Raw genomic sequence first — 144,179 nt, 5'->3', positions numbered from 1 at the left:
GGCAAAGAGATGTGTGTGTACCTCTAGAAAAGTGTATCGTTGTGCATGTGGAAAGCTGTGTATTTACACAGGCGTGTGCATCTAAAGTGTATAGCTGTTTGTGTGAGGGGCTTTGAGTTTATAACTAGATGTATGCGTACCTGGATATGTGCATGTGTGAGTATCTGGGATGGGTGTGTATACGTGGGAAGGTGTGACTATCTAGATGTATATGTATACATAAGGGTGTGTGTACATGTAACTGTATGTATGTATGTGAAGGGGCACCTCTGGATGGGCATGTCTATTTGTGCGCTGCTATGTACCTCTAGCTGCATACGAGTCTATATGTGTGAGGTGTGTGTACATCCAGAGGTGTATGTATGTAGCAGTTGCTGAGGGAGTTATGGGTGTGTAACTAGGTGCGTGTACCTTGGATGTGCGAGGGAGTGTGTACCCAGGTATGCACTGGTGTGTGTGTGTGCAGGGCTGTGTGCGCGCACACCCCTGGGCGCGGGTGCCAGCGGCCGCTCGCCCCGCCGGGGCTCGGGGTGCCGGTGCTTCACCCTCTGCCCCGCAGGACGTCGAGGCGGCGATGAGGCTCCCGCTGGCTTTCGCCGTGCTGCTCCTGGCCTCGGCGCAGGCGCTGGCCGAGGAGATGGGCGCCACCGACGACCTCAGCTACTGGTCCGACTGGTCCGACGGCGACCAGGGGAAGGTGAGCCCCGGCGGCCGCTGCTCCGCCCGCCGGCCCCGCGTGGGTAGGGCCAGGGAGGGGAGTGTGGGGCGCTGCCGCCCGGGGCTCGGAGCCCGGCGGCGGGGTAGGGGTCCGCGCTGAGCGCCGGCACTGTCGTCCCGCAGGAGGAGCTGCCGCTGCCCCTTGAGCACTTTCTGCAGAGGATGGCCCGGAGACCCCGGCCCCAGCAGTTCTTCGGCCTCATGGGCAAGCGGGATGCCGGTGAGTGGGGGGCCGGCTCCCTCTCACGCCTTTCTGCATGACTCTTCTTCCGCCGTCGCGCCGAGCTGCACAGCGTTGTCACTCGGTTTTAATGAGTTAAACCTTTCTCAAGAGTTCGTATGTGGGTTGTTTGGGTTTATTTTTTCCTGGCTGTTGTGGGAATTTTTTTTGCAAGTTTAATATCAGATAAACTCACTTATCGGAAGCGAGTGGGCTTTGCATTAAAGTGCTGAGTGCATACCAAGTACAGCACATATATACCAGTAAGGAGTATCATGACAATTCACGTGTCGGTGTGCGTGCCCTTGAATTGTCTGAGTGTGGAAATTGGTTGTATATACAATTATTGTCGTGTTTTCTACGTGTTTACTAATCCAAGAACTGATCTAAGAAACTGCAGCTAAACAGATCTAAACTGCGTGGGTTTATCTAAAACAAGTTTTTGTAGTCTGTTCAAAGAGAAGTGCAGCTGTAAATGATCAGTCTGATTTCCCTTAATTAGAATGTGTAGGGTAGTTTCTGTATTTCATTATTCAAAGCACTGCAGTAGCATCATATGTATATGACAATTATTTTTCAACAACTCCTTTTTTTTTTTTCTCTTTCCTTTCCTCTTCCAATCAGGATATGGCCAGATCTCTCACAAAAGTAAGTTTAAATACTGCAAATATGTTAGGTAATTATTAGAAGATATTCAAATGAGGAATAGCATATTTAAGGGGATTAGTTAGAAGGTGTCTGGGTTCAGCTAGGGACTGATCACCAGTGACGAGGAAATGTTCTGTTAAAGGATTGAAATCCCCCACCCCATGCAGCCGTGAGGCTGGACCTCATCCGAGCCGCCACAAGCTTTGAGATTTCGATCTGCATTAATGTGTGGATGTTGCAGCTCTCTCTTATTTCCCACGGGGGGGATTCTGTAAGCATTTCTCACAAGTAAGGCAGGCTCACTGCCAGACTCAGAGAGGAGCAATTAAGATGGCAAAATCTGGAAAATTAGAGTAGTGAATTCCCAAATCCCTGAGAATTATTCCACAAGAGAGCCCATACCATTGCCTGTGAGATACTGTATCTGTGCTCTCTCTGCTGTCTAGGTGGGAATCAGACCCTTGCTCACAACAGGGGCCAACTGATGATCTGTGACTATATAAATAAGCATATCTTGCCCCATTAATAAGTGTGTCTTGCTTTGCTTCTGTGTAACACCAAGTGGGAGATGGTATCAGCAGTGTGGTGTTGCTTTGTTCTGCACAGTGATAGTTTTATTCTCTGAATTTATCTGAAGATGCTTAGACGGGAACCAGAAGATCTTGTATTCTGTGTGACCTCCTCTGTTCACAGAGGTCAAAAATTGTCCCAGTGTTCTGTTAGCCACAAGATTTTATTACTAGGATTATGTATTTATTGGAAGACCAGTTAAAGAACCTAATATGAAGCTCATGCCAAATAGCCTGCTGACTAAAGTAAAAAATTATACTTTTCTGAAACAGCTTTGGCTTGAATTAATACCAGTGGGGTCTGAGGATCATTCTTCTTGCTTTGTAGATTAATTAACCAGGCAAAATTCTTTCCAAATAGAAATTTCTATGTTTGCCTCAAAATTTAACTTTGAGAAAGAAGAATGGCTCCTTTTCATTCCTTATCTGAAACTATAGCTACCACTTTATCTAGTATGTGTGTAGGCCAAAACTTGGGATAATTTATCCTTTACACATCCAGTACCTTGAGGAGTACTAATGGGACAGGAAGGTAATATTGGAACTCATAAATATTCCAAAAATAGAGTCAGACTGTCTAGCTCAGTCGTGTCCAGACATATAGAGTCCAATTGGCTCCCTATCCAATAAGGGCTCTACCTGACCTGCAAGGAAGATTATACTTCCACATTAGAGAAAAAAACCCAACAGGTAGAAGAGATGTATTACACAGATGCAGGCTATATCAAGACACTAGTTTCTTGTGCATCTTCTCAAATCAATAGAAATTGTACTGGGAGAGGAATAAGAATCAGTTATTTGCCATTGTTTTTCCATTATACTTAAAAAACAAACAAACCAACAAAAGAAAACAGAAGTGTATCTGAGTTAATGAGAAGATGTCCACTAACTGGCCTGTGCCTTGGTCTGAACTGTGTAGTCTAATTAGTCAGACTGATGTTCATTCTCCATTGTCTGAGAGCGGTGTGAACAACTAGTCTGTGAGATGAACAGATTTGGAGCCTGTATATTCCTTCCTCACAAGACCACATTACCTTAAAAGTCTGCCTGTTTAAAACGTACTAAAACACCCCAAATATATATTTTTTTTTTTCAGGGCATAAAACAGACTCCTTTGTTGGACTTATGGGCAAAAGGTCTTTAAATTCTGGTATGTATAAGACTAAATCTGGTACTTGGTAATATACAGCTTCTTCATTCCGTTGTCTCTTTGTTCTCTCCCAGTGGACAGAAGCAGCCTTTCTGTAGTGTAGACCCAGAATTCTCTGAAAAAGGATCAGGATTTTCTTTCTAAACCAAGAAATTTCAGAATCTGCTTCACTCCGATGCTTGAGATGATCAGGCTGGTGTGAGCTGCAGGCAAGGTCAGGTAGAAGTTCCCAGGGCACTTTCCTTACTGCCCTGTCCTTGCCAGCAGCATGTTCTGCTGGTCCCCATAGTGCTAATACAAGAAAAACTAAATTTTACCAACACATCAAGAAAAATTCAAGGCTGAAAATGTAAAGCTCATTTAAACTTGTGATCCAAATCTGGATCTCCCCAGGTAAAGGGATATCCTCATCACCTCTGGAGATCATATTATTCTGCAAACTTGGAGCAGAAGGTGGAAGAACACCTCATTCTGCAGGTCAAGGTGTTAAACATTCCCAGCCTCTTGTAGCTTTTCATTTTACTTAAGGAAAAAAAAAAATAGCAACAAGCATTTTAAGCTTTCAACAAGTACTGTGAATTTGTGCTTGGTTTGTTGTGGGGTTTGGGTTTTTTTTGGTCATTTTTGTTTGTTTGTTTTGTTGGGGGGGGGGGGGGGGGGTGTTTTTGTTTTTTTTCTCCATAGCATCCATATAGGGCAAAATCCTCCTCCCTCACGTGCACCGCCCCTGTGGGTAACTGCAGACTGCCTATAGCTCCAGCTTCCTGGTGCTATAGGGCTGTGCTGAGGAAATCCCTCACTGTGAACCATAAAGCGTCAGTTAATTCCTCAGAATAGGAATTTAAAAATTAAAAAAAACCTAATACATATTTCATGTCTCTGAAATACTTCTTGCTGTTTTCTTAAATGGATTATAAAAGTTAAATTACTAGCTGACACCTTTATATTTTGTGGATACACACTGTGATCTATATTCGGCAATTACAGTTGTCAGTAACTTTTATTTTCAATTAAAGCTTGTTCAGACTAGTAATATTGCTCCATGCATCATTTTGCAAATTGCTATGTATCACGAATAATTTTGTACAATTTTATCTGTGGTGACAATAGCTATTAAATGCATAATACCTGTAAATACATCTGCTATCACAAAAGTAAATAGCCTGCAAGTAACAAATTTGGTTTAGTTTCCATTGGGATTACATTTACATTAACGTGAGAATATAAAATAGAGCGAATGTTTAAAAAAGGCAAAGATTTTGCTGCCCTAATTTCAAATTGCTGCTATAGGCAAGATACTGTTATGTGGTATTTGTAACAAAGGGGAATGGTGAAGTTTTACCCTGTCGGGCTATATTATACCCGTCTGACAGGTAAAACTAGATTTCAATGCTTTTCTGCCTGATTCCCTGAGAGGAAAATGCTAAGAAGTTGCTTCTGCTTCTCTGGAGGAGAAGATCAGTCCTAAGGACTGTGCAATCAAAGCAAGATCAGAAGTATATGCTAGGACTGTCCTTATGTCTCCCTACTGAAAGACATTTAACTGGGCAGGAGTTTTGGTGCTGTGCCTCAGTGCCATGGTTTTCTTCTCCTGCAGAAAGTTCCTGAGTCCCCTGGCCATGTGCAGGGGTTCAGGCCGCCCTGCGCTGGCTGTGAGTGTGGAGCTGATTTAGAGCCTGGCGTGATAAAGCAGAGCAGCGGGATGCTGGTGGCTCAGCTCCTGGTTTGGTGCAGTGGGTTCTGACACTGCCTGTGTCTCCAGCTGTGCAGTCTGTCAGATGAACACTCCCGGTAGAAAACAATCACACCTATGGCTAACAACCCATATTGAGAAAGCAAGCTCAACTCATTTTGCATTTAGCCTGGTGAAAAATGAAGTCAACTGGTGAATTTAAAAGTGTCACTGGTCCAAAATGCCAGCTCCCTGCAGGATACAGTGCTGAATCCCCCCAGACTAGCTGTGCATTGCATGCACTAGGCAGGCACGCATACACTCCACAAAAGCAATCTTCCCTTTGGGGTCAAAGCAAATGTGACTCTGGTGACCAGCTGTGTCACCCGATGGTCAGGCTCTGCCCAAGAAGGGCCCTCTGGGTTTTCCTCTAATTTTAAAAGAGCAAAAGGGAGAGATCTACTGCTAGTAAATGTGAATATGTTACTGGAGATTATTTTAGGCTGTGGTTCGTCCACAGGGTAGTCTGAGGTTTGCTTAGTTCTTGCTGTAGATTTTAGTATAAGGTATCTCTGTGTGCAGGGATTGAGGGGCAGGGAAGAGATGTTCATCTGATGAAGAGCTGACTCTGCAGGATGGAAGGTGGATATGTCGATGTAGAAAGCCTCTGTTCACAAATTGATCTGAGTGCACAGGTCCTGTTAGTTAGATGAATTATTGGGAGGTAAAGAGGCTCTGAGTTAATGGTGCTTCAAGCAGCTCGATAGACGAGAGGTAGAAAATGCAGCTCAGACCTTCAGCCTCCTGAAGGACAGTGTACTCTGAGAGGTAAAACCAAACCAAAGCAGCTCGGGGTTGGGCAGGGAGCCCTCGTCTCAGTTCCAAACACACCGATGGTGGCCCAGGAGTCTGCAGGTCTCTGAAGTTTCCTTGTGCTTGCTGGGGTTTACACAAGGCTGTGCCATGTGCTTGATTCTGCTTTGTTTTTTACAGGGTCCTCTGAAAGAAGCATAGCACAGAGTTATGAACAGAGGCGTAAATGAGACATTCCTGTGCATTATTTATTAAACTTCATTTGTTCAAATGGCCAATGCAGTGTAATATAAACTAACCACTGTATGGAATAATTATTTATTTAATAATAACCGATGGGTTTGTTTCTTTTTTGAGTTGTACATTCAATAAAATTATTATTTTTCATATTGTGGCAGTGATACGTGTTGTAAAGGTGCGTTGTGGTTCTGAAAGGACCAGCAACCCTGGTGACATCTCACAACAAAGCACATCATTTGATATGACCCGTAAAGTTATGTTCACTAAACAAAAAAACCAAATTTGTTCACTGAAAGCGAGTCTATCGGCTTCACAGCCAGTGCAGAACAGACCTGATGTACAGTCTAGTGCCTCAGTTTGTTTTCATGGTTTATAATGTACTGTAATTTCCGTATGAAAAAATATATTTGTATCATTGCAGCATGGTTTATGTTTTGTGACTATGTATCTATATATTTTAAAAAAAGGGGATGGGTAAAATTTGAATGGGAATCCAAGATCTTCATTTCACAGTCTGGAATTTTATGATAGCAACATTTTAAATAAAAACTACTCTGGGGATTTTGCAACATAACTTTCTTTGCTGATAGTGATGGAGTTATTTCCCACATTGGTCCAGAATGAGACTCAGATCCAAGTGACAGTGGTCTGAGACTGGAAAGAAACACCAAATTAATTACTTCCTTTTGCAGGGAAGCTGTGAGCCTTCTCGTGTGGGTTTGATGAAATTTTGGGGGATTTGCTGCTGGAGACAGGTGTTCCTAGGGTTGCCCCCGGTCACACAAGGTGCCGTTCATCCTAAACTCGATGGAAGTCAAGATGCGTGAATGCGTGAATGAAAAAGGCCTGATGTATCCCCCAGCTTCAAGTAGAATAATTTGCTGTGGAGTTCATCCACTATAGCAGGTTTATTATTTGAAAGTCAAGCTTTTAATAAATTCTAGCCCTCAGATTCATAATAAAAGCACCCATTGGCTTGAATCCACGAATATAAGAGAAAAAGAGTGTAATTATACTTTTAATTAAAGTATCTGGCTACTATATTTCCAGAACAGTTTCAAAATGATACATACATCTCATCACATGCCAAGGCATCTGGACATCTATATTCTTTCCACCTGCTAAAAGCTATACTTCTCTGTTTGATGCCGTCATATGAGCTTTCGTCGCAGATGAAACAGCAGTGAAAATGGCTTGCGTATACTAATCAAATTTCAAAACAAGTAATACAAAGTGATTAACTGGTTGTTGTTTTCTATTTTGAAAGTGAACTCGGCAACCTCCATTTTCAGGTTTACTGGAAGCATCACCACAGCTGCAGCCATTAGGAGCGGTGGCATAGAACCTCACTCCTGCCAGGTTAGGAGCAGCACCTAAGCTTGCCTGTGCTTAAACCAGACCCCACTTCCAGCTAACTAGGACCTGGGTCTAGTGAAGTGGGAGGCTACACAGTGGGAAAACTGAGGCAGACTTGCTCTGGGGACCATGTTCATGTGACACACAGTGGAGGCACTGGCTCTCTTCCAGCTCTTTGTCTTGCCAGGGCTAATTTTCAGACTAATAAACTGCTGTATGAGCTCCCACTGAGCTCAATGAGGGGAGAAGCTGATTGCTGGGCTAACAGCATGGGCAAAGAACTGTGGAAATGCATGCTGACTAACGCTCAGTGAAGGGTAAAAAGAAAGAAAAACCTTTAAAATGCTCTTCTTCAAGCCTGGAGGCCCACGGTGCTCCTGGGGCTCACAGTCCGTGTGTGCTGAATTGTGAGATGCAGAGAGGAGAAGAAAAGCCCCACTGCTCACTCCCTGCAGCCTGACCATCTCACAAACTGCCCCACAGAAGAAACCACTGCAAGCATATTTGCATCCAGAGAACACTACGCAAAATTGAGTTGGCTTTACATATTTGGAGAACAGCACAGGAATTAGTCAACAGCATCCAGCAAAGGGCTGGGACTGAATTTTCCAGCAAAACCAGAGGATCATAGAATAGTTTGGGTTGGAAGGTGTCACAGAGGCACCCCAAGGTTAGTCTAAGGGACAACAGGGTCCAAAACAACTTTTATTAAACCAGTGAGAAACAGGGTTTTAGTACTCCAAAAGTGACTTAAATGCAGGTTCAGATATCAGTTGAGGAAAATTATTAAGGGGCAGCAACTAATACAACAGGCGGTCCACAGAGTGCATGCACATGGCTTCACCCAAAACAATGCCGGAGCTGTCTCTGAGTCCAGGAGGAGTACACACTTGCCTGTACATGGTGTGGGATTATTTTAAAGAGATACACATACTCATAGTGAGTACGGAAAGTGCACACTCGCAATTCTGTGAGGGTAAATTTATAATACGCTCGCAATCCTGCGAGGGTTAATACACGTGCAAATGTGCACGGAATATTACACATGCTTATGTAGAAGCACGGGAGGAAAATACACTCGCGATTCTGCAAGGAAATAATTTATACACGTGCTTGTATTGAGCATGGAAAGTTACGTGTGCAAATGTGCACAGAAAGTTACACGTGCTTATGTGGAAGCACGGGAGGAAAATACACCTGCGATTATGCGAGGATTAATTTTACACGTGCTCATATTGAGCACAGAAAGTTACACATGCATATGTGCACGGAAAGTATAAATACACTCGCAATCCTGCGAGGAGAAGTTTTACTCCCACCCGTGGCGGCAAGGCAGGCGGAGTCTCCATCCCGGGGAGGGGGGCTCTCGGCAGCAGCATCTTGCTCGTGCTCCGAGAGACCCGCGACAATGGGCAGAGTCTCGACGAGAGTCCCGTCTTTTATAGGCTGATCAGATCTGACTGTAGGCATTCCAGAAGCTTCTCTGCACCCCCACACTGGCTGTGGGGTGTCCCTGAAGCCTTCAAACATCCCCCACACTGGCCACGGGCACCCAGCGGCTCACTGGTGCCTCGGCACTCCCTTCTCCTAATGGCCCTGGCCAGGGTGCTCTGGGGCCAAACAAAAGAAGCTGTTAGCCTACTGAAGGAGGGAGGGGGAGAGAGGGGGGTTTGCATCCTGTCACAGAAGGCGCCTTTAAAGATCATCAAGTCCAACCCCTGCCATGGCCAGGAACATCTTTCACTATATTAGGTGTTTCAAAGCCCCATCCAACCTGGCCTTGAACACTTCCAGGGATGGGGCATCCACAACTTCTCTAGGCAACCCGTTCCATGTTCTCACCACCCTCATTGTAAAGAATTCCTTCCTTATATCAAATCTAAACCCTTTTACAGTTCAAAACCAATACTCCTTGTCCTGTCTCCACAGGTCCTGATAAAAAGTCACTCTCAGTCTGTTTTATATGCCTTCTTTAAGTACTGAAAGGGCGCAACAAGGTCTCCCCAGAACCTTCTCTTCTCCAGGCTGAACAACCCCAACTCTCTCGGCCTTTCCTCATAGGAGAGATGTTCCAGCCTTCCAATCATCTTGGTGGCCTCCTCTGGCTCCTCTCCAACAGGTCCATGTCTTTCCTGTACTGAGGGCTCCAGAGCTGGTTGCGGGACTCCAGGTGGGGTATCACCACAGCTGAGTAGAGGGACAGAATCACCTCCCTCAGCCTGCTGGTCACGTTCATTTTGATGCAGCCCAAGATACAACTGACTTTCTGGGCTGCACATGCACATTGCAGCTCACGTCCAACCTTTCATTTACCAGTACCCCCAAGTCCTTCTCCACAGGGTTGCTCTCAAACCCTTCATCCGCCAGCCTGTATTGGTACTGGGGGTTGCTCTGGCCCAGGTGCAGGCCTTGTGAAGCTTCATGAGGTTCACATGGTCCCACCTCTCAAGTCTGTCAAGGTCCCTCTGGATGGCATCCCTTCCTTCCAATGTATCAACTGCACTGTGACCATTTTCCGTAGAAAGGAAGGCTGACCCTCCAGCTTCAAAATATTTTCTTGTTACTTGGCTGTATAACGAATGGGTTTAATTCAGCATCTGAAACAGTTCATTTTAATTTCTGGTAGTAAAATAATGTCAGATTTGTGCTAATTTAGGTTTTGAACAGTGAGATTAAAATTGGCATTGATTTATGTTTGTACAGACATATATTCCAAGCTAGAAATAAACACGACACACAACAAAAGGCACAGCCTGAAATGCTCCAACTAGCTCCACCAATGATACACAAAGAAGAAAAGCCCTTATTATATTTCCACACTGGGGGCCGTTTGGCCGAGCTGTGCCACGGTGGGGCTGCGCGGCCATGACTGCCCAGTGGGTCCAGGGCAGATGTGGAAGCACATACACCATGCACATCTGCAGACATCCAGCCCCGTCCCCACCGCCAGCTGACTCCTGCCACCCTCGTGCCCCAAACATTTGTCCTCACAGGCAGCCTGGGATCCTGGAGACTCAAACAGGAATTCTTAGTCTTATATTTTTTTTCAGCCTTTAGAAGTAAGGAATGGAATCTGTACATTATTGACCAGTTCAAAGGGACTTTTTAATCGTTTATGTGGTCTTTAATTTCCCTTTTGAGGCTCCTCCAGCTTTTAAATGCTTTTATGTATTGGACAGCATTGCTTGCAGCCCCAGGCCACTTGTGCCTTGGATCTCTGGGTGATGCCATCCCTTCAGATCCACTGCAGGCTTTGAGAGGCTTTCACTAAATCCCCTGAAGTCTCTGCAATAGCCAGACACCACCATGACATAGTCTTAGCTCTTTTTTGGTGACAGCAGCCTGACATCCCTCAGACTGTGCAAACTAACTGACAAAGCCACAGCAAGGACATCTGTCAGTGAAATGCAAGTGAGCTTTAAGTAAACTTAATAAATATCTTTCTAGGAAATCAGCACAGAGAGTAAACCTGGAATGATGCTGGTAGTTGTCCCCACTGGGGAACCAGTACAGGCAGTCTGACATCACAGCCTGCCTCCAACATACTCCGCCCCCTTTTTCCTTCTCTTTTTCCCCAGAAATACATCGTTCACCTGCAACATGACAGGTGGCTGTTCTTCTGGTAGGCACTGTCTCCCTCACACATAGGCACTCCCTTTCCCCCAGATGAAGGATGCTGAAGCTGGGCTCACAGCAGCCTGCCCTGCCCAAGGAGGACCATTGGCTCCATTCATCATCTCCATCTCTCTGTCACTGCATGGAGACCGTTCTTCCATGGCGCAGATGCAGCCAAACTTGCCCTGTGGTGCCAGAGCCATGGTGCATGCAGCCTCCGCATGAACTGGGGAGCTGGGAGAGGGGTCTGGACCCTGTGTGCACCTCACCAGGGGAGCTCAGGCTCTGCGGCACTTGCCCACTTGGCTGCCACGAGCAAGTCCTTTGCTGCATTCACATCAGGAGGCTGATATTTTTCAGCATGGTCCTAATCGAAAGTAAAAGAAGAATCTGGAAATATCTGGGTATGGAGATCTTTCTGGGGAAACTAGTCCCCAGCCATTGTTAGCTAGAGCAGAATAACATCAAGAGGTTTTTTTTAATTATTAAAGCAATTCTTTAAAACGCTTTTTATTCAGAGTGCACCAGTAGCAGCTCCTTCAGAGCTACCAAGAACCATTATTTAAATGCAGACTTTATCCCTGTACCTTCTTAAACTAAGGCTTAGATAACTGCTTTAGCATAAAGAGATACCAAGCAAGTCCCAGTGCAAACTTTGGTAATGACCAAAATTTTTCCTGATGAGCCTGAACAGTTCCCTTAGCCATAATATCGCAAACTGCGTTAACGAACGTCTCCCAGAGCACCGGGACGAGAGCACACAGCGGCTCCTTCCCTGGAGTTGGACTGTGTCAGGATGCAGCCGTCTGCAATTCCGGGTACAGCTCCGTGTCCTCACGCTACCTCCAAAATGGTTCGCTTCGCTTCACAGAAAACAGTCATTACTGGAAGAGGAGGAAATCTTTTTGTTTGTTTTGTTGGCAAATGTACAAATGTCCTCAAACCTATCTACATCTTTCAAGGAAGACAGACAGTCTCTCTTTACAGTATTTTCTTAATGTTTTTGAAAGAGCGTAGTCTGAAACATTTGTCAACAGGAGGAGCATCTGGGCTGTATGACATTCATTATGATGTTCATTAAAAATTATCACTGCTCCGTCCCTGATAGATACGTGTTTTCTATCAGAATAAAACAGCAACTCATCAGCTTCAAAACTCCTTTTTAAAGAAAGCTTTGCACAGTGCGTGCAACAAACTTCACCTCTTGTTTTCTGCATCCATCTCCAAATGAAATAATATCACCATTTACTGCATATAGAAGAAATGAACTGTGAACAGACTGTTAAAAAATCAAAGTTGTCTTCAGTCACAGCGCTTTACGCTCTCCCAGAAGCCTGAAGGAAGGAAGGTGAGGTAAAAACTGTGGTTGAGCTAAAAATGCAATGCATACCCTGTACCCAAACAGACACTTCTACAAGGTGCTACCCAAGTGCAAACAAACTTACGAAATGATAAAGATTGAATGTTAAGAAAATCTCTGGTAAATAAAAACAAACACTTTTTTTTTTTTAATCTAAACCCTTTCTTACATTAGTATTTCAGAAGCCTAGCTGTAAGAGAGTTAAAATACATACCTGCACCAATATAAGTCAATATACTTTTGACATTGTTTTCTACATTAACTGGTTTGCGTTGAAAACACCTAACTGCACAACAGAAGAAGACCTTTAATCACAGATCTAATTTTGGCACATAGAAATGCTTTTTGTTTTCACTGTTAAAATACTCAGAAAACAATAAACACATTATAATTCTGTGTACTAAAGCATTAAAATTCAAGCAATACCCTCTGGAATAATGTCTTGATTGGAGAAGATACACGTTAATTACTGAAGGAACATATACATGCAGTATGGATACATTAAGACTGCATTTAAAAGCAAAAGTTAAAAGTAAAATCCTGTTTGTAGGCAATCAAACAATGGCGACAGATTTTCTGCGTATCTGTGTGAAAAATAGGCTGTATTTGTGTCTGTTAAGTTATACGATGGGTAAAACTGTGAAAAGAATTTTTCAGTGTCACAGAAAAATAGATATTTTAAGAACTATTTTGCATAAACCTGCAGTTTTCTGTTTGCAGACAAGAAATTTTACTTATGCATTTAGCTGTGGTTTTTTATTGCTCATATGAGGTACTCATATACTTGAGTTTGTTGTAATGGAAGCATATCATATAGCTGAAGAAATATTGTTGCATGCTCTTTCATTTTCTAAAAATATTTTGGTTTTGAGATACCACGCTGTGGTGGATTACGGGGCACAGGGGCTACACCCAGGAATATAGATGCTGCATTTATTTAAAAATAAGATCTCTGGGGCAGTGCAGCAAAACCGCTACTGTTTCAGTGCAGCTCTCTGCTGTCTGCTACAGAAAGGAGGAGATTGAGGAGCAGGCTGAGCTTGGCAGAGCAGGGACAAGGTGGCCGGGCAGCCCTTTGCAGTAGCGCTGTGGGGCTAATGCCCGTGGTCCCACCTACAGCTCAGGGAGCTCTGGGCCACGGGACCTGCTGCTCTGGTGATTTAAGTGACCCTGAATTATGAAAATCATATGGAAAAGAAAAGAAGGTTGAACTGCACAAAATGTTTTCCTTTTTACCCTTCTCTGTGCACACAGTTACTGGAAGAGTCAAAGGGCATGACCTGCCCACACAGAGGGGATGTAGCTGGGCAGCACCCACGGCTGACAGGAATGGGCACTTTCCAGCTCCTTCTCCATCCATCGTGGAAACTCTACCCCAGCTGCACCCTTCGATTGCCAAGGAGAAGGAAGAGGAGCTGAATTTCTAGCAGGGAAGCAGATCATCCTTCTGTCCCACATACCTGGCTATGGCAGCAGAAGTTATACACTCCTTTTCTTTCCTTGGAGTCAGTCACCACTATAACTGCACTGGATATGTCAACAGCTTAGTTTTAAAGCACCTGCCTCTATTCAGAGCTGGGAATCTGAGTTTATCCACTTATCTTTTCAAGTATTTTCTAGGGGAACTTTTGTTTTACCATCACTGTCGGTAGTGCTGCATCTAATGTATACAGCTACATGTGTTACAGAAGAGATAATTTATTGCACCGAATAGTGAAAGTAAATCTCATCCAACATTTACCATTACAATAGAAGAATGGATTTGGGCTGGAGCACTTTCCACCTCAGACAGCTTATATCTATTAGGAAAAAAAAAAAAAAAAGCTTTGCAGCAGAACAGAAAAATAAAACTTCCAAACAAAACAATACCAGATGCTGAAATGATGAAGATACTTTGCCCCTCATTGGGAAGTGTCTGTGCTCAGCACAAAGCAATCAGCCCATTACATATTATGAGTCAGTGCAAGTGTTATGACTTTGTTTGTTATTGATCTGATATTATTGATACATTCCAAAGATATTTATTTTATATTGTTAGATTTTATATGTGAACTACACAACCATGATAGAACCTGTTATTATTTATTATTTTGCAAACAAAACAAATGTCTTATAATTCTTAATGCTGGTTCTTCCAAAAACTTGTTGAAGACACTCCTTGAGGAAGATGGCCAGGGTGGCACTGCCACATCTCCCTTCTTCTGGTGTTTTCCACAGATGCTGTGGCTTGGAGTCATGCAACTACATGAGAGTCTCACATTTTATGCTGAAAAATAAAGTTTCCAGGCAATAGATTAAGAGGAAAACTTTGAAATTATTCCAAAAAGAGAAGGAAAGGAGAAATTCCAGGTACAATTGTTATAAAGATTTATGGTCTTTATATATGTCTTTAAAAATTTTTTAAAAATCGAGTGCTTGGCACTGTCAGCATTCCATATGTTTGTACACTAGAACTCTATCACATATTCTCAAAACCATCAAAATGCTGTTCCCAGAGGGAAAAATGTCATCTTGTCTTAGTCACTCCCTTTCTCTGCAATTTTACAGAGCACCGAAGCTCTACTCTATAGAAGCATTTCCACATTGCAGAAGATACTCCTTATGGAAACCCAAGGGAGAGCTGGCACTGTGCTCTCCTCAGGATTTTCATCAGCGCCTTGTTATTTTGTCAATGGCTTCGTCAGCACAGCCATAAGCCCAAAACCAGAAGGGATGTGTGATATTGGTTTGGTCCAACAAGCCCAAGAGCATGATTGAAATATCATTAAATATTTTCTTAAGAGTTACACAAGTTCTTTCTTAAAGGAAACATTTTAGCTGGGAACCACCACACTCTGGCAGGTGTAGCCCCCTCTCTCCCAGCCCAATGTCACTGACAAAACCACAGCTGGAAACAGAAGCTACTGTAGAGAGGAACAATATGCTTAGTGATTCAAAGCAGCACTGTGGCTGTATTCCTCTCGTATCATTGCAGCTTTTAAACACACCTGAAAAGATATAATAATCGTGACGCCCCCAAACACGTGCTTTAAGCACTTGATACAGCTGAGGCAGCTGTTGTAGCATTTAAGGACGATTACAGCAAATTTCTAAAGCTCAATATTTCTTCAGAGCTCTACTCTACTAAAACACTCATGAATCTTTCTATTTTTGTCTCTTAAGAGCAAAGAAGATCAAAGTTGTAATGGAAACAAAAAAGGCCCCTGAGTGGTTGCAATGCTGTTTGAAGAGAATTCAATTGAAAACTATGTCTGATACTTCCTACACTTCATTTTTTTATATTGATTCCTTCAGACTTATCTAAAATAGAAGCAATTAAACAAGTCAATAAAAACAAAAATCCTGAAATTTAGAATAAAGATAAGCCTTGAGTAAAAAGACACACTATAAACAGTATCCTGGATGGATCCATCCATTTCTGTCTGCTGAGCAATCTTACCACTTCAGATAAAATTATATTAGCTGTTTACCTATTACCTTTTTGTGTGTGTTTTTGAAACAACAAAAAAATCTTTTCTCTTGCTCCACTTTTACTTCAGTGTTGCACACAAAGACATCTCTTTATGTGCTGAAACAGCAGAATTTGTGATCATTGCAGGGGGGATGGACCAGATGACCTTTAAAGGTCCTTCCCAACCCCAACTGTTCTACGATTCTATGATTCTCTTGCCTGGCCCACGGGGTGGTTGAGGACAGAACTGCTCCATTTCCAGCCCCCTTGATGCAGCAGATGCCACCTCCACAGAGGCATCGTGACTCCCAGGATTTAGCAGACATCAGCCAGTACTTTAAAAGCCAAAAATTAAATAATATTCTGTCATCAGCACCCTAACGATAAAAATATTTATCCTGAACTTGTGCTGGGTGCCACCCACCTGTTTCTTACCCAGTTCTTAAAAACTGCCGATGTCCCCATATAACACCAATCTTCCACAAAACCGTAATGCTCCCAGCTCCAGGCTCTTGCTGTCACAACATGTGTTTGTATTAGAGCAACACATCTGCCAACAGATGAAGCCTGAAAGTTTTGCACCATGCTGAGAGGAGGCTTTCTGCTGTGCAGGTCACCAGCTGCAGCAGCCGCATGTTCCATGAGACCCTGACAGAAAGTGTCACCTCCAGTCGGGTCATTTCACATCACACCTGGCCAGGCAGCGTGATGGCTCCTCTGCAAAACAACAAGGTTTTCCAGCCATCAGTCCTCAGCACACGTGTGCACACAGAAATAAAGCCAACATGTGATGAGCATAGGCAGTGATGGGAAGGTATTAATTCTGCACGACGTTTTTCATATTCCACACCCACTGCCAACTCGATCTGCGCATGACCTGTTCTTTGGCACTGCAAAATTAGCAGCAAGTCAGAGGGCTGCAAATATTGCTGTGCCAGGGCAAATTTTATTCACAGGAATAATGCAGGCATCTCTCATTCCCTCCTAGGAACTTTGATAGAGTCAGGTCATCACTGAAAAATACTTGCTTATTTAAATTGTTTCATTATCTCATAAATGCCTCTAATCAGTCATTTGCATGCTAAGAGGAGAAGAATGGTAACAAATCTGAAGAGGCATAGGATGTGAATGCAAATACCTCTTCACAGTCTCATGAAGCAAAATATTTCCAACAAAAAGTGTATTTACGAAGAAAAAAAAATGAACAAAATTATAAGAAGTCTGTTTTGGCCATGATGATTAAGAAAATTACACCACAGCAATAGTTTCCATAATAGACTGTTTCAACCAAACATTTCTGTAGAGGACACTTACATTTCTGCAGAGAGCTACTTACTGCGTTTATCTTTTCTATTTCAAGCTGGGGCAGAAAGCCATGCTTAATTTTAAACATGAGAGGAGAACTGTCTGACAGCTCCAGCTGTTTTAGCCGTGTTCTGCACCAGAGGAAAAATATCTGAACAAAATTTGAGATTAATCACCCTAAGCTATATTGAAACTAGTTAATTCTCTAACAGTGAAGGAGGTGTGATTTAAAAAGACGTAAATCACGCTAAGAAGTCTGAACAAAATTCCTGTAGCTTAGCATCCTCCACAAGTACTATTTAGGAGATATGGGGAGACCAAAGAGACCTCTAGATCATCAGATATATTTTCTGTTGTTTCTATCTATATGGACCAATGTTCCATGCAATTCAGCTTACTCAGGGAAGCTTACTGTCTTTACATAAAACCATAAAGCACTGAAAGACCGTGCTCCTACCCTAACTGTAATCCTTCACAGCTAAGCCTAAACAGAGAAAAACTTGTCCTGTGGACCTTGCCTAATGCATGACAAAAGCAATAGGAATCTTGCAGTGATTTCAGCTGGCTTTCAGCAAGAACTTAAAATCAAAACCAAATAAACAAAACAAAAAACCTCACAAACAAACGACGATCTACCACAGTCAATAAGAGTGATCAAACCTGGTGTTCACAAAGGCTGAAGACTGGAAGATCTCAGAACTACCTTGCTGCCTCCAGCTTGGTGGTCATGCCCTGGGAGGGAGCATCCCAGAGAATTCACAATCTTCTCTGTCTTCCCATGAGACAGAAGTTCCTCTGCTCCGTTGTATGTATTGCACTTATTTTCCTGGGGCTACAGAATAAGGAGGCATTAAAAATTCTTTCCAGTGATACAGAATGCCGTGAGGTAACTGCATAAGCTCCCACTGTCTTGCCACCCAAACACCAGTACACGGAGATGCCGAGGAAGTGATTAATAAAAGGACAGTTACTTTCAGGCATTCCAGCCCTGTGCAAACTTGATTTTATTATAATTAAAAGTCTCTGTGAAATTAACAGAGCAATAGGAAAGCCAAATGGTGCAGCTGCAGGGTGAGGGCTCCAGCAGCTCCCAGTATGTTGCACTGGGAGTCTCATCTCCACCAGCTCACACTCTGCACCCAGAAGGGCTTTACAGAAGTGTTGGCAAGAAGGGGGAATGGAGCGGGAAGGTCCCACATGGAAGCTGTGTCTACACTGCAGCTACCAGCTGAAGTACACATCCCACAGCTCACATAACAGCCAGCACCAGCCACACTAAGCCCAGTTTAAGCACAAGCTGCAGCCTTGATGGTCAGTGCAAACTCAGGGTAGGCAAAGTGCCTCCTCTTCAGGGTTGCATGAGCAGATCAGAGTGTGGGACAGGTGGGCCAGATCCTATCACAGGTAAGAGTAAGACAACTTTTCTATGTTGTTTCCCAAGGCACTTTGGGCTTGCAGGCATTCATTTCCCACTGATGAGGAGATGAGTAGTGCCGCCTTGTCTGCTAACGTGCATCTTTCTGCCTCGGCTCTGCTCAACTCCCCAAGCAAAGATTTGCTTGACTTGGTGATGTGTTACAGGAGTAGCAAAGGCGCATCAAGCACAGAGTCCATTTGCATCCAGAACCCTCTGAAGCATTGTGTTTCTCCTAGACATGTCACCAGCTTGGCAGAGACGAGACTTCAATCCCCCAAAGAGCCACCATGGCATTTCTCAGTCCTCCACTCTACTGCTTGTTTTTAAAAGATGCCTCACTTAAAGGGATATGGCCTCATACAGACAGATATTGCAAAACACTTTTCTACTATTCAAACAGCCCGCAGTACAGCTAATTTTGGTTTGCATTTGTATAGGTCAGAGAAACAGGCCAGTCTGTCTCCAAACATCCTCTGAGATACAGATGTGTATTTTAATAAAAACTGGGGGTGGGGGAGATGGGCAGGGAGCAAGTTTAACAAGTTATGCTTGACCTTAAGTTTTGGAAAGGCCCCATTCATGTGATGATGATATATCCTGACAGAGGGGGTCCCAAATTAATTTGCTGGAATACCACCAGGAGCAGCAGCATGCCTGTGTGAGGCTGTAGGTTCCCAGGAGCACAGGTTTGGCTCCATCCCCTCCCTCACCTCACTTCTTCACAAACAGGATCCAGACTTGCACCCTCATGATATCCGCCTCATAACTGCACACTCCCAACTTATACTCGAACCAGCCTTCATTTTCCTCCCAAACCAGGACCTACAAGCCCTCACTCATCTGAATAACACTACAGCAGTGATTTTTCCCTTGACTCCCAGGCAGATCCTGGGCTAGAAGCCCTGGCTGGGCTTCCACAGGCACTGGCACAGCACCATGTTGCTCTTTGCCAGATGAGTTTGGTGACACCTAGACACCCCCAGGCATCAAACATCTTTCAACAGGGACATGGATACTGATCAGCACCTTCTGATGTGCAGCACCGAAGTGTGAACTCACACAATCCAAGTAGTCAGCTGCAGAGTTGCAGTCAAGAGAGGCAGGCAGGCCACCTCATTTTCCCTGAACACCACGTTTAAGCTCCAGATCCTAATGCTTTTTTTCCTGCAGGGAAGAAAAAAGCCCACCTTCCCACTCTAAGCTCCAAGTTGGGATTATGTCATCAGTAGTTGGGAAGTCCACTGTAAAAACTGGCCAGGACAAAAGCGGCCAAGCAAGGAAGCCTTGCTAGAAGCGTGACAGACATAACCCTCTGCGACTGCAACCTCGGGGGAGGGTGAAGGAGAGCACATGCAGCCAGGAGTGAAAAAAGTCTGAATCCCTGCTGGTCACTGTACCTTCACAGCAGCCTTTTGAGAGTGGGAAACGGCTGCACTGGAGAGGGCAGAGAGGCTTAAATGCTTTCCTACTGCTCATGAAGGAAGTTTTTGTTGGAGTGAGAGGTCAGACCCAAGTTTTCTATTGTCTTAGAACCCTAAAGGTGGTTCAAGAGCTGTGCTGGGAGAGGGATTTCCCTGTGCCTCACAATATGACATAAAGTGTGTTATTTCAGAAAACAGACCTGGTATCATAGTACATGTACACATATCCCCTTTCCTAATGACCTTTGAGTCGCTAATACATCTTTTCCACCAGCAACTTACCACCTGCACAGATCAGGCTGTCACGCCAGGTTTCTTCATGTACCGCAGTGGAGCACGGTGGCAGCAGTGGGGAAAAGGCTGCAGGAAATGGTGACAGACACAGCTGAGAAGTATGTGAGCACAGATGGGGAGTCTGAGGGTGCACATGGATGCCCCACACTGTATCCTTGACCTCAGTATGATTCCTACCACTGGTGTTACTGCCACTTTTTCTGTGGAAGAGGAAGCAGGAAGGATTTTCCAGGGTGGAGAACCACAGGCAGCAAAAGCAGCCGGTTGCTAAGAAAATAACAAGCTCAGTAAGAGAGTAAGTAAGAGATGTAACAGCCTGTCATCCCGGAGAGCATCGCAGGGTGTCACAACAGACGTCTCACCTTAACCCAGGAGGCTGTCGCTCATGCTTCAAAAGTAACCAATGACATCCAACATGCAGACATCTCTGCCGCACAATGCAAATGCTGCCAAGGGGCAGCAGTCCTTCCCCTGAGGGGTGCCCCTGCCATCACCTACACCAGCTCCTGCACCAAAAACTTGTACTGACTTAGAGCCCATAAAGCTCAAATTCCCAGACACCTGCTCTGCATAGAGTCACCCCGCAGTGCAGATTTTTCAGTTGCCGGCAGTGAAAATTTTTATAATTCAGTGAATTTTAAGGCAGTGAATTTTTATAATGCAGGAGACATGGTGGGTCTTCACAAGAGCTGAGCATTTGCAACTGGGATTCCCATGGCACCCACTCAGCCCGGGCTGAGCCCACGAGCAGGATCAGCCCAGGGAACCAGCAAAGCTCACCAAAATCATACATGGGCAGAAGACGGCACTTATGACCATATTCTTGAAATATAACATGAATTCTGATGTCTGTAGATGGCAATGGCCTGTTTATCCACAGCACATCCTCCCCCCTTACCAACCCAAGTTCAGCTGGAGGAAACAATCAAACCTTCCTGCCCTGCCCTCCCAAGCTGCCAAAGGAGTTCCAATTAGTGTCAATTGGGATAATAGCTCCATTTGCATTTTTAAGCTATTATTAGCAAGTTGTCAGTCAGCCAGTAATTTGTATCACTTTGATATAATGAGTATTTAAATATTTAAAAAGAGAACATTCCTTTCTACCACCCCCTTCCTTTTTGTGCTAAAATAATAATAGTTTTAATCAAAAGTAATTTGTACTAATATACATTTTGCCCCAGGTGTTAAGAGCAGTCTTCAAGAGCAGTGGTGAAAGATGTTAAGTAATACAGTTTATTAATATAGACAACTACATCTATTCTTAATAGTAGAAGAAATGGAAGCTGCTTTTACAACCAGATCATTCTGGCTCTCCTCTTGGCTTCTGCAAGATGATGGTGGTGCAGGAACTGAGGTCAGTTCTGATAATTTTACATACCTGGGATTATAATTCTCTAAGGGACTATTTTGACCCAATTACTCCATCTGCTCCTCAGTGAAAATTCCTAATAGAAGTACCTCGTATCACTGAAAAAAGAAAAAAGCAAGTGGTGGGGGAAGTGCAGCAGACCCCTCTCCAGGGTGAGCCTTGAGCAGGGGAAAGGGTGCATTTGTCAAATCAGCCAGCCAGCTGTACATTGGCATTATACTATCGATGGTCACTGGGGGATGTTTCCTGGCACAGTTGGAGTGTCGGTTCTCAGGTACATGCAGTATGGCACTGTTTATCATCACATAGAGCTCATAAAGCGACTGGATGCGAAATCTTTCTAAATTCATATGACGTACTGCATTTTATAATTTATCTCTATACATATATATATATATATATTTGAAATAATTCTTTTGAGAAAAAAAGCAGAGGTATGGCCCTAAGCCTTTCTGATGTGCATCTGTAAAACCTCCTAGAAGGAGTTATAGAGCTCTGTCTGTATGACTGTCTGAAATCCTACGATCCACATGTTAATCATGACGAAAATAGGAAAAAAAAACCCTAACAAGTTCAGGGGTAAAATTAACATTTTTCATTCCGCAGTCTAGTATTACATTCCATGTTCCCTAGAACTGGCATTTTATACCGATACAACTCTCATTTCTAATTTTTACTTTCATAACTTATTTTTAACTACTTTCAAATTGAACATTGAATGCCTAATGCATTCAGCTCTCACCTGCAGCACCAGCATGAGAAGCTCTGCACAATGTCTTGTGAGCAACAGCAATCAAACAACCTTTTTCTTTTCTGCTTGGCTTTACCCCTATTCTAATCTAGAGTTTCCCATGAAACTCTCACACAAATCCCACTCACAAGTGTGTGTGAAGGAAGAGGCTAAAGGCACAAGGAGAGAGAGATGGAAAGCAGTCTGGCCTTGGGATGAAGAGCTCGTTTGCACGGACATGCTAACAGCGGCTGCCATCTGCTGGCTAGGAAAAAGAAATAATAATTAAAAAAATCATCCCGAGAAGAAACCTCCTGACCCAAATTCAAACTTTGGGATGCTCTTTTTGGCCTGCTGGAGCAAGCCTGTCTGCTCTCGGCGCCCTGGGACACGGGCTGTGAGGAGCAGCATGCAGCGCAAGTGGCAGAGCTGCGGGACTGCAGAGCTGAGCCAGCCACAGCCTCGCCTGGAGAAACACCAGTGCTGGGTGGATCCCAGTGCACCATCAGCATCTGCCGCTGTGGCCCATGGGACGCTTGAGAGATTCAAACTTAAACATACAGGGCAAGAAAAACTAGCTGCCCAGCTAGATTTCCCTTTTTGGAAGATTTTCCAGGCAACTCTAAGATGGAAAATGGCATTATGGAAAGGGGTAGGTGAGATACCACAAACAAATCTTAAAAAAGTCCCATGGACAAACCCTGTTTATATGTAACACCTCCCATAGCAACTAGCTTTGTAAATAAAAATGTAGTCGCTAAATTTAAATGAAAATAAAAATCATAAAACTGTGCATTACCTGCACCCAGAGTCAGGCTCATTCAAAGCCTTTTAAAACTTTCCTAATTGCAGTCCTTATAGTTGACTACAATGTATTAATTCATCTGTAAACGAAAACCAATAGGTCCTGAAATTCCAGCAGAATGGCTACTGCATAACAGCCATCCTACAGGTGATGTTTGTGCTTGGCTACCCCCAGGAAAGTCACTGATGAACACACAGCTTACCTCATGATAGGGAAAGGCAGGTTCTGCACTTCAGCCCCACTCTCCTTTGGGTTGATTGTTCAACAGCCAGCTCAAACACAGGTTTACCTTGATTAAATATCCTTGCACATTTCATCTCTCATTTACTGATGTCATACATTAAGTCTGTCCGAACACAAGACTAAGTCCAGCCACCCAAAGTGTCAGTATAATTTTTTGGTATTTTATTTTTAACCACAATTTACCATATTTTACCTCAGTTCTGAGTGGAGAAACCTGACAACCTTGATTGATGTTAACTGCAAATCTGAATAAAATTATAAAACTCATTGAGTAATTAGCTTCCAGAGCAAATCAAACATGGGTTCCTGCAACCCAGCTTTCCAGCTTTCTTTTTTTAAATTTTGGTGAAGACAATTAAATTAGCATCACCTTGTAGATGATGCACATCTTTACTGCTTCAAAGAAATGCAAAAAGACAAGCGCATGGTCCTTAAGTAAAGAAGGCTCCAGGAGCATATTACCTTATTCATCATATACGAATAAATAACTAGTATGTGCAAGCTCATGTCAAAATCTGGCCAGTACTGGCCATACCTGGACATTTTCTGGGCTCCCTGGTACCACAGAGAGGTTCAGTAAGGTTTCTGGAATACAGATTCAAAGGCAGGATCAGAAAGGAGTAATAAATAGACAATCAGCCATTTTATGAAGGTTTTAAATCAGAATTGCTTATATTTTATCTTTTAAATAACAATTTGCTTTGGTTTCCTAGTGAAGAATGACAAGAAACTAGAATTCTGTCTTCAAAAAGCGCATGATGCTAATCAAGCCAACCCGCAGCACACATATATTTTTGATCACCTTTATGTTTAAGTTACCTTCAAAAAAGCAACTTCATGCCTAAGTAGTTAATAAAAAGTTGTTCTGGGTAAAAAGTCATTTTTCAGAAGGGTATTAGAACTTCTTGTGGATTCTGAAGAAGCCTTTTTTTCCATTTTTCCAAGCAAGGTGCCTGATCCCATTGTCTTCAACAATGCTTTTTCTGACTAAAATCACCACACAGTTGGCCACACGCAGTTGAACAGCAACACTGTCTACTTTTTCATCATACAGATGGAAAAACTCCAACAATAAGTGAAAAATTTCTTAAAACATGTAGCCATGCAACTTCCATCAGACTGATACAACTCACCTGGGTAACACTCTATTTTCAAGAATAACAATTATGCTTAAAAATTGAAGACCCTGAGTTAGAAACAAAGACATAACTCAGCTTCTCTTGTCTGTTCTGCTCTTTGATAACAGTCACAATATCTTTTGACTGCTAGTATATTTACAAGATTCAAACCAGCCAACTGGTCGCTTTACAGTACCAAATAAGACTTCCATTCATTTAAGTAACACCCATCACCATCACTATTATAAACGCTAGTAAGCGTCTCTGCATAACTATTAATATCTACATATCTTTTGAAAACCAGAACAAGGTTCTCAGGAATGCTTAGAAAGACATTCAGAACAGAACAATACAGACAGACTATCCAAATCCCACAGCCAGGAACACCAATCATCACATAGTGAGGGTCAAATTCCCCTTTGCTCGTAAGGTCTGCAGCAGTCTGCATCACCTAACCTAATTCAAGTCCTCAAAACAGAGCTCACGCTAAAACATATGAAATGATTGCAAGGCAAATGAATACAATCAAGGTCACATAAGGAACAGAGCTGCCAAATAAGGCAGATCCTTGTCCATAAAGTATTTTTCCATGAATTACAAAGTTTTGGTACAGCAGAATGAATGTTTAATAGTACACTAACCACAGAAAGCTCTTATTTCCAATAGTGTTGTCAAAATGCATCTTAAAGACCACTTAAGCTTCAGGTTTGTATAATTTGTTTTTTCTTAAAGCAGAGTGCATGCAAATTGCTTGCAGCACTTCTATTTGGGGGATCGTTTCAACAGCCTATTCTTGGGTAGCCGACTTGTAATGTTTCAACGTGCGAGCAGAAGGATCAGTAGCTTTAACCCATCTTGGCATCCAGTAGTGGGGCAGCCAGCTGCTTCTCCCTGGGTAGTGCTTTTCAAAGATCTGGCGGTAGTAATAACTTTCTTTTGTTTTAGGAGGATTGAAAGGATACTTCTCCGCTGCCTTTTCCAGCAAAAGGTCATCAACCTACAGACATAAGCAAAACTCAAGCTGTAAATACATTTAACTTTCACAAGTCAATTTGCCGAAGTTAAAGACATACAAGGATTCACCAGCCGCTGAATGGCCATACGTTTAAAAAATGTCTCTTCTAGAGGAAGAGGTTTCTCACAGGTGAATTTTTGTCACAGGCTTCCTTGACCTTTATGAATACGTAACTATATTTCCAGTGCTGTTAATATTTCTCTCTGCATTATATGTGAAGTCCATTTCTCTTTGGGTTACAATCACCTTTGCTAGTAAGCTCACAAAAACTTCTTTCCTATCCTTCTCTTTGCTACGAATCAACTGGAACAACTTCAAGCAGTGTTTCTGCCATGTCAGTGCCTTCCTTTTTTTTTTTTCTTCCCAACCCCCAGAGACCTGTTGACTCTGCTTGTATAGCCAAGGTCTTAGCAACAAAAGACCTGGGATGCAGAGGCAAAAACACCTGCAGTTGCTAAGTTGGCTAAGAAAGGGAGGATGAACAGTTGCACCAGCTGAGACAACTTGGGAAGCAGCTCACTTCCACTGCCAACCAGCTGTCTACCTCCCCACAGCCACAAAATAAATTTGCCCTAACTACACCAACACAGGCTCAGTACATGCATCACAACACTGTTGCCTGACCCAACTACTTTCTTGCCTGTGGATATAGAGAAAGAAAATGCAAAACAAGCAGTTGGTGGTAGGACGGATAAGCACTCATCCACAGGCCAGAATACACATCTTTCTGTAAAACAGAGCTCTGGTGTAAATTGGGTGTTATTGCTTCCTCTTGATGATTGAACTATCTGTGTACACCAGAGATTATTATACTTTGTCCAAAGCCAGAATGCTGTAAGTCTTCATTGGCTAGCAATGCAAGTAGAGGTTTTAAAAAGCAAAAAGGGTTAGCTAGGCATGGCTGGGGAAAAAAAAAAAAAATGACATAAACAAGAAAGGACATTATAAAGTCATTATGGTGTTACTCAGCTGCAGAGTAAGTTCATGCAAGTGTCTTCAGCTGAAGCAGCTGCTTTACGTGTAACCTTGAAATTGTGTTTGCTGACACACAATTTAATTTGCAATCCAGATACTTAAATTATGTTCATTTCCTTACACAGTAATTTCTGTCAGGCTCTAGCATTTCTTTGTATCTAGGATTTCAAGTGTGTTTTACCAACTCAGACAGCTAGAAGATCGTTGACTGAAGTTTATCTTGCTCCTCCACCTTGAAGCTCAAGTTACTGTCATACCCAAATTTATTCTCCCAGCTAAGCATGTGAGCTGCCTCCCACTGGCAGCCATATCTAAGACACCTTAACATGAAAGACGAAAAAAAAAGTGATAATTCTACCTGTTGATCAATATAGTCCTGAAGAATAGAAAACCAGGACTTCTTTACTGATGCTATACCATCACTGAAAGCTTCTTTGGGTCTCCAGAGGATTTCTTTGGGAAGCAAGTTAGAATCTTCAAAGGACTGTCTTAAAAGGTATTTTTCAATTCCATTCTGTTTGCAGAACAAGAAACAATGTTGTGAGTCTCAGGAAATGCAGTACAAAGATCTGGCTTTAAAATGTAAGAAATTATTCCCTTTCAGAAGGTCTAGTCAGAAAATGGTTCCCAGTAGTCCAACAATCCAGCAAGACATTTAAGAGCATGCTTGACTTCGGGTAGAGGACTTAACCATTGAATTCAGGCAATTCGGTCATGCTTAGAACATGAATCAGCTAATTTGTAAGCTTACACTTGGGTACAGCCCTAGTTTTACATACCTTTGGGATTCTCAGTTCTGCTGGTAGAGATAAATAATAAGAAGTGAACCTATGATCCAAAAATGGGACTCTCAGTTCAAGACTAAACAGGGGAAATAAACAGAAGAGATACTGAATTAATCCAACAAGTCATCTATTTACAAGTTCGATAACAATCAAGCTTTCCCTGTCTTTCAGGCAAACACAAGGTTTTCTGCTTTTACTTAGAAGAAGTTTCACTTGCATATTCATGACTATTGCCATTCAGTTCATCAGTTTGGAAGGCTAAGTGTATGGTCAGCATAGATCAAATAAAGATGATTTATAATGCCATCTGCTGGACATCTTCTAATACAATGAATTTAAAGACTACAGTCCTGCAGGACTTGCAACAACCAATGTCCCATATAGACAAAAACACATTGAAAAAAAAAAATCCTGTTGCCCCCAGAGAACTACAAAGTTGCTCACTGAGATTTGCATCAGTGTTTGTAAAGATGTCACAGAACCAAGTAACAATTTCTGCTGTAATTTCTGAAATTCACATTTAAGACACCATTAAGTTATTGATTAGTGGTCCTGCAGCTTTTGCTGTTGACTCTCTTAAGGGACAGGAGCCCTTGCAGAGGGATCTAGATTGGGCTTTGGACTGGAGCATCAGGCTATGATTAATGGGATGAAATTTAACAAGGCAAAATAGGATTCTGCGCCTTGGATGGAGCAATGTCGAGCACAAGTATAAACTGGGAGAAGAGCAACTGGAGAGCAGCCCTGCAGAGAAGGGTCAGAGGTGCTGGGTTGCAGCGGCTCAATATGAGGCAGCAGCGAGCCCTGGCAGCTGAGGGGGCAAACCGCATCCTGGGGGGCATCAAACCAAGCATCACCAGACGGTCAGAGAGGTGATTATCTACCTGTATTCAGTGCTGGGGCAGCCTCACCTCGAGTATTGTGTGCAGTTTTGGGCCACACAAGTTAAAAAAGATGTTCAGGTCCTTGAATGTGTCCAGAGGAGGGCAACAAATCTGTTGAAAGGGCTGGAAGGAATGTCCTATAAGGAGCAGCTGAGGGCTTTGGGCTTGTCTGGCTTGGAGAAAAGGAGACCTCATGGCTCTCTACAGCTTCCTGAGGAAGGGACATGGAGATTGAAGTGCTGAATGCTTCTCCTGGTATCCAGTGACAGGAGACATGGGAATGGTTCAAAGCTGCACCAGGGGAGGTTTCCACTGGGAATTAGGAAGCATTTATTTACCAACAGGGTGGTCAAACACTGGAACAGGCTTCCCAAAGAGGTGGTCAATGCCCCTAGCCTGTCAGTGTTTAAGAAGCATTTGGACAATGCCCTTCATAACATGCTTTAGCTTTTGGTCAGCCCTGAATTGGTCATGCAGTTGGACTAGATAATCACTGTAGGTCCCTTCTAACTGAAATAGTCTATTCTATTCCTGATACAAGCCAGGGTGCTGTTGGCCTTTTTGGCCACCTGGGCACACTGCTGGCTCATGTTCAGCTGCTGTCAATCAGCATCCCCGGATCCCTCTCTGCGAGGCAGCTTTCCAGCCACTCTTCCCCGAGCCTGTAGCACTGCCTGGGGTTGTTGTGACCCAAGTGCAGGACCCAGCACTTGGCCTTGTTAAACCTCACACAACTGGTCTCAGCCCAACGATCCAGATCCCTCTGTGTGGCCCTCCCACCCTCTAGCAGATCAACACTCCCACCCAACTTGGTGTTGTCTGCAAGCTTACTGAGGGTACACTCAATCCCCAGATCATTGATAAAGAGATTAAACAGAACTGACCCCAGTACTGAGCCCCAGGGAAACACCGCTTGAACATCTTTTAAACCACACAAGTCCTCAGCATCCAAGAGACCATGTTTTACCCGTGTGCTGCAGTAGTTCTGTCCGCACGGAGTACATCGAACAGGTAGAGCTCCTTCAGAAGCCTCTCGCTCTCTTCTGCAGCTTCTTCAGGAGACGGTGCCTGTAACCAGACATATGCATGTAGCACACAAATATAACACGGCTGCACCAAGGGAACTGTTACTTGCTGTCTGGTGGTTGAACTGTAACGATCCCTGAGTAATCTCAGAACTAGAAAAGACCACATACAAAAAATAATAGTCTCAGGAATTTTGAAGTTTAAAAAAAAAGTTCTTTTCCAAGTGATTATATTGAATCCCTTGGATCTTATGCCATCTCAGGAGAAATTCTCACCAAATATACAGCTACGACAGCCCTCAAACTTCATGCCTTGAAATCTCAGGAGAGATTTTCTGTTGAAGGGGAGAACAAGCAGCTCAAGGACTTTCTGTATAGTGAATATATTTACCTTATGGAAATATATATATCCTTGTGTCAGCTCATCCGATCCTTCTCCTGAAAAAATGACCACACTGTCTGTTTTCTTCCGTATATATTTGGAGACAAGATACATACCTTAAAAAAAAAAAAAAAAAAGTTATTAAAATCCAGCAACATGTATGATGCTCTATACAGCTAGTCTTAAATTAAGCACATGATTAATTACAGCACAGTCCTGAACAAACCTTCTAGCTTTGAAGAACAAAAGTACCAGCAAAAGTTGCTGCTTAACTCTCTGGCATTGTGGGTTGAATTGCATGAAGCCCTTTTTTCAGGTGTGTGGGGCTTTTGTTTTGTATTTTTGTGTGTGTGTGGTTTTGTTTGTTTGGGGGTTTTTGCGTGGTTTTTTTGTTTGTCTTTTTGTTTGTGTGTATGTGAGCAGATTAAATAATTATTTATTAATCAGAATTATGCCTTCCCCTCATTACATCTTTTCAAAAGATATGCTTTTATAACAAGAGATCTAATGAAAAGGATCTAGTCCATTACTTTTCATACTAAGCCGCAATCACAAAGAAAAATTACAGATGAAAAACTGGTTTTATTTTTTAAAGAAACACTTTCAACACTTCACATTCTGAAGTCCTACCTTCAGGTACCAAATTACACGCAGGGACCTGGATTTTCAAAACTGTGTTGCCTATTTGGCTTATAAACTTTTCTACAATGTTTTAGGCTGACATAAGATTGAGTAAAATGTCATAAGTGGCATTACACAGGTCATCACATTGGATTAGGGCATTTTCATTCTATCAGGTTGACAACCCTTTGTAAGGAGCTGCTGGAGACTTCCTTCATTTCTCAGAATCAAACATATATTATAAGAAGTCAAACTAGATTGAGTGCACGTATTACTTGAGAGTGACAAAAAATACCCCATTTTAGTATTAAAATCATAAAAGGAATAGAGTAATCATAATTAGTTTGCTATCATATCATTCATATCATATCATATCATATCTCAGATAACCTTTATATTTTCCCCCTTCTTCCAAGGTTCATATTTATGAGAGTAGAAAACCTGGACCTGTAGATCTAATGTTTCTTCTTCATATAAATTTTGCTTCTCCTCCCAAAGCTTCAGAAACAGCTCTTGACAATTGCTTTGTGCAGTTGGTCACTTTGAAACTAGTAACTGGTTTTGCCTCAGTGTGGAATCACAGACAAGACCAGGAAGCAGAACTTGGGAGTCCCAGTTCCCAGGTTCTGTGGCAGCTAAAAGATCTAGCAGATGACTACGTGATTTTCCATAAAATTCTGTTCTGGTGATATAAAGCAAAGATGGCTATTAACAAAAAAACTTACCAATTGAAGCTCTTACTGTTGTTATATCATAGGTTTCCAAGGAGAAGATAACATCCTCTATTGCCTGAATTCCCTCTTCGGAATTAAATATTACTTCATGATGTTCACTGCCTATATGTGCTGCCACCTGTTTGTAAAAGGTCACAATAATGTAACACTTTTAAATTAAAACATATTTTAAACACACATTGCGTTGATAACACACACAATGAGTGAAAGCACCAGCTCTCTTCTGCCACAGTGAAAATCATATGACATTAGGCCAAGAAAAGAGAGTACTATAGCAGCCTCTCTGACTTGCAGTGTGACATTCACCAGAGGGAACATACTCTCCCTAATTACCGTGTTCAATCGTGACTACAAGAGGCCATCTAGTTGCTTGCCCAAAGCCAAACAGAATCTATAGAGGCTCTACATACTCTGGATACTTGCCCCAAAGAGAAAAAACAGCTCTAAAGACATGACAGCCTGGCTATCTAAGGGGTACCCTATACGCCATTTTGCACAAGGCTCTGAATTCTGTAAACTGGCGATTAACTTACAATATTTAACATGAATACAAATGCCGTAGCATAGGAACCATAGCATGGAGATTTACCCTAAAACCCAGAGGCAGAATTGAGACAACTGCAAAGTACCATCCTTTTGGTAACAATGTAATGGTAGGCTGTCATGAAAGTCTTTCAAATGTAAGAGAAAACAGGTAAGACTCAATTATCTCTTTTGTAAGATCTGCTGCTAAGCAGCAGATGTTGTACTAAACAGTCTCCTGCAAACTGATTTACATCACAGCAATACATCAATATTCAGTATTACTATTAATATCATAGTATGAAGGTAGCACCATTAATATATACTGTTTAGCAATCAGCAGCTCAGAACAAACTAAAAGTAAGGCTTACTGTACCTTTCTGGCAGCCAGTAAGTCGGGGCTGTTTTCCATTCCAATTGCAAAGGTTTGTAATGGATAATTAATGTTGATTTCTTTCATCAGTTTCAGAAGAACAGCTGCGACCAAGCTGGAATCTAAGCCCCCTGCCAACAAAACAAATCAGTTGGTTAGGTGTCTGACTGATTGTTTTTGGTTGCCCCTTAAGGACACTGAATCTAGATAACAGAATCTCATGAGTGGGCTTCATTTTTAAGCCACATGAATCCAAGATACTTCCTGTACAAGTGCAAGTTTACCTCTGCTTAACAAGAGAATCAGGCAACTTCAGTGGAACACCTTCAGTAACAGATACTCTGGGTATCAGAAGCACCAGTGGAAATCCTTCTTTACGATACACACACAGTGTTCTGAAAACAGCACACCACTACAGAACACACTCCTTCTTGATTCTGCTATAACAGGATTTATTGTCCATTTCAAAGCTGCTCTCTACCCCCTTCTTACCTACACATTTGATACTCTACTGACAGAACTATGTACATTTTTTTTGTTTGCTGGTTGAGTAAAAAAGAATTAAGTAAAAGAACAGAATGTTTACTGTAAGGATTGCACTCTTCTCCAATCATTTTTTAAAAGTGTGTTTCCCACATTTTGAATGAATTAATTTTTAAACGTCACTTTAAAGTGAAAAGGTTCACTAGTGACATTCTTATTTTTTCTCTTAATTCTCAGAGGAGGAGAGTGGAAGGATTTGAAGAATCTGGAAAACAAACAAAGAAGAAATCAACAGAAGCACAAGGTGCCCAGATGTACTCTAAGGCTCCACCTTCTCAGTCTCAAGAGCTAATTATGCTAATCCTTGACTAGTTCTACTTGCTGCTCCCTTCTGAAGAACTGAGCAAAACACAGTACCTGTTCTCTCACACCTGCCTGCAGTTCTGACAAACAACAGGCAAAATCCTCTTTGTTTCCTACAGTCTGCATGTGGTTTTTCAGCTGAGTTCATTAGCATCCATTCCCATCCTAATCTTTTGGGGCATGTTACCTTGTAACCTTCTGTACAAATTACACACAAAGTCTGAGAAAAAGAGGGTACAGAAATCAAACTGAGTGCTTACAACGTGGCTATTGGGAAAATCAAATCCTGAGTTTCCACTGTGAATTTGCAGACCTCCCCCTGTGACTGGAAACAAAAGCACTTCTCCAACAAACATATTCAAAATTGTGAACCGCTGAGATACTCTGGTATTATACCAGCAAGGGCACTTAGTTTTGCTACTAAAACATTCTACATGTACATCTGTGGAGCTGCTGACTGCCTTCTAATTTGATATCTGAAATTTCGGTTTAGAACAGGCTTTTTGGGATCTTCCAACTCTGCGTATCTCCCTGTTTCATTTATCTCCATCCTGCTTTTTATGATGCCACAGCAAGGAAATGGTCCAACGGTATCTCACAGTCACTTCTGTCTCATTGAAATTCACATTTAATAGGGTTCATGATAAATGAGTGTAACTACTGATGTACAAAGCCAAACATATCTTGGGCTGCATCAAAAGGAACGTGACCAGCAGGTCGAGGGAGGTAATTCTGTCCACCTACTCTGCTCTGGTGAGACCCCACCTGGAGTCCTGCATCCAGTTCCAGAGCCCTCAGTACAGGAAAGACATGGAGCTGTTGGAGAGGGGCCAGAGGAGGGGCACAAAAATGATCAGAGGGCTGGAGCAACTCTCCTACAAGGACAGGCTGAGAGAGTTGAGGTTGTTCAGCCTGGAGAAGGCTCCAAGGAGACCTTATAGCAGCCTTTCAGTACTTAAAAGGGGCCTATACAAAAGACGAGGACAGACTTTTTAGCAGGGCCTGTTGTGACAGGACAAGGGGTAATGGTTTTAAACTAAAGGAGGGAGATTCACACTAGACATGAGGAAGAAATTTTTTACAGTGAGTGGTAAAACCCTGGCCCAGGTTGCCCAGAGAGGTGGTAGATGCCCCATCCCTGGAGATATCCAAGGCCACGCTGCGGGGGGCTCTGAGCAACCTGATCTGGTTGAAGATATCCCTGCTCATTGCAAGGGGTTGGACTAGATGAGTTCTGAAGGTCCCTTCCCACCCAAACTATTCTGTGACTCTGTGATATCAGAACTGTAACCACAAGTACAAAGTGCTACAAAAACACAGTAAGTAAGATGCCAGTGCCATGGGTACAAGGCCTTTCTTCTGTCAAGAACCTCCGTAACACTGATCTGGTAACAGCCAATTCACTGAACAACTTCCTGTACCACAAGCTGTTACATCACCTGAAAAAAGAGTGTAGAAAATAATTTTGGTCCAGGTGCTCCCCTGTAATTTGGTGAATCAATGGCATTCTAGGACAGAGGCTAAAGCAAAGAAGGTGACAAGTAAGAACTTCAGTTCCCCCTGCTAGCTGAACATGCCAAGGCCTTTTTCTATGCTCACTCCGTGCACAGTGAATGTAATAATTACATTTTATTTTCATACGCCAACCTAAGCATAAATCTTACACGTTTAAGATCATATTGGGTGATTTTTCAGTTAACAGTATTGTATATTTTTCTTGGTCAAGAGCAGTCAGTGTCTCAACAAGACATCCCATCCCAGAGTAAACCTGAAAAACCTAAGACTTGCAAGGTACTTGCAGACTGGAAAACCTGATCACAAAAAAAATGAAGATTCAGATCACTTCAAGTACATCACAGCAGAGCAGTCAGCATACTTTCCTCTAACTGGTAGATGATGGGCAAAAGAGAGAGAAGACACAAGAATTGTGATTCTTGCTACTTGCCTGACAAAAGGCAACCAATCCTTCTGTGAGCCATCAAACGTTTTCTAACAGCATTTTCAAACAGAATACGGATGTTGCTTTTCACTGTTTCAAGATCAAAACCTGTCCAGAAAAGAAGAGGAAACAAAAATCAAACAAAACACACACACACCAAGAAGTGCTACTTAGAATTTGGTGGATTATCCAATTATAAAAACAAAGATATTTGTCTGAATTTCCTTTGGTAATGAGGGCACGCAAATTCAAGTATCTTTGTACACAACAGCCAACAAAAACAATTCTCAAGTTCCTACCTTATAGAGGTTCTTCCATTTTTGCTGTTTTTTTTTTTTTTAATGGCAATTTAAAAACAATTAATACAAGTTCTACAATCAAAGACTATAATATTTTCACTTCTTAATCAGAATAAGTACCAAATACTTTGCTGTACTACCTGAAGGCAGATTTTCCACTGTATCAAACGCAGTATGGAGTGGTTCATCTTTATAGCTATGAAACTTTACTAATTCCACTGATGCAACCTTGCCAGAAGGTTTTAAATCCAACACTTCATAATGACCTGGGAGAAACGGTTCCACTTTAGGACATAAGGATGTTGAATGCTTTAAGTTGATAAGTCCTACAAATAAAATGGGGAAGAAAAAAGAGTTTTTCACTTAGGGTGGTTAAATCATACTACGCTCAAACAGCCTCTATACTAAAACTATATCTTCTCCGGATCCTAAATTTGATTTTTAAAAGTATCATTTTGAGCCTGAGTCTGCCCTGGCTGAAGCGTGATTCCTTTTCTGGTAGGTTGCACACATAAATTTGAGCCATCTCAAGCTGAGGCAGATAGCAGAGAAAGGAAGCCAGTAAGTTTTACTAAACGACAAGCTGTAATTGATTCCTGTGAGCATTAAGAAAAGCACTTTTCTAACTGACTACATGATGTCCAGGTTAAGGTGTAATATGTTTATGAGAATTCCAAAGACATTTAATAACTGATTTTGTGTTTAAGTGTAGTCAAGCTAACAAGGGGTTTGTAATAAAACTACATCACTTAAGAGATTGCTTAATTAGCACTGATTTAGTGATTTCATAACTCACTGGTTTCAGACTGACCTAGAGCGCTGCTAATGAACGCTAAGAATCAAACCTGGGGCCAAAGCTCATTTCCATTCCTCTTGTGAAAGAGGATGTTTCACACCTGCTGGTCAGCTGGATGCCCCTTGAAGAACACCCCAAAAGAGATACTGAATTACTGTTAGACAGGGACCAGTAATTCACCGGGATGGTTAGAGGACACAGTCCCTAAAATATTCACTCCCCTTCCTCCTTCCCAAGAAGCAGAGAAGGTGCAGCTCTTAGTACTGGTACTTAGTACTACTGTTAGAGGAGTCAGTCTACATTGGTGTCTGATAATAAAATAGATGTACAGTAAACGAGAGAGACACAAGCAATTGTGAAAGTCAATTTTAGCCAAGTGTATTTTAGGCAATAAACTCCCTTTTGGCACTGTTTGGATTTGTTTCTGCAAGTTTGAAGGCTACAGATGATTATTTAAAAAAAAAAAAAAAAAAAAAAAGGAGAAAAAAGAGACAGTAGTGGATGTGTCATCTCAATGGAAAAAAAAGTCATAAGTGTCAGTAAAAAACTACCCAGTGCTGCAGGAAATTTCAGTGGGGTTTTAAAATTCTTGGCTTTTACAGATTTACTAGTTCTTGTGGCATTATTTCCCAGTTCACCATAAAACACCAGGAACAAATTCTAATGTAATTTATCATAGCATAAAACTAGACTAACTCTACAGACTACATTTAACTTTGGGACAACATAAAATATCTTAGGCTCAATAGTGCTATGATTCCAGAACATAAAGAGTTATAAAACTATATAAGCAAGTTATTTTAGATATATTAAAGACAACCAAATATCTTAAAGCTTTATTGTCTGTGGCTTTTGTTTTAATGATTTGTAGTTCTTGCACTACTAAATATAGTTCACTTATTACTGAACTTACAACTCACTTTCTCTTCACACTTAGAAGAAATGCCTAACAAAGAAGTTTGTCTCTGACAACAACCCCTAAGATAATTTAGGCACTAAACACAATGGGTTTTACCTTTTGCCTCGGAACAGACACCCAAAAATCCATCATCAGTCAGCACCTTAAACAGTGGTCTGACTCCATAGGTATCTCTTGCCAGAAACACTTTTCTGTTTGTGGTGTCCAGAAGGATGAAAGCAAATACACCATCTAGCATGGATGCTGTTTGTTCTATTCCTCCTCTGTTGTAAAGATGAAGGATAACCTCACCATCCACTAATGTTTGATATTCAAATCCAAACTGCTTCTGCAACTGAGAAAAAAATATAGAGAAAAACACGAATAAGCATTTGCAAACATTGACTGCTTATTAGTTGAAAAAACACCACCATTCATGTAATTGTTTAATAGGAAAACTAAAAGGTTTTTCTTGTGCAATCACAGTTCAAGCATTATAGAAACATTTCCACCAGAGAAGGAAATCATACTTTTGTATTCAAAATATGATCCAGGATCATCTCTCAGACAATGTAGATTGACTCTGCAGTCTTAAGCAATTCAAATTGTGGCAGGTTTTCAGAGATACATTTCTATTTGAGGATGTCAGACTGCAAATCCATGACCCTGGTTTTCAGAAGCTCTGGCCTCCCCATCTCCCACAGACAAATGGCTGAAGCAGGCACCCACTGCTTAAAAAAATCCAACTCAAAATAGAACCAGAACCACAGGCAACATTTTTTGTAGTCCCAAACCACTCGGGGCCACATCCTTATCTGATAATAATGACATTTACATAAGCCACACCCTTCCCAAAACACATTCACGCTGGTAACATCTCTGCAAAGTAAAGTACTTCAGGAATAAACTCTGGTTTACTTATGCAGTCACTGCAATTCCTCAGCATTGGGGGGGGGTTGTGTGTTTTTTGTTTGTTTGTTTAGTGGTTTTTGGATTTTTTTTATGCACAGAGAATTTCCTTCTGCCCAATCTTCCTCCGTTCCTCAAACTAACCTTTTCACTCTGCCTGTGCAGATGAAATGGGGGAAGAATAAATTAGCTGTCAGACTTAACTCAGACCAAATATTCTTCATGTTCTTGTGGTGCTACTCTTAACGTCCTTTCAATATCTCCCAGACAGGAAGAAAAAGGGTTTCGATAAAACACTAAAAAGCCATGCAATCCCACAAAACCAATGCTTTAGCATTTTAATTTAAAATCTTTGGTTTTAATTGTTATTTACAGGGCAAATCTTAATCAATGACTTGGATCTTAATCCTTGACTTGGATCAAAATTGAGTCAATATCAGAATAACTAAGTAATTGCCCTAAACATAACACCTGTTTCATGAATTATTCTTTCCCAGGTAGGTTTCAGCTCCAAGCTTGAAAGAAAAGTCTCTTTATAAAGAAAGAAGGTACATAACGTAGTGAGAATAACTGAACAAACTCCCGCTGATGACAATGCAAACTCTGCATAATTAAATTCCCCTTAGGACTGTGTGTGTAGTGTAATTGACAGTAATTTCAACTGCTTTCAACAGCAGTAAAACCACAATGCAAAACACAACAAGTGTTACAGACTACTGGTACAATATATTTCACGTGGACTGCAGGGCAAAGTGCATCTCACATTTCAAACAGCTAGATACTTAAAAGATTGGGAAAAAAAATGTCCTGCCTATTCGGTCAAATTCCCAATGACATTACTGATGTCACTGATATCACTCACAGCAGCCTCACTCTGACTTGAAAAATGCGATGTCAGAAGTACCAAGACAGCTCAGATTATTCATACGTTTCTGATACTACCACGCTCAGTTTATGATTCATTTTAAGCATTCCATTTCAGCACGATTCAGAAACAGTCACAATTGTAAGATGCTTTATACACCAAATTTGGATGATCTGAATCACTTCCATTTACAAGTAACAAAGGCAGTAGGGACATCTCAGCACAGGGACTGAGGAACACAGACCATGTTCAGCAGCAGTATGACACACATCAGGGACAGTCAGACACTTTAGGAAGCAAGTACAGAGTTGTTACTTGTTTTGTGCCAAAGAGACTTGCTCAGGTGGCTCTCAAAAGACCCACAAAGCACCTCCCCTAAGCTGCAGACAACTAAGGACTTTGGTGGCATACTGGAAACATCTCCGGAGTGCTTGTTGCTTTAACGTAAATACATAAGCATGCATCCTACACATTAATATAAGTGACATATCCCAACTAGATTAAATGCAATAACTGACACCTTGGAGAACAACCCAAAATAACTGAAGAGCAAGACAGTCTAGAAGTATTTGCATTATAAAGAGAGAAGGGGAGAAAGAGGCCTGGAATTCCCTTCGCAAGAGATAAAGAAGAATGCATCTTTATTTTAAAATGAATAGACCTAAAAATACAAGTACTTATTGCCCTTCTTGTCAATTAAAACCTGATTTTTCATTACTAAAGACTAAGTATGTTAACTAAGCCACCACAGAATCACAGCTCATCAAGATAATTTACTTTTTTTAAATACTAATAATTTAATAACTTTCTAAAAGTTTCCTGACATTCTAGTCCACCATGCTTTAAACATTTTCCAAATATCCACCAGTTTTTAAATAAAATAACAAAAGCCACATGACATGTATAACACCTACCTGTTTGAAATTGTAGATTTCTCCATTGTAACACAGCCACAGATATGGGAATTTCTTCACCCGGATAGGCTGCATGCCATACAACTGATCAACAACCGCAAGGCGGTGGAAGCCAAAACAACAGTTGGTGAATCCATTGACGTTCTCGAAACGAAAGGCATCAGGACCTCTGTGTGCTATCTTCATGGCACTCAGACACTGGACAGAAAGGCACTCATCACTCCCAAACAGGGCCCAGATACCGCACATGATGAGGCTGCTGATCTACCTGAAAGCGGAGAACCTGTTCAACAAAGACATGACCATTATAAGCAAGAGCTGACACCTAGAAAGCACAGTTAACAAATGCAGACTGTTAATTGCTTAACTATCAAAAGGACTGATCAAGAGAACAGCATCTTACCATCACAGGTAAAATGCTGTTTGCCCAATATATAATAAGCCACCTTTGGCCAGCAAGAAATTAGGCCTAAGTTTAGCTTTAGGTACACCAAGGTTGTCTATTATTTTTTCCACAGAGCACAAATACAATAGATCATTACTGGGCATAGGGTATGATCTCTTTAAGTAACATCATCTCAGCAGAAACATTAACAGTCCTTCCAGTTTGTGGCCTTTTGGTATAAAATGGGGGCTTATAAGAAAGAAAGAGGCTTTTTACTGGGGCCTGTGGTGACAGGACAAGGAGCAATGGTTTCAAACTGAAAGGCAGTAGGTTTAGGTGGGACTTCTCCAGTGCCACGGGTGGCCCAGGTAAGAAAGGTGTGGGGTGCGGTGTTGGCACAATACTGTGCTCCTTGGCCATGCCTTTTGGAGCCCTGCTGTCCCCGGAGCTGTAGGCTTGGTGATTCTTGGAACCTGAACCCTGATCTTAACCCTAACTACAGCTTGGGGCTGAAGTCCTCAGTGCCCATCACTTGACCTGGAGGTCACCAGACTCAACTCACCTCTACCATTAGTTAGGGTGAGGGTTCTAAGAACCACCAAGCCTACAGCTCCAGGGACATCGGGGCTGCAAAAGGCAGGCCAAGGAGCACAGCACTGCACCATTGCTCCCTCCACGCCTCTCTCACCGGCACAGGCGATAGCGCCGGGGAGCTCCGCCCCAGCATATGGTGCCGTGCTCTCCCACGGGCTGGGGCGGCTTCTGCCAGCCCCGCGGGCCCGTTCTCACAGGCGCTCCAGTCCGCGCCCGCCCGCTTTCCCGGGCCTCTTCCTCCGGCAGCCGCAGCGCGCCCTGGGCCCGCCGCGCCCTCGCCCACAAGCCGGGGCAGTGCGTACCAGCGGGGCGAGGCGAGGGCGCCGGGACGGGCGGCGGAAGGCCGGAGCTCGCCCAGGCTGCCGCGTCCCCGGCCAGCCCTGCTCAGATCAGCCCAGCCCTGCCAGGCACAGCCCCGCGGCCCAGTAGCCGCCGCCCGCCCCGGTGCCTTACCCGGTCCCGACCGCTAGCGCAGAGAGAGCTGCCGCCCGCGCCGCGCCGGCTGATGAAGGGGAAGGCGGCTCCCGCCGGCGCCGGCTCCTCCCCCGCCGCCTGCTGCTGTTGAAACCCGCCGCGAAGTTTCATCATGCGCTTCTGCATCCCGTGCCGGCAGGGCCCGCGGAGCTCAGGCCAGGGCCTGTGCTTGGAAGCCGGGCTCGGGGAGCCCTACGGCAGGGGGCTGAGAAACCCGGGCCTTGTCACCTCCCCTGGGCCGCCGTGGAGAAAAGCACCTGCTACGAGGCATTGCTGGGCACATCAGGCGTATGAGTGCAACTTGCAGCCATCAGAAATCCTGTCCCTGCAAATCTTCCGAGTTGTACCTCGTATTGTGCAAAGTGAAAAGAGCTCAGGCACCTGCATGTGGCTGCCTACAAGCTGCTTTATTTGGTTTGGCAGAGAGAGTGCTTGCAAAGCTCACACCTTTGGAAGCATTTACAGAGGACTTAGGATTTTGCTGGGCAAAACGTGGTTAATAGGTGCTATGGGTAGAAAAGAATTTTGATGCTTACCTGAACTTCATTATTGCACAGTTTTACCTTTTTGCCTTTGAGAGTGCTAAAGTAAATGGAATTCAATAGTGAAGACTAGGATGTGAAATGCTAAATAGAAACCTTAATTCTCTACCTATACTTCAAGAGAGCCGTCAGTAATTTGCATGCAGTGCACTTTCATAGCTAACTTTAGTGGACTCAGTTAAAACTGCAGTGCTGTGCGTGAAGTGCTTCAGGTTATGCAGGCTGTCGGCAATAAATGTGGTCTGTGTAGAATTTTAAAAGGACCTTTAAGAAGCCATTAGAAGGACATGTTTAGGTTTTAGAAAGAAAACTGTTTTGAAGTGCCCTATGCAGGAGAAGCAGGGTCCAGCACTGATCAGTAAGAGATGTAGGAGGTTTCTGTTCAGCAGAGCTTCACCTGGACACAGGACTGGCCTTGGCAGAGTCAATGTGTTGGGCAGCCTGCAGACACCATGTGTACAGTCCTGGGAGCTCTGCGCTGCCTGCAAGAGCAGAATGAAAGTGCGTGCATTGGCACTGAGTCACTGCTCACCGAAGAGCAGTGGTAGTGCTGCGAAATGCCTTGTTTTGGGTTTTGTTTTTGTCTCTCTCCCCTCCCTCAATATCTAAATGTCACAGCCCCTGCATTTTGGAATGCTACAAGAAATAACACAAAAATGTTGCATTAACCTGGGTTGGTTTGTGTTTGTTTGGTTTTGTGTTGTGGGTTATTGTGTGTGGTTTTTGTTTTGTTTTCCAGATACTCTTTTAAACAGCTTTTCTTTACATCTTTATTTATTTTGTCTGCACAAAGATTTTTGGATGAGCCTGCTTAGGCCTGTAAGGAACATTTAACGAAGAACTATTGTTTTTACATAACTGAGGACCTGGCACCTGATCCCAGCAGGGGGGAAGGACCAAGAGACATCGAAGTATGAATTCTTAATGTAAAACCCAGTCTCTTCCCGGAATATATACTGACACCTGTATACATACTGATACCTGTATTTACAAGTTAATTTAGGGGAAGTGTAGCCAAAGTACCATAACTTAAATAGATTGATGAGGGGAAGGGTATTGTATGTGTTGGAGTAGTCTGTAAACCCTGAAGTACCCAACCAATGGGGAACAGGGGACAGAAATTGCAGCTGGGATTTTTGGGGGGATATAAGCAGGGGCTTTTTGCCCTATTAGGTGTGCCTGCCTTTAGGTAGAACACCCCGGTCTTACAAAATCGTTATTAAAATATGCTTTGCTGAGAGACCCTGCCTGGGCCTATTATATTTGCAAAAGAATTGTTTCCTACAAATCTGGGGGCTCATCCGGGAAAGATGTTGTCATCTCAGGGGTCCCTATTGCTGAAGGACAGGAAGGTGCGCCCCGCTGATTTCAGTGATCCTGTGGATCATTGGTAGGGACTCCAGGACAGACCAACAGAAATCCTGAGACTGTATTGAAAAAGGTGGATCTCTACAAACCATAGGGGAAAGGAAAAAGTGGTAGGCACAATACAAGCGACCAGGCAACTCTCTACACAGACCAAGGTAAGAAAACAGACTATTAAGTACTACCTTGGTGGTCGGGGGCATTCTGAGAGGAGGGATGAGGCAGAAGGAGAAGCCTCGGGACTCAGAATGGGAAATGTAAAGGAAAAATGATAACATTCCTCTATACAGTCCTTTAGGGAGGATGTTAAGGTATTGGGGAAATGTGTGATGTACAAAAAGGAAGGATAAATAGAAAATGATAAAGTATTGTGTTTTTGTCTGGACAAAAGAGCCCATAATAGAGCGGAAGGTATTCTGGCCAAAATACAGATCTGATGACGATTGTCTATGCCAAGATCTAAATTGGTACATTAAAAAAAAAAAAACAAAAACTGTAGGGTGTTTAAATCTTCCTCCATACCGGGGTGGGTTTAAGTCCCTCTCTTGCTGCAGCATGTTTATGAGTGCAAAGTGTGTGGCCTGATCAGTGTAAAGTGCACATAAAAGGGGCTTCAAATCTCTCTTGAGAATGGGAAAATATCCTTTAGACATAAACCACTGACCATGTCTAAGAATAGGATTGGATCCAGCCACACCTAAACTCCTCTCTGAAGGAGTTTAGAAAGCAAGGGGGTCCTTTCTGAACCTTGTGACTTAATGGGATAGTCTCCCTGAATTTTTTTAGTGATGGGAAATAAAACTCAGCATAGAAAAGGGGACGCCCTTGGCCGAGGTATTGCAAAATTGGGAAAACATTTATGGTACAGCAAGTTTGTCAAGAAAAGCATGCAATGACCTTATATTGAGAAGACTGGCAAATTGTAACTAAAAATCACCTAGAAAACAGATGTCCTGGACAAATGAATTACTGGTATGTATAGGATGATTTGGCATATGACTACCATAAAGAAGATGGTCAAAAACTAGTACAAAAACCTAGAGAAAGAATTTTAGCTACAGTTGGGAGTAATTTAACAAAGGTGCTTGCAGAGATGGTCTCTGCTCTCTGTATCACCTCTTGATTCCCTCCCCAACTCTCTTTGTTGTCCTTACTGATTTGCTGGGCTTCACCCTGGGATTGCTAAAGTTATTTTGCAGTGCAGCCAGCAGCAGATGTGTGTGTGTGTATGTGTGTGTAGGGGAAGAAGTGTGAAAGTGGGGGGGATGTACATGTGAATGACCTCTAGTGTTACATGGAGGCACCCACCACCCCGGCACCCTGGGGATTTGATTATGTGAGGAAATCAAACTCTTAAGTTAAGGGAAGATGGGAAATAAAACTCTGACACACTGGGGGTTTGATTATGAGAGGAAATCAAACTCTTAAGGGAAGATGGGGATCAATGTGCATCATTATTTTCTATTTTTTTTTTTTTCGGGACATAATCCATCCTGAGCCGATGTTAACCTATTACTGAGAGAGCTGGTCTGTCCAGAAAGATAATTTAAAAGAATGTGGAACTAACCCTACAGACAGGGGAAACTGGACTGCTGGGCCCCAAGGTGAGATTATAATAATCAAACAAATGGAGATAATTGCCAAACAGTGGTTAAAAATCTGATAAAAGCTTTCGAGCTTTAGAGGAGATAAGAGTAAATTGAACTGAAGTGCAGGAATGTAGACAGAAGCCAGAGGAACACCCCAGCACCGACTGGGGAAGATTTTTGGAAGCCTTTGTAATGAACTGGTAGCAATTGTGTTTGTGGATCTACGGAAGTATTTCAGAGAGCATGTGCCAGGTTGGCAGGAAAAATTGCAAAAATTCTGAGTGTGGTCATGTTTGTGTATGATGGTCGGGAAGAGAAGTGAAAAGTTGAAGGAGATTGGTTTGTTAGCAGCAGCTTTAGCTAGGAATTTGCAAGTGAAAGATAAGGATTGGAAGGGGAAAAAACTGCAGAAGATTTAGACCGAAGTGGGTGATAAAAGTGAGAGAAAACGGAATGCTATTATTGTGGAAATCTGGGATATTTACCCCTAGGGCGGCAACTGTTAGAAATGACTAAAGGAAGAAAACTCAATACACTTTGGAAAATCAGAGGGGCTGAAAATGCTTGTGGTGGTGTTTTTTTTTTTTTTTTTTTTTTTTTTTTTTTTTTTTTTTGTGGGGAAAATTGTTTAAATCGCAAAATTGGTAAAGTAGGAGGTAATGAGGTCTAGTTTTTAGTAGAAATGGGAGCTACCCTATCCCTTCTAAATTCTACCCTAAAAAGATCTAAAACTGAAGATAGAGTTATAATAAATGGGGTAGCAGGGAGGAAGGAGAGACAATTATGAATAAATTCCTATTTGCGATAATAAGAATTAAAAGTGTATGGGGAAGGAATATATTAGTGGAAGATTCCCCAGCTTATTTATTATAGAGAAATCTTTTAAAGGCTCTGGGTGTGGAAACACAGTTTTTGCCTGGGGGAGCCGTGACAAGAAGAAAATTTGAAAGTTGTTATATTCCCTGAAAGCTTGTGTTGTTTTTGGCTGGGGTAGAGTTAATTTTCTTTATGGTAGCTAATGTGGGACTATGTTTTGGATTTATACTAAAACCGGTGTTGATAATAGATGTTTTTGTTATTGTTGAACAATGCCTGCACAGAGTGGAGGCCTGTTCTGCCTCTCACAGTGCTCCACCAGTAAGTGGGCTGGGGGGGAAGCGACAACCAGTGGCACACTTACCTAAGCTCTTAGACCCGGTTTCTCAAGGTTGACCAGAGTGTGTACAAACTGCAGCAGCAACCGCTCTTCTGGTGGAAGAAAGCAGGAAATTAAACCCCGCTGCTTTCCTATGGAGAGGTGACAATGGGCTGCACCTCTTAAGAGATGGATCTTCAAGAGTAATTCAGGGGAAAGGACACAATGGGTGTGCCATCATTGAAGGTGTGAGTGGTGAAATAAGAGAAACGGGAAGGTTGCCAAATAACTGGTCAACTCAAACATGCCAGCTATAAGCTGTCAATCAGGCACTGCAAACGTTAGAAGCAAAAGAAGGTACCATCTGTAATGATTCTGGATATGCATTTGGAGTGGTGCACACCTTTGCGAAAAAATGGGAAGAATGAGGTCTAATTAATGGCAAAGGGAATGAATTGGTTCATGACAAACTAGTTGGACAAGTGTTACGTAATCTGATTTCACCAATAGAAGTGGCTGTAGTACATGTTAATGGACATCAGAAAGGAAACACCTTTTGTGCCAGGGGAAATCAGTTAGCAGATGAGATGGCCTGAGAAGCAGCCTTAAAACCTGAAGTAATAACTATAAGTTATCTCACGCTTGAAGTCCTGGCCCTGCAGGAAATTCCAGTTTTCAATGAAAAATAAAAAGAAGTCCCCCAAGAATTAGGAGCCAGGGAACAGAGAGGGAAATGGGTACTCCCAGATGGTGGAGAAATGTTAAATAAGCAAATCATGAGGGAGGTATTAGCAATTTTACATCAGGAGAGTTATTGGGGAACACAAGCAATATGTGACATAGTGTTAGGAAAATATGGGTGTACTGGAATTTATACTATAGCCAAGCAAATTGTGAAAGATGGGTGGTTTGTAAAAAGAATAAATAAAAAGGCACTTAGAAAGCAGCCTGCAGGAGGGCAGAGTCCAAGTTCACAACTCTTTCAAAATATTCAAGTTGATTTACCTGTAGCTGGTCGAATTAAATACATACTAGTGTTGGTTGATCACCTTACTGGGTGGGGAAAATCTTTCCCCCTGAGCACTGCCATGGTGGCAGTGGTAGCAAAAGTGAAATAACTAATGGATCCCCACAGTTTGAAACTAAGGATCTGTTTCTCAAAAACTGTATATTCGGCTTGTCTTCTTTTCTATCTTCTCTCAGGCACCAAGGGCTTCAAGCACAAACTCTGCCTTTAGAGTCTGCAGCTCACAAGTTTCAGCCTGGAAACTGGGTCCTGGTCAAATCCTGGAAAGAAACTAAGCTTCAGCCAGATTGGGAAGGAGTATTTCGAGTTCTGCTGATCACCGAGACAGTGGTACAACCAGCTGAGAAAGGCTGAACTCATTACACATGGATTAAAGAGCCAATTGAACCTCCAAAGGACAATGACGAGTAGCAAGTACTGACAACTGACGACCCCCTTCGACTAAAGATATAGAGATGAAAAATGAAATGGAACTTTTGGGGATTATTAATCCTGTATTATGTAGAATTTACAAATGGGATACTTAACATTAACATCACTGAAACTGAAGGTTCCCTAACAATTTGAGTAGACACTTGCCAGATCCTTAACTGTGGGGATGTACAGAGCTAAAGAGAATTGAGTTATGAAAACAAACACATGTGTCCAAGGGGACTGAGTCAAAGGATGATTTAAATAAGTGCGTAGTTTTTGTTGCTGTCTCTCATTGCCCCTCCTGGTAGTGTTATCTGGACCACAGAGCTTAGGGGATGGACAGTGAGCAATGAACAGTTATAGAGTTGAAAAGAAAAATTACCCTATCTAAAGGGCAATCTCTCCTGGGATGTGAGTCCCTGCAGTTCAACCCTTTGCTAATTACGATACAGGGAGTATTGTGGGTGTTTATGGATCACGAACAGACATTAGTAGAAAAGATGCCCTGGGAACGTTCAAAATAGATGGAGATACAAATGCCTGGGTAGAATGGATCATACATATGGTGCAAAGCCTAAACAAGAGCAATTGCTATGTCTGTGCACCAGGAAGGCCTCTGGCCCAAGTGGTACCGTTCCCTCTGGGATGGAGCAAAGATTGACAGGGGATGGAGTGCATCTTAGCCTTATACCAAGACTCTACGGCATGGGGCAATAAGTCATGTCATACTCTCTCTCTACTATTTCCAGCCTTGCAGGGAAAAATATCAAAATTCCTCTAGCATTTTCAGGAATAATTGGAAATCATATTGCCTGTCTCTCATGACGGGGCAAGAATGATACCAAGTTCCTAGGAACATGAGTAGGTGTGTAGAGACACAGGAAGTTGGTCCTCATACATCCTCAAATGCTTCTTGAGTGGATCTTTGGTGGTACTGTGGGAAGATGACACTTCATTCCATTTTATCCCCCACTGGGAAGGTACATGTGACATTGTTCAATTGGCAATTCCTTTTACCCTGGCATTTGAACACTGTGATTCATTAGGGCAACAGAAAAAGGAGTTTAGGGTTTTCCTTTGATGAGAGAGTTTATCTTGATTCGATTGGGGTCCCCAGAGGGGTCTGCAATGTACACAAAGCAAGAAATCAAGTAGCTGCAGGTTTTGAGTCCTTTTTATTTTGACAGATAACTATAAACAAGAATGTAGACTGAATACCAATGATTTATAAGTTCTACTAGACAAGCAGTTAAAGGAATCATCAAACAATTAGATACTGCTAGTAGAATGGCATGGGAAAATAACATGGTCCTAGATATGACATTGGCAGAAAAGGGTGGTGTATGTGTAACCAGAGCTTTGCAAGGACTCACGACTTTAGCATAAGAATTGGCTGAGAATTCAGGTATAGATAGTCCACTCATGGGATTGTTAGAATCTTGGTATAGAAAATTGAAAGAAATTATAGTATCTGGTTTCAGTTCTTTAATTGTAGTAGCAGGAACACTAATTTCTATAGCATGCTGCATCATTCCTTGTGTCCAAGGACTTGTTCAATGCCTTATTGAGACAACTCTACCAAAGCAAATGCCTTTAGGGCCACTGCCATACTCAAATAAAATGACGCTGCTAAAGGAACAAGAAGAAAGAAGGAACAATGAATGCATAACTCCAGAAGAAAAATGTGAAATCATGTTGTCTAGGCTTGAAGCCACCTATAGAACTGTATCATAAGAAAAACAAAAACAAGAAAAGTATAAAATAAGGAGACGAGGACATTGTAAGGAACATTTAGCGAAGAACTGTTATTTTTACATAACTGAGGACCTGGCACCTGACCCCAGCAGGGGGGAAGGACCAAGAGACATCAGACTATGAATCCTTCATGTAAAACACAGTCTTTTCCCAGAATATATACTGATTCCTGTATACATACTGATACCTGTATTTACAAGTTAATTTAGGGGAAGTGTAGCCAAAGTACCAGGAATCCATATCTTAAATAGATATGGCCTATTATATTTGCAAAATTATTGTTTCCTGCACTTGATCTCTAAATGTCACAGCCTCTGCATTTTTGAATACTACAAGAAATAACACAAAAATGTTGCATTAACCTGGGTTGGTTTGTGTTTGTTTAGTTTTGTGTTGTGGGTTGTTGTGTGTGCTTTTTGTTTTGTTTTCCAGATACTTTTGTAAACAGCTTTTCTTTACATCTTTATTTATTTTCTCTGCACAAAGATTTTTGGATGAGCCTGCTTAGGCCTAAGTTGTAGTCTGGACATTTTCATTTTATGAGAAATTTCTGGCTCATAGCTAGATCTCATACAGTGCTTTATGACAGTAAGTCACAAGCCATTTCATGAAATAAGAATCTTTTCATGGAGAAACTGAGGTAGGGAGGGTGAGAAGCAACTTGCAGAAAGCAGCCCAGTAAGGCTGGGTGAGCACACCCAGGGAGGAACCAAACCTCCCAACTCCTCATTAATGTCTGCACCCTTAGGGCACACTGGGTAACAACTACATATTAATCCCACCGTTTACTACCCACTTTTAAAAACTGGGGATAACTGCTGCATTTTACTATGTCTTGCATGTTTAATCCTCTATTTTAATTGATTTTATGATGTTAGATATTATATGAGACTAATGACAGAAATACCATACACAACCTATTTTTAAACATTAGCAATGTTACTGTTTGGTAGTTACAACACTGCAGGTGCTAACTGGTATGGCCCTGTCCTTTTCTAGCCTTTTCTCTGCTATTGCCAAGCCTGTTACAGTCCCTTTACACTGTGTTGCTCTTCAATGCCCAAACCTTTCTTTCAGTGTATCTGCAGAGAGCACTAGATGTAATTACACCCCAGTTTCACAGCTCTGTTCTTTTCAGTCACTTTTCCTCTCAGTTCTCTCCTTCCTGAAGACATTATCACGCGTAAGTTTCTCCAAAGCAATTTCTTCTCCACTATACTCCTCTAAAGCTGATTTTTACTTCAATTTTTGTTGAGAGGAATTTAAATTGATGCTAGCTGGGTGGAGAGAACAGGTTTGAACAGAAAAATTGTGTGCCGTGAGTAGCTAAGAGACTTTCTACTTCATTGTATCACCTGTTTAGTACCTGAGAGTAACCATCTGGCCACTGGCTAAAACCATTTAAGAATGTCTGAAAAACACTGTAAGACGGTTCCCGATTAATTAATTAAGAAGTACTTGGATTAGTTTTATTTCTAATCACCTGAAATGAAAGGCTAAGAGGATTCTCTGAAAGCAACAGGTAAATGAGTAAATGAAAGGTCAAAGTGATTAGGTAAATTAGTACAATGTATTACAAAAGAACCTGTTGCAGTTGTGTGACTTACACTGAGCTGGTCACTGTCAACTCAGCTGTCAGTGGAACACCACTCGTAGCTGAAGTCTGCGCTCTTCATTTTTTCTCAGTAAAGATGAATACCTTTGGTGCATCCATGTGATGTGGTGCCACCAGCATACCTGGAAGACTGGAAATGCATAAGTTCTGGAAGATCCATGAAATCTGTTTGGAGAGGAGGCAGAACTGAGGGAAAAGTGAAGAAGTCAGAGGCTGTGATTAAGATGCAAGTCTTTTGCTTTCACAGCGATGACTGACAAGTTGACAACCTATAGTACCCAGGGCTTTTACAGGGAGTAGCCTCCTGAAGGTATCCCTCATCACTTCTGGCTTTTTGCATGAGGGAACATGTTTCAGCTGTTTTTGTGGTGGTGGCTTTCCCAGCTCTCTGTTCCCATCCTTTGCTCTCTTGCCTCGCTGTGCAAGAAGACAAGATCTGAAGTAGAAAACAGTGGCCAGACTCAAATATTAGAGAAAGACTTTCCTTTTCCTGTCAGCATCAAATACACATACTCTGCAGTTTCTCAGACAGGAAATGAAGACCCTTTGTTGATACTGAAGGTTGCCGCGAGTAGCTTCATGGGCCACATCGTTATGATGGGCAGGACTGTAAAACATCTGAAATTCTATTGGTGTGCTCAGCCTTGTACCAGCCCTTTGCACGGCAATTGCTGGTGAGTAGCTGCAGAACACAGGCATTCTGCACCCTGCCAGACCATCTACGTAGCCATGGACCATTAAAGATGCTTTATCACCAGCAATTTGAGGGATAATAAGGATAATGCTGAAACAGTTTCTATTTTTGCAAAATTGGAGATTTTGGCTGGGGGAAGGAGAGGGATGTACCTTGTCTACACTCTCATGAGTCCCTTGGCATCCAGTATCCATTTTTAGCTTGGGCCAACTGGTCTCCATGTGGTCTTGAACACACCCTGAACTGCAATATCAATATTCTTCTGAATTCTCCAATCCTTACTCGTGTAATAATGGAGTTGCAAGAATAGGCAATTTTAAGTTTCCAGATGCCTCAAACTATCTGTTTCTGAACTCTCAGTGACTGACTGTTTATGAAGTAATCTTGGCGTATATCACAAAGAATCCTGTATTTTCCAGCTTGAAATTTTTCCTTGATGTATTTGCTACACAACACTTCGCCACACATCATCACTGAATAGGATATCCTACTATTGATTTGTTTGTGTTTGCCAGCATCTACCAATTACTTTTGTGTTGAAGTCTGTGTACTACATCTGCGTATATCTTCTGTCCCTGAATGTGCACTAACAAGAATCTAATACCATTATTGGGGCAGGGAGTTAATGTACAGCTTCATTTCCACCAGCAAGAGTGACTTTACTCAGACATTGCTCCATGATCCAGCACTGGCACAATAACAGAAAATCAAGTGGCAAATGCTCCTTCTGGAAGTGTATTTTCTAGGATGGGGACTGAGTTTGAAAGCAGAAGGTTGTTTCTCCTAATGGATCCACACAGAAACATCCATGGTGGCATCAGGAGCCCATTATACACTGAGAGAGATCAGTGGTGGGCAGAAGTCAGGGGAAGGTGGAGATCAGCTCCTCCTCCCCAATCACATGCATTGACATAAATAATGTAACTCATACTCTGGCTGTCTTTACAGATATAAAGGTGTGTTGGGAACATGGACCTTTACCAGACAATAGTTGTAGTGCCAGGTGTTCTGGTAACTCATTTGACATCTGAAACCTATGGTTATATGTCAGAGATATGCATATGTGGAGAGCAAAGGCCTCTTCCTACTTTGTTTTTCCTTCCCCAGGAGAATTGTAACATGATGAGCTCCTGAAGATGAAATGCTTGCACTCAAGATCTCAGGCAGAACCATACTTTAATCTCCGTATCTGAGTGGGGGGGAAAAAAGTGAAAGGAGAAACTATCAAATTCAGATGCTGTTTGGGGATCTGTGATTTGAAGCAAGGCAGGCTCACGTTTGTATCGCTTGGTCTGCCTTGTACCCAGTGGGACTGCACCACATGCCAGTGAGCTTTGAGCTTGCAGCTTTTAAAGAACTTATCAACCTAACAGAGCTGTTTGTTCAGAGCTGTTTGTTCCTATTTTTTTGAATATATATATATTTTTTTTTTCCTCTCTGTTATTTTCCTTTGGAAGACATTTAGAGGACAGGCAGACTGCTTGTCTGTCCTCCAGACAAAATCCTCTCTCTCATGGCATAAAAAGTAGTTGTCGCTCCCACTGGGAGTTCCTGTTGCTATAGTCTCTTGTATTTAATCCTTTTTTTTTTCTTTCTGCTTAATTATGTTAAGCCCCAAAACAAATAAGACTTGCTCTGACCTCAGAGTTAGAGGTCACAGCACTGAAGTGTTAAAATCTTTTCTAGAGCCCAGGCATTCAGAACTTCAGTAAAGTACTAGGAAGGCACATCTAGTGCTGCAGCAAGAAAGAACACAAAGCAAGGTGATTTGTTATTGCTTGCACAAAAGATGAAGCATTTTGCACTATTGCTCCATCTTTTTTTTTTTAACATCCCAGCCCTTCTATTATCCCCCATGTTTCTCAGCAGAGACAAGAAGGGGCTGTTGAAAGAGCTGTTGGCCATACAGCGCACATGGCGGCACGGCATATGGCATACCAATGGCTCTATTGTCAGTAGGCCCAAGGCCACAGAGGAATGAACCATTGCTGACTTGAACTGAATAGTGCTCTTGCCTAATGAGAAGGAATCCAGTGTAATTTATTCTCTCCTCCTGGGGGGGTGGGAAACAAACCACAAACCCAAAGAACTATTACATATACTTTTTTTAACCAGTTGCAGAATAAGAAAGAAAAACGACTTGTCTGATATTGATTGTATAACGTAAAGCTGAATAATTCTCTAGAGTTTTTAGAGCCATAATGGTAGAACTAATTTACATTCTGGTTCTTTTTCATACAGTCAGAAATATTAGGTGTCAGCTGAATTAGCATTTAAACTAACCGTTGTAGTCAATATAGCAGGATTAACTGCAAATTACAATCTTCAGATCACTTTTTCATTGTAATTTGTCCATTGTGAGATTTTGGCCAGTTCAATAGATGTTTTGTTTAATACAAAAAAGTTCCTTTTCATCTAGAATACAGCTAAATTCCACTGTAAGAGACATGGTCAGCTGGTATAAAGCTGTATCAGCTAAATCCATGCTTAAATATACCTAACAGAGACTTAATCTTAACTGAAATGTATTTTTCAGCTGGAATAACTGAACATAATTCTAATAAAGTTTTTTTTACACACATCAGTTGTGCTGCCTTTTAAAGCACTGTATTTGATTTTGTGATTTGTGTCTGGAGGAAACCAAAAGTGTCCAGTGAAATGTGCTTAAATGCACATATATGCTCTCTTAAACACAGTTAAGAACAACAGAGGAAGAAGAATAACAATTATCAAACACTGCATGAGGATCTTTTTTAAAAAAAGGTTACATAGAGTTTGGTTAATAAAAGGCTGAGGAACTACTCTAAAACATACGACTGCGGCTGCTCTTTCCCGTCACTAGGTCGAGCTATTACCTCAAAATGAGAAATCATCACCTTGCTGGTATTGTTACCAGAAATAGAGGCTTAGAACAAATACAACAAAGGTCTGCAATGAAATAACTAGACTGGCAAATGTAACATTTTGCAGTGTGGAAAATAAACAACTGCACTACCACGTACACTAAGCCAATTATTTTCTGTAGAAGAAAATAAATTAACAGTGAAAGTAATTTCTCACAGAAATGCACACTAAAATACAGCTCACTTCGCAGTATGTATTGGCTTCTTACTAATTCTGTCAAATCAAGTAGTACTGAACCCTTCAAATGATCACCTTGTCTCTTCATTATAGCTACTTTGTTTTTTTTCCTAGGAATTAAGTCTGAATTTTGTACAGAGGTAAACTTTTGTTATTATTGCCATCATGTAAATAGTAAAAGGAAATGTCTCTCCTCCCTGTTCTTCCCTAGCTAGAAACTCACAACAGACTTTGTAAAAATTATGTCTCTTATACATAAAAAGAGAAGAAAAAGAATCGTAATTAGAAAAAGTGAAGAAAACCAAAACCAGAAGAAAACCCGAAGAGAAGAAATCCAATTCTAAAGGAACACAAAATGCCGTATCAATTAAAGATTAAAAGAATTAAACAATTAATGATTGCAAAGTAGAAGAGTTCTGCATTGTAATTCTTACGGAAAAATACTTCATCTCTTACAACAGATGCCAGATAATGTGGGTATTTCTACTAATTTAACATGATAGTTTCCAATATTCCCACATTTTAATTAAGCTTTGTTGTTGTGTGTGTGTTTGGGGTTTTTTTTGTTTGTTTTTTTGTTGGTTCATTGAGGCTTTTTTCAAAAAAAAGAAGCATGAGCCAACTAAAATCTTCTATCAACTCTTATAGAAATACAATTATACAAGAATGATACTTTATAGCAGCATTACTTTGAATCTCATTTTAACTGACAATGATCCCCTGAACCTCTTTGCTTTTGCCAAGAACAAGACAGACAAAAGAATGTATCCACAAGTGTTGGCTACACCTCAAGCTGTTCTGAAATGCACCTCTTTTATTAGAGGTTTTATTATTTGAGAATTTATTATTTTCTTATTATTGTAGAATTTGACAGAGAAAATATTTGCACTTGACCTGGCTAACTTTTAAGGTGCATGCATGTGTAAAACAAACTGAAATATACTTATCTATACAGCAATATCTCAGTAACAAGAATAAGAGAACTATTTTTCTTAAGTGCTTAAGTAGGTTTTGGAAGGCCATTTCTCTAGATAAATCAGGTCCAGAAAGTACATTCAAGTATGGGAGGCTAATTATTAGCACACTCATCAGTGTGATAAATGTCCATGACAAGTAGCCTTCCTTGAGATAATCTCTAGGCATGGTTTACAGAGTGACACTTGCCAAGAGCTATTTTTCAAGCACGATAAGGAGAAGACTGAGGTGTCACTCCACCCACAGCACAGTGCTCCATAGGGATCCCAGCAGACGTCCTGACCCGTCAGTGCCCTGGTGTGCCTTCCCACTGCGTCCCACAGCACTCAAAAGGAGCATAATTTTCTTAGTTCAATGATAGGAAAACCTCTTTCCGGTGGGCTGCAACACAGCCCTCAACTTACTTTGAACTGGAAAATTGTAAAATAATTATGTCAAAGAATGGTTCCTGGCACTGTTTCATCCATAGAAATACAGATTTAGTACAGAGCACTCTGAAGTAGGCTTAGGGGCAGCTCTGTACACAGGATAGAAACATTGGGGGAAGTGCTCTTCTTGCAGAATTTCCAGAATGATAACTTCTTACAATTTGTCTGGTATTTCCAATCAAAATCCAAAGACATTTAATATTCTTTGATTTCGGTAACAAACAAAACCCCTTTAGTTCAAATTATTTTAAAGTGTTCTTTAAACAATAACATTTTAAGCAAGATCTGGTGATTGATTTCTTATACTGCCACTCCAAATGTATAACTCAAGTTTCTGGCACACTCTGAATTATAATCTGTAAGCTGACAATGGCTTGTTTTATGTCAAATATTTGTTGCAAGCACCTCTGGCTGACACAAATAGCAGTGTAGAGATTGTACATTGTTTAAATGCAAACAGTACTTCTAACTTCACAGATCAGTAATGTGTATTATTACACAGCAATTCCACTATTGTTTGTGCAAGAAATATAGTGAGTAAAGTTCCGTATCATAACAGGATATCAGACTTTGAGCCAGCTGGTGTTCTTATGGGTAAAAGGAAGGTGCGGTAATATGCTTCAGTTCAGAGAACCCTCTTTATTATACCTGGCACAGTAATCAAACAGATTACAGTTCAGGCGAATTAGTTTTACAGCTCTGTAGATGGTTCTGATTGTTCTAGGACACCACAGCACCAAATTACTGTGTCCTGTCTCAAGTCAAGTAGACAAAGGTGTGGTGGTAAACTGAAAGTCCGTTCCCTTTCTTGAAGGCCTTTGTTCTGCTCTGGGAATTAGGGTAGGTGTGGATAATACTTGTACTTGGTCTGGTCCAGAGTGCCTGCAGCTACAATTTGTGCATTCACAAGCTGACACAGAATGGGTAATAGGTTCTTTAGAGAAGAATGGTGTCACTGAATCTGAACGGTCAAGTTAGTGGGTTTTTTTATAAATAATACTAAGCAAATAAGGCATTACATTTAAACTGGCTGTCTGACCAAACAGGAGTGACCAGAGAACACAAAAGTAGCTTTCAGTCAAAATATATGAAAACTACTTATTAATATATATTTTTATGGTCTTGCTGATGGTCCATAAAAGTAATGGCATAAACAGAGTCAAGATAAGACAATTTAAAACAGAACAAAATGTTAAGAAAACAAAACAGTTATGAATGGAAATATGTAGAATTTGGTACAATAAAACTGGTTCCTTGTCAGCCATTAGCATGTAGAAAGGTGCTTACAGAAGGAAATCCAGTTTCACCACAGATATTTATTAGATATCCAATTAAATCTTTAAATATTATGTGTATAGTCAATCACCTGCCAAATCACACAGCCTCACAACAGCTGTAGTATTTTACCTTCCACCTTAGGTTTGTGTCAGCTTGCTTCTTTAGAAACCTGGTTTCAGACTCCTGCACATGGAAATGAAGACAGTTGAGAGCAGTAGCTGACCTGTGAGTGGGTTTTTATGGTTAGCACATACTCTGGAGCACTCTCTGGAGGGCTCAGGTGTGAAGATGCCCAGACAGGTACCTCACAAAGCCCTACCTAGTCATGAGTAAAGAGATCAGGGTCCTGCTACCCTGCTTTTGCCCTGCACCTCTTGAAAGCATGCAGGAAACAGTCTTTCTGTTGACGAGGGCTACCTCTCCTAGGTAGTGAAAGATCTCATTTTTTTGTATATACCAATGTGAAGACGAAATTTACTTCTTTACTTTAAAATTAAATTACTAAAAATTTAATTTCCCCTCTCATTTGTTCCCAGCCACACATGCTGCAAGGTAAGCAATGTGAATCTCATTGCCATATTAGCATTATACCAGTGTGTCTCTCATCACTGCTGGGCTTTCTCAGTGGCAGAGAGTCTCGGGTAGAAGTAGCACATTTATACAGGAAGGGATTGTGGTGAAGCAGATAGAATGGCTTTTCCCTCTGCATAGTCACCCAAAGGCAGTTTGTTACCCAAAGCAGTGCTGCACAGAAGGTGTGCAAGTGTGTTTGCTAGCACTGCACAGGCAGAGCAGCTCCTTGGAGGAAGTACAGCTCTCCACATTCCCTTACTCTGAACTGCCAGATTGCTCATCTGTCCACGAGTGAAATAAAAAAAAAACTGCTTGTATGTGTAGTATGTAAATGTCTCCATAAAGCGTTAAACAGCCATTACAATGTGGCCAAACGAGTCACATTTGTTAAAGCAAACACTGTGTACAGGGATATGAACAGACAAGCCATGATTGACTTTTGTTAAATTGCAGGACCTTCCGCTTTCCCTCTCTTTGAAGTTTTCCTTTCGATGTAGGCTAACAAAGGGAGTAGCAAACTGTGGAATGGGGCAGGAATGAGAAACTATGACCTGGAGCCATGTGGGACATGGGAGCTTCTCAAACCAGCACAAAAGCCAGCATCTCCTGAGTGACGGAATCGTCCAGAGAAAAAGAACTAAAAACAGACGAGGAACAGGCATACCCCCGATTGTTTTGGAGAAGGCAGACAGCAGATGAACACATAGATCTATAACCATAAAGAGGCAAAGAGGTGAACTGAACCCGCAGACAGACTGGAGGAAGGACCAAAAACCATGGGGAGTGAGGAGATAAAGTGAGATGTCAAGAGCAGTGTGTGCAGTGACCTCCATTTACAGCAACACGAGTGGCCCTCAGCATGGATCAGTTCTTTGCACATACCTGCACCTCAGTCCTTCTAGAATAAATCAATAAAACCTCTACCTAGTACTGCAAACCTCCATTAACTTCCCACTGTTTGCAAAATGCTACCCTTTGGTTACTTTGCAACGTGAAACACCTTTTAAATCTATAATCCCTCTTCACATTTAATAGATTTTTTCCTAAGGAAAGATACGAAGGGAGAAACGTCACGGATGTTAAAAAGGTAGGCAGCATTAGCACACGGAGATAAGGAGCAATTTCAGAGGGTTCAGTTACCTAGCAACGTCCCTTGCAGTTGCCTAATGGTATTTTGGAAGTGCAGAGGCTCCAGACCGGCTGAAGTGCAGGGAATGAGTGGCTGGAAAGCAGCGGAGCTCCGCAGCCCGGCCTGAGCACACGGCACGGCCGCTCCCAGGCAAGCCCAGGCACACAGGAGCAAGGTAACGCGATAAAAGGGTGCAGGGATAGCCCTGCCCGGGCATTTCTTTCCTAAAGGTGTCTGAGGAGGCAGAGGAGGCACCGCCGCCAAAACATCTCTCCGCTTACAAACCTTTAAGTGGTCAAGGGGAGGTGACGCTCTTTGCTCTCCCGTGCCCTGGCATGCTCTCCGCTTTCCGCCCTGTGCCGCTTTCCACCCACACACTTCATCACCCTGACCAAGCGCCGCGGGCGAGCCGGTCCCCGCCCTCACGCTGCAGCTCTAGCCCGGGGCACTCGCCCTCACGGGAGGCGCGGGATCTACTCGCCACCTGGCCCCGACGACGCGGCCGCGCTCCCAGTGGAGCGGCGGAGACACGACGGATCCCGACCCCACGCGTGACTCGCGTCCCGGAGGCCGCGGTTCTCTCTCGCGCGCGCCCCCCAGCGGCAGCGCCGCCCACTGCGGCCATGCGCGCGCAGCGAACCCGAGTGAGCGAACAAGCTGCCACGCAGCGGACTGCGCGCGGCGGACAAGGGTTAAACGCGCGTGCCGGGGCAGGCCACGCCCCCCCGGCGTCCGCCACCCAATGAGCGGGCGGCAGGGCGGGGCCGGTTCGGCCCCGCCAGCCCCGGGGCTGCGCAGCGCGGGGCAGCGGGATGGTGCCGCCCGCGGCCGCGCGGGGTGGCGGCCTACGCTGCGCGCAGCCAACGGCTGCCTGCGGACCGCGCCGCTGAGCGCGCGCCGGGCCCCGCCGGCCGGTGCGGTGACGTGAGGTGAGCGGGCGGCCGGGCCGCGGCGGCGGGATCCGGGCCGCGGCGGCGGGATCCGGGCCGGGCCGTCATCGGGGGGAGGCCGGCGGGCAGGGCCGCGGGCAGGACCCTGCGGGCAGCGCACCGTCTGGGGAGGCGACGTGAAGGCAGGTGCGGAAGGTGCCTCCCTGCGGTGACGGGGCGAGAGGAGGCGGTCGGGGCGGTGCGAGCGGTGCCCGCGGGAGCCGCGGTTGCGAGAACAGCAGGTGGCTGGCAGGTCGCCGGGGAAGACGAGGCTCTGAGGGAGACAGAGCCCCAAGGACGGAGCCAGGTGTCTTCTGGAGGGGGAATCCCTCGCTGCTCCCCAGCCATAGCGTTCTGCTTCTTTTAACGGGAACTTCCTGGATTGACGTCGCAGTTCACTAACAACTAGGTTAGTAGAGGTCTAAGCTGTGCTTTGTACGTGCTCACTTGTTGCTGAATGAGGGTGTCAGCGTTTGGAACGAGGAAGGAGATTACCAAGATCTTTCTTCCCTCTCACCTGTGCTGTGGATTGTTACACACCTTGTTTCAACGCTGTTACTGTCCACCTGTACCAAAATACCTGGCTTTTGTTGTCTGTATTTTTGGATAGAACAGCAAAGAGTTTTGGATGAAAAAAGTTCCTCTCTAAATATTTATAACATTAGGGTTTTTTTTTTTAATGAAAAATGTAATCTGTGCTTAGTTGATAGGAAACTGCAGCAGTTCACAGTAATCCTTGATGCAGGCAACGTTAGCAAATGTACAAGTGTTTTGTATATAGCTTCATTTTAGAAGCGTGTGAATACGTACACATGAAGCTTCTAGAAATCATGGGATTTGGTGAGTAGAAGACCTTTCTTGGGCATTGCACAGCTAACTGTTTTCTACAGTTTGGCTTTAATTATTCTGATGTGTTGCTTGACTCTTAAGGACATGGTTGTAGTGATCAATTTCAATATTAGTTACATAGCCCTCGAGGCACATTTGCAGTCTGTTTCATGCTGGGTCCTCAGAGCTTCCCCCTCACTTAGTAAGTAAAGGATATGTGGAAAATGCAAGCTCTGTGTGTGCTAGCCATATATCTAATTCTTTATCATTATTTTCATTATTTCTCGTAATCTTAAAGTGATGAAACATGTACAAAAATATCTAGAGTTTGGTCCCGCATTCTGTAAATTCGAAAATCTCAGATTTTTTGTTGAACGTGTTTCCTCTTGAAACAAGTTCCAGAAGTTATATGGTCTTATGGTCTATGGTCTGAGTTTACCTTTTTTTTTTTTTTTTTTAGAGAGAGAGGTGGTGAGGTGCTGCAAGCTCCAGTATCATATATTCCTGTTGCATGGGGATTCCCGAAATTTGCTTTGGATTAGGAGGGTGACCTTAATCCTTGTTGGAACAGCAAGCAGAGGGAGAACTTTGTTTCTTGTTTTAGATCAATGTGTTAAAAGGCTTATCTTTAGGACTGCGCAGGCATGGGGTGGGGGGGGGTGGGTCGCCCCTTTAATCTCATCAGAGGAGGCAGCCCTGGTTCTGTCACTGGACACCCACTGGCCCCATTGCATGGGTATGACACATGTCAAGATAAGTCAATAGAAGGGCTCTCTGGAACAGTTTACAAGACTGAGCGGCGGTAACTACCTACAGAATATGAGGCGTATTGTGGGTTGCAGGAGAAGAGCATCTTGTGACTGTGTAAAACTTATTATGGGATGCTTAGGGGAGGGACTAAAGGGAAGGAGCAAGGTGGTTTGAGGAGGAACAAGTGTAGGCAAATGGAAGATAAGGGGATAAAGGACCTGGTTACTTGTGAAACCAGTGGCTGGTCAGTATGTTTGGCCATGTCCTGTGCCAGATTACCATACCTGCCCTTTTTCCCCATTAAGCTCAATTTCTGACTGTTTTCCTGGATCAGGGGACTCTGTGCTATGTTCATGTATGTGTACTGAGGTCTAAGTATCAGGAACTAGAGTGATAGCATAAGTTGTAGGGACCTCTGTGTCTGGTATGCCAGCAGCTGGAGAGACTGGAGTAAGTGAGTCTCAACACCAGCAACCAGAGTGGAGACTATGAGTCATAGAGGCTTGTGTGTCTGGAGTACCAGTAACTGGAGAGATTGCAGGGCCTGTGTATTGTCTTCACAAGCATGCCAGTGTGCGATTGCTACTGAATATCATGCAGGGCTAGCCAGTGAGTTGGAGAAGAGGCCTGGGAGCCAGATTGTGAGGCAGCTCTAAGTGTGGGACAGGTACTAGTGACATCAAAGGGTCTTCAGTTTGGCAATATGAGAGTCCAGGAGGTCCAAGCCAGCTACTGGAGGGACTAAGATTGGGCGTGGTTTTGGGGGCTCATTTGCATGTGTGTCTCTGGGCGAGGCAACTGGAGACAGAAGGATCCGAGGGCCAGTTCTGTGCAGGCTGAATGTCTAAGGCTGTTTACTGGTGGATACTGGTATGCCTGTGGGGACCTGTGTGTGTGAATTTCTGGATGAGGAGGTCTGTACCGGGATCCAGAGTGGGGCTGTGGGAAGGCTGAGGATTCAGGGTTGGTTTCTGGATAGACTGAGTGTCTGAGGCCAGTTACTGGATGGATCCCCATTGTCTGTATTCCCCACTAATGGAGTTTTGTCCTGATCAGCATAGGCCAGACCATATTTATGTTTGCATGAACACTGTTTTTAGCTGTGTTGATCTGTGTGGTCAACCATGTGTATATGCACGTTTGCATGTGCAACTGTGGGAATACGTCCTCAGCCTTGTCACTGACTGGACCTGGGGATGTAGCGTTGCAGCAGCCTTGTCTCCATTGGGCTGTGGAGTTCAGCAGGCCCTAGCACAGGAAAATTACTTTTCCTGTAGAGTTTGAAGATGCAGAAATCATTGACTCTCAAAACTTAGATTTGGAGCCGAATCTACAATGACTGTTAATTTGTGAGAGATTTTTGAAACATTTGTTGGTCTGCTTGATGTGAATAGACTACCTACATGAATATCTAGATAGATACATTTGTTTAAGATGCCATGATAGACCAGTGGAACATAAATTAAATTTAAACCTAGGGTTTTGTTGTAGGTGTTTTTTTCTAAGTAGTATCTGGTTTTGAACATGAGAAGTAAAAGTAGAAATAGGAATAAAAATGGGGATCATTTAGTGACCTGGTAGGTTTTGCACTTACCTTTTCCCTCTCTGTATGTCATAGTCATAGCATCACAGACTGGTTTGGATTGGAAGGGACCTTTAAAGATCGTCTAGTCCAACTCACTGCCATGAGCAGGAACACCTTCCAGTAGATCAGGTTGCTCAAAGCACTGTCCAACCTGACCTTGAACACTTAAATGTCTCGCATGTCTTGCCCCTGAATGAATCACAGTATACAAAAGAATGTCAACAAAGAGTCTGAGTGAAGATGCTTATCATAAGAACTGACCTTCCTGTTAGACATTTTCTAGTTCTAGTCTAATTCTATAGCATTCAGTTATTTTTACTGGCAAGTTCAAGGGCTATACTTATGTCAAATATCATGATAATATAAAAAATGAATATTTCTGTCCTGTTTACTGTTGGAGTTCATGAACATGTAGATACACTCACATGTATACAGTGGTCCAGTCTGTTGATATAAAATTGATAGAACAATGAGCAGATTATTTTAAATTGAAAACTGTAACTAGGGGCATTTCATTTCAGCTGTGAAGTACAGCTTCAGCATCTGTCCCTATCTGCTCCCAGAAATCCTCTTTGCTTGTGGAATACTGTCCAATCAACTTCTGATTTCCAAATGTGATGAATGTACTTTTTTCTCTTTTAACATTTCCAATACACTTAAAGTTTTGTTTTGTTCTGTTTTGTTTTGTTTTGTTTTTCTAATTTAACATAGCTCTATAGTTTAAAAAGCAGCAGTTATTTTTAAGTGGGTTTTTTTCTCTCCAAGCAAGAGTAATTTTAACAGCTGTTAGAGCAAATAACTGAAATTGTATGGCGAAGAGACACCAAATATTGAAAAGTGGAACAATGGGGACCTTTTATTCTAGAATGTGCTGTAGCTACACTGTGTGCATGCATGGATTTTTTTTCCCCTTTTAATATACTGAAGGAAGCCATTGTTTCCTTCTGACCCTCTCCCCTTGTGTATTGCAAATTTTGAGGGGACTTTGTGGTGATTGATGGGGAAAGTGAAAGCAAAAAAATTATAATTTTAGAACAGTGGATACTTTTCAGTGTCATAGGCTGCTTTGCATATAGGCTTTTTCTTAAGTGTGCAATGTTTTTGGGTTTTTGTTGTTACTGTATTTTTTTGGAAAGCACCTGATCTAAGTCCTCATATTTTCTTCCCAAGTTAGTGGCATGTAAGACCATAGAAATAAAGCTGGAAACCAAGTCATTTTTTTCAAGGCCTGTGTCACAAATGATAATGCAGTCCATTTTATACTTGTGATGTCTAAAGGCAATTTTTAGTATCCATCAAAATGTAATACTGAATTGAGGAAAGACAATGTATGATTAAAAAATTGTATCGTGCTTTTTAATATTAAAGCTTTTCAGCTCCTTATCAACCACAGTTATATGAATTTGAGGCAGCCTTTAAGTTTGTTTATTTTGTGCTTCAAGTTGTTTCCAGTTTTCTTTTGTTTGTCTATCAGTGTGGAAAGAAAAGGATATCACGTTAGAGCTGCTTTGCTCTCAAATGATGTAGATCTACATGTGTGCAGTAAATATGATTTCTAAAGGTGCCAACCTAACAGTATGCACGCCTGTTTTCTGTCCTCTCTGCTCTCCGTTCAGGAGAGCACTCAGACAAACAGAAAGCTGTTATTTGGAGTGCATGTTGCTGCAAAGTGATTCATGCAGCTTGCTTGGAGACACTCTTTTCCAATAGACTCTGCATAGCCAGCAAGATAAGAGCTTGCAGGCTAAATGAGTTGTTCTGATGGCTGTAGCTCTTTTACGATCAATGGTTTTCATCGGCGCTCTGTACATTCCATCATTTTCTTTTTTTGGCTCCCTGACTAACTAAATTGGGTTCTGCCCATTGACATTCAGAATGATCCTAATGGAAGAAACATCATCAACTTATTTGTAAGGCTCTGGCTTGAACCCAGCATATATTTAACAATCCATGTTTTTCTAGTTTAGTCATGAATTATTAGAAAATATCTCAGCCCTTTGCAAATATGAAAAGATCTTAAGCCTCAACAACCTGAAATTGGTTTGCAAGTGTTTAATATGTAAAAATTCACCCTTGTTTTGGATGTATAAAGCTTACTTTATGCAGGCGTAGATGCTGGTTTTGTTTAATTTTATAAAAATGGTCAGCCAAGTCTTTTTAAGGAGCAAAGATTTTTTTTTTTTTCCTTCTCTTTTTTTTTTTTTTTTTTTTACTACTGGAATACAAGGCTTTTGATGTGTAGAAGAGGCCTTGAGGCTGATGCATTTTCTTTTCCTCCCAATGCCTTTTAAAAATGGATGTTTCTGTATGAAAATTCAGTTGTTGTCTTACTCTTTATTCTGGAAATCTGTCCTCAGTACTTCCTAAAAGTAGAAGGAAAACTGCCCTGCTTTGGGAGTTGATTTGCTTTTATAACTCTTCAAACTCTGTTTGTGTTTGACAACTGTTAAAGAATTCCTGTAATATAGTTACTCCTGGAGTCTAAGTACATCTTATGACCATATTGTATCTCGACCTATAGGTTGCCTTTGATAATCTTTTAGCTTTATAAAAGTCTTAGGTATTACATTTTAAAGTGCAGATTTTTTGGGACGAAGAGAATAAAAAAGTGAACATATATTACAATTTTATAATTAAGTTATTGCACTTCATACATTCTTGTCTAAATGCAATGAATGGGGTTTGTATGTACAGTCACTATTGCGATTCATGACTGTCATTTATAATTTTAAGCTAAAGAGTATATGGTCAGCCTTTTGCACTAAATTTATCGTGTGGTTGTACAATTTCGTACGAATAACATTCTGTGATTCTGTGAGTATTTGCACTGCTCTGGTCCAGGGGAGCTGAATCTGAGCTAGAACTGAGATCTCTACTTCCAGAGATTTAGTCCTTGGTTTCTTCCTATGGTTTTAGCTTTGATTTGTGTGTTAAGCAGTTTTAAGCTTAATGTATTTTTTCCTTTGTTTTTGACAGTGTATTACCTTCAGGAGATGGCCTCTTCTAAGTCTTTGATGAACCTTCTAACCTTCACTTTTGGATCAGCAATAGGATTTTTTGTATGCTATCTTCTGTTCAGCATTATACTAGAAGAACAGGTTAAGATCCAGCCTCATATCCTTCACAATGATCCACATGGTCAACACTCAGCAGATATCGATAACAATCAGCTGCAAGGACAAATGAATTTCAATGCAGACTCTGGACAGCATAAAGGTATTTTTTTACACCTGACTAATTATGTAATATGCCTCCTTTTTATGCATTGCAAAGTGTTGCTTTCTTCACTGCCAAGAATGTGTATGAATAATTTTCTTTCACTTTCGCAATGTTCAAGTTGCATCTAAATAACCTGGCTCTCCTGAGGTCTACTGAATGGTGGTTTTCATTGTTTATGTTTTCATTACAGTAGTGATTTTTGTCCTTAGAGCCCAACTGTTTGTCCAGCATTGTATCCAGACTTGTTTGGAGCAGGAACTTATCAAATGAACTATTGATACCAAATAGTGGTTTTGCTAAGCAGATATATTTGCTAGCACTATAGATGTGACTGAATTGCTTTTTAACTTTAAGAAGCTAATTTTGGACCACTTCTAATTTTTGATCTAGCCTTTCAAATAAAGCTAAAAAAAGAAAGAAATTAACTTTTTGATGTGATTAATAGAAGTTGGAAATGAGGTGGGAGGGCAAAGGGGTCACTGTGGGCATTGTTTGCCAAAGTGATCATGCAGCAGTCCAAACACAGGTTTCTGTTCCCAGTCAAAACCGGGGAAATTCTGTTGTACTCTCTCTCTCTCTCTTTTTTTTTTTTTTTTTTTTTTTAAGAAGGTAGACCCTTCTAATATTTCAGGCATACTTTTACATTTTACACATCTCATTAATTTAATCCTAAATACAGATAGTGTCCGAGTTGGGACAGTTTGGATGAGAAAAAATGCACTCTAATGCATTTGCTGAAGAAGGTGTTAATTAGTAATTTGCTATTTAAACTGAAAGAAATCTGCTCTATCGTTGCATAAAGCGTAAGCAGGACTATTTTAGGATCAGTTATGCAGATATCACTCTCCATGGAATATTCTTTTACATGAGTTAAAATCACTTGGTATGTATCAAGTGAAAATGTTTCTTTGAGGGAGATTAATGTTCTGGCATCTTGGCAGACGTTACAATACGCACCTCAAATAACTGTCTATTCTGATGGATTGTCTGTAAATAAAAACATTTTAGCACAACAATAATACTAGTTTCATAGTATCCTAGCTTATTTAATCTGATTTTTTTTTATAAGTAAGATGTAACTTGATTTGGTGATAAGTTATTTCTTTCTGGCATACCATCTGCTTTCTTCTTCCAGAATACGTTTCTATTTTAGGGATATTTTTTAGATTTTGTTAGTTAACATGAATACGTATAACAGAGCTTATTAGCTTTTTGACCTTTCTGTGTTGTAATCGTTGTGTTCATTGTGAATGGCAAGATATTTGGCTTTTTAATTCTCATTAGTCCTCTGACACCATAAAGAGGTTGCCTCTACGCAGTTTTTCTGTACAAAACAGGGTTTTCTAAAGCCATACTTCTCCGAACAGATACCCATTTTGATATGACTTTTATGCTCTTCTTTATCCTATGAAGTTGAAGTAACTTTAAGAATTTTAGTTTCCTGGATTTGGGAGTTTTGTTTGTTTTCTTCCTAAATCTAACACTAATTTCATTAAATGGCACATATGGAAGCAAACGTCTCTTCTCTCTCTGCATGTCTTTTCTGATCTAGAAACAGAATGTCTGGGGAGAGGTTGCTCTTACTTTTATTTTGCAGTCTAGTCTAATATTGTTTTGGAACTTTACTCTTTTTTTTTTTTCAGATGAGAATAAAAATATTGCAGAGGGGCTGTATCAGAAGGTGAGAATACTCTGTTGGGTTATGACGGGACCTCAAAATCTAGAAAAGAAAGCCAAGCATGTTAAGGCCACTTGGGCCCAACGTTGTAATAAAATACTTTTTATGAGCTCTGAGGAAAACAAAGACTTCCCAACTGTGGGCCTAGAAACCAAAGAAGGCAGGGACCAACTGTACTGGAAGACTATTAAAGCTTTTCAATATGTATATGACAATTATTTTGATGATGCTGATTGGTTTATGAAAGCAGATGATGATACATATGTTGTCTTGGACAATTTGAGATGGCTTCTTTCAAAATACAGTCCTGAACAACCAATATACTTTGGAAGAAGGTTTAAGCCTTATGTGAAACAGGGCTACATGAGCGGAGGAGCGGGATATGTTCTAAGCAAAGAAGCTCTGAAGAGATTTGTTACTGCATTTAAAACAAACAAATGCTCTCACAGTTCCTCTATTGAAGACCTAGCACTGGGAAAATGCATGGAGATCGTTAATGTGGAAGCAGGAGATTCTAGGGATACAAATGGTAGAGAAACCTTTCATCCATTTGTTCCAGAACATCACTTAGTCAGAGGATACCTACCAAAAACATTCTGGTACTGGAATTATAATTATTATCCTGCTGTAGAGGTAAGTCCTTAGGAACCTTGTACCCAATTTTATGAAGTACATCTTATGATGTGTTTGGACATGTATGATGTGTGAGTTAGCAGATTAATAGCAGCTCAATATATTTTAGAAAATAAGATTTTGTTGTGATATACTGTGATACACCTGTGTGTAAATGTGTTAAATATACTAGTCATTAACTAAAAGTTCATGTGAAGAACTTAACATTCCAGAAGAGCTAGCAAATCTTAAATTATTATTGCTGGTTTGCTGTGTTCTGTGGACAGCAAAAAATGATGAAACCTTTTTGACATGTTTGTCTAGTGTCACCACTACTACCATCCTTGCAAAGTTATTGTTCTGTTTTGTTCCCTCATATCTCACACACAGTGTCTGCAGCTTCTCTTCCAGCCACCCAATGCCCTGTGTGCAGTGAGAAGCAAGACCAATGTGGTTCATTCTGAGTTGTGTGTGCTGACTGCACAGACTGGCTCAAACAGTGTGGCTTAGTTACATTAAAGCCTACTGAAAGCAAAGGTGGCACTGATACACCCTTATCTTCTGCCCCACTGCAAACTTTGCATAAAACCTCTAAAAAGAGATGTAATTGTGAGACTTGCTCATGATTATGGTTGGTTAAAACTGGCTCAGAGATTCCCAAGTTACTGGAGTGACCGATGGGTAATGGCATGTACGAGTGTACTGTCCACTAGTGTCCACTCCCTTCAAATGGAGATGTGTTGCAATATTTTTGTCACTGATAACCGTGTGCAGGTTTGCCTAGTAGCTGCCCTGCCCTCACTTCTTTGTTGAGCATTGTTAAATTGTACATGTAAGTCAATCCCATTGAAAAGATTATGAAAGAATGAACGTTGTCTAGACATGAAATAAAAGCATGACCCATACAAGGAAGTATGATAGATTTCCTTAAGTAGCTTTATTGGACTCTTGTCTACCCTCTATAGAAATGGAGGCAAGCGTGAGAGCTGGCAAAGATTTTTTAAAATATTCTTTTGTTGTAGCAACAAAAATGACATTTACAAGATGAAACATTCTTACTGCAAGAACTTAAGATTGTCCTTTGTGTTTGGCATCTGAAATCTCCAGTTTCCAAAAAAAAAAGGAAAAGGGGGGTTAGGGCACTACTGGAAGTTAAAACGATCTGAAGGTATTCTGCAATGTAAACTTTGATAATATAATCTGTAATATGGCTTCTTTTTTAAGATTATAATCTCACTTTTAAAGGTTTTATTTTTCAGCAAGCTTTGAGATGAGCATGAGTAGTCAAAATCAAGGATAAAATGTGGGATTTTTTACAGTGAAGCTGGAGAAAAGAAGCCTAGTTCTTCAGTAGGCTTTTTTCATTGTAAAGCATCTATTTTTATACTTGTACTGAGCAGTTAGAGCATTTCTGTAGCTTAAAACTGTTATGATACTGTATTTAGTGTCTCAGGATGCAGCAGCTTTAGCTGTGGTTGCACTTCATGGTTGGCTGACCTGTGGACAGTTACATCCGTGACTGACATAGTGATGGTGGGGATCCATAATGGAAACTGCATATTTGATCCTGTCCTGTCATATTTGTGTTTGGATAGAGACTACTTCCTCTGGTATCGAAACCAATCAATACTGGTTAAACTTAGTATTGAAAAAAATAAAAAAAATAAAATAATAATAATAATAATAATGTAACAGTTGTTCTCTGCAATTCGTTTAAATGTTGACTCTTAGTTCAAATTAGAGATGGAATATTAGCAGCTCTGCAGTCAAGTTTGTTAAAAGAAAAACAGCACAGAACTCTCTTCCAGAAAAGTGCTCTCAACACTAAATTTGATCTAGTAAAAACAAGTTGTAACAAATGTATTAACAAAATGTTTAATCATGTCAATGAAATTAATAAACTTAAAAAAAAATAGTTCCAAAATTATTTGTTACAGCTTCCTATATGTAGGGAGTCAGATACTGACAATTTTTACAAACTGTATAATGTGTGAACACAAACCCAGAGGTGCCTGCGCACACACTGATTTGGCTTATATACTCTGGATGGATGCTGTCATGAATAACAAAAATTTATTGCTTTGTATATAAATTCCATGCATTTAAACCTTCTTGCTGCTGCTTGTTTGGTTTTTATTAAACACCAGCATAAAAAAAATAAGTATGGAAAAGCAAAAAACCTCTGACATGAGGGCAGCTAGCTTTTTTGCCAACTTGATTATAGAAACACAGGACTTTGCGCAACTTTACTTTAGAAATGTGCTTTGGCAGATACATGTGATACATTTTGCTTGCCTGTCCCTAAGTTTAGAAGTATATGTATGACTGATGATAGTGAATTTCTTACCATGAAGTCAAGTATATGTTTGAATTCTTTCTGGATCTTTCATCCAGGGCAAGCTTTGCAATTCTTACTGACTATTTTTGACTTGTTTTGTATTTTAGGGTCCCGGATGCTGCTCTGATCTAGCAGTTTCATTCCACTATGTCGACTCCATTACTATGTATCATTTGGAATATTTGATTTATCATCTCCGTCCATATGGATATTTGTATCGGTACAATCCTGATTTGGCAAAGAATCCAGAAGAGCAGAGCAAAAATGAAGCACTGGAGGATAATCAAAAGCTAGAGCAAAAAATATCTGAGAATTAACTGGACTTTGAAGAAAACAAAAAGAAGCCAGTACAATGAATAAGAGTCTCCTCAAACTCCTGCATGAAGCTTGTGGACTAAAATTACTCATGGTGATTCTTGTTTCAGAAATCAGGTTGACAGTACTTCACTGTCCGTGTACAGCAGAGGCCAGTGCTGGCTCTGACTGTTTGGGATGGTGGGACCTTGCAGCGCTGCTCATGGAAGTTTAGGGCCCTAAAGCTGTGAAATAGGAGGTTGTTCTGTTACTCTAATATCTGAAAGAATTTGTATGAAAAACATAGTGGACAAGTTCAAAGATAATCAAAGTTTACAATGCAAATAGCTTTCTAATATTAGAATATTAGAAATCAGAAATTGGATGCTGCACGGTCAAATACTTCGTGATGGCTTTCTCTAGTATTCTTGATATCTTGAAGTTACTTTCTGTACATTGCCCTGTAAGAAAGGGAGTGACATGAAAATAGAGTTTCAAGTCTGCTTTGCCTTAATGACAGACTGGTTATTATGGATAGGCAGAGATCCACCCAAAAGATTAATCTGAATTGTTTAAGAAATTGCATTCACTGCTATGAATTATTTTTAGAATTTTTAAGTCTCTGTTGAACAAACCAATATGAATTTGGATCACTACTATTTTAGGGAGAAACCCAGAAATAGTCACTGTTGTTTAAATTGCTGGGGTGATGCAAGCTGCTTATGTGTTTGCCTGTGGCTTTTTTTTTTATTAACTTATCTGTTTGGTTGAATGGGTATAAAAAGTCATCTCAGAATTTCTCAGCATAAGATAAGGTAGATGCATTTTGAAATAGAAGGTGTGATGGAGAAGAAATTTCTGTGTAAAACAGAAAGAACGGTATCGTAGCAAAGTTACAATGGCATTATACTTTTAGCCCATATTATGTTTGTTTCCATTTGCTTTTCCCATCACTATGAGATTGTGGAGTTACCTTATTCATTAAAATTTTACAGATACAAACAAGTCCTATTTTAAAGTTGCAGCAAAGCCAATTCGACTGCTTCCTTAAACATTTAGTTTATTTGGCTGAAGTACTTAATTTCTGAACATTTTGTTTTTTCTTTCACTTTTAAAAATTTTCTCTGTATCTGCTTCTTGTTACCTTTTTCAGAACAAAGTGTTAAATGATCCTTATTTGACTCTTTGAAGCTGCAGTATATAGTTATTCACGTAAGCCAGCCTGAATACAGGAGTTTTTCAAAGTGCATTAATTTTCTCCACTACTTTGAGTATCTCTGCCTTTTAACTGGAAACACTTTCTTGGTGTGGGACAAAATAGGTATTCTAGTTAATTAAATTCTAATTAAATTTTCAGAGGCCAAGCCTATGTTTTATATAGTTAACTTAAAACTTTCTGTTTTTTTCAAATTGAGTGAATAGCAGTATGGGGGGTGGGATCAAGCTTGACATGCTGTGTGTCTTTATTCCACACTTGAATAGAAATTTCTTCATCTTTTTATTACTTTTCACCTTCATCATATTGATGAATTTGGACATAACCTAATTACCTCCAGTCATTGTTTTGGAAAGGGCACATACTGGTAGCAGACAGCCTTATTTACTACTGCTGTCCTTCAGGATGTTCCTGGGAGATGATGTTACCATGTAGTACTGGAAGTTTTTTTTTTTTCCAAAGATAATTCTTGTACAGATTGGAGTTCTCTCTGTTGTCCAACAGTAGAGAGTCGTGACTTCCTTTCTGACCATTGCTCTGCAGCATGATGGCAATTACTGAAATATCTCGTGGCGTTGAAATATTACATATATTTTGTCTGCCTCAATATAGGCCAGGTTTGTATATCAGGTATTAGTTAAACACATGGTTCCTGCAGGGTTAAATCTGTTGGTCTTTTATGAGCAAGACTGCCCCTGAAGTACTGAAAGAGATATGAGCTTTATTTAATGTTAATTAACCTAAGCAGAAAATCATAGCTGCACTTGTTTAGTAAAGGAAAAAGTCTCCAGTTTACTCGAGTCAGAGGGATGGTTGTCCAGAGGAGAACAGATGGTACCACACTGAGAGGTGCTTCCTTCCGTGAGCTAAATGTTTATGCCACGTGGAGCACAAACCAGTAATAACGTGAAATCCTTATGGTCTTGTTAACTCCAGTGGCATTGTTCAAACATGCAATTAAAATTTTTTTGAATACTTAAAGAAGTTATAAAATGAAATCGAGATCCCAAATTAATCTCTTTCTAGATTCAGCCCATGTAGAAGATCTACCAAACTTGTACTGTTCCTTTATTACTGCTTTCTTCCTCAATTCATCCGTGGGGATTTAAAGTTTTTCTGCCACTACAGGCAGAGCTAATCTTGCATAGTTTCTGCAGATTTGTGCCCTGTATTTGCCCTGTGAAGTAACATCTTTTCGTCTTCGTATTCCTTACTATCCTGACTATACTGTCTTTGGGGTTTGGTTTCACTGCGCGTAAGTCTCAGATGGACAAGAGGAGTGGACAGTGAGATGTTTGAGCTCTGCACAGGTTGGTTGCTGAGGTTGCAAGTTAAACCAGCCACCACTGAGCTCACAGTGAAGCCTTTTCTCAGCAGCAGTTTTGATCATGTCTGCTGCCCAACGGCGGGGGCTTGTGCGTTTAGCAGTGTGGGGCAGGGACCTCCCTTTCCACTAAACATGCAGGACCTCAGAGCAAATGGAGAAGTAAAGGAACAAGTTCCATTTCTTGCGGGAATAAGGCTAAGAACATTCTACCTTGTGATAAATAGGTGGCCTATCTGGAGAAATGAGAGTAGTATTTTCTTCCAGCATCCATTCTTGCTTTGTTTTAAAGTGTCCTTGCACTTAGGCCTCTAAATCTATTTCTTTTGCCTCTCTAACAGCACTGCAAAGAATTTTTTTTCCTTCCAGACAAGCAAGAAAAGTATAATTTTTTACATTCTGTGATTATAACCGGAGACTGTTGTTCTTTGTTAAATGCTATTGCCATAACAATGAGCCAGTACCTCTGAAATAATTGCTTTGTATCTCACTGCCTTCAAAAGCTTTGGTAGACAGGTTGGAATGTGAGCAGTTAGTATAATTTTCATGTATAACATTACACTACAGCTAGTAGTTTGTTGTTTCACTCTCGGGTCTTTGTGCTTTGAGAAAGTATTTACTGAATTTGAGTATTTCTGCAGCCCAAGGAGGCCACTGTATTCCAGGTGGGTAGGCCTTTCTGAAGCGCAGCAACACAGGCTCTCTACACTATACAGATTATTGCTCTATGGTTTGGTTTTGTTTCTAAAAGGTTTCTTAATTTTATAAAAACTAAAAGCTTCCGTTAGGCATCTTAGTGATTCAAATGACCTATCTAAAAATTTTGAACTAATTTTCTTAAAATTACTAGGCAGCAATTGTTTGCACCTGGATATAGGAATGTCACTTACTGCAACAGAGTAACATTTTAACCTTGTATTAGGTGTTTTTTAGTTCAGAAAGAATAGGAATGCCAAGAAGTTACCCTCTAATCACTGTCTTTAATCAGATGATAGTAATTAATCTTTGCAGAAACAGACCAATTTTAACATTCCTTCACTCCCAGTTCAGTTTTGTAGTCTATATTGTTCTTATTTAAAAGGTTAAAGGCAGGTGATGTTAGCACCATCTCTCATTTTACAGATGCTCTTTTCCTAGTACCTCTTAGCTTTAAGGACACTTTATTTGTTTTGCTTTACTGGCAGTATATGTTAAAAATGACTTTTTCCTCACATATTGCCATTTGTTCTGTTAGGCATCCAGAAGTGTAAGTTTTAGTGAGTAGCTGATAGACCTCTTATAAACAGTATGGTACCTGAGCAGGGTGTTTTGTATTAGTACAACAGAAAAGTGTGGTTTATTTCTCTGATGTACCTGCTACTGATGTAGATAGTGCACGCACAGGTGAAAATAGATCTCTCAGTACAGGACCATTTGGAAAGGCGATTTCGTCCTTTTTCTGTCAAGAAAAGCTTCTGTGGAACTCCAAAAGTGTAATTTGCTTTATTTTACCATATTGTATTTAAAATACTCCACAAATATTAATGCTCTAAAAGAAATGAATATTGCTGCTGGACAGTATGCTCCACTTAAAACCTGTGAATGTTTCACTTTGCAGTTATAGGTAGTTGTGTCTCTGATGGTAGATACAAGTTGGTGACTTGTCTGGAATGATCACCATAAGGATTTGTTTCATAAATACCTTATTTGAAGTGCCTTTGATCAACTTTTAGCATCAAACTTAAGTTGAGAATTGAATAAATAAAATAAGTTATCTCATACGCAGTTCATGTCTGTCATCATTTACCCCTCCTGTATGCTAGTAGTGTAGCATAGCAGCACACTTTAGTCTAATAAAAACATTCTTAGTTTTTTCTTGGGTGGGTACAGTAAAATCAAAAAGCTTCTCACACTTGCTATGTTTCCTGTTGCTATAGTTATAGTGACAAATAGTAAGCTACCTTGAAAGCAAAAATGGTATTTTTTAAAGTGTAAAAAGAATCCTACGTGCTTGTACTAGATTCACATAAGAAGGCTGCTGTTTCTGCATTGTCCTGATTTTTCAGTGTCTCCATGTTGCTAGAGTCCCGAGCAAACTGACTATAGCTGATACTTCAAAGATGAAGCAAAACTGTTCAAAATTAAAGACTTTCTTTTTTTTAAAAGGACTTACCCTTTCAGTGAACCTCTTCTGAAAAAACAAACAAACCCAACCTGTTAAGATTTTAATGTTGTGCTTTCTAACCTAGCTTTCTGCGATTCATGCAGAATAATATTCGTCAGAAAAGAGTATTCCACTTGTGCAAAGGGGCGGTTTCTTTCCATAGGAAATGTTGGTTGTTGGACATGGGAGGCACAGGCATGGTCCAGCTGTGTTTCATTGCCTCAAGTACTGTAATAGATCCTGCAGGTGCTATTAACTTGGATTAATTAACTGTTTCATTTTGAAGTGCAGAAAGTGTGTGGTAAGCAGCCTGGCTGTGCTCAGAAGCTAGAATATTTTAGTTAAGGAGCAACAGCCAATTTGAACAGACAGTAAGATAAGAGTTACTCTGAAGTTTCAGGCATAGGTTATGCTTTTATGTGATGCTACTATAATAGATCGCTGGAGAAAAATGTATCTTTAGTATCTTTAAATGAAGGTAAGCTTTTGTAACCTGCTCACTTACAGAAAGCTTTGCCTCAAGAGAATTTTCCTGAAGTTCTCCATGCACTAGTGTGAAATAAAAATAAATGTAAGTAAATATCTTAGAGACTGTGAAGTCTGTTCTCAGCTGTGAGGAGGATAAGGTTGTGTATTGCTCGTTCCAGCTCTCACTGTGAAATGTTTATCAGTCATTCCTCCTTTTTGACAATGTTTCACTTTAATGGGACCCTTCTATGGGTTCCAGAAATTTGGTAGTGAGGGACTTATTTTGACAACTATATGAGAAATAATTGAGAAAATCAGAGCCCTGCAATGGATGTTTTCATTGTTCTACATGTAAAGTAATAATAATTTAACACAGACCTGGGAAACAGCTGGATCATGGGATCTTACTTCCAGGTGTTAGGGTGGTACTTGGCATTTGTAAAGGAAAAAGAGTTATTCAATTCAGAAATGTAGCCTGAGCTCTCAATTTTCTTCAGCTTTCTAATACATATGCCTGTAAGACTGGTTGAAATGCCAATAAAAATTGTAGAGGCGCTCTCAACACCGTTTAGTCAAAAAAAAAAAAACACGTCAGAGAGACTACAGGGTGTTTCAAAAAGATGAACCCAATTTGAAATCACTACTGTTTTGCAATAGGGTCCATCTTTTTGAAACACCCTGTACTTCTAAGTACACTCTTGTTAACACCAGAATTCAGCTCTGAGGTGGTTTTGAGCTGTGACCCACACACTTTCCTGTTCACTCTTCTTTCCAGGCTCCGTCAGCCCCTGTTCCATTGTGTGCAACGCTCCACTTTGGTGGTGAAACTACAAGCCATGAAGTACGGTCCCTCTTTTCCTTTCTCCCCCCGACATGCTTTTCTCTAAGCTTTGTTTTATTTAGGGAGGTTGAAGCCTCTGGTTCTGGATTCCGCACTGGTACTGACCAAAACTTCATTACTCTGGTGTCCCAGTTCTACCTGGGGCTTCTCTGATATGTCAGACAGCTCTGGGGATGAGAAAGTGCCAATTCTTTTGCATATTAAAGGTGTTACCTTCTTTGGAAGTGTCATTTGTCTTTTAAACGGAATCCCATTCCTCCTCCCCCCCCTTTTTTTCCTCTTTTCTTTTTCTGTCAATAGTTTCACCTTCAGCTCTGCGAAGTACTTTTTGAGAAGGACGTGATACCAGATGGATCGCTCTCATTTTCACACTCCCAAGTGGCTGGGGCTCACTTCAGGACTGTGTGTGAAATGGTACACTGCCTTTGGTAAAACTTATGTTTTAAAATCAGCTTAAATTAGTCCCTACCAAAGCGAGAGTTGGAACCATGTTTTATCATTTGATACTTAAACCACGTCTCAGTTTGGTAGGATGGACAGGTGGACTGGCTCCAAACTCTAGCAGCCAGTTGTGCTAAAGAAGTATGAAAAATGTTTTCCTTAGAGAAGAGGGAATTCTTTGTAGCAATGTTCTAAAAGGAACGTGAATTTTCCAGCTATTCGCTAAGCATTGCTACAATCATTGTTTTTTACTTTTGCACAAAGAGGTGAACAGTCTTTTGCAAAGCTGAATGGAAATAGAGTTTCAAATTTAGATCTAAGTAGAGATGGGAGTTTCACAGGAATGTTCATTAAATAAAACGTTGAAGTGAGCAGATTGCTTATTTAAACTCTATACCTTTACTTGAGTAGGTACTCTAAGTTTGCAGTACTGTTCTTCAGTTGTACAGAAGCGAACTTTTGCATATGTGAACCCATCACTTTGGCATCTTGAAGTCAAAAAGGCTGGCTTACTTCTTTGAATTTCTAACCGGGCTTCCAGGAACTCCTTGCCCTCTTCTGATTTCTTTCCTCTCCTAGGATAAAATCCACCGCAAGGAAAGGAGCCCTGTCAGCAACCTCAGTCACCTGAAGAACCAGATCAGCCTCCTGCTGCTGCTCCTTCCTGGTTCCACCCTGAGTTTTCAGTGTTCCCCGGCAGACCTGGATCCTGTGTGGCCTCAGGCAGACAAGGTCTTCACTCTTCCTCCTCTGTCTAAGAACCAATCAAAAAGACTTAGAAATTAATGTGCATTACTATCCTGGACTTTTACAACCTTGGACTGTGATTTTTTTTTTTTTCCCCTTTCACTGTCCCACATGAATTCTTAACTAGGATCAACCAGATCTGCTCTTAAGTGTTGCCTTCCTGCCCCCCACCCCTGGAGCTGGAGAGTGTGACATTTAAGACAAATGTTAACTTAGGGCCAAATCCCAAGTACTTGGTAGAAATCAAAACAAGTAGATATGTCTCTGTAATTACTTTTTTTTTTTAATGTGTATTGTCTTCAACCTCCTAGTTCTACTAAATTTGAGAGTGCAATGACACTGTTAAACGTCTGTTCTCTGGCTATTCTATCTCAAGCGGATGATGTGGCTGTAAACTGTATCCTTCCCAGATTTGTAGCCCAGGTGAGCACTCTGCAGGGGTTAACCATGAATCATATTAAAATCATGCCTGAGGGTCTGAAATTTTCCCCAGCACAGAACAGTTACTTCACCAGCAGTTTGAACATTTGCCATTGGAAACAGTAGGTTCCACATGTTCTGCTGTGGATTCTGTTGAAATCGTAGCTGAAATATGATTAGTGTTTCAAGGACAAGTAGGGTAATCATGGCTAAAACCAATTTTAAAGCGCCATTTAGAAAAGCAAATTCTCCTGTTCAGGAGCTGGCAGTGCTTCAATGTGAACAATGAAGACTTTATTCCTATTTGTCAACGTTACCCCATTTTTTAACAGAGAATAGGCAGTGTTTGTTTACCCAGATTAGAACATAATTTGCCAGTCTAATCATCAACATCCTGCTTTTAAAGTATTTCCCTGTCAGCTAGCTTGGGCTTTATCTTTGACATCTTTCCAAACTGCATTTCATGCATCTTGTTCAGACTCATTCAAGTAAATATTTCTCAAAATGCACTGGCCATGTTTACATTTTAGGTAACCTTCATGATCTCTAAATGCAGGAGTTGTCTTACCAAACATAGACCTGAGCATTCACAAATTCACACCAGTCCCAGAGGGAGAAGTCTCATGCATCAGCTCTATCTTCTTGCTTTAAAACCATCATTAAAAATATAGCATTTGGGTCTTTTTGGTTACTGTACAGCCATGAATGTTTTATCCAGGAGAAAGACTCTTCTGTTTCACCTTGATGCTAACGTGTACTATGTCCATCACATGGGGAAGGGACTGTTCTGCTGCATCATATAAGTGAATACAGGCTGTTTGCCCGCCTTCCAGTGTTGCACCCTGATTAATGCACACTGGGTTTTATGGGTATAAAGGTTCCCTTCTCTCCCTCTGTTCCTGTACAACAGTTGTGGCTATTGCTTGATGAACTCGGAGATCATGTTTCCTTGGTACGCAGAGCTAAAAGGTTAACCTTGGTATTGGCACAGTTCCTTTCTCTGTTACAAAAGCTTCTAATGTCTGATAGCAGGATGTCAAAGGGTTTTCCCCACGTGGAAGTAATAAAGGGGGGTTGCACTGCCTGCAGCTCCTGTGCCTAACTTAAGCCCAGTGCTTAAGAATTACTTGTTGTAATTCTTAAAAAGCAAATACATAAAGAACAGAAAACAAATGCAACAAGGCAGGAAACACTTTCCCTTGATGTTCAGTTCAGCATTACGCTGATATTTAGCATTTCACTGCTGTTTCACAGATACATCTGTTCCGTGTTAGAGGAGGAAGCAAGCTGGTTAAAGAAAGTACAGTTAAAGAAACACAGCCAGCATCCAAAAACACAGGAAGAAATGTCCAAACAAAGGCTTGCCAGTCTATGATAACCAGCAGGCAAAGAGAGCGCCTGAGAACAGGTGGAGAAGAAGCCCAAGGTGTGCTACTAACACATCCTGAGTGTGAAACGTCAACATACACCTGAGAGTGAGAGTGATCCTGATGCGATGGTTGGAATGAATTTTATATCACAAATAACTTCTAGATCAGGTGTTAATGCTGCCCCCTCCTATTGCGGCTGTTTGATTTAATAGATGCTGCTCTTCCAAAAGCTGGAATGAGCTCTCGTTACAGAACAGGATGCTGCAGAAAACAGTGTAAGATACGGAAAAGTAAAAATATTTCCCTGTGCAATCTATGTATATATATATATATTTAAAGCGATTTAGTGAAATGACGTTCCCAGAATGAAGCCTTGTTCTCAGGGCTGTAATGTGAGAAAGCTTTACAGAGAACAGGTGGGTTGAGGCACTGCTAGTTTGAGCTGACTGGGGGACTAGGAGGGTGGTTCATCTGGTACCTCGGGTTGTACACAGGAGACATCATGCTTGGTGCATTGGGGCACCATCCAAAAGCAGAGACCAAAATCTTTACTCCTGTCTGAGACCGCTTACACCTCCATGCACTCCGGCTCATGACCTCTGGAGCTCTTGGATCATCAGGATGAATAATCTGGCTCAGAGCAAAGGCTGCTGCTGTGTTATAGCTTAATTTCCAGCATGACACATTCTCCGCCTGGCCTCATAATGGAGATACAGGTTGAGACCAAGGACTCTCATTTATCATTGCTGCTGTTATACTGAACTCTGACTTCCCTGGTTGCTCGGGTTTCCAAAAAGCGCTTCCAGGCTTGACATTTATTGCTAGCTGTAAATTTGTTAGATTCAGCAGTATTGCAATGGTTATAGATGAAGTGGGGTGCTGCAAGGGGATTCATGATGCGATTATGGGGATTATGGGGCTCTTTGGCTTTCCTACCATGGTGTAGTGGATAAGGGCTCTTTTTATAGCTGCCTTCCTACTTCAGTGTAAATACCGTGTAAGACTTGTTCCTGCAATGCACAATATCTGTTTTGCTGAATATCCTGTTTACACAATGTCCAGTTTAAACATCAGTTGTAAGACAACTTACAAATTTGTCAAAGAGAGTGAGGAACATGAAGTAGCTATGGTGGCCAGTAAAAAATGTCATTTTGTGAGATGAATTAAGAGGTGATTTAAAAGTCTTCAACCAGCTACTGCTGCTGAACTGAGTTTTGGAAGTTGTTACTTCAATAAGATTTGTAAAAACCTATTGATGTCTTGCTATGTTTGTTTTATAGAGGCATTTTGTTGTTTTCCTCCTGGTGGCACTGTAGGATAAAGCTGTGCTCGCTTGGGCCCTGTACCACAGCTGCATCATTTAGGATGCCGGGATTTCTTTTTGCTGACGTGACAGGTTCTGGAATGCTTGACTTGGGGACCAGGACAACACCCTTACTCCATGTTAACCTAAAATACTGACGTGGACTTCAACTTATTTTAGGGAACTTTTGTTGGGTGATTTTCTCCTCTCAAAAAGAAAAGTTTCAGCCAGTGTATGAATTGTAAACAAAACGAATGCATCGCTGAGTGTGCCAAAAAATATCAAAAAAGCCTGACATATGACTACTAAACTCTCAAGGATCCTGGTCAAAGAATGGTTTTCACTCACACAAGTTCACCTATATGCTCTACAATATCCAGTGAGTACTGCAACTTTTGGTTTGCCATATTGTACGGTTCATCCAGAACAAAAATTGAAGATTTCTATTTGCAAGCATGATATTCCCTTCAGGCAGAGTGCAGTTCTGCCTCTGGTACCACCCTCATCCGTACGTTTTCCACTCATTACAGCAACTTGTGTATTTTGGCAGCCTGTGCCGCAAGTGACTTATGATCTGGGCAGTTATACAAAGTGTAGTCCCAGTCGTAGTTCTCTGAGGGTCATTGCAATGAAAATATTAATTTTCAGACCCAGATTTTATATGTAAATCTCATTATGCTTGAATTAATTGGAAAATACAGCCTTTCTGGTCAGCAGAAATATATTTTACCTATTAATTTACGATGTAGTTAACACTGATAGAAGCTACCCTTCGAGAAAACATGATGCACTAGGGAGTTGCCCTGAGTGAAATAAGTAGCTGAAATTGCCAATTATGTCATGATGGTAATTCAGAAGAATTACTAGCTCTTGGCTTTCCATGGAAAAATCGCTGCTCGCTGCCCTGCTGGCCACACTGGTGCTGCTGTGCTCAGCGAGCCTGGGGCAAGCGGGCAGCAACCAGGCCGCAAAATCCCCAAATCCTTCTCCAAATCGATACTTTCCATGCGCCGACTGCCTCTCCCCTGCAGCCCCTTTTCCCCGGCACTGCCACTGAAGGGCACGCACCCAGGCACAGCCTGCGCGCTTTTTGAATTGTTGCTCATTTATTTAGCGCTCTGTCAGTTTATTTTTGAGTGTACTGAAAGCTCCAAGCCACTGAGAGAGAAGCACCAGCCCAAATGCTTCCAGCAGCGCATGGGATTGGCTGAGTTTCTAACGATTTTAAAGCTAATCCAAAACTCGTTTGGGGGGGTTTACTCTCATGTTGAACGTTGTGGTTGCCAGATTTAGACTTGTCAAAACTCTTATCTACCATTATTTTTGCAAAAAGAAATGGTTTTCTTTGTGTTCCAGGGTCAACTGCACCAGATGTTGGAGGGATCCCTACTGCCATACCAATAAAATGCACAAATCTCCCTTTTCCCTCCCTGCCTGGGAGGTTACAGCTGCTGAAAGCAGAGACTGACACAAGGAGGAGAGCCCATGTGTTCTTCTTGTCTTAGAAATTACTTTAAAATAGGTCTCACACTCTGTTAGAAAGTCTTTATGGATCATGTTTTAGAGCCTTACCCATGTGGCTGAATTTCTATATGTTCCTGTTCAGTGGGGAGGAAGAAAAAGAAAAGTCAAACTAAAGTAGAATTTGTCTCAAGATCTGGGTTTCATTTATGCCTGAAGCTTAGGTCTGATTCTGTCCCTACTAAAAGATGTGATAATAGTAAAGACACATTTTTAAGGCTGTCTCAAGTAAAAATCTACTAACTATATATCATTATACTTCATCATCTAGCTACCAAGCATGATAGCTGAGATGTCTGATTATGTTTGCCTGTGCAATTTCAAAAACTGAAATGATTATAAAGGATGACTGATAAGAACCCGTAGGAGGAAAAACAGTAGATAATGGGGATGTCAAATATCTCAGTGCTGGACCTACAGTACCTTGTGTGTTAGGAGAGCTTAGAAAAGCTGTTCTACCCACAGGTAAAGCTGGGGTGTCCCAGCCCACACACCTGCCCAGGAAGACGTTGGCCCTTTCACTTAACGGTGGAGGAAGAGGAGTTATTTGTTTTGGTTTTAATAAAAGATATTTTTTAAAAATTCGTCAAGTTACCCATGAGACCTTGCTTTAAGCTATGTGCTATGGGCTGGTTGCCTTTTCAAGCTTTCACAGGGTGTGCTGAGGATCTACAGATGGCACGAAAAGAGCTAAGCAAGAAAAGTGCAGGAATACTGTGATAAATCTATACTGTCCATAAAATTTTTCTTTTAAAAAAGTGGATTCTGGTCTCAGCCGTGCTATCAGGAAAGTCTTTGTCTTTTTTTTTTGTTCCTCCAAGGAATGTCTTTGAGAGCAACTTGCAAATGAAACAACGTGGTAATCAGTTTTCTGAGGACGTTTGAAACTGCAGTGCAGGAAATGTTGCGTATCCTCGGTCAATTTAGGGTAAGAGAGAGGAAATTGGAAGACGTGGGAGAAAACGGAGGAGTGCAGACAGCAGGACGGTCAGTGAACAGGCAGCATTATTAACCGCTCTGAATGGGCCCCAGGGACAGGCAGCGACTGAGCGGGGTTACAGCAAACGACGAATTCAATTTGAAAGTTGTTAGCAAGCGGCTGGTAGAGAAGTGAAGAGCTGCTGCTGTTCTGCGATGAGCAGATGGGGTACTATTCTCATGTTCATTTTCTTTTCCTTTTGCTTCTGTTAGAAGCAAGGATGTAAGAAAAAGAATTCACCTTATAATGATCAGTTCTACAGAAAAATGCGCCTCTCTTATTGTCAACCGTTTTTAGCTTTTATGGTTTATAGCATTTGTCCTGGTCTAGCAGAAGATTTAAAAATTTCATAATTAAACCATTCTTGCTTTTAAAATTTGCCTGTAATGTAACTAAAGTGTTTGTTTGTTTGTTTGCCAATGGAAACAGTAATGCTTTCAGTTAGTAATGATGTTTTAGGATTTTATGTAACTCGAGAATAAAGCAGTGGGCATTTGGCAAGCAGTGCCCTCTCCTGGTTTCCTGACCCAAGACACCTTTGAGGATGCAGAGCTGGGTGAAGAGACACAGGAGCCGATGCTGCCAGTCGGCGCTGATACAGATTTAGAGAAGAATTGCCCTTTCAGCAAGGACTTACGGTTTTTTTCATGGTTTACTAAATATCAGAGCATACATTCAGAGTCTGTAGTTTGGGGATTCACAGAGAATGAATAGAAAGGGATGCTTATTTTGGAATGATCTGATTTAAACAGCACTCAATTAAAACAAACAAACAAACAAACAACAAAAAAACCCCCACAACTTTATAGTCTCCACTTTTGCTTCTTTGCTACAAATATTTAGTCAACCCTACAGAAGTGGAAAAGCAAGCAGTGACCTTCTGTATCACACTGGTTTCATTGCATTAAGAAGATTCCTTGTACACATGTTTAAAAGTGCTCTTTTTTAAAGCATTGTTACATAGCAAATGGTGTCACTATTTGTACTTATTACAGCTTGTCAACTTTACCAGAAAGGTTTGCACTAAAGATTATAGAAGATGTTATTGCAAACCTATAATTTACCTCTTCACAATTATTCCCACATTCATTATCCCTAGTATTTCTTAGACAAGACCTGTCTCTTTATCTGGAGCTCTAGAGCTGAACACAATAGCTAATCCCACCCCTGCAGCAACTGCCTAGGCACTGAAGATTAGCACAGATTTGAAAGACCCTGCAAATTCCCAGATGTCCTTGCAATTCTGTGGACTTTGCTGCCGTGGGTTTCCAAGAGGAGCTAAACCTACAATATTCCTGGCAGGCGCGAAATGAAGTGGGTCTTGGCACCTGTTACACTCAAGAGATTTTTTTTTTTACAGGTATCCATAAAGTAATCCACAGTAGATTTATGAAATGCTCTTTTTTCAATATCCTCATCTGAATATGTACCTCTATTCCTGTATCTACCTGTATCTACCTACCTCTCCGTCACTCTAGTTATCTCTATCTGTATACGTCTCTCTCTGTATATTGCCTTTGTCACCTAACTGAAATGAATTCAAAATACTGGATTTGACACCTAGCCTAGGAAAAAAGTCTCTCAATACACCTTTGAAGTTTGACAGTATGTTAACATATTCTACTATGTGTTAAATTCTGAATCTACTTTTTCCAGCCAATTTGAAAGCATCATTGTCTCTATCCCTCTTGCTCTTCTTTTCCCCTAAGCTTTGCGTTTATTCCTCTCTTGTTTTAGACATGAATTCACTATTAAAGGTCTCCAGCCATAGGTATTCTTGGTAAGATGGCACTGGTTTTACTACTGAACAGTAGTTTGATTCTTTCCATGATCTTTTTGTGCCACCAGCAGGCAGTTTATCTGCTTGAAAACTTTTACTCGACCTTTTATTTTATTTGCTGCTTACATCCAGCTTTATATGTAGCTGATTTTGTTTACCACTAGAGTCTGTCTACAGCATTTGTGATATACTTTGAAACAACTTATTTTTCTGATGTAAAAAACCCTAACAGACTTCTAAAAGTTTTGTCAAATTTTGCTTTCTGAATTCTTTTTTTTTTTTCCTGTGAATGAAACTAGTTCTCAATTTCAACAGCTTGACTTTTGTTCTGCACCAAATCCCTTCATTTTCAGGATATCACAGGACACATAGCACAACGTAGTGACCTTGAGTTTTACTGCTCCATGGCAAACAGAAATCAATTGTGCCCTCAGGGTTTTTTTGAGTGATCATCATATAAGTTCTGAGTATAATAAGAGCAAGATTTTTCGGGGGGGGACGGACGCTGTCAGTTTTTTCTCATTTGAAACTCACTACCAAGGCCAGATTTTTGGAAAAAAAAATAAATCAAAACTTTGAAACTATACTTCAGGTAAATCTTTCCACAGAATGAAGTTTGCATCCTATCTGCTGGGAACAAGTTCATTTTGCATTGTAGATGCTATCGTTTGCTTACAAGGGGGGTGGAAATTGTGCACGCAATCGTTCAGACTGACTGTGTAGATACCAGTTATTTGTTTGCAAAGAAATAACAACGCAGGACTCTTTATCAGGTATTGCTTTCCATTTTAATCACATACTCAGCATTTTCAGTTTTAACGATACATTCACATAGGATTATGGCTAAAAGTAGAAAATATATATGTAAACATTTATATGCATCTTTCAGTGCTTTTCCCTTTAAAAATTTAATAGCATATATTAGAGTAATTTTTTGTTTTGTGTTGTTTAACACAGAGGCCCTGAGAAATTGAAATGTATTTACTAGCCTGAAGGATGTGAAGAATCCTGTTTTTAATTCTGAATAAAAGTCCTACCTTTATAATTAGTTGAAAATATTATATTGATGTTAATCCATATGTGCTTTAATGCAGGGCGGGACCCTCTAACCCTCTAATTACATATAGCTGTGGTATTTACACTCCAAAGAGGAACTCTAATTAATGGAACTCTTACTTTGTGTCTCTAAATGCTGTATTAAGAGTCCTAATTTCAGGAACCATTTACTCTTGTTTAGAGCATATGACCTCTGTCATTAAATGTTGAATGCAAGCACTTTTGATATTTTGATTGTAAAAATAGACTTTCATCATGTAGTAGTAACAAATTAATATAAATTTGGAGGGAAAAGGTATGTTTCCATGTGTATATGTGTGATTGTAAGTTATTGCTACGGTGTGGCAGATAACATAGGTTATACAACAATCTAGTTAATGTGAATACCATAGTGGGGAAAGCAGTAGAGCATGGTAGTAATATATTCATGTTAACATATAATTTTGGATTCTTCTCGGTCATTTCTTCCTCAATACACATGAACTTCCAGCTTTAAAAGCTGCCAACAGCAGTTGTTTCTAGAAGAAAGAAGGGATTGATTAATTTTCCTGAAATGTTTTAAAAACCAACACACTGCAGTTCAGGGGAATTTTCCTGTACTGAAAGATGAAATAAAGTACTTAATACAATTTCTTGGGATGAGCTCTGTGGCTTCTGTAAAGGAAGTTACGCACTGCTGATCAGCATGCTCTGAGGTCCATGTCTCACCGAGCATGTGGAACTAAGGCAGTGAGTACAGTCTGCTTGAATTTCAAAAACGTAAGGTCCCTCCCCAAAGGAAGTTTATACTGATTTGAGATGGGTAGGCTTCTATTTTATAATGGTGAGAAGGGGAAAACAAAGGAAAGGGCATAAATGGTCAGGGGAAAGAAGTCACTGGAGGATGTACGCTATAGTCTGTCCTACTCAGTACAGTTGCAAGTGATCTAGGGAAGGGAGTAAAAAGTGAGGTGACAAAGTTTGTGATAACACTGTGTTACTCTGAAGAGTAAAGAAGAGCGGTGACTGCAAGAATTACAGAAGGACCTTGTGATATTGATGGCATAGGCTGTGAGTGGCAAAGGAAAACTGAGTTTTGATATGTGTGAAATAATAAATGAGGGGAAAAATGATCCTAAATTTACATTTAATATGATGGGTTCTCAGCTTATCCTATAGATGAGTTCTTGGACTTAAAATCTGTGAAGATACCATCTTCAGTAATGGTAAAAAAAAATCAAATACAATGTTAGAAACTATAAGGCAAGGAATAGAGAAGAAAGAATACCTCACTGTGCCTAAATATATGACCACCAAGTACACTTCTGATCGCACCATCTCAAAAAGTTTCAGAGAAACATATCCAGGTTGATCAAAGGTATAATATATGATGTGATAAGTATGCATTGTAGGGGAGCCATTTAAATAACCTCAGTCTTTTTAGCCTGGAAAACAAGTGATTGAAGGACGACCTGATGGAGATAACTTACTTATTCATCAATCAATGCAGGTTTCTCGACATTCTTTTTCTGTTTCAAATCTATTGTTGGTACCATTACAACCTCCATACCAGAACTGGCCACAAGAATTGCCATTCTTGTCGTAATACCATTTCACCACGTAGTCCCGACAGTCCCCTGGTTGCAGAGGTTCCAAGCACCTTGGATCTGAAAGTGTGTCAGTACAAGTTAGCTTGGGATCTGCAGATAAGTTACATTATCCTAGAAGTGCCTCATTCAGTAAGAAGAGCACCCCTTTCTTTCCTTGTAGTACCTGGGAGTACATATGCTCCTCTCAAATTTGTACCCAAGTTCCATGTTTATTAATGAGTTACCTGAACAGGTCTAAACAAATACAAGAACAGTTTGAAACAAAACTGCCTAAATCCTGATGTAAGACCCATACTGCTATTTAAATACCTAAGCACACAATGGGTACATAGAGGTTGTTTGTCATCTTGGTTTGAAACTTTGGCTCTCACCGTGTCCACAGCCAGAGCACCCAGAAAAACAAACGTGGTAAAATCTAGTAACTGTTTTTGGGGAGGGAGTGAGGTTTGCTGGTTGGTTGGTTTTGGTGCAGACTGGCTAACCAGGATCTGAGGACAGTACTCACCTTTTTGGGTTGTTGCTACCTGTGTTTGCGACACCGTCAGGTGGCGATCTTCAGCAGCAGTGACATTGAACAAAGGATTGACAGCGGGATTCTGAGGTCTGATTTCAGATATGTCATAAAGCGTGGGAAATCTTGATTCTCTGGGAGCAGAGGTGGTTCTGGTGTGATCCTGAGCAGATGGCAGCAGCTTAGTATATCCGGCCCGTGGTGGACTAAGCTGCAAAAGGAGTCAAAAATCTTATAACTTAAAATTCTGTCTGGGCTCAGATGCTAAGAGAAAAAAATTGAGACAATTATGTAGGAAACTATTGCTAATTAATGTGTGAAAAAAATACCATTAACAGCAGGCGGGTTCAGACCTCCTTCTAGTGATTACTCAGGATGTGACCATAATTTTAACAAATGCATTTTCTGATGCTGAGACCTCAATGAAAGGGCAAAGTAATGCCTTCCATTTAGTCACTAGGCAAAATGAATTCAGCTGAAGCAAAATTTCAGTTGCTACTTAGTCTGTAATATAAATAAAACAAAAAATTGAAGAAACTCTGGGGTAACTCAGTGCTTCTTAACATCTAGTACACCCACTGTGAATGATCTGACATCTTCAGTATGTCAAGAAATTACAGGCAGGAGGAACAGGGAATTTGTTATTGATAGATAAACACATGTACATTATGCTTCTCCAAAGATCTTTTTTTTAATTCAAACAAAGACACACATATTTTAAGAACATTTGATAACTGTTACTTCTTTACTTACTGGGTAACTAATTCCTTCTGTAGGAAGCGTATAAATCTCTGAAGTAGCCACTTCAGGTAACTGGCTATTAGTAACTTCACTGGCAATTTCAGATTCTGGACTTGGAGATAAAATGTTCTCTTTTCTCCTGTAGACTTCGGACACATTGTCACAGATGTTTGTGATCAGTTTATTTTCAAGAGCTAAAAATTTTAACAAAATGATTAAATTTAATAAGGGTAATCAAGAAAAGTCATAATGATTCACCACAAGCTTCTAGTGCAGTATTAACCCTAAATCTTCAATGATAGTGACTTGTGAAAGACCATCTTCTAAAGTTCTGTCAAGATGCAACTGAGAGGTAAGTAATGCACTCTGATTTTAAGGCCCTTTTGTTTAAGAAGAAACAGATAAAAATACCAAGTAATAGCTCAACAGTGAGAAAAAAAAAAAAACAAAACAAAACAAAACTGAGTGAAGGAAAGAAAGTGTTTACATGTAGGAAGGAAAAAGAAAAACTGGGTGACACATTCTATTTATTTGCACCAAAAATTCTGTGACTGGGAATACTTTTATGATGAATGCTGGAGCCTGAGTCAGAGCCCTATGTTTAACCCTAGCTGGGATCAGAACTGTAGCTTGGGCTCAGTTCTCACTGTTAATGCCTTAAATCCAGACTTAACTCCATCCACAGTCTCAGCAAAAGTTTTGCTCAGGAAAAATATACTTTGTAGGGTTAGTTTGCAGTTAATCTAGATAAATGCACTTTTTTCACAGGTCATAGGTTTCCTTTGGATTTTCTCCTGATTCCAGCTCTGGCCACACAATTTTTCAAGCCACAGTTTGAAATAGACAATGTCCTCCTATTAGACCCCACTCCCTTGCGTGTTGCTCCACCACCTTTTCCCTAGAATCAGGATGAAAGCATAGGTTTCCTTATGGCCTTCAGTAAAAAAAAAAAAAATACAAAAAAGATAGTGCTTGTAAGAGAGAGTGAAGGGACTCTAAGATTGGCAACAGCCATGTGAAAGAGAGGGAGACTGAAATGTTGCACCAAGGTGGAAAAAACTCTGCATTTCTCTGGGATGAAACCATGGCGAAGCACAAAAGGACTGAGAGGGAAGACTGATGCAAACCCTCACAAAAGAGAAGTGCCCCAAAGAAGGCCTCGGCTTGGAAAACTGGTGTTCATTGTGTTTGTTTCTGCAAGAGGTAAAAATTCTGCAAAGGTTTTATCTGGCCAAAGGAAAGAGGAACAGAACAAAGAGCCGCATCCAAAAGAGAAACCTAAGCTGCCATTCAGCAGGCTGCCTTGCCCTCCTATAGAAAAGGTTAAACTCTCTTAAACACCTATTTCAAATTTCCCCTTCAAACAGAGATTCTTTTACCTGAAAGTATCATGAAGTCATCTATCTGGTAAACATGTTCATCATCAGGGTCTGTTGCAATAAGCTGCATTTCTTTCAGAAAATCATCATAATGAGGTTCAGTCCTTTGAACAATGCCAATGACAAATATCTCGATATTTGTAGCATGGGCTTCCCTTACTACAGTATCCAGTTGTACTTTATCACGAGTGTCTGCTTGCCCATCTGTTATTACAACAGCCACTTTTCTTACTGCTGGGCGCGCTGCCTGAAACAACTGAATGGATTCCTGGATAGCAGAAGCCGTGTACGTGCCTTCTCCTAAGTAGGGCATTTTATCAACAGCAGATTTCAGGTGCTCTTTGGTTGTGTATTGGTTCAGAGAAGACACCAACTCCACCTTATGGCTGAAGTTGACGATGCCAATGCGGGCCGCAGCCTGGTTGGCCGATAACTTGTCAATTACTGTTTTCATAAAAGTTTTGATAATATTGAAGTTATCTGGTCCAACGCTTTCTGAACTGTCAATGACAAAGACTAGTTCCAGTGGTGTTACTCTACATCTGATACCACAACCTAGAAGAAGAAAGATTTCAGACATTTTATGAGAAACCATGTATCAGATTTATAGTCAGTTAAAGGTTAAATAATGAATTAATTTATAGTTACTGATACTGATAAACAGAAACAAGAGTTGGACGTTACTTCCAGCATAGATTTGGGAACATAGTGAACATTGTTTTACATCAGTATCCTTACACACAAATATGCAACAAACAAATCCATTTGGTCAATGTAAATTCAGTGTGTTTTATTAGAACTATTTTTTTTTCCATACTGGAATGCTTACCACATATTTCATTGATAAGCCTGATAACTTCTTCTCTCTGAAAAAGAATATGTATTAATTTGCTGTGTGCTCTAGATTTAGGATTGCTGAAATCTATTTAGTTATTTATTTACTTACAAATTGCAAACAATGCAATGCCCCTTAAACAACCTTGTGTAACATCACATAGTTTTAAAATATTTTCCCAAATAAACTCCTACTTTTTAAATTAGTTCTTTTACATACTTACCGAAAGACCAGGTTCACCTTTTCTTCCCCAAATTCCCTGAAAACAGGCAGAGTGAGATAATTAACAAAAGCCAAATTTGTCTAATTTCTATTGTGTAAAATTAAGTAACATGAGAACATGTTTTACCTTTGGTCCTGGAGGTCCTGGGTCTCCAATCTCTCCTTTGGCACCTTTGCTCCCTGGATCACCTTTATCTCCATAGTCTCCCTAATTTAAAACAACCTTATTAAACACAATCAGTAACTCCAGTTGTGTTGACAGTCAGAGCTGGAGTTATGGTTCAATAAGCTTTTAAGATAAATTTTCTCTCTTCTTTTTTTTTTTCTTGGTGTGTGTGGCTGGTTTATCTTGTATGTATTATGAAGACAATATCTGAAAGCAGGCTCTCAGACTCTCAGATAAAGCAATAATAGTAGGCATTTACCTTGCTAGCTATACAGGGCAATGTCTTTGCCTTCTCTTTATCTTCAGAGACTTGTCACACCAAGTAACTGATAAAGAACAAAAAATTATCTTTTTTTCCTTACCACAAAGCCAGGATTTACCTTTGGTCCAGGAAGGCCAATTCCTATTGATCCCTTTAAGCCAGGCAAACCTTGATTTCCCTTTTCTCCCTGAACAGAATATGGAAAGTAAGTTTAACTAAAAACTAAAGTAAAATCTATGCTGTATGTATTCACTTTATAACATTTTGCATCATAGAGAAAGCCAGACGATTGTATTATGCAATGAAACACATTATTTTCAAGACAACAGTGGTCTGAAGCTGAAGAAATAAGCAATTTTGTCTGATTCAGAACACACATGAAGCCTTTATAAAGTATATAATGGAGAATTTATTTCTGATTAATTAAATGAAATATTGTCATTTCACTGAAACAGACAAAAGTAACATCAGTGAGGCTCAGACAGTTATTCATCCAGTCTGCAAGCAGTAAAACAAGGTCCAACACAAAGCTTCTCTAGAAATACACACCCAGAATCTATTTGGGGTTGACTTGGTTTTTCTGGCCTTAAGTAAATAAAAAGACTTCTCTGCTTTTCACACTGTGGAGAGCAGAACATCTTTCTGCTGGTACTTCAAAAGACAGTATCAGTCCAGCTACCAAGTTTGAAGTTGTTTATAATGATTGTTCTCCATGCCCACCTGCATGCACACAGACTTGAGAAGCACGTTCATGCCAGCAGTGTGGGCACACAACATGTGGGCATAAAACACAGCTGTTATAAAGTATGTACAGAAAATCCATCACAGCATGTGTCTTTCAGAAAATCTCCTGTTTTATTTAATATGGAAACACAATATGTTTTTTGTATCAACTGCTGTGTACATTTTAAACACAGCTAGAGGGGATTATATGCCCTGGTACATAAATGCTTCACCATAATTCACATTATGTACGTAATGCCCATTACAGCAGTGCTGGTGCAGATACCAAAACCAGCTCAAGAGAATGGCAATGAGATCAGGAGCAGTCATCATCTGTACCAAACCTAGCCTATAGATGCAAGTACAAGCTTAGTTTTATTCTTTTCAGTCCAGAGCTCTCAGAATGTCTCACTAAAGCATCTTTTTTACTAATATTCCTTCCCCACTAGGGTTATCACACAACTTCCAATTAACACCTTTGCAGATCTGCAGAGCACATATGTATGAACCAGAATTACGATACGCTGTGTATTCCAGTGGTCCTTCCCTAATAATGAATGTCGGATCCAACATTTACTGCTGCTTTTTGTTACATTTGACATTGTTAGGGTGGTCCTCAGGCCATGAAAACTGAATGAGACCTACTGTTCTAAAAAATGTTGTGCCTGCACAGCTGACATTTCTCACAGGCACACGTGTGAGTTTTATCCTTTAAATGTCAACTGAGGAACCAAATTTTGCTTCCTCTACTTGTGCAATCAATCAAGACAAGAAGGATTTATCATATTAATAGATACCATAAATGAACATATAGTAAAAACTAACAACTATGCTGTATTAATTTAAAAATATGTTGCTTTCCCAGTTCAATCCACTTACATGATTAAATTCAAACCTGACCATCAATCTTATCATAAAAACCAAAGTGGTACGCATGTAAAAATGCATATCCTTGGATCTCTGACCCCAATATCCTGCTAGATTACTGATCAATAAGCAGACTTCTATGTAAAAATGTCATTCTATGAACTAAGTGCAGATCTGAGAATGTCTAGACTGTGGTTTTGAAAGGAAACCAAGCATAAAAAAGAAAACCCGTGAAAGTAGCTATCAACATAAAGTTACTCAAAAACCATCTCATTTTTGACATTCCGTTCTTACCATATACAGACTAAGCTTTATGTATATATATATTAAAAAATACTTTGAGTGATAGTTGAAATCCAGGAGCACAGTATTTTTAAGCTGATGAGCAGTGGCCAAAAAGAAAAAAGCCTGATATGGCTCCGAAGAGATGGAAAGACAGAAGCGACAGAAGCTCAACGAGCATCAGTGTATGGAGGAAACTGGTACTACAGGAGCAAGACAGTTGCCAAAGTTGTTCAGAAAGAAGTTGTTCCTAAGAATTATATAAAAATAATCATAATTTAAAAAAGTGATTCCTAAGAGAAGAAAATTTAAATGACAAGCCTGTACCTACACAACTTGTGGAACACTGTAGAAACAACACCAGCTGAGTTTGATCCACCACATATTGCAGTTTTGTTTTCAAACCCAAAGATTCCACAGCCAAAACCCATGTTACTTTTCTACATCCCTAAATTCCACATCCTTACACTACAAACACACCCTTGTCTAACAGCGCATGTCAGTGGACCACGTTCTTTCACTAGAAAACTTCCATGATGAAACCGAATTCTTTGCAAATCTAAAACATGCTTTAGATATTTATTCATAGCAGTGCAAAAATAACATCCAAAACTGCATGTATCTATATATATAGAGAGAGAGACAGAGAGTGAGATGTATATGTACACACTGAGAATATTTTGACTAACCTTTATCTTTCTTCAGGAACCAAAAAGATATGATATAATCTATATTTTTTTTCATGTATCATCAGACACATTTGATTGCTGAAACATTTCTGTTCAGAATGGCAATTGAGCTTTTATAAATAACCTCACATACCCATAGTATTAACAAATATCTATCCTAAGTATTAGGTTCTGGAAACATGTAAGAAATGTCTGTTAAAGCCAGGAAGGAAATAGTTTTTCTATACCATAAAGCCATACAGGGATGGCAGAAATTTTTCTGTTTTCCATACAAATAGAGCTAAGAGCCTTCAGAGATTCAGCAAACACAGGAAGAAAAGAAAATAAGAAGTTGCTTATGCCCTCACATTAAAATACATAATAGATTTGTGGTTACTGATAACAATTAATACAGAAGAAAACTGCAAATAGATCAGAACCAAAGATCTACATAGTCATGACTCAAACTGTGTAGAGATCTCTGTCCAGGGAAGTCCTGAGATGAGATAAATCAGAATCTGTCAAAGAGAGTTATACAATAAGGAGAAAAGAAAGAACACAGTAAAGTACGTTTTTATGCTATGAAACACCTCATAGTGAAAAAAAGAAGGTCTCTCTGCAGTGCATGATTAAAAATTAGTAAGAAAATAGAAGACATTGAAGCTGAAATCAGAGCAAGTACTGAACAAAACGAATTCAGAAGGAATCTGTGCTTTTCTGGTAAAGCTTGTATGAAGTAATTCCACGCTGAAACAAAGAAAGGTTCTCCTCTGAAACATCTTGCCAACAAGGTACGTTTCAATGATTTGTTGTTTTTGTTGTCTCAGCATGCCACTGTTTTCCAATTAAAACCTGTTTTGTCAACGAATTCCCTGGTGGCTTTAGTGTCTCCAGTCAACCGCAGTCTAGGGAGGCATCTTTCCTAACCCAAAAAAAACAATGACCCCATTACTGAATCACTAGTGCTCTGACAGCCTAAAGCTGGAGAGCTGAGTGCAGTCCTGATACAGGGAAATACTCAATCATATGCTCTACTTCAAGCACACTGATTTAAGAGAAACAGGAGACACTCGGGTTGCTCTCCACTAATGCCTCCAATTTTAGTAATTTTCTTCCACAGATTTATTACAAAGCAATTTATTAACTTTGAATGTTCAAAACATGTTAGCATGTTTGTATTTCTCCTTATAAGGAGAGAAGTTGTAATTATGTCTGGAACTGGGTGATTAAAAACCCAATGAAGAGTATGTGGGAGATTGGCTAATTTCTTTTATACTCCTATAATTATTGTTTGAGTTATTTTGACATGATAGATCTCTGTTACTGTCTTCTACAAGGTCATCCAGAGAAAACCCTGGATGTTTTCATTGGAGTGTCCTTTAATTCTAAATAAATCACTAAGATGTGGTAGAGATTACACTTTTTTTCCCAGGTTAAATATATTTGTAATGGCAAGAATAATAGGAGAGCAACTGGGTGCCAACAATAGCGAAAACTCAAGAGTTAAACTAAATATTACATACCTTATGAACAAGAAATTTAAATATACAATGAAAACTTGTAGGAGCTCACTGACTCAGTGGCAAAGAGAAAAACAGACAACGAATCTCCTTAAGAGACACTTTTGAAAAGACACTGGACAGATCTCACATTAAAGTGGATTACCTTGCTTCCTTGGATGCTGTTACCAGGGGGTCCCGGTGGACCAAGCATGCCTTTCTGTCCCATGATACCCTGTAACAGTCAGTGGGGCACGAAAAGAAGCATTAGGCAGCAAACTCTATTCCTGGTAACATTTAGAAGGTAATCTCAAAGTCTCTGCAAGCAAAATGTAAAACCACGTCAAAGACCATAGTTCTAGTTCTTTTTGGTTAATGGTTTCTCACGGTGGGTCTTTGCAAATTCTTGGCAAATTCCCAGGAAAGCCAAGGAACAAGTAAGCTGAAAATAATTAAAGAATAAAATTTGCCTGTGAAAGCGATACATCCTGAGAAAATATTCATGCTCTGTTGCTTATTGCATTTCTGTAACAGGGTGGTAATAGAAATGTTTCCCTGTTTACATACTGGTTTATTCAAAATGGCAGTGAAGACTTCTGTTAATCTCTGCTAAGGAAATCACACAAAAAGTTACGGAGGTATATCTATTTTTAATTTAAGTAGAGAAATATATACAATATTTCTCCTCATTGCCTCTGTAAAAGTGATTGATGAATACACCTATAATAAAGAAATCCAAGCATGCATTGAATTTCTTTTCTTACCGGCATGTCTTTTTTGAACAATAAATCACTTTAGTGGAGGGAGAAAAAAATTGCCCAGATGTTGCGTGCTGGCTGCTTATAGAATTGACCTTTTTGTCTTCATGTTTTTTTTCTTTCCTAATGGTTTTACTAATTAAATTAATTGGAGCCAATTTCATTGAGCAAAATTTACAAACATAAAATTCACATTTAACATATTTTCCACCACAAAAGAATCTCTTGGAAACAAAATAGATAGAAATGGAAGAACGCATCATTTAAATAATTTATCAGCTGGGTAGTTCTGTTCAATTTCCAGCTGTAATCTCATAAAGTTTAGCTGCAAATGCAATTGTCATCTGGTCAGTATTCCTTCCTAATCTGGTTGTAGAAGTGTATGGTCAGTTCACACGTTTTTATGCTTGATTTCTCCTGCACTTGCACCAATATAAATCACAAACTGATGAAGACGTTTCTGTGTCCGAGAGATCAGCCTGGCAGCCAGCATCACAAAAGAGCAGAAAAGCTTCAACATGGCATTGTACCAACCCTAGGTCCAACCGTTCCAATGCCCCGTGGCCCTGGGGGCCCAGGATAACCTCTCATTCCAAGGTCTCCCTGAAAATAGTCACAGAAATGTCAGTTACTCATCACCTATTAACTGTTAACAGCTTTCATCCACTTACAAAGCAGTCAAACTACTGAGTTCAAAAAACAAACCAAACAAATGTCACATACATAAACCCTTGCTTTATAGATAGATATTTTGTAAAGCCCCAAATGAAGGCATCTACATTATTTAAGCTCTAGGTGAAGAACATTATTCCTCAAGCAAAGGTCCATGTGATCAAAATTGCCAGCAGAGTAAGGACTCTAATTTGCAAACCTATTAGCTACAGAGGAAAAAGAAAAGCAAACTCATTTGGAAACAACACTATTTTTCAATCATGTTCTGCAGGGGCTTGCCAGGATAGACAGGGAGCTTTCTCGTGGGACACAGCAGAGATCATGCCCTTCACTGATACTGTGCTTGTTCTGAAACTAGAAACATTTAATTTCCATAACTGTTGAACTAATGTGTTTATGAAAACTAAATGAATTTTAATAGCATTGATACGGAAGAACAAAAAGAACAGCCCTTTCTTGTTTTCTTAAAAAGCTTTAATGCATATATGCTTAGCTTGATTTCTTGAGGAAATGAGGCTTCAGTGATATTCAGCCTGTGTTCTGCTTGTCTGTGTTAGTCCTCTTTTTTTTCTCCTACTATATTCTGAACTCATCAGTTGATTTCAGCCAAATTAATCAGAAATGTAGAGGCCTCGAGCATATTAATTTTTGACAGATTTGGTGATAATTGGATGCTGGGTAAAGAACAGACATTCAATTTCTGCTTATCATGGGAAAAAAACCCACAAACAAACAAACCAACAAACAAATAGACAAACCCAACAAAGGACATGGGGGCTGGGGGACATTACTGGTAAGGGTAAGGCACAGGGACATAAGAGGCAGTTTTGTTTTCCTCAGCCCATAATTGTACAAATGACGGAATAGGCACACATTCAGCAAGTGATCACTAGAAAACTCCCACCAGTTTGAAAAGAAAAAAAAAAGAAATCTATAACTGACAAGTTATAGATGCAAAAAATTCTGGATCAGGTTAGCAAATGTACCTAAACCTATGCCTGTGCAGGCAAGTGCAAAAGAAAGAAATGCTCTGATAAGCTATAGATCATCCAGTATATTAATAACAGAGCCAAAAAGAAATTGTATTTCTTGACAAAATGAAAAAAATAATTATAAAACTGCTTCATTGTACTTGTTTTTGCACCCGGAAAAGCTGTAGAATGGCTGAGCCTGCAGAGGGAGCATTCTAACTAGGAGAGAGGTGCAAGTGTGTATCACACAAATCACAGATGACACTGGGAGTTGTGGCAGGAGAAAAGAAACAACATATCAAACTGATTAAAAAGGAAGGAAACAAAACTACAGGATCTTTTACTGACTTCCTTTTCTTTCCAGGAGGAATGTGTGCAGTCATTATAGCAACTGCTTTGAGGTGAAATGCTCAAGGTTCAGTCTCTAGCAAGAGACCACTCCAATCCTTTTTTTTTTTTTTTTTTAATATGGCTATGAGACTCTCATGTTAAGTCCTGACATATGCACTATTTATGTAGATATATTATGGCCCAAACTATGCACAGGTTTGATGGCTCTGAATCCAAAGGTGAAGGCTGAGACTGAGTTTACAACGCTTTCATTCTTGATGTAACATTTGGCTTCTGAATTTATCTTCAGTTTCTCTTTCTTCCAAAGCACTGGAGCCTGGCCGGCTTGAATCAGGACATAGGCATGGCACATGGGTGCTCTTAGCGCTAACTCGTTGTGTCAAGCTTATTGGGTAAAATTGATTGCTATGTTCAGTAGGAAGGGAATTTCACCCTCAGATTTGATTGGAGGGGGGGATTTTATTGTTCCTCTCTGGTCTGGTCTGTAAAAGGGAACTAAAGAGAGGGCTGCTCTCATTAGTAGTGTTCTTTTGCCTCATATGACCTGAGGCTTTTACATCATGCCTTCCCTGCTAATGCAAAGAGCCAGTATATTGGCAATACCCTTGAACATTTTGCCCCCTTTTTTTACACCCCCCAAAAATTCTATCTACAAACTCTTAAAGACTACAGTCTTAAGTACTTAAAGATTGTAGGATTTAAGTCTGGTACATAGTGCAGTGTCATGTCCCTCTGCAGTGGGATGAAGAGCAGGTATTCTTGATCCTTTAAAACCTCTCTAGTTTCTCAGTTCCTCCTGCAGTACATTTTCTTACAATTACCTTGAGCCTGTCATATTACTAGGAAATACTGAGAGGCCAGGAAAATGTAGTCATCTTCCTATCTAATATCATCTGTTATCAAAGGAATAATTATTGGTCTTCAATGTCCCCACAAACCATAATAAAACCTTAAGCTGTTTGTAGGAGCTTCATGGGCAGAATTGCACAGACCAGCCCAAGCTTTCCCTGCCCAAGCCTCCTTCCGAACCTGACAGAGGTGCCAGAGCTAAGACATGGATGCACAGATAAGACTTTACATTATAAGGTTTTTCAGGAGATCCTAGGCTGCTGTGGCCTGTGAAACAGCCTGTAAGCCGCTATGATGGGCGGCAGGTTACCAGACAAGTAAATGATTCCTTATGGCCCAGTATCCAATATACCCACAACCTGCTTTTAGACCAGTCCTGACCAAAAAGAGTGTAAGGGTGACTTGAAGTCATCTGTGTCTTCCTCCCATGGGTAACACATTTTTACACAGGGTCGTTGCAGGTGAAAGATCGAATTTTAGCCTCACATGCTTAGTTAATACCAGATGTCTCACTGAAAAGCTCTTTTGTAGAGCTTTATAATAATCCTATGTTTCTGTATTTCTTGGCTTAGAAAAAAAAGACTTATTTTGCTTTATGAGTTGTGAAGTGCAGCAGTTCTTTTTTTGTAAGGTGTGACACTAAACTGTCCTCCAGGGAATTCATTTCAAGAAGGATTAGTACTGTTCTTTGATGAGGTCTAATTTATTTCCTGTACTGTGCTTGTAGACAAGTATGTCATCATCAGCAAAACAGTGAACTAGAAAAACACCACTGAAACAAGAAATAAAGAGATGAGTCAAGACAGTGTAAAGTATGGGACTCCAATATCTATTATTTACCATTTGTTCAAGAAAATTCACCAGATGACCTAATGGTCACCTGCAAAATATATCTTGGCTTCCAAATATGTATACCTCACTTACTGTGAAGTATCTATATTTGATACTGAAATATACAACAGACACTGCAGTACTCTCTTTAGTGAAGGCTAGTGGACACAATGGTATTTGTAAGAAGAACCATTAAAAAAGGGACATTTCATGTCTACTTTCCACATTTTAGTTCAAATAGACAGGGCCCAGGCTGCAAAAGTTATTTATATTGCAACTGGATCCAGCCCAAATATTCACGCATTAGGGACTATGCTTGGAGTTTTAACAATTCTGCTGCTATCCAGTTACTGACAATGAAGCTTGCTTTATTTCTAGTGCTGGGTTCTTGCTCTTGAATGTCTGTAACCCACCTCATAGTTGGCAACAGTGCTTTTAAATAACTTTTTTATTATATTCTGACATTATTTGCTTCTGTTTTAATGCTACAAAAATAGGGTGCTGCCAGGATTGAATGCATCCCACATGTTCCAATTTTGTTTTCATGTGAATTTGACCTCTGATACATAAAATTCCTATCTAGCAGTGTGCACATATGTGAGCCATTTCTGAAAGTGGGGAGAACAGAGCTCTGATTCAGCTGAGTGGAACATTCCCATATAATGACACTCAAAGGAATTTCAAATTAACTGGAGTGTAAATTTATCAAATAAATGTTCTTTTCTATATGCAGAGATTGCTGCTGTTTTGCTTATATTATTCTTTTTTTTTTTTTTTTTTTAATATGGAAGGGATGAGAGATAGCCAGTGCACTTACATTTTATTTAAAAAAAACCCCAGAAGATTGTTCATTTTATGAACTAAGTTCTGGGGGAATTCTTGCAATTCAGGTGAATTTTATTATTTCCTTTTGGAATTAAATACTATGAAATTATAAAAGCCTCATTTCTTGGTCACAGATATTTCACTTTTGCTCAGTCAAATTCAGGTTGAAGTAATGGGCCTTTTGCCATATTTATTTTTAATCAGTAATTTTCAACTAAAGGAACACAGGTCATATTCCTCCACAAAAAGATACTACCAATAAACCTTTACTAATCTGAATATACTTCAGCCCATGGACCTGAAGGGATGATGATACTTCTTATGCTGTTCATGGTTGGACTGACAGATAAGATTCAATGTCTTTATAAAGGAATGTGAGCAACACACTTCAATTGGCAATGATTTACAAAAGTTAGAATGGAAAGCAAAAATTGTAAGTAGGTTAATAGCCAATCTACGATTTAATTAAATATATATGTTATTATATCATGAAACTTCCACTGGTTTAGGAATCACTGTCATAAAAGCACTAGATCTCAGTTCTCCACTGCAAAAACTTGGTATATTATCTTTCACTTTGTAGCTTTTACCTCCTCCCCTATAATGCATTTTTTGACACCATATTGTACTTCCATCAGTCATGATCTGGGTTGCAACTTTCCTAATAATTATACAGTCAAAGAATTGCTTGTCCCAACAATTACTTGTGACCCATTTTCCAATCTTTTATATAAGACACTATGCACTATGATTTCACTAAGTTTATTTCTGTAAACCTTGTACATTTGTGATAATTTTCAGAAACACAACAACCAATGTTGAATTTAAAAACTCCAATTGTGAGAAATTGTACTGTCATTATTCTAGTGGTTTTCTTTCACTTAAAAAAAAAAAAGTTTCCATGTCAGATTTAATTCAAATTTCTTTATTTTAAACCCCTGTATTCTCACTGAAATTCTGATTTATATTCCTGGTGTTTGTAGTGTTTCAACCATGGCATCACATTGAGAGATCCTGATATGATCTTCCAATTCCTTTTCTTTGGGAAACACTACTTTCCAGAACTATGTATTTAGGAGATGGGGGAGTATTCCAGACATAATGATGCCCCCTAGACATTTTGTAGTCATAAGTTACATTTTTATCTAATACCTGCCTTGATAATTTCATACACTATTCTAGGGGATTAATGAAATGTTCTTCTGTAGTACCAAGAACAATGTCTTGTAAGACTGTATTATATCAAGTCTTGTATCTCTATTTGGAAAATATATAATCTCATACTGAAAAAAAAACCTAATTAGCTAGTAATACGTATTTTCTGTAAGTCTGCATTCAATGACATAATTTAAATTACTTCTAGTTTTTCAGTTGTTGGTATCATGGTTCAGACCCTGCATTACTTTATGGGAAATGTCTTGTATTAATAAGCAGTAATTCAGAACAGGAGCACAAAGCCTGATTTCTCAGATCCCATTGTCAGGTTAATCTATGATCATTCCAAAGTCAAGTCATTCTGTGGTCACTCTGTGCTCAGGTCATTCTAAGGATGACCATCCTTTGTTTTTTCCTTTATTGTGGATATGTTTTTAAGAAGTTATTGCTGTTGTTTATTTTAAATAGGAATTCTCATGTTCTGGGAACTGAAGTTGAAAGTTCTTTCTGTTTGGGAAACAAACTGTTTGGGCAATATTTATTTTGCTTTCTCCTGCAACAGGCTGCTTATTTCCTATTTCACATATGTAATGAGGAAGCCATTAATAAAACCACTCTGCGGGATATTTAAAAAAAATCATGCTTGAGTTTAATATTAAATCTCTTTTTTCCAAATTTTTATAACATAGTAGTTACAATGCAGCTTTTTAGGTGAATTACACACCACTTAGACCTTGATAACATTTTAGCTATTCTGTGTTTTTGCAAAAAAAACCTCAGGAGTGTTTCAGTGTTGTATTTCTAATCCCTTTATCAGGTTTTTTTGTTTGTTTCTTTCTTTGTTTTTCTGCTGACTTTTGCATCTAAACTAATATTAATTTCAGATGAAGGTTTATAATCACAGCATCACAGTATCACAGTATGTTTGGGATTGGAAGGGACCTCAAAAGATCACCTAGTCCAATCCCCCTGCTGGAGCAGGAACACCTAGGTGAGGTCACACAGGAACATGTCCAGGTGGGTTTTGAATGTCTCCAGAGAAGGAGACTCCACAACCCCCCTGGGCAGCCTGTTCCAGTGCTCTGTCACCCTTACTGAGAAGAAGTTTTTTCTCATATTTAAGTGGAAACTCTTGTGTTCCAGCTTGATCCCATTACGCCTTGTCCTATCATTGTTTGCCACCGAGAAGAGCCTGGCTCCATCCTCGTGGCACTCACCCTTTATATATTTATAAACATTAATAAGGTCACCCCTCAGTCTCCTCCAAACTAAAGAGACCCAGCTCCCTCAGCCTTTCCTCATAAGGGAGATGCTCCACTCCCTTAATCATCTTTGTTGCCCTACGCTGGACCCTCTCCAGCAGTTCCCTGTCCTTCTTGAACTGAGGGGCCCAGAACTGGACACAATATTCCAGATGTGGTCTCACCAGGGCGGAGTAGAGGGGAAGGAGGACCTCTCTCGATCTACTAAGCACCCTCCTTCTAATACACCCCAGGATGCCATTGGCCTTCCTCGGCACAAGGGCACAGTGCTGGCTCATGGACATCCTGCTGTCCACCAGGACCCCCAGGTCCCTTTCCCCTACACTGCTCTCTAATATGTAATTTCCCAACCTATACTGGAACCTGGGGTTGTTCCTGCCCAGATGCAGGACTCTACACTTTCCCTTGTTAAATTTCATTAGGTTATTATAATCTTTCTTAGTAATCTAATTCTAGGAACTAGAATTCTAGTTCCATGGAAACAACATTTCCTGTGATTCCTTTGGGGTCTTGTCTTCCCGTTATAGGAGACAGGAATTGCATAATTATTAGGCAAACTCTGTGTTGGATTCTGACATCCACATGGAAACTGCAGCATCTAGAAACATTCTGGGTCTTTGGATGTATGGAGAACCTGCAGATTTGCATAAAATCTGAGGATAAAGCAGAAACTGGTTTATATCTATCATGCCAGAGAAGTCTATCACAAGCTTGTCATCTAACTGAAATGTAAAGTGGGATATGAGATTGTAGTGTTTTGCCATGTATATGTTCCATTCTAATATAATGCATTTTTCAGGAGATGTTTGTCTACCTTGTCTACTAGTCAGATGTGTATAGTACTATTGTACAAATACCTTTGGTCCAGCGTCTCCCACGCCTCTTGGGCCTACTGGTCCTGGGGGGCCTGCTGGTCCTGGAGGTCCCTGGTACAGCAGAGGAATAAAGTCAGTAGTTGTGCTAAAGTAAGAACACTTGTGTTTTTCAATAAAGAAGAGAACTTCAACAATAATTACTAATTTCTCTGGTTTTGCTGTATTTTGTCAAATCCTTCAAGTTTCCAATGTGTACTGAGCAACAGTCATCCTCAGTCCCAGGTGAAAACCTGAAAAGACTACCAGAGTGGTGGAAAAAAGTCCATCTCTTTACTTAATAACATTGGAGTAATTAATTCTCAGGTCAGAGAAGCCAGTGAGAAAGCAGACATTGTTCCATAACTCATACAGTGCAGACATTACACACCTGAGATACCAGAGGTAACCCATCTAAATCTGGGGGCTGGGTAACTGTAACATACTTTGTTGTATTTGTGTTCAACAGTGTCTTCTCCTGAAGTTCCTGCTCAATCCATCACAGACCCTCCAGCTGCCCTTCATACTGTGGGAGGTATTCTCCCCTTCCCTTTCAGCATTCGTAGGGCAAACTTCTTTTCCCCATCATGCTATAGAGACTTAGCTACATAAATCTAGTCCATGTCTGACAGTGGTTTATGGAGTTGGCCTTTCCAGATCATGAGGTATGGAAAAGCAGCTCAAGAAGGGGAAAGATGCGTGCTGCAGCACAACAGAACCTTCATACATTTCAAGGACTTGAACTCATGTAGCAGAGAGAAACGCAACCAGCTTTTACTGAACTCGGAGACTGAGTTGCAGGGAAGCATGGCCCTTATGGCAGCTGTAGATGGGAATCCTAGAACAGATGTGATTTCAGGAACACTACTGCAGAGCAAAGCTCTTTTTTTAAATTGTCAAGTCACTAAAAGAAATGCAGGAAGCGCATACACATAAGTTTGTCATCCTGTGACTGGGCAGACTACAACCAGCACTCATTCACCTTTATTAGTCAATGATTATCAAACCAGGCTTATCTTGAATTATTTGATTAATTAGAAATGAAAAATTTTCAGCTTCTCACTGACCTCTTTGATTCTGTATCTACCAATATTTCTTTTTCATGTGGTTTAAACGAGTCATCTTGACTTGTAAAGCTTAAAACTTCTGTTCCTATGTGGCATTTTAAGGCCTACCAGAAGTTCTTCAGTCATCTATTTGCATTACTGCCTTCCTCATGATTGCCTTTGCATTTGCATTCTCATTTCAGTTTTAACTGGGATGACAGTAGGGATTTTCATCTGTTTGCATGTCCTATGCTTAATAGGTCTGGGTCTGTTACTGACACTCCTTGACCCTCCAAAGAGTCTTGAGCTGGTCCAGTGTCCTCACATGCTGTGAAATACATCAGGTACGTGGCATTACACCAGGAATTCTGAGTAAATACCCTCTGAACTAATTCTGATCCCTTTTTAGGATCAGTTTGAATGACAGGAAATTGGAGCTGAGCCGTGACTTATTTGGAAGCACTCAGGTCCCACTCAGTGTATTTAGGAGTGTCTTTGCGGTTGTAGTTTGAAATCAAGCTGGATTACAGACATAAAGAACATAGTGCTAATAGAAGTTGACATGTGGTTGAAGGATGGCACCAGTTTTTTCACTTCCTAGTGAAAGGCTGGTCAAACATTTGTGTGGCTTTGGATGACTGAAATTTGGGCTTATAAGCCCTTGTAAGGGAATGTGCCAGCTGGAATGCTCAGGCATTACCCCCCTCTGGAGCTAACCATCAGAAAAGCAAGGGGAGGGGAAACCTTCAAAAAAGAGGATTTATTTCCCTGGTATGAAAGCAGCTGAAAAATCAAGGAATTGAAGGCTTCGAGATTTGGCTAAACAGATGTTATAAGAGATCTTGAACAAAAAATGGTAAAGAAAAGGGAGGGAGGGGGACAGGAAAGGAAAATAATTCAAAGCAGCTATTGTATTAAACATGTATGAGCAACCATGAAGGTTTTGATGGAATTACACCGTATCACTTTCATGATGCTGAAACAACAAAGGTTTATATCCTGTTCTGACTGCCTGTAGAACTGGCACTGTATCTAGGACAGGAAAGGACTTAAAAATATATATGAAATATTTAAATTAGATATAGAATTAAATGGAAGATTAATTGCACTTAGTTATGTAACTAAATATTGGGTTATTGCATAGCATTTTTTTTTTTTATTAGAACACAAATACAGAATTCAAATTGTACTTACAGCTTCACCTTTGTGGCCATCGCCTTTTTCTCCACGGGGTCCGGGTGGTCCAGGCAGCCCCCGGTTACCCTAAACACAAAATAGCAAATCACACATTGTGCTAGTAACTGGATTGTCACAATTTAACAAATATTAAAAAATATGTAAGAAAACTATTTAATATCCTTTTGAAAATATAGAATAGCAGTTACTAGCTCTTGCAATTTGTTTTCAAAGCTCAGAAATTTTTGTATTTTTTTATTGTCACTTCAGTTGATCAAACTAAGACTTCAGAAGAACAGGAGGTCTATTAGGAAATCATTAATTGCTAGATTTGTAGTTGCAGAGACAAATCTTCAGAACATTTACTTTATCTTAAGTCAATAGAAAGTTAAATTTATTTTTAAAAAGTTAAATTTTTATGACTTTGGGAGTAACTCTTTACACTTGAACAATTAATTCAACAATACTGAAACATAATATGCCAGCCTTAAGGTATTTTATATAGGACATTTTGCTTTTCCAGGTAATCACATTGGTTCTCTCATACAGTAAAGCAAAACTGCATTCTATGAGAGAAGTAAAAGAAAGAAATACAACCTATTATAAGAAATACATAATTTCTCTTAGTTTAGCCTAAAATGCTCTTTAGCAGGAGACAATCACGCCTTCTGTTGACTCTTCCACTGACTCCCACTAAAGATTTGTGCGTTTGCAAAACCTCAGTGCTTCCTTTCAGGACCAGAAGAGAAGCAAATAGCAATATTTTCCTCTTTCCTTCATTCCAGTGATAGTTTTCCTGACATTTACTGAGAAAACTAACTGAGCTTACAATAGACTGTTCTTCATGGAAACAAGAAAGAAAATATATAACTTTGAGGCATCCCTCAAGATACGCTGGTAGTCTGTGCTGTAGATGTTCACATGACAGCACCGCTCATTAGAAATCCTTATTGATGCCTGTAGGTCACACTTTGACCCCACTCCTAAGCACGGTATCATATGGCCATACAGGGAGAAGTGAACACCCTTCCCTCAGTCCTACAGAACCAAGAAATATAAATGGACTTTCCTTTAGAGTGTTGGAAGGTCAGTTGTTAATATACATACAGATAACATATCATGGAGAATAATTACATACAAATAGCAAATATTTCCCTGTCTATTCTAGTAAAAATAAATAGCTAGAAAAAAGAAAATACAAATGACTGAAAATGACTGGAAAATTCTGTGGTAACATAATGCTTCAAGAAACCATGAATGGAGCCCTGATAGCAGCTCAGATCTCAGGGGCTGTCTGAATACAGTGTCCATGCCTGGAGAACAAACTGACTCATATTGCTGTTAGGTATCCAACAAAAACGGACTTTGGGCCCAAATTTCCTGTGCCATTAATGTCTCTACCATAGACACAAGCCATCGGATCTTCTTAACCAATTTATCCTTGTCAAGGAAAAATGAAAGAGGTGCTTTGGCTCTCCTAAAGATGTACACATCACAAGATTAGTCTAGGAAGTAAGTGAACGAAGACATTCAAGGTAGACTCAGTGTTCTCGTTAGATGAATCCTTGAAACAACTTTAAGATGGAATTTGGGATGGGGGTGCAAGCAGGGCTTATGCTTAAAGAAAATTGTACATGGTAGATGAGTCTTATCAATTTCTCCTATTCTCCAGTCCAAAAGGATATTTTCACTGGAAGACCATAAGCAGAACCTGACCAACAAATTCAAACTGTGTCATTGCTGGAAGATATTTCTTCATGTTTCCTAATTTTCAAATTATGGAATTCTGATCCACTTCTGTGAAAATTTAACCAAGGAGTGTGCTTCTAGTTCATAAATAACTTTATAATGGAAAGCAAATTTAAACCTTTTCTTCATTCTTAATATCCATAGTTCTTAAATTGTGTATAAAATGAGAAATGTTTTAGAAACATTTAATAACTTGATTAGTTTTAACAAGAAAAGAAACCTTGGATCATGAATTCATTTCTGGTTTTACTTCTAATTCCAAGTAAATCCTATTCCGTAACCTATATGCAAATAAGTATTTCCAAAAGATCAATTTTTAAAATTCTTTATTTTGAGTCTTACCTATGTTTTTGAATGCGCAAGGTTGGTATTACTGAAACAACACCGTAAAAATAACTAATACCTCTCAGTTTATAATCAGTAAAGCGCATATTGCGCTACATGAGATCTTGTAAGGCCAAATTGAATTTGAAGAGACACTTTCCTAATGCAGACTTCCTGAGGGAAGTTTGCAGGATGAGGTACATGGGATTAATTATGTAATCTACTTTGTGTTTCTTCTTTGAAAAGATTTTGAAAAACAGACCTAAGCTGGAATGATGGAAAAGTTGAAGAAGTGTTCAGTTACTTTCCTGAAAAGGTTGTTCAAGTCGTTTCTTCATTTTCACAAGAGTTTTGCATATGTCTCATGTTTCTTTATTTTCCATATTTTGTCTTAAAACTCCTACCGTTGGTCCCATTATTGAATTTCCAGGAAGTCCATCATCTCCCGGTGGCCCCTTGGGTCCCGGTTCCCCCTACCCAGAAAGAAACAAATCCAAAACTATGTTAATTATTTTCAGTTTTAATTTCCAAAGTTTTGCAGAAAAGAACAACTATTCCATTCTTTCTGACCGTGACAATTATTGAGCTGGGAAATACGAAATCAGCATTTCTAGAGGAAGATTTTACTACCTTGATTCTGACCTCTCTTATACTTCTGCTTCTCCACAACTTTCTCAAAGAGTTTGTCCTGCCTTGATGAATAACTTGATGCCTTTAGCTTTCAGCTGAAGGCTGAATATCGTAATCCATGTTCAGTGGCCAGATTCACCTGTGGCTTCTGCCTGCTTGTGCCCAAAGAAGCAAGGATGCATAACCTTGTTTCTGCCAGAGCACACAGAGAACAGCAAAAAAATTCAAAGACAAGTGCTGACACAGAGTATGCTTAGAAAGTCTACAGATGCAATGCTGCAGCACTTCAAAACTGCACACTCCACAGTCCGAAAACCCAGGAAGATACTTGAGGTTTTCCTCAAATATTACCCAGTACAACTGCATGGTAAGCTTAGCTCTGTCAGTGTCTTTCCTGGAAAGCAATCAGGTTTAGAATTCAAGTTCCTCCTGTTATCCCTTCATAGAGCAAAATTTGGCTCCTGCTAGTGTTTAATCTATGGCAACAGATGTTTTACTTTACATTAAGGATCTTAGAAAGATAATTTCAATTTTTGATTAAACTTTTGCAAGTTTTAACACTAGTGAGAAGGACAGGCAGTATTTAACCAAACATTCACTAGGGAATGCAGATCAAATATTCTATCAAAACCACTGATCAGTTGTAACCATAGAAAGGACTTTGAGAAAAAAACAGCTATCTAATGTTACTGTCTCCATATTAATAGCAGCGTAACAGTTGTCAGGGGAAATACAACTCTAGTCCCCAAACATGGGTGTAGCTTAAAATAAATAAACTTCCAGTGGACGCAGCCATGTCTGTCCAGGAGTTAAGACCTCTAGCAGTCATCCACTACTACATCAAATACCTAGAGATGTACTAAAAAGACCTCAGACCATAGTAACTCCCAGCTTTAAAAAACATGCAGATTCCTTGCATTAGAAATCTATAATGTCTGGCTTTACTACTACAGATACCAGGATGTTCCAAGAATACAATTGCTAATGATCATTGTAAACATCATAAAAACAGCAAGTATTTTATTCTTAAAATAAAAATAAAAGGGGTTTCAACTGTTTTTAAAAACTTTGAAGTTAGCTTTACTATTGCTGAATCAACTTATTTTACTCAGCAGGACAAGTCCCACTCATTTCAGGTACTTTTTCCCAATATAGAAAACTAGGTGGATGTAGCTGTAGCTATCTCGTATATGACATTTTATTTAAATTAGTATCTACTGGCCAGCTGTTCACTTGGAATTAACATGCAAACATCCATCTCCACAAAATCATCTAGTTTAGCATGTAACTCTCTGGAACTATACATAGACACATTCCTGCAGGGATTTGTTGCCACATTCTGGAAACCTTTAGTCTAAGAAACAAAGTACAGAGTAAATTTGAAAAACAACAACAAAAGCAACAACTACAACCAACTTCAAAGTGATAAATTTCACAGGAGGGGCCAAAACACAACCAAAACGTAAGAAGAATATTTTTTTTTTAACAAATGTCTTCGGAAGGCAATAACACGTACTAAGTTCATTATCCTGTTAAAGGGCCCTCAAACACTGTTAATTTTTATTACTTTTCAGTTCTTATTTCTAAAATTCAGTCATCTTTGTTACTACAACAAGGAATTCTAACTTCTTTAACTTATATTCTTTTGACAGATATATGCACTAGAAATTTTCCAGTCTCTGGTCTCCAGCAAACATGTATGAGATAATCACCTTTGGTCCAGCAGGTCCCTGAATAGATGATCCAGCGACACCAGGTGGTCCTCTCTCTCCTGGTTCACCCTGTTACAAAATGGTATCATCTAGATTTAAACAGACAGTTTCATTTTCTGCACAAGTATCAAGAAATTTTTTCAACACTTTATATTATTAAAATATCTATAACATAGATCTATCTACAAAATAGAAAATATTTGGGAAAAACCATAAATAAACTTACTCTTCTTGCGAAAGCTGGTCCATGTTTTATGTTGTAAATAACTATTGATTGAACAATGTATTTGATTAACTTTAATAATTTTTTGTGTCTAGCTTACAAAGCCAATGGAATAACCAGAATACTTGTATTATTTCAATTTCTGTGTCATTCAGAGCAACACTTAATCACAAAATGTTATAGTAGAAAGTTAAAGCTTCAAAATAAAATTTTGTGAAATGCTGATCTTTAGAATCACTTGGACAACTTTAATTTAGCTTCCCAGTGCTCACACCTAACTATAAGGTCTGTATTAAATGTTTACCCCTTGTTTTTCTCCTTGGGACTTCTGTGTCATTCAGGACAAGGGATGGAAATATTTCTGCTTTTCCTTTTTCTGTTTAGTCTCCAAGCATCGGATGCTTGAGAAATTGATACATTACATAAATTCCATAGATACTTTTATAAAACAGAAAGTGAAGGATTACTCTGAAGGAACAAGCTTACTTTTGGTCCAGCTGGGCCTTGTACTCCTCTATAACCAATCAGTCCTTGGGATCCTTTTTCTCCTGGGTCACCCTGACGAAAACAAACCTTTTGTTTCAATCACAGCAAAGTTTTACTCACAACTGGGAGAAACACGAATAAGCAAAAACAGGATGACAATGTTGCCCGTAATTAGAAAGTATTTAGATGCTCCACTCCAACTGAAATCCCAGTTCTAGAATCTGCTCCAAATTTCCTGCATTTAACCAGGTGGGAGATAAAAGCTGTCTGTGTACTGATACATCTTTCCAGCTTCTAATTTCGTATTTAAACATCTAACTTGTAACACAATTTCTCTTAACTGCTCCTCTCTCCCTATGAGCATGCTCAGATAATTTGTCTCCTCCTAACTTTAAAGAAAATTCTGTACTGAATTTTTATGAAATCTCTGCTGCACAATTAACTTTAGGGTCTATGTTTATAGTCTAATCTTTGCTTCACTTGTGCAGGCTAAGAAATACACTGCTCTCTCTTAAAGTCTTTTAAAACATCAGGTAAAATACAGTTACTCCTTAAGATATAATGAATGAAAAAAGGGGCCAGAATCTGAGCTCTTACAAAATGAAATTTGTAGTATTTCTCCAGTGTGCATGTCAAGCCATACCTTTTGGCCTACATCTCCTTTGCCAGGGGGTCCTTCCGGGCCTCTTGGACCTTGATCTCCCTTTTCTCCCTAACAGAGATTAAACAGTTAATTAATTTTCATTGAGGTAACTTTATTGAATCAATAGACTTAAGAGAAACACTGCTTACATAAACACTTTTTCCTGAAAATGTCAGTAAATGTCTGGTTAAAACTTTGCCCTGCAAAGAATTAAGTATTCTGTCTTCTTAACCCCCCTTCCACCCTCCTGCATTCATATTCCTTACTTCACCGACATTAGTAATAATGCCATTTGCAATTACATCAATCTTTTGTAGGAGGAATTGCATGCATATACTTATATGAGGAAGAGATTTGGGGCAACTCTGTAGACAAAGGCCAATCCAGACTGCATTTATTTGCCAGCAACACTACTTCAAGTAATTCACAAATAATCCACATAAAACATTCTGTTAAGGAATATTACCTACAAAATATTTTTGTATAATATAAGTCAGACTAGTATGTCAGAATGCCTGTAGGTAATTCAGAAAGTTAAAAGCAGATTAAAATAAAGCTTAAACATTTATTTCTGATCTGAGCTGTTGATGGAAGCGGCATTACAGAGCCTCCTGTTGATGGCTTCAGTCTGGGTCCCACTTCACACCTGCAAATAGCTGCTGTAACATCTCTGTGCTACTAACTGCAAGCATCAGCTGTTCTTTGCACTATCCTGGACACCCAAGGTAGCTCCTCAGTACTAACATTTTCACTTATAATGAATTACAACAGTGAAGGTGACAGCACCAAGATGATCATCGGTATAAAGCCAATATGCAAGAGAAAAAAACCCAGCAATCCCAAATACAAAAGCCACCTGTAAATTTAACCCAATGCTTACTCTTAATGGTGACGTTTCCCTTCTGATACACTGAGATCTTCACTTTTGAGCACTTACATAGTGGGAGACTTCAAATTTTTAAAAATAATTAAGTAACAACAGAAATTGAATATGTTTTCCTACAGTGGAAGGCTTACTGTCTTAGGTTGTGGTATTTGCACTGCTCTGGTAGATGAAAAAAAAAAGTTGCATTACTAATAGATGCTTATTACGGCTATTCAGATGTTTAAGATTAGAGATCTGCAGTCAAAAAATGCTGGTGAGCTTACTCTGAACCATGTTCAGTTCATCAGAGCTACATGTTGGCCAGCTGCTGCCCTCAGTGATGAAATGGACAGTTGCAGAGTTTGGAGACGCCTGAATTCACAGCAGCAACTCAACAATCAGCCAAAGCACTGAGTTTTGCTCACTCAGCAACTCATTCTTTCTGGAATGAGTAAAATTAAAAAGCTTCCATTTAACTTACTCTTGATTGACTATTTTTGGCACTCTGCTGTGCACTCCTCTAAATTTCTTTTGGCTGTTTTGAATTTATGATTCTCTTTCCCAATATGGTAGAGTTTCTCTTAAAATCTCAGAATTTCCCTTGGAAGCAAGCAGCCCTGGTTGCAGCTGTTTGCGATAGTTTTGTACCAGGCTGACAAACTTCAGCCACGGCTCACCACCCTGCTGGATGTCCTAGGTCACATCACTTTGAGCTTGGCTTCTTGGTGCCAGGAAAAATCTGAACCAGCTGTTAGGAACAGGCTAAAGACACAAGCTATCTGTTCTCTGAGAAGACTGTGAAATTTAACAGTAGTCAATAGGTCACAAAAGGCAGGGCAACTAAATCAGTTGCAGATTCAGATGGTAGCCACTGTTAGCAAAGTTTGTTGGAAACGTCTCAACGAGCCTGGTCCCTTTTCCCTGGCAGAAGTGTTGGCACATGCCCTCCCCCAGGATGAACATACCACCGCATATCTGCAAATAATGATTTGTTTTCTTTCTTCTACACCTTTTACATGCAGAAAAATATATTTACTTACCTTTACCCCTGACTTCCCAGGATCTCCCTGCACACCTTTCTCTCCTCGGAGTCCTGTTATACCTATATCTCCCTTAAAGAAGAATAAATAATTATATCTGCATGCCTCAATTAATTCTTTATCCTGTAAACTGGATCTAACAGTGTGTTGAAATGTTAATTCATGACGTACAATATTTTTGCTCAAATAAAGGTTGTTATTCCCAGTAAGTTAAATATTCTATTGAGCCAGTAATTTTTTTTACTCATACAATCTAAAATAAGTATTTAAAATTTATTTCAAAGCTCCACATCTACTTCTTCAATCTTGGTTTTGTATTAAATAAATTTACATCTATTCAGTGAGTAAAAACATGATTGAATGCTGTTTATTTTGTGCACAAGAACAAATGATACAAATGTAACTCCTTGCAAAGTCAAACATTTGAGACTTAAAGAATGCTCAGCCAAAATGCCTGTCCAGCCTGCTCACTTCACTTTTGAATTTGCTTTATAGTTTTTGGTCTATCTGACCACTGCATAAAGCTCATAGATTGGTTTGTATCATGAATGGAGGTGTTGACTGGAGACTGTCACCTCACTGATGGTACAAACTGGTAACGGCATTACTTTTAAGACTTGTCACAAAGAGTTGAAACTATCTATAGGAACCAGTCCTGCACAGTGCTTCTTCCATGATCCTGGGAAAAATCACCAAAACCAAGATGTCTGTGTCACCTTACCCTACTTGAATTGTTAAATACACAGTCTTTAAAATGGCAGCTGAAGTCAAAGCTTTAAGTGTTCAACAACTCTTCTAACATTGTCACACAGACTGTTGTTTTTTTTCCCAATCATTGCAGAAGAACAGAGTTTGCAACATTTCTAACTGGCCTTGGAAATACCTCACTGGCTTTGGAAACACATGGGAAAACACTGTTCCATTTATGGCTGCAGTGATGTTATTAGGTGAGAGGGTGAGAGCTCTAATGCAGTATTTTGAGTTTAAAACCTAAAACTGTGAAGTTAAGGGAATATCTGTCACTGAAATTCCTTATTTCGATCATAGTTGATTTATATTAAAAAATCTTCTTAGTTTATCAGCAACTAGTGAAAGAATTAGAAGAACCTGTAAGGAACAGATAAAAATAATAGGCTCACTTTAAGTCCTCGTACGCCAATTCCTGGAATTCCTGGTTCTCCTTTTTGTCCAGGTTCACCTGGTTGACCCTGGTAACAAAACATCTTTTGTTTAACAGAGGAACACAATTTACCTTCATTCATTACTTGCACTGTTTCACTAACTGCTTTTCACACAGAGTCCTTACGGGTCACTTCCAACTTGAGATATTCTATGATTCTAAGTTTTCAACCAAGCAGTTTTCCACTGGAAAATTCTGTTCTTTAAAACTCCCCTAACTTGTAGGACTGCATGTGTTTTATTTAGCCTTTGTGCCCACTGCAAGCTTAAGTGAATCATTCCAGCTTTCTACTTTTTATTTTAATATGTTTTACATTTTTATTTTATACCACTATATCAAACACACTCTGGTCACTGAATTAAGAGTGGGTCTAAATAAAGAAAAATCAGAACTTCTGTTTAAGATAAAGCTTTACTCTCATGATTCCTCCTTCCAGTAGTTCTAAAACAGTTAAAGAAATAGAAATTCATTGGTTTCAATTTTGCTTTTTAAAATACCTTTTCACACTAAGAAAACTGTCCTCATACACAACAGGTTTCACAGCTCACTATTTTTCCCTACATTAATATTAAACATTGCTGCTGCAACTGCCACTTACATGCCAAAGTAATGCCCAAAAGAAAATGATTGTACTTCTCTCTGCTCTTGCTACAGTGACTCATGTCTTCCTTTTGTAGATCAAGGTGACTACAAACCACATTCCTGCTTTACAGCTCTTCATTCCACTTGCCCTCCTAAGTACTTCACCAATTCTCTTTTTCTTGCCTTGTGGTGCTCACCTGACACTTTATCACTAGAGGTTTGGGCTTTGAGAGCAGTAATTGCTTAGCCCAGGACTGTCAAACTCATTTTCACGGGGGGGCCACATAAGCCTTGTGGTTGCCTTCAAAGGGCCAAATGTAATTTGAGGACTGTATAAATGTGTTTAGTTTAGCCCACTTCCAGGTTCTTTCCACATCCACAAAGATGAAGGGCTGATGCTAAGCACATGCCACATGCTGCATATGGGGAACATCTTGATGACATGGGTGATTTTCCCTCAAAGACTGAAACGCGAATTGTTATCTCTAATGAAGAATTAGGTTTTCATCTCATCAAACACACTCTTGAAAAGCCTGGCAAAGATATGTTACCTGTTGTTTCTTGCTGGTGCTATTTTTTAAAAATATAATGTCTCAGTCATTACCTTTGGACCTGGCAGACCAGAACCTTTAGATCCTTTTGCTCCGGGGTTTCCTTGTGGACCCTGTATACCCTACAATGCAAAATAAATGAGTTGCTGCATTCCATTCTTCCACATCCAAAATTCACCATCTTTCAGTTAATGATGACTTTATCTTATCTTTAAAGAAAACAATTTTCTTGCCTGTCCTCAGGCTTAGTTCTGAGATCTTTATTTTATTTTTCCTTCAAAGGACTTTAAATTCAGAAGTGGTGGATTCTTACTTTGTGAAACTCTTATCTATACTATGTCATCATCCAAGCAATGTATTTATCTTCTATGCAAATGACTAAGCAGATTAGACCAAATTTCTGTTTGCTTGATTCTAAGATCATTCAAATCAGTCGGAATCACTTATATTTAGAAGCTTTGCCTAAAGATCAGTTTGGTACTTTTTAAAACGAAAACTCACTGTGAAATTTTTAATGTCTTCACATCAAAATTGGAGCTCTGATACAGTATAAAATGAAAACTACATGCAGATGCTCATTACATGTCCAAAATTTAGGCTTACCTGGCTTCCTGGATTGCCTATTCCTGGTGGTCCTATTGGGCCCTGTGGTCCCACTTGACCTTGTTCACCCTGTACAAAAGTATTTCCAAGAGTTAAACTGCAATAATCCACACTAGCTCATTAACATATTTAAACTAAAAACAAAGAAACAGCCCCCAAGCTGTATTAGCTTGAAGTTTGCTGCTTTGTTTGAGTTAAATGTGTTTAGTATACCTGAAAATCTGCCTATGGCAACTGATCTAATAAAAATAATACCCCTTCCTACCTACAAACTCTGTCTCATTTCTAACACAAGATGATCACAGCAGTAACTTTATTATCAGAAGGAACCATAGTTAATCTTTACATACTAAGATTCAATTTAAAGATTTTATTGTACAGAAATGTACACAGTTTCTTGCACAGCTCTCAAAGGAATAACTTGCAAGTGTCAACAGAGCAGCTAGAGGGTATTTTTGAAAAATCTTTGTCACGTGGTATTGTAATGGTATTGTACAGCGCTTGGGGATGGAATAGAGGAACTATAGCAGAGGGAATGATGGAAACAGAGGAGTATGGGGAGGTGATGTGGGTATTGGAAATGGCACACACCCATGAAGGTGTCAAGGATGTGTGGCACCAGTCCCTAGAAAACAAAAAATAATTACTTTCATATATGCCAGAAACATTTATTTACTGAAATGGTCCCAAATGCTTACTGTCCTGGCCATCGCTGCATTTTTCCTACACAGACATGGGAATAAGATGGCTCTGTCTTGAGCTAGATGCTCTGGCAGGTTCTCACCGAGCTTCTCTCTCACAGACTGACCAAATCAGACCTCACCACACCACCTAGGTTGCTCTGAAGATTTTGGAGAGCCATTTGACTGGACGGTGAGATCAGTAAATTCAAGTTAAACTTCCCACACCTGTGAAGCACTCCCTGCTGATGAAGCTGTCAACGACTTGGGATGGGAGTGCTGTCCTCTCCTCTTACTGAAGCTGAGTGTGGGGCAATGAGGAGAGCAGAAGACACGGGGACAGGAGGGAAAGAAACCAATGGGGAACAGGAGGAGCTGAGGCAATAATCATGAGAGGAAGGATCTCGAATCGCTGCCTCTGCTTTGTAGGACACCTGGGCATGTGTCATCAGCCATTCTGGGGATGCACAAGATACAGGCAGGAATCTCATCAGGCCAACATTTGTTCTGGACCCCTCTTTGGGAGATTAGGCACCAAAAAGCTAACAAATTTCAAAAGCCAGAGTATTCCTTTTTCTGTCCTGGGTCCATTAGATTAGATGACTCAAAGAGTTTTTTACCTTTTAAAAAATGTTTAAATACCATTTAAAATATTTAAAATACAATATTTCTGAAATAAATTTAGGAGGAAAAAAGTCAATTTCTTCCCTCATATTCCCAGCTGCATTGAATACAGTCTTTAGTGCCCTCAGTTAACATTAACAGGCTCAGCTACTTGTATAGTTGAGTACAGTGTATGGAGCTCCACAGAATGGTGTAGTACCTCAGATTCCAGGTAAAACATACGTTTCTATTATTGTGATATTATGTTAATAATTAATCATTAATTTAACTAAAAATATAATTAACTATAGATACAATTAGAAAAATATTCTGTGCCTCACCTTGTCACCTTTGATTTGTTGACCTGGCAGTCCAGGAGGACCAGGTATACCTTCAGAGCCTTTTTCACCCTGGAAATATGTGCAATTTTGTAACTGTATTTGGGAATTTATAAAGAATACTATTCCAGAAAAACTGGTCATCATAATGTAGATAGTGAGGAGAAAAGTATTTATTTACAAATGAACAAGAAAAATAGTCAATGGAATTATCAGTCTTAGAGAAAAGTGATTCAATTACAATTAATTACATGCGTCATATTCATTCATTGTGTTGTTGAACACAGGACTTCTAAAGGAGAAAATTAAATACGAGGAAGAAAGAAGCTACATTTTGAAAATGTGGTAATATGTTCATTACTCAGAGAGAGCAGATCAGAACTTGGTGCAAGGACACAAGTACCATCTTTCCCATAAAAGGAAGAAAAATTCCTTTGCTTAGTAGTTCAAGACTCTAGAGAATCTTGAAGCTACTAAAACAGAGGGATACATTTTGATGGGAAGCCCAGTTGTGACAATCATAAATCTTTGCTTGTTTGTACTTATGTTTTCAAAAAGGAATGTTCACATATATTAACCTAGTAAGTGCCCTTAATGAAGTAACTGTCCATAGGGACTCATACAACATCTTTTTGTTTCCCAAAATGGCATGACAGAATGAAAACAGTTACTGAATGTTTTCTTCCAATACAGAACATAAATAGCTAAGCAGTCTTTCAAACGACATTTTATCTCATGAATGCTACCAAAATAAGGTACCTTATTAAACACATAAGTAAGAGAATAATTAACTTACTACTGTTAGAGGGACCATGCAACTTTTTTTGTAATTATCTGGATACAGTTTCTGAACTCGGAGGGATACTCAGAGAAAACAGTGATTCAGAAGACCAAGATCTATCAGCTGACATTCAAGACCAGTGGAATGATCAGTGATCTTAAATAACTTATACACTACTGCAAATTCGGCCTACAACGTTAAAAAATGTAATTTCCATAACACTACCTTTTGGCCTTGAATGCCCTCTCCTGGTAGACCTTTCTCACCTGGCAGACCTTCAGGGCCACGTGGTCCCTATAAGGAAAGAAAAATATATTCACACTATATCAGAAATTCCATTTTTTACTGACGTTTTGTCTGTCTTGCTAGTATAGGTTCTTATGACACTGTTAAGTAAAAATGCTTCCATAAGAGCTGGCTGAACCCAAGCAATTAAAATGAAATGTAGCAACCCTTAATTGAAATAATGATGTGAACTACATAATTAATGTCTGAAGATCGTGCCCTTAAATCCCAGATGAACCTGTAGACTAATTTATAACAAATATATTTACCACTGTGAAATTTATTCCCGACAATTTCATAGAATTTCATGATTTTCAGAAAATCATTAATTTGAACATAGTTTTTTTTTCCATACAAAATAGCAGGTTAAACATACAAAATTAGAAAACATCAATTTTGTTTTAAACAAGTACAGAAATAATTGAATTGTAATACTTTCTATTCTTAAAAAAAAATCATCTTTCATTATTTAAAGCTAATAAAGAGTTTTTAAGGATGATCTTGATTAAGCAAAAAGTTTCTACATTTTTTTTGGTGTCTTTTACAGCCACAAAGTGACTTTTAAAAATACTATTAGGATGAATCTAACTTCCATCCACATTCATGGCTTCTTAATTGACAATCTCTTTGATATTTTAAATGAAATATACAAGGAACCACACATTTTATACATTTCAGGAAGAAAAACCAGTGAGCACTAACTCAATTTTACAAAAAGCTTGCCAAAGTTTTGCAATTCAGAAGATAAAGACGTATTTAAAAGCATATAAATTGGGTCTTTGTTTTTGATGCACTCCAAAGTACACAAAGGAGGTGAGGAATGCCTCAGCTTTTGGATTTTCATCTTCTTAAAATGTGATTTTAGACAATTTTAAAAGATTATCCTCAACTCAAATAAGTAGGAGTACACCTATTGATATACAACTCCATATCTTTCTGAAAACTGGATACTGCAATCCTGCTCATATGGAGCAAGCAATTTTTAATTTCCCCAAAACTTGTTTGGACTCGGCTTTATTCTCTCACTTAGGTAAAGCCACCTGCTGCAATACTGGGCTGGCACAGCTGAACACATTTTTGCTGCTGCAGACTAGGTGTAGGGGGGTTTATGGAATCAGGAGCCAGTGTAGCTGCTGTCAATCCATTACGTTCACTAAGACTTATTTTATTTCCACTTCTATTGCATTTATCATTGACTTACAGGTAATCCTTGCTCACCAATTCCAGGAGGTCCTGGGGGTCCAATATTACCTTCCCGGCCTTGAATACCCTTGTGAAAAAGAATGTTAGAAAGTTCAGTCCTAATTTAACTCGATGCTTTGGAAAAGCATAACAGGTATATATAATAACTTAATGATGTCACAATAAAGGTCTGAAACCAAACGTGTAACATCTGTTGATGTAAAACAAGCATAAATGACAATTTAGAAGTTTTGAGAGTACCTTTTGGTTAATACTTGGAGCACCATACCATATTCCAGCCCTCACACCAACAGCAAAGGGGTGTTATCACTTTGCTTAAGGGTAACTGCTTAAAAGTACAGGACCTGAGAGGTGACGGGGTTGAGGGGGGAAGTCAGGCTAAATTTGATTGAAATGCAACCCAGCCACGAAGTAGGAATGCTCAGGTGTGGAGGATCCTCACTGTAGCCTCTCTCTAGGCACTTGAATTGAAGGCTGCTTCAGTGGAATAAGGGATTACACTGGAACTCCAGGAACTGCAGAGTTTCTGTATCTTCTATTTATAGGGTTTCACAATTCCTCCAATTTACTGGGAAGTATGTTCTTCAAGCATAAGAGCACAGAGGGTTTTTATCTCTCCTCAGAATAGCATAGATACTAGGAATGACATTCCCTCTCCATAAACTATGTTACCTTCTGGAATGACCCACTGGAGCTCCTTTGAAATGGCCAGTTGCTAGTTTCTGACCTATATAATCCCTCTGCAAGTCCTGGGGTCTGCCCCACTGCACCAAAAATATGCAAGAGTTCAATGAATGTAGAAATTAGACCAGTAAATCAAAAAAGTGCAGGTATTTTAGGCACCGGCACTTGGCTCCAAAAATAGGGAAAAAAATGGCATAAAGCAAGACTAAAGACTCATCAGGCAGAATAACTTGGGTGAGAAATAGTTCTGCCAATTTTAGATTCCTTGTTTGTGTCTGAGCTGTAGGTCTCTTGACAAACTAGGTAGCCATGTTTCCTATGTGGATGCTTTTGAAGCTTTCCAAGAGCAGATTTGGCTGGCCAGCATAGGCAGACATGACTTATCCAAAGCAGAAAGACTGGATTTCACTTCACAGTCCTTTGCAACAAAATAAAATGGAGGAATTAAAGGCTGCATGAGAAAGAGCATTCTATAACCTGTAAGAATAATATTTCCGTAGTGAAGAAATATTAATAATAATCTTGAGTTCACTGTATGTCACAGTGATTGAGGTGTATTTCTATGCCTTGAAGTACAGTCTACTCATCAGAGCAAGCATCTATTAGTGCTTGAAAATGAACTCACATATTTAACTCCCATTTAAATGGTATTATTTCTGACTTACTGTGCCAATGTGTTCATGATAAAAACTTAGTGGTGCTGGAAAGGCAGGTCTGTTATCTCCATCCTATGCAAGTACAAAATCTTATCTATATTGTATCAATTTTACATTCAGATGATAAGAGTTTGAGTCTGAAAAAGCAGCAGGTGAGAACTTTAATCCAAAAAAATGACTGCACATAGTTAGCACTTTAACAGACATGTTACTGAGAGTTACCTTGGGTCCTGGCTCTCCAATGCCAGGGAGTCCTGGAGGACCATAAGGACCTGGAGGGCCTTGCTCTCCCTGAAGGAAAAAAAAAATGAAAGAAACTATTAATGCAAATAGAACCTTAATCAAAGTCCCACGGAGTGTCTTTCCATAGCCTCATTTAGGTCTATAGAAACACGTTTTTAAAGGGTTTTTTTTTAAAGTCTGTCTTAAAGCTAAATGTTTAGATTAAGAGCAGGGTCAATATCCTGGCTATACAAGTTGCTGACATAGATAATAATGTTACAAAACCATTCCCTCATACACATTGGGAAACATAAAAAATATATTTGTTCTTTGTCATATTTTTGGTTTTGACTTTATCCAACCATGTGGTGCTTCCTCGGCTTTTTTTCTTGCTAGAAAAAAATGGGCATTTGGAAACTAAGCAGTGTTTATGCTTTAAATATTGTATTCAAGGTTTTCCCCATAGCAGCAACTGCATATCCTGTTCCTTCTGCTATCTTTGCAGCTCCTAATTCTCTTCCATGTCTAGTATGTTTCTAACAAAGTCAGTGTAGCCACATGAGTATTAAAAACACTTTTTATCAAAATGTGTTTATTTTCTGGGGAGGTATTCCTATTTGGGGCTTGAAATTTTGTATATACTGAATATTTTTATATGCTGCATTCTGAAACCTTTCAATGAGATTTTTGCACTTGAGAGGTCAATGGAAGTATAAAAATTACTTCAAAGCCAGAGATTTCTCCAGAGATGATCAGTTTCTAATGTGCCAAAGAATGAAGATAAGATGCAGGAATGGAAATATACAGTGGAAATAAATTAACAGATTTTCCTTGAAGCTTAATTTCTGATAACTATGCACTTGTAGTGCTATTACTGCAACTTTAAACCTGGAATAAAGCAGAACTTGATGCCCAGTCTTAATTCAGTTACAGGGCAATAAGGTCATTTGAAGAGCAGCTACAAAATTTAATTCTTATTCAAAATACAAGATTTTATAGCACACTTTCATAATCTAACAAATTAATACAGCATCATGAGGAGAGAAGTCTTAAAAGGCATAGACAAAATCAGAGAAAGCTGGTATAACTCAGCAGAATTGTACATGTATCTCCACATAGCGCACTGACAGCATATTAGCAACATTGACATTGCTTTAAAGTGGATTTTGTCATGTAGCTGTTCCCAAAATAAAGAATACATCAAAGTCTACTGTATTACTAGGTAGACATTATTGTTTGGGTTTCCTAATAATATTTTCATGGAGCCTTTGGGCCAGAGTCAAAACTTGGTTGACATGTACACAGATTATCACAAATGATAAAATTTTTACTTATATGAAGCAAATTAGAAAGTGACCCTTCGTGTTCATAGCTGTTTCTTTTTCTCCTGTGTTTGTTTTGAAACTGATCAAACAACAACAACAACAATCCCTCAAATGGCCCATCTTCTTGACTTCCAGTTCCTCCATGGGATTAACTTGGTGTTGAACAAACTGTCCTTTTTAAATCAGCTGATCAAACCCTATTTTTATTAAGTGCTTCCCATCAGCAGGAAATTTAGGGAAGGCCAAGAATAATATAACCAAAGCTTGTACTTGTCTTGCTTTAATTCTCTTTACAAACTCTCTCTTTTAAGTACTGTTGTCTTTTAAGTCAACACATGCAGCCACATGGCATGCTCTGCTTCCAGGGCAAAGTCATCCCCATGGGAGATACACAAGTAAAACTGTTGTATTAAGTTTACAGTAGAAAGTTTTGCAAACAAATTTCCAGGCATAGTCATTCCCTCAAGGACAGAGATACTTCTGCTGCTTTTACCCACTATTGTGCTTCTTGCAAAGTTGGTCAAGATGCACAAAGCGTGGGCTTTGGAAGAACGCTAAGCCAAGCACACCAGCCTGGTGTCCGAGAAACTTTGCCTTTCAGCCTATAGGCTCCCTTAGCTCACCACCAAGTCTCCTTTCAGTAGCTCTCCACTTGATAACAGATAAAGCTCCACGTAGCTTCAGGACCTGGAGACAGTCTGGTTAGGGTGGGCTTGCCCACTTCAAGGATGAGGTGCCCCAGTGAGAAAGAAATAGGCACAGGCTGCTGTAAGGTCAGACGGTGTGCTAAATATTAGCTGTTCAAATTCACAGCCCTCATTTCTTTCATGGAGAAGGCAGCCTGGAATCTCTGTTGTGCCATAATGTATTAGCACACACCAGAGAATGAATGCAAAAGATAGGCAAAGTTGAGAAAATATAAAAAATCTATCAGATAAAAATTTAAAAAAAACCAAACAATTCAGCAGCATGCAGCACCATTATTTGTAAGGAGGCTACTCTGGGCACAGGAAACACCACTAAGCACATGGGCTCTATTTTTGTCAAAACTAAACCTCTGAAATGGTGTAGAAACTTGTTCTATTCTGAAAAATGGTGTTTGATAAATACAAGCTCATCTCTCAGCTGAAACAATAAACCAAGGCCCTTTGTTGTGTTTGGAAATTGTCTTCCAAATTTTTTGTCCTGTCATCCAAATGGACGCTGTGTTTTGTATTTATTTCTGACAGCCCCTGACAGAACTTCCCAAGCACAGTGAGTTTGAGAGATGTTTCCTACCACAAATCATGCTCTCCTTTGCAAGTCGACCCCCACAACAGAGCTATGCTAATACATGTGCTGCCTTGAATGCCGATGGGAATCCTATAAAGATAATGTTTTTTCCCAAAGCACGTTTTTGTTTTTTTTTTTTTAACCATGAGAAAAACATTACACAGTTTTCTTTCCAATTACTAGTGTCCTGTAATCCACTTCACAGCAGCTGTACTAGTGGGTGTAGGCAGCATAAATATCCCCTGTGACAAAACACCTGCAGGGTAGTATGAAAATTTTGTCAAATGCTTACTCACTGACAGCAGAGGATGCCTGAATAGTGATGGAGAAAGAAACCCCACCTTCTACCAGAAACATGCAAAACTTGGAAGCTTAAACTGTTCAAGCTATTTTAAAGTCTATATTTCAAAATTCATATGCCTGTTAGTAAGTCTGGCTTTTATCTTCTATGATCTTAGTGCTACAGGTAATATGGAATTTATTAAAACCATAAAGTGCTGTCAATAATATCATTATCTCTACACATAGAAGGAAAAGTCAGCTTTTCAGAGTAGCTTCTTTGAAAATATTTTCTTTGTCTAACACTCTGCTCAAATTATCTTTTTCTTCCTATTGGGATTTTTCTTCAGGTGGCATCTAATATCAGCTAGAGTAATGGGAAGGAAAATTACACTTGATCTGAGCTTAATATTTTTACACATTAAAACTGTACCATTTTAAGCTTGGAACATAACAGTCTACCCACCCAAAATAGTTTTTTATGTTATGATGAGTACCAGTTAGTGCCAACATAAATAATTAATTTACTTTTAAGAAAGCATATACATACTGTAAGGAACACAGAGACTCTCTACTTCAGTCTATAATGCAATAATGATTAAGCTATGGTAAAAAATAATCTTCAAATATAAGGATTTTATCTTTAAAGTAAACATTGGCAACAACAACGCAAGTAGATATAGACTTTTAAAACAGATATTATCGATATTTTGTATTTCTAAGCTAGTTGAGGCACCTAAGAACTTCTTTATAGAGAAGCTGGATTTTTCAGTTTCCCGGAAAGATGTAGCTTGCCACATAAGTAAGGAAAGAATTTGTAAGTCATCAGAGAGGAAGCAGCATTCCTTAGCAGTTCATTCTGGGACACGTTTTCAGGGAAATATGCAATGATGGATTTTTCACAGAATTATCCCAAGATGTTTTTGTGGGAATAACTGCTTTAAACACCCACACTCAAACAGTTTTCTTGAAAGTTTGAATGCACATCTGTCCATACAACTGTAGATTCTAATTCAGAATCTTACTATGCATAGGAAATTTTCCACAGAGGCTCTTACTATGGCAGTGGCTTTTAGGAATGTGTTGTTTTCCGTCTTTCCAAGAATATGTCATGGTTTCTAGGAATGTGTGCTTTATTTCTAGCAGCTGGTCTCTGAGTTTAAACAAACAAACACAATGTCACCTCCGAAATTATAAGTACTCTCTGTTCATCACTTCTTTACGAGTGGAACACAGGCCATGCTAGTTTTAGGTTATGGTTGGACCTGATGATCTTAAGGGTTTCTTCCAACCAAAATGACTCTATGTTCACTTCCTGATTTTATGCCCCAGTTTTATAATCTCTGACCATATCATTCTGTTTGTAAATCGTCCGCTGAATTTTGCAAATAGTCAGTATTATTCCCATCACTAACAAACACATTTTCAAAACTACCATGAATATAAACACTCTTACGGAACTTCACTAGTGCTATTGTATAGAACTCACTGTTGTGGGTTTTTTGGAAATAAATGTTAGTTAAGCTTTTCTTCATAAATTAATGAAAACAGACAAAATAATGTCTACACTTTTAACAACAAATAAAAGTACTCAGAGGTGGTATTCTGTGTTATGTCATGTCAATATTAACACCACACAACTGCCTTTAGCTCTGCTAAACCAGGGTGAAATCACTAGTTTAGCTCAAAAAGCAGAAAGTATTAGCATGAAAAGGCCACGAGTATAAGGAACTGCACTAAGAATAGACATATTTATTTTGTCAAAGGCACTTATAAATAACTGCCACTTTTCAGAGATATCGTACTATGTGTCATGAAAACTAATTTTATAAGAGCAATTGAATAATCCTTCTGTAAGGACAAAAGATACTGGAAAGATTGCTATGTTTCTGAACCAAAAAAGACCTTGACCTTTACTAGCTGAATGGGTGTTTATTAAGATGTAAACAACCACTGATTATCTGTACTGTTCGTTAAAAAATTTTTCACTCATCTCAAATAAGATTCAAAATGCCAAAGGCTAGCTTTGGTGCTAGGTATGGACAAGAGATGCCCTCTAAACACACCTGTGTTTCTGCTATATTCTTTAAGTATAATTATCTAAGTTTATTAATTAAACTTGTCTGGCAGTATTTTTGTTATGATAGATGCCTGAGCCTGGAAAATTCTCAACTATAGGCTTTAAACAGCAGGTTGCAGAGTTGGAAGAGGAGAAAAGAGATAACTTACTTTCTTATTCATACTGAAAATCTGAAGCTGAATTATAACAAGAGACCATAAATATTATGTGGAGGCAGATGAATTCTAGAGAGAGCTCCATGTATTTTATAGACATGAAAGTGTGTGAAGAGACTGATAGGAGGACAAACAACATTCAACAAATATGGTTTAGTGTATAATAAAAGTATCTGGTAGTACTAGCTTGGACTCATCAGTGTGAAATGACAGATTAAAAAATTACTGTCATTTGCTGTGCTGAAGTTAAAGAAACCCATGATTTTTCCCCCACATGTATGAATAGCTTCTTTCAGACCCATCATCCTCTTTATTTCCCAGCTACTGAAATATTCTGTAGCAGCTTTCCTAATCAAGGATTTCATTGAGAAGATGAAGAAATAAGAAGTATGAAAAAGCATTTGTCAGGAAGAGGAAAATCATGACGGGTGCCAGTATTCCAAACGTTTTACCATAAACATTTCCCATATCTACAATTTTTTTCTGTGAATCTTCAAATGAAATTGTTGCCTAAGAAACAAAACATGAGTGTTTAAATATTGCATCTTTGGCATATTGCTTTGTATGAATTTAGTTGCCTTGTATAATTTCAATATGGCATTGTATTAACCTGGCTGTCAATAATCCCACAGTAGAAAGTCTTTGCCATTAGGCTATACATTTTCAAACTGATACATAGAATCACAGAATCATGAAAGATCTTTCTGTACCGAACAATGATGTTAGTAGCTGTCCCATGGACAAGACAACTGTGTTCACATAGAGCAATTTCCCAAAGATCTGCAAACCAGAAGACTGCCTGAATTAATCAGATACTCTATCCAACTGTTTTTTCTTGACAAGCTGTAGTCATTAACTCTAAATGATCTATTTTAAATATAAATAGGGCATTTCCATCAAATCTTACACCTCCAGCAATTTCAAAGTTGTCTTGATATTTTACAGTATACAAACAAGTAAAAATTTCTTTAAAAGCTCAATCTAAAGATTTTATAACCACTACCTAGAATTACTTACAATCTTTAAACTCAAGGCAATTTAGTCAGAAACATTCTAGAAAAAGCTTCCCAAGTGATGACAGAAGCTGAGACACATATTCAGGTGACTTAAATTCCAGCCTAAGAGCTGTGGCTCTAGACAGGTCCTTGGTAGCACTCTACTAGGACCCCACAAAATGCTCTCCCAAGCTCTGATGGCTGGGCTTGGAGACCCAGATGCAGAACCAGCTGTATGTGCCAAAGACAAAAAGCCTTCATGATGCAACAACACCATGGTGTGCCATGAGACGATGTACATTATTGCTGCGCAAAGGACACCACTAACAAAGAATGACTGAGGAAAAAGCACTGTAAACTATAAAGATTCTATATAAAGTTTCTGCATCCTCCCTACATAAATAACATCTACACATATACAACTTCATCTTACCTTGCGTCCTTGAATGCCTTTTGGGCCTGGCTCACCTGGAGGTCCAGTGATACCCTACACAAAGGTCAAAGTACAGAATGAGTTGCCTTTGAAGATGCATGTAAAGTTTCTTTTTAATTTAGCCTGAACAGGGTACAGTAAAACATAGCACAATGCTAAGCTCTAAAGGACAAGAATATTATGAGTCATAGCCCATGAAGTGCCCAAAACATTGAATACTGTATATATTCAATAACCAATGCTGGCAGAAAGGGTATCTTACTCTATGTGAATTGCATCTGTTCTATCAGAAGCTTTCTGTTGTCTTTCTTCTCCTGCTCCTGACTTTACTGTATCTTTAAATTCTCTTCTGCCCAAGCAAATAAACTAAGCTATCATGTCCTATTTAGCTCCATTTGTAAGAAATCACTTCCCCTACATCCCTTTCTGATGAGAAGCTGAGATGGTTTCTAATTTCCTGACATTACTACAACCATTGTGTCCCCTCACACAAGGAAATAATTACTGGCTCTTTAGAAGAGCCAGAGCAGGTAAGGTACTCTGTCTGGAGCGATGGCTTTTGAGGAGGTCCCTTCACCAATACACTGGCTGGTACAATAGCTTGAAAAAAGTAGGTCTGATAATTATGAAGAGCAGTAAGATCACACGATGAATAGATTACATCCAAGTCCAGTATGAAAGCTTTAACTCTTGCTGGAACTTCCAGTTCACCAACTTGTGAGTTAGTGAACATCCCACTGGCATCTATCTGCTGGGCTGCCCAACTGGGTCAGATTGGTCAACGTTGCTACAACTACCACTAACAGAGCTGACAATAAAATTGAAGTAGAAGCCTCATGAAGTTTCTTAGGAAAAAGCTATCGAAATAATAGAACCACAAAATTATACTTTATTGTAGGAAAAATGCTGGGTCAAATATGGATAATTTTATGCTTATAAAAAGACACAAAATGGCCCAAATCTTAATGTATTGGTTTCATTACTGACACAAAAATGTTCTCAGTGCTCATTCCCCTTCTTAAATATGCTAAACTGCAGGAAACACGTAACTATCCAAAATGAAACAAAAATTATCCCTTTCAGCTACATCATTAATATACTACTACATCATTAATATGCTACATCATTAAAATACTACATTTTGGCTCACAAACAGATTTGAAAATTTTGGAACATCTGTGATTTTGTATCTCCCACAGATTTCTGGTCAGAAAAATGATTATTCTCTCCCTCCCTTTTGCAGCTTTTGCACAAAGCATGCAAAAATGCAAACAATGCACCTAAGTAATAGTTATACAGACCAAAAATCAAATATTGGGGGGGAAATAGTATGAACAGAATGAAAGCAAAATAGCTAGTGTTCCAAGTTATGCTCAAATCATAAGTTTACAAACTACAGAATAACTGTCTCATAAGAGTACAGTCTCATAAGATGTCCCAAGTGCTGTAATGCGCACAAACTCACGGTTATACGGCCTCACTCTTTGGTTTCTGCTTTTGAATTGAGTACTATTTACTAAAAGGAATCTTGCCGTTTTCTTTGTTTCTGAACAAGCAAACTGTATTCTCTTAGTATTCTAGGGCCATATAAAGAAACAAAATATTTCTTTAAAATCCCTTCATACTTGAAAAGCATTTCCAAAAGAGACTTTGAAAAATCGTATTTTTGCAAAGCTATACTTCCCAAGCAGAAAATTGTGATCGTGATGTGAGATGGACGAATACCCCAGCAGTAAAATGGCAATGTGCTTGAGGCAGGATGTACTAATAGAAATACATAATATAATCTGTTAATATGAGTATATAAGATAAATCATTATCGAGCCCATTGCATGCTATCTTCCTTTTATTCATTAAGCATGTTGTAGTTCTCATGGTACTTAGTTCTCATAGCTCAGAATTACAGTAAATCCTTGTAATCGTTGATTGATTAGTCCTCTTACATAGTGGTACATGCATCTGTTTCTGTTCTCCAACAGAATTTTATTTGTAATGAGCCTTTCAAACCTAAACTGAATGTGGACCATTGTACTATATAATGATCTGTAACATTAAGCTCAAAACTGGGATAATGTAGGAGTATGCTTCATATGAAAAGAAAAAAAAAATAAATATTTTGCCTTTAAAAAGTCAAGGTTATGTCATTGTACAAGAATTTAGAGATGGCTTGACTTGCAACAGCAGCTGTTTTTTTATAGAGTGTGCAAAACCGAAACTATACTGTGTGGTGAGTTGAATTCATGTAGGGAAATGCTGGTGATCTGATTTGTCTCATTAATTCCTCCCAAAACCGGCCAAAAATTCCTCAGACTCCATGTGTTTCCAGTTTTTAATAAACAAGAACAAATAAGTGTAATCTTCTGGGGCACAGATCACATCTTTACTAATTGCTTACCAGACAAACAGAATTACTTGAGCATAAAATAATAAATAAATATATTTGTGACATTATTTCATGGCCATTGCCAAGCAAAAGGAAAGCAAAAAACATAATTTAAAAACATTAAAAGTGGCATTTAGGACTAAATTTTCCAATCTCAGTACCATGCAATAGATTTCCATTACCCTATTATGCTTCCATTATGTTTTCTTTCACACAACCCAGAAACAGGCTCAGTAGAGAAGTGAATGAGCAAGCGCTGGTAGTCATCATTCCACATCTCTACTAGGAGACTGGTATAACTTCTTGAGATCTCTAGTCCATACAGCAGCTCTTTTTACATGTCTAGTACGGATTTTTAGTGGAAATTTCACAGGTCATAAGAAACACAAAGACAGCAATAACCTTTTTCAGCAACTGCAAAGAGCAAAGATGACAACATCGATAACAAATAACTGAGAGTGGTAACAATCTCTGCTCCTAATAGCACTGAGACTTTCTCTGACTCATTTCTCAGGGTTTTTAATAATTACTGCAGATTTTAGTCTCTCCAACAAATTTCAGTCTCTTTGGCTGCCTTATATTTCAAGAGGACTGCGTACTGCTTTCCAAGGTACAGGTGGATGCTGCCATGTCATATAAGAGGAATTTAGCAGTAGGGGGGTGGCAGTGCATGATTATACTCTAAGGGAGTAGAGAAGAGATCTGTAGTTGGAGAACCCAGGTGGGCCAAACACCTCTGAGTAGCATTAAGCAGCAGCAGTGAAGATTTTTTCTTTGAAAATTATTTCCAAAAGGCAAAGATTGCCAGATTCTGCTGTCTTGGTGCCTCATGCACCAAACATGTTGCTCCCCACAGAGCTGACAAGTTGTATGTAGAAGAAACTTACAGAATATGGAGTGTTTTCTTTTTATTTGGTAGTTTTTAGTTTCCTTACCTGAGGTCCTCGAGGTCCCCTAGGGCCTAAAGGACCTTCCAAGCCCTGAGGAAAAATGAGATTCAATTATCAGATTAATAGGAAATTGCGATTATCTGCTTTAAAGTATTGAAAACCACAGTGTACATGCAATGACTCGTATATCTGTTCAAGCATATTCTAGCGAGTCTATTCTCTCTCCAGGCTACTGCTGTTCTCATTCTGTATTCTTTAATTGTCTGTTACCTTCCATCCTCAATATTTTGTTGAAATACTTTTCATATATAACAAACATTGTAGATGGCCACTTAACATCTTAGCTGTTCGAGTAACTAGTTGTTATTTGCTACAGATCTTTAAATTCAATTTCAAGAAGTATGTTAGATACAGAATTCTTAAAAAAAAAGAAATGCTGCAGTGCTTATACCAAAATAATTGCAGGTAGCTTTGTAACACTAACTCAAACTGCTACTGCATCAGTAACATGGAGAATCACACTGATAGTTTAAAACAAAAACAAAAAACACATCCAAAAAAGTAAAATGCCATGGTTGTTTTATTCCATTAGCTGTCCTTTCTCCATCTAATGACTTCTTACCAGTTGCCACCACTGTAGATTATTCACAAATCTTTCTACTGCATTGTTTTTAATTCGGTCCCTAGAATGCATATTCTATGGGATTTCACTTCCAGTTGACTCGATACTCAGTTATAATTTATTTCTAAAGCAAAAACAGCTTTCAGCAAATAGTTTACTGGTCTTTTTGTTCACTTTCTTCTCCTTTAATTAGCAACATCTCCATGCACAGAGACACTGGCAGAAGGCTGCGCTTTTCAAGGCAAGTGTCACATTTTGAACCTCTAGCTGGCTTGACCTATTTAGCAGTGACAGCTACACAGCCACACCTCAACTACTGTCTTTCCCTACAGATTCAGATTCAGAATTTTTTAACAATTCTCTACTGCCTGGCATTTGGTCCCAGGCCAAGCACCAGCCACCAGAGAGAGCAGACAAGCCTACTCAGTTCTAGCCCATTTACAAAACTACACAAGCAACAGATGGCACAAAAATCAATATGCTGGTAATATGCAGTCATAGCCGCTTTTGGTAGAATACACACATATAACTGAAGTCAGTTTTGATTTCAAAGCTGAACACAAACTTTCTGAATTTCAAGCCCGATTAGTTTTTGAAGAAATTCAGATTCACAGCATCAAAACCACTGCTGAAGTCAGCCTGATAAGTGAGATTGGAAAGTGGCAGTGGAAAAATGGAACATTTTCAAACCAGGCAACAGTACTGCCCATTATGCTTCAATACCCATCACTGCAGTTAAAGATCCACCTCAGAATATTGAATTTACATTTGGCCATGTATGTTCCATTTCTGATGAATTTGTCGAGCATAGAAAACTTTAATTAAAAATTAAAAAAAAAAACACATTTTCTTCTATCTTCTGTATTCATAAACGTGAAACTGGGAATTCTGGAAGTGCCTGTAATTTCATTTCTTCACTACATTGTTGAAGTCCATAATCCATTGTAATCTCTGATCCTCTGCAGATGTCAAACTTTTTTTCATCACTGTCCTCAACAAGCAAATTTCCGGCATCCCTGGCATATGTTTTCTATATCCAGATTTCTTGGCTGCTTTGATTATGTTCTTTGCCAGCTTCTGAACAGCTTCCTTTGTCTTAGTAGACATTTCACATAACTTCGTGCTATTTCTCACGTATTGCTTGGACAAAGAAGTTATGATCTTCCCTTATTCCTCTGACAGATGCAACTCTTTCTCCTTTCTCATGGATATTTCAGACTTTTCTGACTCGCTGCCTTTTTGAACCATAGCATCTCACAAGATATAATCGGCCTTTAGATTTTTATTATAGTGTAGTACACTTTTTCCTTCATGACAAATACTGCTTTGAATATTTCCTAATTCCCACCTGAAATTCATCATTAAATAACAGGTTCCAGGAACCTCAAACTTTTCACGTTGGTCTTTGATAAAGGTAAGTATAATACAGATGTTAAAACTGAAGAAAAGTCCTCTAATAGAATGATCAATTGCAATCTAGTTGGTAATACTTAAGAACTATAAATCAGTGGTTTGTAGTACTCAGGCAAAACTGCTCACATGAACTCAAGACACATTATTATCTCACTCACGAGTACATTATCCTTCAATATTTCAGAGTGTAAAAACCAGGTAAAAATCTACATTAACTTGTATAACTTTTGCACTTCAGGTTAAAAGAACTGAAGGACTAAATAAAAATGTCAATGTGTTTCAGCACAGATGGGCTGGTAGACCTGAAAGTTGTTCAGGTTGTGTAAGAACCTGCCTCCATTGTAATGTAACTTTACACACTTGAATTAAAATTAACATTTTAAGGAAAAAAATCCGGTGAACTCTGTAACATGCTGACAGTCCTTCACAAATAGGGCTTGGCTTTGGTCAGGACAGCTTTTCTTTTAGGTAAGTAAGTATATTTCTTCTGCAAAATGGAAAAGGAAAATGGTGAACTGTGGGTTCAGTTTCTACGAATCATATTTCTACTGTGAATGTATCTCTGCTACCAGGGAATTACAAGATGTTCCAAATTTACAACAATCTTTATAAGTTATGTTTATTAATATGTTACATGATTTTCTAAGATGTCCATCAACATGAAACAGTTGAAATAAAAATTATACTTACTCTTTCCCCTTTTATTCCTGGGGGTCCACATTCTCCTCTTTCACCCTTTATAAGAAATCAAAAGGTTAACAGCTAAACAAGATGTTTTGATTACACTAAATACATTAAAGACTATGCAAGCAGTCCAGGAGTACAACAGGTTTAGTAGATCTTGACAACCTGAGAGTGGCATCATTAGATATGGTCTGTAGAAGATATGGTCTGCTCTACTCAAGATAGGCACTTCTTCTATCTAAGAATGCCTACAAAATTTCCAGTCTACACTGTAAAAGAATAATACATTTAGCATTTAATAAGTATTTTTCCTGTATTTTTCCTGTTTTTCCAGTTTGCTGTGCTGCCTCCAGAGATCTTCTCTGTGTTCTGATTTCACTAACGTGATGTCTGAGATTTTTCTGAACAACAGTTGTGAGATTGTACAAATGGAATGAAGAGAATTACTAATGTGTTCCACTGATGATTTAGCATATCAATGCAAATACAAAAAGTGGAGTTTTAAGTCTACTTTTCCCATTTCCATGAAATGTTTCCATAAAATTGACTGAAGCATTTTTCTAATGAATACTAAGATTCAGATTGTCACTGCTTTTATTAACAATCCCTGCAGGGAGACCAGTGTCCAAACCAAGCAAAGTCAAAATGGGATTATCTCTGTTTCTGTTCTGCCTATGACAATTTGCAATGTAAATTTTGGCTCTAGAATCTTGCAGATCATTGAAGTGTATAACTTTTTTTGCTTCTTGCAGAGCCTATCTGGAGACTTTTTTTAAAAGCTAGTGTCTGCCACATCTATTTGTGTTTGTGGTAAAAAAATTCACATTCTTTATATTTAACCTCTTATTCAAACCTCAACTTTCTTTTTTTGCTTCCAGCAGCTTAATTTCTGGTCTTTGACATCTTTCTTTTTATATTTAGATTACATTTTCTTGTTTTATTTGTTTGCGGTTTTGTTTGGTTGGTTGGTTAGGTTTTTTTGTTTGGTTGGGTTTTTTTGTTGGTTTCTTTTTTTGCCTTCAACAAGTCACTCTGCAAGTTTTTACACAAACAATGGATTTACTGCTAGGCATTGCATTAGGAACTCTCATGACAAAAAGACAAGACAGGCTCTTCTTTCCATTGTTTCACATACACTGTCAACAATAAGAATCTATTTTCAGACTATTCTATTCTATAAAAACTTACCTTGTCTCCCTTGTAGCCAGGAGCTCCCTGTTCAAAATTAAACAAACAAACAAACAAATCATAAAAGAGAAAGAAAAGGTATAACATACTGCCAATGTAAATAGAAAAACAAAACAAAACAAATCAAACCCACAACAGTAAAGAATTATGTTTCAGAAGTTTAACTTTTCCCAACAAGAAAATATCTCTCTGGAGATATTTTATATCTGGAGATAAATAATTCTCTTGAAATTTAGATGTGTCTTTTTTTCCTCATAATATTAGCTGTAAATATGCCACTTAGCTTGCCTGCCCCTTGGCAGATATATGCTACCACTTAAACAGGACTTCTAAACTGAATTTACCTTATGCATGGAGTAGTGCTAATCTTTCTACTGGGAATCAACAAGAATTCAAGCTGAGAAATTAGATGCCAGAAGCCACTGGAGGACTATCTAGATATTTTTAGTGATGACATTTTCAGTTCTATCTTTGGGATAAGTCTAATGCAAATCAATAAAAAATCACGTAGCTTCAAAAGTTCCTTTTGTCAGTAGCATCCCACCTCTATATTTAAGCACATAATTAGACTATTTATCTCAGTACAGATGCTTCTCTAAACCAGAACTTAGTTTGCGTGCTCTAAATAATTCAATAAAGCAAAAAGTTCAGTGGAACTGAACTGTGAATCAGGATCTGGAAGATAACCTGAAAAGATCCAATGTGAGTTAGTACTGCAGTAGTCACATACCTCTTCACCTTTTTCTCCATGATCTCCTTTTTGAGCATCACCCTATTGGAAGCAAAGGGATACAACTGAAATGTGTATTGTTTTTTTATTTATCACCATTACAGTAAAACCAAGACCAGTGTTAAAGCAGCAGCAGTTTAGGTTCAAATTTTTCTCACTTCTAAAGCAGCTAATTATACATCTCTCACAGAAAAATTTGATCTTTTAAATAATATTTTAACATACTTTTCCTTTGCTATATCCACTTCTATGTTCTGAATAAAACTAGATAGAAATTAGCTTCATTGTTTTAAAAATTCCCTTTACCTTGTTTCCTTTTGGTCCTGGCTCACCTCTTTCCCCTCTGTTACCAACACTGCCCTGAAACAAAGCAGGAAAATATTACCATTGTGAGGATAAAATTCTCTAGTTTCTCTAAGACTATATCTGCGTGACAAGCCAAAACCATTCTGGAATAAGCTTAGGTAGAAACCCACACTGATTCAGGTATGGCACGTGTGACACTACTTTTACCTAGCACAAAAAAAAAAAAAAAAAAAAATATATATATATATATATATATATGGTATTATAAGGTATCTGTGAGGGTTTTTTAATCAATATTCAAGGATAAGCACATTTTCTATTGGAGCATTTGAAAATCTTACCTGGAAGGTATCACAAAAAACATATGCAGTTCCTCCTCCCATTTTTCAAAGTTACCCCCCCACTATCTGATCTTCTCTGACTTAAAGAAATCCTATGCACAGAACAGCTTAGTGTCAATATTCAGCAGCCCCGGAATAAAAAATGGTTACACCATTATCCTTGTTTGGAGGATCATGAAGGTGGGGACTAGAAAGCTTAATGTATATGTGTGTATATAAAAAACCCCTATTATGATAGGTCACATCTCTTTCTTTTGGATAAAAAAAATTAAAACTCTTGGATCTTAAATTTTGAATTGGAAGCAGTGTTTTTATTTCCAAATGCACCTTAACCAGAGCTAAGGGACTGGATAATAGGCCCTGCTGCTCATAACCAGCCATACACATGTTTGACATGTTGCTTAGTTTCTAGAGAGAAAGGCAAAAACCTCTGTACATACCTTGGCTGCCTCTGTGGGAGCTATTTAAGATACAAAAGGGATCGAAGAGATCACACACTGTCTGAACTCCCACTTCTCTCTTATTTACGAGAGCCAAGAAACAGTTCTGTGTTGGTGTTGCAAGAGAATTTTAGACTTTTCTTCCTATATGCCATCACCCTCAATCTTTTCAACCTTTATCCCTTACACAAATAAAAAGTGCTGGTGGAAGTAAACCTTTGTCTAATGAACCTTTCCTTCCCTGTTGCAAGATTCAAGAATAACTTTTCGATTTGTGCTTCAAAATCATTTACCCATTAATCCATACTGTTTTATTACCCTATAATAAAAATATATTTCCAAGATAGTATGTGATTATGGATAGATTTTTTCTGAGCTCTTATAACAGTGGCCTTTCACAGTAATATGCTGTGATACATCACTTCTTTTTTGCAGTATGCGTACAGCTAATGTCTTGCTTTTTAGAGACACAGTAGCCAATTACAATACGATTTCAATTATTAAAATCCAAACTATTAAGGCTTTTCAAATGAACGCATACTTACAGAATCACCTTTGTCTCCTTTTGCACCCTTTTCACACACACAGTTCTTCTGCGTACACTAAAAGTTTAATAGAAACATTAAGAACATTTTTCAAGTGTATCGTTTCAAATTTTTAAAGCATAAACTGTTTTTTTTCCTAGCCACAGAAAGAGGAATAACAGAAAATAAATGATCTTCCAATGTATATATTTCTTATATAATCAAAATTACACTCCTGTATGGCCCAGTCAAAATCAGTTTTTGATTTATTTATAACAAAACCAAATCTATTACTATTCTAACTAAAAATGTTTAACATAGCATATACATAGTCTATAGTATCGTGAAATCTTATATAATTTTTGGACAATTTCAACATTGCTATTGTTTTCTATTGAGACCATTAATGAACTTCCATGTTTTGTACTAGGCCTATTCCACTCTGGTAGGAAGATTTCTTTATGTCTTACTGTTGATAATACCCACTAATGAACAGAAGTCATAGATTTCTCAGAAGGGATGTAACAAATGGATGAAAGTTAACTCAGGGAAGGATTGTTGATTAATCCTGGAGTGTTGTTGCACTATAGAAGCAGCCGACATCAGATCTAGTATGAATAAGAGTAATCAGAATACAAAAAACTCAAAAACCTACCTGCTTCTGAAGCAAGGCTTCCTGAAAATAAAAGAAAAATGTTACTTTCAGGTGGATTTAACAGAGTACTAATTTAACCATTTTTCTTCTCTAGTTTACAGAATTTGGGAAGTGAATAGTAAAGACTCTCAACATCTTCATCCTTCATCCCTTCCTCACAGTGGTAAGAACCAGTCTGTGGAACCACTCATATGAAAAAAGATTCTCTGGTAGGAGTAGGGGATTGCTTCATGTGACCCGTAATGATCATGAAAAAAAATGAGATGTAATGGTACAGCTAAATAGACAATACTAAGGAACAGTGCTAACAAGGGGAATATGAGAAGACTTCCTAACAAAAGGCCTTACTATGGGAGGCCTTTCTAACATAATATACAGGGGAACGACTCCATGATTTTATCAGCCTTATCTATGAAAATAAGTTATCCTCTAAAATATTATCATATGCTCAGAGACACTCTGTGAGCTGGGAAATACCCTGTCTCTCCACCAGTAATGAGCACAGCTGAGCTATTACTGTCCAAGCACACAACTCCTTGGAAAGTGGCTGGGAGGAGGAAACTCCCTGTGCCCTGACTCCTGATGTAGCAGCAACATACACCACGTTCCTCTCGGCAGCATCATGCTGTGAGATCTCAGGAAAGATTTTTGGGTTTTTTTGTAAATATATACCTTCACATGTACAAAACACAGACGTCTGACAACAATAATTCTTTCAGAAATGCCTTTCACTTACTATATCTGTGAGATCTCTAGCCATGTGCTTATTTGCACAACATATTGTAATTACTTATTTTTATACACGTCAACTAGCAAGGTTCCATTTCTGATTTTTTGCCACCTTTAAGAGACTACAAAAATATTACATAAATTCTGGATGGACTACTCCCTAATTAAAGCTATTGCATTTTCTAAGAATCATTTTAGTCCAAATTGTCCTAATTTGTTATTTGTGAAGTCTTCTCTTACTGAAAAATATTTTCTAGGATTTTAAACCCCAAACACTTCCTCGGTCTCCCCAACACTTTGCACATTATTGCTCAGAAGTGAGAAAGGTCAAGTCCAGCTGACATCTCTCTCACAGCAACACTTCTGTCTTCTCTGAATTAAGAAAGTAATTAAGCAGTACTCCCTACCTTTTCTTATATGTGCCTTATGCTGCTCTGGAAAGGTGGGGAGCTAAGTGCCCTTAATTAATAAGTACAATGGCAGATTTACAGTACTTTGGAACCCCAATTTCAATCAAGTCAATTAAAAAAAAATCCATTGGCTTCAGCAGAATTTCTTGAAATTGATTCTTAAGCCCATAGTTACTGATCTTCTCCACTACCACTGCTGGAGCTCAGCTCTTGCAGATGTCCCACACAACTTTCACAACCCTTCTGAACTTCCAAACCTGAGGCTGGCTCCAGCCCTGGTTCACCTGCAAACCTCTGTGCTGCCTTCATGACTTATCTATCAAAGTTAAGTGAAATCTGTCATGGATAGATGGGTAACAAGCTTAACATCAGCATGACTTACCAGTTCCAACGCTACATCAGCCAGCAGGTTCTGATCATCCAGGCATAAGACGTGTTTAGAGGATGAATCACCAGATATCAACCGCAACTTTTCTTCTTGGACATTTTTCTTAGAAAGGCCGATGGTAAAAAAATGTATTCCAAGACTCCTAGCTGTTGTGGCTATACCCTGGACATTAGGGCTGTTTGGATGATCCACGCCATCAGTCATCAAAAAAGCTACTTTCACACTTCTCTTGCGACTTTCAGTTTTAAACAGCTGAGTGGCATTGGAAATTGCATAATAGGAGTAGGTGCCATGGCCAATGAAGCCCAGAGACTTGATTTTCTCTTTAAAATTCTGCACATTTTTCCAGGCTACAAAGGGATGATCAATGCTGACTGTGCTGCTGAACTGCATACTTGCTAGTCTGACATTATACTTCTGAGACTTAACTGGCTTCATCTGGAAAATGCTGTCAGTTACGTTCTGAACAAAATTCTTCTGTAAATCAAACAACTGATTTTTGGCACTTTCTGAACTGTCCAAGATAAAGATTATATCAACAAGACATGTATCACCTGTAATGGAACAAAAAAGTTAAATCTATGAATAATGGGCACACCTGCACCACAGATTTCAGATAATTCTCTGCAAGAATCCCAGTCCTCAAATAGTTTCTCCAAGTATTTCTCTGTCTTCCCAGTAAAAATTTTAAGGATAAATGTCACTCTAAATGCCAATAGTTCTACTGGAGTCATGTAACTAAATTTGAATCACTCTGATTCATACCAGCATTATTAAATACAGTGTACAGATAAGAACTTTCAAATTAGGTCTTGATGGGATTGTTTTAGCATTTTAGTTGATTTTGTATACAAAATATTCCACATGCAATTTCAAACTAAATATTCAGCTCCTTAGCATTTATCTTAAAAGAGGTATGTGTGTCAGTGAAAATTATAGATGAAACTGGAGTTCACGACCAAGTAAATGTCATCACAGTATATTCCAGGCCTGATAATAAAAATAAGTCACATTTTGTAAATGCATACATAAGTTGTCAATTACTAGCTAACTATCATAAAATATGTGGAGACACACAACATGGTCAATCAGAAACTTTAAGAAAATTGTTTTACCTTCATCTTTTTGCACGAGAGAATAAGAATCCTTTCCTTTCTTCCTGTTTTGCCCATATACTGTCTGTTTTGTTGTCACAGCCAGAAGTAAAGAGCAAAAGAAAAAATGTTTTTTCCACATAGTGACTTTGATGCCAAATCAGACGACTTTTCCTTCCTGCTAAAAGTATAAACCCACTTGTGAATACTTCATTAATAAATGCAAATATTATACTTCATTAGTAGATGCAAATATTATACTACACATACAGATAGAGATACTTTACATACAGAATACACATTTGTGGGCAGCACAATTCTAGAGACAACATATTAAAACCAATTGTAAATAGTCACTGGGTAGGTGATTTAAGCAGAGCAGCCAGTACAATCCCAGTTGTAGCTCATGTGTATATTAGAACCTGTTTTAGTAAAGAAGAAACATGGGTAGAACAAAGACAGTGCTCCCTTTTCTTTCACAAAAAAAGCCACTGCTATCATCTTTAGCTGTCATTTGAACATCTATCAAAGAAGGGTAAAAGAAATTGTTACTAACACGTATCGCTATTAACATACTTTGCTATTAAACTAATTATATTAAATGAGCAGAAATATTATAGAAACCATAGAATATAATTTGTTTCTAGAAATCCCTAATTGTTAGGAATAAACAGAGATCTGGGTGTTTTGGGATGCAGATATATTACCCAAGTCTGGAGCATCAGTATGAACAACATACTCTTCTGAGAAACAATGGCTTAGTAATGAAATTCAATACATGGGTGTATTATTAATATTACATGGCTGTAACAGAATGTGTGCAATATTTTCCATAAAGAAAATATTCTATTATAATGACAATATATACTAATAAAATTAACATTACAACATTTAAGCCAGTAAGTCAACATGTTTCCAGAGAAAACTGAACTCCATTAAAATTGATTTACAAAATATCACTGCAGTTTACAATAATTCATTTTAAATATCATTCATAACAAAGCCAATATATTGAATTTAAACATCCTTCCTAAATCCTCTAATCCATCAAGCAGTTACAGATACAGGAAACATGAATGCAGTCTTTTAAAAATAGAGAGAAAATAACTAAGTCTCTTACCTTTGAAGGCATTCAAAAAGCAAATTCTGGATTGAATAACCTGTCAGTGTTGAAAATATGTCCAGCAGGTCATACTGGAAAATACATTTTGGTTACAAAAAATAAAGCAATCTGTAAATAAATAGCTTAATCACTTGTAAATAGCTCTACCTTGCATCTAGATCTTTTATAGCCCATTATTGCTTCTCAGTTGGCCAAAGTTTAAAACAGGATCATTAGGCACTAAGCCAGGGCTGAGAGGGAGACCAAGCCATTTTATTAAAGGGACAGTGTCAGTTTGGGAGAACAAGTGCTTTCCCATTTCAAATAAGTGAACTTTTACATCAAAAAACTCACTTTAGACAGTCTGCATCTTTACCCATCACTTTGCCAGCCACACTTTCAGCTTGTCCATATTAATGTTGCAGCACTGGCTAGATCAGAGATTTGAGATTGATATGTTATAATTTGTAGGCTAGAACTGAATTCTGACCTGATGGTTTCTGAGTCTTCCAGGACCATGTCTCAAAGGTGGTGATTGCATTAGCAATTACAACAATAAAAGACAAATTAAAAAAAAGAAAAAAAAAAAGCCTTCCTGAGCTGTTTTCCTCAGAAATTCTTTCTGTTTTTTAAATCCTCTGAGGGGTCAGAAACAGACAGGATATCTAAATGGAGCTGTCATTTATGTAGCTCTCAGCATGCTGCATGCAAATTATATTTGCTTTATCTAACGGCAGGCTCCAGAGTAAAACTGTTTTGTCACAGCATTAAGTAAAAAATCAGGGTGAGAGAAAGTAAGAAAATGATAAGTCTCAAGGAATGACAACATGCCTTGAAGGAGTTTTGTGCGGATGCCCAGTGCCCAAGCTCTGGACAGGCATTGCTACCAGGCAAGACGTCCCTTGGCACCTCGGTGGCAGGACAGAAGGGAGAGCTCCTTCACACCATGCTGCAGAAAGGAGGACTCGGGCTACATCACTCAGGTGAATCGCATCTCTGGACTGCTAAGTGATTAAGCAT

General features: G+C 39.5%; 4 protein-coding genes across 8 annotated transcripts; 2 read left to right on the top strand and 2 right to left on the bottom strand.

Moving 5' to 3' along the window:
- Positions 1-574: 574 nt before the first annotated feature.
- TAC1 (tachykinin precursor 1) lies at positions 575-6,019 on the top strand (the record flags this gene model as incomplete). The annotated part of the gene is made up of 5 exons (XM_082045604.1): positions 575-697; positions 841-937; positions 1,562-1,585; positions 3,251-3,304; positions 5,970-6,019. The coding sequence occupies 5 exons, from the start codon at positions 575-577 to the stop codon at positions 6,017-6,019; spliced, it is 348 nt and encodes a 115-aa protein (XP_081901730.1).
- Positions 6,020-23,564: 17,545 nt separating this feature from the next.
- Positions 23,565-40,820, bottom strand: ASNS (asparagine synthetase (glutamine-hydrolyzing)). Of its 2 annotated transcripts, none has more exons than XM_082047157.1 (12): positions 40,728-40,820; positions 39,296-39,578; positions 36,725-36,962; positions 35,054-35,239; positions 34,621-34,722; positions 31,833-31,960; positions 30,926-31,052; positions 29,589-29,695; positions 29,140-29,240; positions 27,283-27,364; positions 26,862-27,017; positions 23,565-25,510 (listed from the first exon to the last, which is right to left on the bottom strand). In XM_082047157.1, the coding sequence occupies exons 2-12, from the start codon at positions 39,542-39,544 to the stop codon at positions 25,301-25,303; spliced, it is 1,686 nt and encodes a 561-aa protein (XP_081903283.1). In that variant the 5' UTR covers positions 39,545-39,578; positions 40,728-40,820; the 3' UTR covers positions 23,565-25,300. The 2 variants fall into 2 exon arrangements, with proteins under 2 accessions (XP_081903283.1, XP_081903284.1); XM_082047158.1 differs by lacking the exon at positions 40,728-40,820 and adding an exon at positions 40,577-40,674.
- An 18,312-nt stretch (positions 40,821-59,132) lies between these two features.
- Positions 59,133-74,881, top strand: C1GALT1 (core 1 synthase, glycoprotein-N-acetylgalactosamine 3-beta-galactosyltransferase 1). Of its 2 annotated transcripts, none has more exons than XM_082045459.1 (4): positions 59,133-59,277; positions 65,417-65,656; positions 67,303-67,970; positions 70,395-74,881. In XM_082045459.1, the coding sequence occupies exons 2-4, from the start codon at positions 65,434-65,436 to the stop codon at positions 70,602-70,604; spliced, it is 1,101 nt and encodes a 366-aa protein (XP_081901585.1). In that variant the 5' UTR covers positions 59,133-59,277; positions 65,417-65,433; the 3' UTR covers positions 70,605-74,881. The 2 variants fall into 2 exon arrangements, with proteins under 2 accessions (XP_081901585.1, XP_081901586.1); XM_082045460.1 differs by lacking the exon at positions 59,133-59,277 and adding an exon at positions 59,290-59,686.
- An 11,028-nt stretch (positions 74,882-85,909) lies between these two features.
- COL28A1 (collagen type XXVIII alpha 1 chain) lies at positions 85,910-143,370 on the bottom strand. Of its 3 annotated transcripts, XM_082045427.1 has the most exons (37): positions 143,328-143,370; positions 143,178-143,251; positions 142,079-142,238; positions 140,958-141,517; positions 139,437-139,457; positions 138,803-138,859; positions 137,477-137,530; positions 137,171-137,212; positions 136,441-136,467; positions 135,259-135,303; positions 132,579-132,623; positions 129,261-129,314; positions 122,722-122,790; positions 121,158-121,226; positions 119,897-119,965; positions 118,894-118,962; positions 117,270-117,338; positions 116,720-116,788; positions 115,493-115,561; positions 114,354-114,425; positions 112,449-112,517; positions 111,806-111,877; positions 111,097-111,165; positions 109,159-109,227; positions 106,700-106,768; positions 104,466-104,534; positions 97,227-97,295; positions 96,101-96,169; positions 92,014-92,082; positions 91,595-91,675; positions 91,469-91,504; positions 91,240-91,276; positions 90,411-90,965; positions 89,044-89,225; positions 88,285-88,501; positions 87,660-87,836; positions 85,910-86,708 (listed from the first exon to the last, which is right to left on the bottom strand). In XM_082045427.1, exons 3-36 carry the CDS (start codon positions 142,197-142,199, stop codon positions 87,667-87,669), a joined length of 3,483 nt encoding a protein of 1,160 aa, XP_081901553.1. In that variant the 5' UTR covers positions 142,200-142,238; positions 143,178-143,251; positions 143,328-143,370; the 3' UTR covers positions 85,910-86,708; positions 87,660-87,666. The 3 variants fall into 3 exon arrangements, with proteins under 3 accessions (XP_081901553.1, XP_081901552.1, XP_081901554.1); XM_082045426.1 differs by having other exon boundaries at positions 143,178-143,347; XM_082045428.1 differs by having other exon boundaries at positions 142,079-142,235; positions 143,178-143,347.
- Positions 143,371-144,179: the final 809 nt, after the last annotated feature.

Source organism: Streptopelia decaocto, assembly GCF_964273445.1.
Source record: "Streptopelia decaocto genome assembly, chromosome: 2".
In the NCBI taxonomy this organism is placed as follows: domain Eukaryota; kingdom Metazoa; phylum Chordata; class Aves; order Columbiformes; family Columbidae; genus Streptopelia; species Streptopelia decaocto.
This window is presented reverse-complemented; position numbering and strand designations above follow the sequence as displayed.

Excerpts from the sequence above, each read along its gene's own strand:
- ASNS (XM_082047157.1), bottom strand. The coding sequence starts at position 39,544 with ATGTGCGGTATCTGGGCCCTGTTTGGGAGTGATGAGTGCCTTTCTGTC. Across the intron at positions 34,723-35,053 it reads AGTGGAAAATCTGCCTTCAG|GTTTTGATCTTGAAACAGTG; the intron begins GTAGTACAGCAA and ends TTTTCTGGACAG. Across the intron at positions 31,961-34,620 it reads GATTGGTTGCCTTTTGTCAG|GGGGCTTAGATTCCAGCTTG; the intron begins GCAAGTAGCAAG and ends TTTTGTTGGCAG.
- C1GALT1 (XM_082045459.1), top strand. The coding sequence starts at position 65,434 with ATGGCCTCTTCTAAGTCTTTGATGAACCTTCTAACCTTCACTTTTGGA. Across the intron at positions 65,657-67,302 it reads AGACTCTGGACAGCATAAAG|ATGAGAATAAAAATATTGCA; the intron begins GTATTTTTTTAC and ends TTTTTTTTTCAG. Across the intron at positions 67,971-70,394 it reads ATTATTATCCTGCTGTAGAG|GGTCCCGGATGCTGCTCTGA; the intron begins GTAAGTCCTTAG and ends TTTGTATTTTAG.
- COL28A1 (XM_082045427.1), bottom strand. The coding sequence starts at position 142,199 with ATGTGGAAAAAACATTTTTTCTTTTGCTCTTTACTTCTGGCTGTGACA. Across the intron at positions 114,426-115,492 it reads TTGGCGTACGAGGACTTAAA|GGAGATATAGGTATAACAGG; the intron begins GTGAGCCTATTA and ends TTCTTCTTTAAG. Across the intron at positions 97,296-104,465 it reads TGGGAGACGCTGGACCAAAG|GGAGACCTTGGAATGAGAGG; the intron begins GTATTTGTACAA and ends GACTATTTTCAG.